The following is a 131,484-nucleotide window of genomic DNA, read 5'->3' on the forward strand; positions in this document are numbered from 1 at the left end:
AATCCTGTGCGCAGGTGAGAGTTTCCAACATTACATTAACAAAAAATAATAAGAAATTCAATATCATAATATTAAATGAAAGAGATGAAGAAGTGAGAAGAAGGAGAAAGGGAAAGATAAAGAAAAAGAAAGAGATGTAAGAGTGCCAGCAAAACATACCTTGATAGAGATCCTTAATACCTTAATATGATTTAATCAAAAATTTTATCCTCTATTCTAGTGGTTATTATCCATTCAATAGATCTTCTTTTGAACAATTTATCGGATCTACCATTGATATGTTCAATGAGGTAATCTGGAATGTTGTTAATCAATTTATTTGCTATGTAAAAGTATTGTCTCCTGGAAACATTGAGATCCATTCTTATGTTTTCAAATCTCTTTCTGGAAGGACGCAAATTGAGATTTGTATCACGGAAAAGAAAAAGATGTCTATTATTTTTAATGAAAATTATTAGGTTTTTGATATAAAGTTGACGGACTGTTAATACCTTAAACTCATTGAACAAATATTTAGTTGGATACAGACGAGGTTTACCTAGGATAGTTTTAATTAGGTGCTTTTGAATAATAAAAAGTTTGTTAAAATGAGCATTCAAAGCACCTCCCCAAGCCCGAATACCGTATTGTAATACCGATTGTGCATATGAGTAGTATATCAGCTTTGTTATGTTTACATTGTTCAGTTGTTTGATTTGATAAAATTTGTAAATAAGAAATCTTAGTTTTTTACACAAATGTTATCTATATGGGTGTTCCATCTTAGATAGGGATCAATTGTTAGATAGTACCAAAGGCTTTGGCCAGGTCTAGAAAAGTTGATAGCGTTTTATTTTTGTTATTGAAGTTATCTATTACCAATTCCAAAAGTTTAGATATAGCATCTTCTGTTGATTTTCCAGCTTGAAAACCATACTGATTGACATTAATAATTTTGAATTTGTCCAAATAACTCACTAATCTATTTTTTAATAATTTTTCTACAACTTTCGCTAGATTATTAAGTAAACTAATTGGTCGGTAATTGGTAGGATTAGTTGGATCACCTGATTTATGAATAGGAATGATTTTAGCTACTTTGAATTGTTTTGGAAAATAGCCAATTTGAAAGCATTTATTAATTATCTTTTTCAAAGGTTCGGTGATAAATGGAGAAATTTTTTTGAGACAAGTAGAAGTTAGGGTGTCCATACCGGGAGAAGAACTAGCTTTTAAGGAATTTAGGGTGTGGAATATTTCATTTTCATCTGTATTGGATAGAAAGAAGGAATTATATGAAGGAACTGTAGAGTCAATATGGGTATGTTGTCTGTCGCTGACAGGGCTATTATTTATCAATTCATCTGCATACAATTGTCCTATATGAGCAAATTGATGGTTCAGAATTTCAGAATCTATGTTAGGCATACCTGTTTTACGTTTGGTATTCAATAAATCATTTATGCATTCCCATGTTTTTTTAGAATTTCCTCTACACTGATTTAATTTGTTATTGTAGTAGTCATACTTGCATTGCTTAATCATGTTATTTAAAGTGTTTCTATAATTAATATATTGGGTTTTGAGAATTATATTGAAAGGTTGTTTTTTTAGTAATTGATGCATGCGGTCACGATTTCTTATGGAAGTAATAAGACCAGTTGTAATCCAGGGTTTAAGAGGTTTCATTTTGTGTGATAAAGTTTTGATGTAAGTAACTTTCTTTATTTCAGTTGTTAGTTTATTAACAAAGAGATCCACGGCATCATCAACATCCAAATCAATTAGGGAATCTACATCAGACCAGTTGTAATTATTCAAATTTGTAGCTAATTCTCTGAAATTAATCGATTCTTTATAATTCAATTCCTCATTGTCAATTGTGGTTTCTTTACAGTCTCTTCTATACCCAAACTCAAACAGATTATAAAATGATCAGTTATACTTGTTTTAATTATTGCGTCAATAGAATTATTAATATAATTTGAAGAATTTCTGTAGAAAATATGATCTAAGCAAGATTGTGAGCCATTAACTACTCGTGTAGGTTTATTTATGTATGATTTAAAGCCGTTAGATGAAAGTAAGTTGAAGTATTCATTAACAACGTTTGAGTTACGGTTTAAATCTATGTTTAAATCACCAGTTATAATGATGTTTTGTTTTTTAATCCCATTCAGGTAATCAATACATTCATTTAAACTATTGATAAAAATATTTGAATCCGAAGAAGGTGATCTGTAAATAGCTACTATGGTTAATTCAATATTATAATTCAGTAAGTATCATTCTCATTGCATCATTTAATGACACAAGTCCAACAATGGACTTTAAATTTTTAATAGACGTTGGACAATATATTTACTCTACGATGATGCACAGTCGTCATACATAATGTTGTGTCATCACAGCGAAATGCTTCGAGCAACATTTTTTGAAGTTAGGTTTTTGTATCTCCGCTTTTTGTTGTTTATTTTTTCTCCGCTGCTCTATTTGAGGTTAAATAATCTTCTATCTTTATAATTTGTAATTTTCCATTAGTTTATTTACTGTTATTGGTTGTTTATTTTATGTTAGTAGCCTCTCGCTGATGATTAACATGCATGATGACATGTGTATGTGCATCATAAACATTGGGCTGCCATCCATGTCTGTAATTAAGCAGAAAGCTGAATCCCTGTAGTTCTATAATTTCCACTTAACGTGAAACTCACTCTAGGAAGCTATTATAAACAAACTTGACTAAAGTAGAAGTGAGGGCCAATCTACGTGAGACGTTTTTCAGGCGATACGAGACGGCAGAGCAGGAAGATCTCTGATTGGCTGATTGTATTGGCGTTCGGGAACAGCTTAATCAATCGGAGAGCTTCCAGCCGTGGCGACTCGTCTGAAAACGTCTCATGTGGCTTGGCTCTAAAGGAAAGTAAAGTCGACTCTGCTAATTACACTTAGTTGTAAATTTACAAACTTATTTATGAGTTTGGATATAGTTTCATCGTCGTTCCGAACCTATCTAAAGCTTTAGGTCCACAAATCTAGTCATCCCTTATCCCAAGACCAGAGTCATCCCCTTATCTCTCAAGACTCTTGAGAGTCAAGAGTCGCAAGTCAAGAAAACTCCAAAATGAAAACATCGAACCTTTGATATCGATACTCGAATAGTATCAAACTTAAAACATCGATCGCAAAAATATCGGTTAGAGACTATCGATATAGTAATACAGAGGTTTGTAAAAATTGCTTCTTTCGGTGAAAACTATCTAAAAAAATCTGGTGTGGCACACTCACACAACTTTCCTTGCCGTTATAAAAATTGATCACCTGACGCTAGTGTTCCCGCGCATCTCAAGTCTATTATTCAAAGATTCGAGCCAGCTGGTGACAGGGCAATAACGCTGGAGACACACGAGGTCTGCTATCTCTTCATAGTGAATCATTTAATAGAATCAACAGTTGCCAACAGTTTGCAATTGGTGTGCCGTGCTATGAATTTAGAAAGTTAATTTTGAATTTAGAATTTAGAAGCACACACAATATAACTTAATAAAAGGGATGTTTGATAAATATACCTAGTGCTAGAGAACGGGAAACCAGAAATGACAAGAGAGACAACGAAATAGAGAGAAGGTATCAACTATATTGTCACCTCTTACAGTTAAATTCAACAATTAATAAAACAAAGAAGTTAATAAAACAAAGAAATCAATAAACAACAAATAAAACAAGAAGAAGAATCATGAAAACCGAAAATAAAATTACTAAATTTAGAAAGTTATCTCTGATATACTTAATTCGGTAATAACCTACTCTGTATGCTCTACATTTTAAAACGTTTTAGATTGAATCATAAAAGCTTAAAGGACTCTAATTTCAAAAGAGCAATTATTGAAAATTATCATCGATATGTCTCAGAAGTTAATCATCAATAAGAATAAATATTTTAAGAAAAGATCCACATAAAATTCATAAAATTCTTAGAACATTAAATTTTGAACACACTTGGAAACTTTAAAACACTATCAAAACATTATCAAATATTAATGATCCCCCCCAATAATAACTATTTAGTATCTTTATATCATGAACGCTGCAAGGACAAACATTCCTCAAGTATCATATCATGGTATACTACCTTAAAAAAAAACTATTCAAAAATATATGTCATCAAAACAAATTTAGGAAAGGTTAGGGTCCTTGAAACTTCATTTGATCCTTTACAACTTTAAGATGAGAATTATTTTAAAACATTAAATTTAATCAATAAGGGACATTTAAAAAATTCATGTACTCATTCAACTTTTAGTAGTTTAGAAGATTATAATTATTTATAAATTTAAAGAAAACTGAAATTCCCAGCTGGATCCTTACAGAGAAAATATGGCCTCACTTTTCAATGTAAAGATACAACCGAAAATCTATTACTCAAACCAAATTAATGAAATTAATAATCTATCTATCCCCAATAATATCTCAAAATTATGATTTAACAAAAGTCTAATTCCGCACGTTTTACTTGATTGAAAGTCTGTCGTCACTAAAACCCATTTTGTCACATCCGGAGTTCCTGGGACGTTCGTTTAATTTGGAAAAAAGTTGTTACCTCATAGCTGTTTCTTCAAATTGAATCTAGGCTCGGTGATCGAGCTCTACACGTCCAGATGGACAGGAGACAGCATACCCCAAGCTAGGACGGCCATCGATTCAGAGGCGTCTCAGCGGCTTGAAGACACACGTTCATGAACCCATGAAATGATGGATTCGTACGTTGATCCCGTACTTACACCGCTGTTAGAATAAAAAAATAAACTAGGATAATACAAATTAACTTAACTTCAGTTATATAATAAAATCAAGGCATTACCTACTTCAATCTCTTGATTTAAAAGAATAGATTTATTTGTAATAAGGGTTACGCCCTATACACAAAGCGATGAGTGCATAGTCTTCCATAATAGGCCTACATAGTACATAATTCACAAGTTGATTGAACACTTTCCATATCAACTTTCGAGTATAGTTGTTTAATATCAAAAAGATTCTCTTGAAAAATTATATGATATTTAGGTGATTTCTCCCTAATCAAAATCATTGAAATGATTCAAATATGACAAATAAAGATGATAAAATTACTAATAGAATTAATCATAAAATACAGTCTCTGAAAATCTCACAAATTGACAGATCTATTTTTATAAATAATAATAGCTTTCTCTTCAGAAATAATACAAGCCAAAAATATCTTAATTCCTTCTAATAGGCACTCTATATTTCTACAAAACATATACCGTTCATTTTCTTACAACATTTTCAGTTTGAATTACCATTTCCATCTTCCATTCAAATCAAAAGGACTATTCTCAATTTTTACACTTAATTACGGTACATTACAATAAATACTTTGATGGAAGCTTTCATTGAAGATAATTTCCTTAATTATATTATAAATCTATGACGTACCTTTAGTAGCGGTTATAGGAGAAAAATCTCCATTGTGAGGTGACAATTTGATACTCTCTCTCTTCTTAATTAAAGCGATTACATAGGCAAAAGACTAAAAATGCTGCTGGAACAAAAGGTTCCAGAGCCAAATACTAAAAAAAGCCTAAAGCTGGCATGGAAGCCAAGATTAATACCAAGTTCTGAACAGATTACATTATTTAGTACTGCTTATGTCGGAGGACAGACGCTGAGTGAAGCCACTTCGCTTTTCTCGTCTTGAGGTGGACAGTTGTGAGATCGTCCATACTAAATAGACCTAACCAACACCAACTGTGATTCGCAGTTACTATACTCTAGAAAAATTTCCACCAATAGAAAGGGACGTTACAACTACAACTTAAGATACATTCTCCCACCAAGTGACAGCTATTTTTCCTAGGCAGCTATAAATTCCTTACCTTATAAGGTTGTGAACCAGACTTATATTCTAGGAAAATCGTTGATCTTCCCACAACTTCTACACACACACCTATAGAGTCGACACTACACAACGCAAAAAGCGAGGTTCATGAACTAGACTGTTGCTCCAGGAAAATTGATGTTATTCCTAGGATCCTAGCTTCTACGCACACACTTACAGAGTCAACACAACACAACACAGAAAAGCAGAACAGCAAAATCCATTTTTATAACAGGCTAACTTCTCAGGCTAATTTGCATAATTCTCATCACTCATACTTGTAACAATAAATATTGCTACATTGGATAATCACATTCTCTCGAATTTTGAGCTTATTTTTAATTTTAGGTGAAAATGTTACTGAGCATTAATTGTAGATATTCTCATGCTCAATCTATTCCACTTGAATTTTTTTGTTTAAATTGTATCTGAAGCCTGGTAATTGAGAATCTAGAATCAAACTTTGCATCGATGGGGCAGAGCTCCTGAAATTTTTACAGATATGGGACTTGTGGCAGTTGATAGAGCTTATTGATGACTATTTCAGGTACCGTATAACTTTAATCAAAATCGTTGGAGCTGTTTTCGAGAAAATCGCGAAAAACCCTGTTTTTGACAACAATTTCGCCATCTTGAATCGCATTTGATCGAGATTGTTCGTGTCGGATCCTTATATTGTAAGGACCTTACGTTCCAAATTTCAAACCATTCCGTTTATTGGGAGATGAGATATCGTGTACACAGACGCACTCACATACTGTGTGATACTATGTACACACTAGTGTCATCATTGGATCTGATATAAGCTCACAAAGAAAACTTAAGAATGGTCTGCCTCAGGGCTCAGTTCTTGCCCCTCTCTTGTTCAGTCTCTATATTGCTGACATGCCAGAAACCTTGACTAGAAAACATGGCTATGCTGATGACTGGGTATTATCAACACAGTGTAAATCATTTGAAGAGTCAGAGAAAATTCTTACAGATGACTTGAGAGAGATGGGTAGGTACTTTCGAAGATGGCGTCTCCAACCAAATGCCAGCAAAACAGAAGTTGCATGCTTCCACCTGAATAATAGAGAAGCTAACAGAGAGCTAAGAATTCAATTCGAGAATAGAAGCCTTAAACACAATAAGGCTCCAAAATATTTGGGCGTGATACTTGATAGGACACTTTCATTCAAAGAGCACCTAACAAAGACAGCAGAAAAACTAAAAACCCGAAACAATATTATGCAAAAACTTTGTGGAACATCATGGGGAGCTTCAGCATCTACATTACGCTCTACAGCCCTAAGCCTTGTCTTTTCAGCTGCTGAGTACTGTGCTCCAGTCTGGATGAATAGCTCTCATGTTCATAGGGTTGATGTTCAGCTAAATAACTCAATGAGAATGATAGGTGGTGTTCTGAAATCTACCCCTGTGGAATGGCTCCCGGTGTTGAGTCACATCCCACCCCAAATCTTCGACGCATGAATGCCCTTACTAGAGAGTACAAGAAGATACAGGAAAATCGAAGCCTGCCAATACATGAGGATATACAAGATGCCAATCAGAGCCGTCTGCAATCTCGTAAGCCACCGGTTAGGACGGCAATTACAGCCTTAGATTCAGGTTTCCGTATAACTGAGGCCTGGCAACAAGCGTGGTCAGCAAAGCAGAACATTGACATCCCATTTGTAACCAAAAGGCCACCAGGCTTCGATTTGCCTCGTAAAACATGGTCGGCATTGAATAGGGTACGAACTCATCATGGTAGATGTGCCTATCTGATGCATAAGTGGGGGAAGGCTGACTCCCCTTTCTGTGAGTGTGGAGCAGTCCAGACTGTGAGACACATAGTGGAGGAATGTCCCAGATCAGCATACACGGGTGCACATGAAGATTTCCTGTGGCTAACCAGCATCAATAGCCTACTTAAATACCCTGGAAGCATGCCTCTAATTTCCAGGTCAAAAGTGACTAAGATATTTTCATTCGATTTATATATGAATTTTCTATTGTTTTCTTTTTTTTCGAATTTTGTGATCATAAATGTGTTGTGTATACTGCCATACGCTAAATAAATAACTAGTGTACATACACTCACATACACACACACACATACAGACCAATACCCAAAAACCACTTTTTTGGACTCAGGGGACCTTGAAACGTATAGAAATTTAGAAATTAGGGTACCTTAATTTTTTTCGGAAAGCAATACTTTCCTTACCTATGGTAATAGGCTAGGGCAAGGAAAGTAAAAAAAGAACACGGTAGCAGCTTGGATAAAAGCTGAATAAATTATCTATCTCTCTATGTGGGTAGGTATTAGGTGATAGTTTTGCACTTTTGCAAGAATTTCAATAAGAATAGAAATATCGATATATCGAAGAAAAAGCATCGGCAGCGGAAACTATCGATTAGTCACAATCGATGTCTGATATATCGATTATTGGTGGAATAATATCAATATTTCCGATTTATCGATAACATGTTTTTGTTTTGTTTTTGTAGTTTAGATTTTTAGGTTAGAGTATTGATAGAGAACCTGTATGTGTGAATATAGTTCTGTTTTTGAAGGAAATAACTTTTTACATTCTGATTTCAATTTGCTAATTCATTAGAACTGGTTTCTGAGTTCCTGAGATAGATTGAAAAAATAATTTATCATTTTATTCTAGAGAGTATTTTTATAATAAGTAAGGTAAGGTTACTTATTAGTACTTGATTATAATTATTTTTATTTAGACTCAATTTAGAAGAAACTTGAAGAATAATTGAAATATATAATTTTGGGGTTACTTTTAACTTTTGAGTGATACTTGATGTCATTGCCAAGAACTAGAGTTTCCAGATTGACAGTGTCATTTGATAACCCAAGAAGGGTTGTAAAGGCGCTGGAACGCCAAAGAAATGCTTCTCATCCAATACAGGGGTCTATACTATACTGCAGCCTTTTCCTCAATGTTGATGTGAATTTTGCTTGCTGCATATCTTGCACTTCTCTTGGCAGAATGTTGAAGCATCTTATGACCCGAGTTGGGAAGCTGTTGTGGGTCCCCACCAGTCTGCATTAAGACATCTGGGAGGATGACGAGTGTTTTGGTTGCGTATGTCACTCCTTAGGCAGCTACTCTCGAGCCTTCTTAAAATGCCACAGTGGGCACAGTAAATACTGGCTGTAGACTGTGAGATTGCCAAGGCTCTTGGTACGTCAGTGATTCCTGTATAGCCCGCCTAAGTCATCAACCTCAGTGCTCTCTTCTGCATATCTTAAGCAGTATATCCTGAATGTCAAAAACATGTCCCCAAATAAGCACTCCATACATCAGATGAATGAATGAAAGTGCATGGTATGCGACCACAAGACAGTTATGGTCAAACTTATAAGGTACGAACAAGGATGGATGTCTTTTTCTCGTTTAGCTTCAACTTGTTTGCAGCAAACCTCAGCTTTGCCTCCTCAACCAGACTGGTACACCTGGTCTGCACCTATTGCACTGAGGAAGCCCTGGAGATCAATGTGGTGGCGTCTACAAAGAGTACTGCACCCTGGTTGCTTGTGAAGTCATTCATGAGCAGAATAAACAACAGTGACTCCAAAACAGGTCCTTGTGGAACTCCATCATTCTCACTGGCAGTTTGGATGCATCACCACCAAACTGAACCATCTGCCCTCTGCTCCTCAGGTAGGACTGTGCCACCCAGTTCGTACCTCTGAAGTTTGATGGTCAGGAACTTAAGCGACACACAGTCAAAAAGCCTTACTGAGGTAACAAATCACTAGAGCAAGAGAGTCTTCAGCCTTGAAAGTGCTTTGTATTTTGGAAGTTAATGCCAGCAAAGCACTGATGGTGGAGCGTCCATGTCTAAATCCATCCATTTTAAAATGGTGTAAGCAGATTGTTACCTTCCTAGAACTCCACCAGTTGTTGCTTCATTTCCGTTTCTATAATTTTTGACAATAGTGGAACTATAGAGATTGGCCTATAGTTTGCAAGGTTTTCACTATCTCCTTTTTAGTGAATTGGCACGGTCCTTTCTACTATGAGGATATCAACGTACTTCTTTGTTCAATGTATCTACTTTGAGTGTAACAATGTACTTCAAGGCTATACGCAATGATCTATTAATACGTTTTACATTTATTTGTTTTACTATTGGATTAAAAGAAAAAGTAGTTTTATTATAAAACTTGATTTGTTATTAAACCTCTTATTTCTTAACAAGAGTAGCCCTACAAGCTGTGTATAGATAAATAATATGGCAATATTAAAATTGATATTCTATGACATGAAACTGCAGATAATCCAAGTAGTTAATAAAATTAAATTTTGTTGTTTCAGAATGAGTTATGAACAACTACGAGGTTTCATACAGTAAGTAGCATAAACCGTAAATTTGTTTTTAATTTCACAGTTTTTTATATTTAGCCTAATAGTATTTGAAAAGTATCAAAATTTATTATTAATCAACTATTATTTTATTGATTCATTCTATCAATTATCTATTAATCGTTCATCTTCTTATCCATTCATGATCGCTTTGAGTATTAGTACCTATCGTTAGTTGGTATTTATTATGATTACAGGAATTTGAAAAGTTGGATTCCATTAGCGTTTCCTGTGATTGCAATGGACGAAGTGCAGAGAAGGCAGATAATACCTTACCAAAAGCCACCAGCTTCCACAAAACCACCAAATGTCATAGTTTATTCGGAAAGTTCTGAATCAATTGAGAATATCAAAAAGACATTGTCAAATGTTCTTAACGTGCAAAGGTGAGGAGTACCGTAGTTATTTCCCTATTATAGATACGACTTGTATTTATAGTAACTTGAATTAATTGAGATTGAGACTGAAAAGTCAGCATATAATTAAAATGTGTTCACTATCCTTGTCTGTCATCAGAAAAAACAGACTGCTCAATCCTCTTCCTTTTCTGCACCGTTCACAAATTATTTGTGTTCTGAGATGGACAAAGTGCTCAGAAGACAGATTCTTTCTCTTTCTTCAGGTACCTTCTCCATTACGGAGGTTGGCTACCATCATAGCAATTCTAACTTTGTTAATTGCTGCTCAGAAGAGGTCCTGTGACGTGCAGGTGAATGCTTCTCTCAGGTTTCTCAAACCAAGATTTTCTTCCACGTCCCACTGAACGCTTACTTAGGGCCGGTTTCCAAGCTCTGGATTTAGCTAAGTTTTAGATTTCAAACAGCTGGAGTCAGAAAATTGGCTTTCCAAAACGGGGCGTGGTAGTAGTTTTTATGATAATCTCTATATTTCCATTTCTATAATTGGATACGTTTTCCTTGACGAAATGAAACATTCCTAAATAGTTCAAAATAGCTGAAACTTTACACTATTTTCTCTTTATTTTATTTTGTGTTCAATTTTCTAGTTTTTCAAAATTCAATTTAAACGGGGAATGCGACTACGCCCCGTTTCGGAAAGCCAATTTTCTGACTCCAGCTGTTTAAAGTCTAGAACTTAAATCCCGAGTTCGGAAACCGGCTCTAAATATTTTTCATTGGAAAAAGACAGATTATAACTTACCCAGAAGCACTATATAGCTTCCACCACACCACCAAATATTATAGTTTATTATGAAAGCGCTTAATGTTAGTTCGGAAAGTTTTGAATAATTATGAACTTTTTCAACGAAATTCAGGGAAACAACAATTTTGGGTATTGCATGCTTTTCCTTCGTCAATAATTTCTATGGTTTGTGTATTTTTAATGGAATAATAATAACATATATAATATTAATAATAGAATAATATGTAATAACATTATGATTGTGTATGACTAAATTAACAAATGTTGCAGGTACACAATTTATCCGCTTAATTTGAGCCAGATGTCGACATCGCCGTGGCTAAACCAGGCTAGTCTGGTAGTAGTGGCGGGCAACGTTCCAGCCAGCCTGATCCCTCGACTACAGACCTACGTCACTCAAGCCAATGGCAAACTGCTCTGCATTTGCTCCGATCTCATTCAGACTTTTCTGCCCGACTTTCAAGCGTCCGAAAACGTCGCAGACAACTCAGCGACCACGTTCTCTTATTCGACCTGGAAAAACATTACTTTAACGCGTAATGCCCGTACGTACTGGAAGAAATCTCATGGAGACGAGGATGACAGGTATGTAGAGTTACACTATAGTATTATTCACGTAAATGATAGGAGGCATTGTTTCTACTTTTCCTTTCTCACCGCCTTTTATAGTGAATAGCTGTGGTTCAAGTTATACTCGATAACTCAAGTTTTTATTTTTTTAAGCTGTTATTTTAAATGGTTGAGTGGACATTACTTTTCAAACTTCACCACGTCAACAAATAAATAAAAAGTATTTTATTTATAAAATAGAATTATAGTACCCTTTTTTGAAATTAATAGAATAACAGATTAAAAATACAAATTATAACAACTAGTTTCAGTGAATCACACCATCTTCAGGTTTAAACAAATAATTTTTAAACAAACGTTTTACTAATCGTAAAACGATTAGTTGTTATAATTTGTATTTTTAATCTATTGTTTTATTTATTTCAAAAATGGGTACTATAATTCTGTTTTATTAATAAAAATAAGTAGCCTTGAATTCATACATTTTAAGAAAATAAAAAGTCATATATCTGACCTGATATAAATTGTAGTCCATACTAAACTGGTAGTCCTTTATTTTTCTTAATAGACTACAAACGATTTGGCAACGGTGCGGAGCTATCGACCTTTTGCAATGAGATACAATAACAACCCAATGTTGATCAGGTGCTGCTGACTTCATAACGTGAATCACACTAGATTTCAATTATATCACATCTGATATTCTATATATTGTATACAGATATATCTGATCTGAAATTATTTGTTGTTACTTGTTAATAATTTAATCATATCTCAAATTTATTACATTGAAGGAAACATATCTTTTCATGATTTAATAGTAGATTTTATTGTTAAATTGTCATCCTGTCATTTATTGGAATAAGTTGAAATATTCAATGTTTATGCAGTTTATCTCAGTCAAAGAGGCTTTCTGTGTACAATTTCACAGCTACCATTAATGAATCCCATGCCCTAGAGAGAATGGCACAATAGCTCAACTCAGTGTGAGTTGAAATCAGTGAAAAGAAATAGTTGAATATCATTCTGCTGACTCGTCTGAAAACGCCTTATATGGTCTCACCCTTAGGGTCGAGCAAGCCTATCGCTTAATTTTCTTCTCACTTGTCTAAGCAATGCCATGCAATCAAGCCAGCTGACAGCTGATTGTTTTTTCGATTAAAGCCCGGGCCACACTTATAATAATGCAGCGATTCTTCTCTTGTCGGATAGTTGTGAGGGGTGGAGGGGTGCTGGTGGAACAGATCAAATGACGGACATGTGTGGCATGCACCTTTTTAGGCCGTTGTCATCCGTGATCGGATCGGAACTCTGCATGATAAGTGTGGCATGGGCTTATTTCTAGCACTACTCTCCAGTCTTGTCAATTCGTTGGGCATGACACTTATGTGGTTTCTATTACAATAGTCATCAATTAATATTACTGCTATAATTCTACTGAGAGCCCAAAAGTTTAATCACATTGGATGCACGTAGGTGCACGCGAGACCATGCATGCCCACGCGTGCAGATGAGAAACAAAAACTGGAAAGAGCCATAGAAACACGTTGTGACTTGTCTGTCGCTGCTCACACTGACACGCCACCAACAAGTGCTCGCGTTCAGTGTGTGTGTTTCTATGGTTCTCTCCAGATAGATTTTGTTTCTCATCGGCACGCGTGGGCATGCTTGGTCTCGCATGCACTTGCACATACTTGCATCCAATGCAATCATATCTCTACTAGTGAGAGATAGATAGATTGAGAGAGAGAGAGAGAGAGAGAGAGAGAGAGAGAGAGAGATAGAGATCACAGGAATGTGTCTTGTATTCATATTACCTGATTTTACTGACCCTACTGAACTTGTAATAAGAGTGTATGACAATTTTGATTTTCGTGTATTACAGTACTGGGAAAGTATAACATTTTTGTAGAGAGAGAAAAAACTTTATAATTTCTTGAAATGCCTTTTTCTCCTTTACAAATGTCGCAAATTTCAAGTAGTTGATAATTTTACTGGAAATAAGTTGATAAAAACACACTTTTCTATTCTCCATTCATTTTTAAATCATTCCCAGTCATTTGAATGGGACACACTCACAATCATCTAACTCCTCACTTTCTCAAGCATATTTAAAACTACTTTTTCCTCTTTTCCAGCAATCTCTGCGACAAGATCACCAACACTACATTGAACGATTACAAGTTGGATGTCAAAGTTCTAAGCACAGATGAATCCATCCTCTTAGCCACAACCCCCCAAGGAGGCAAGATGCTCTTCTCTCAAGTACACCTTGAAGGCAGTTCGAAGACCTCTCACCACTTGGACCTAACACAAGATGCAACACGACTCGATATCTTGAAAGATTTGCTTTCAACTCATCTTGGGCTGCAATGCGGTCAAGTTATGGTTGAACCTGAGTATACACCGGGATATTTGTTGGGCACTAAACAAGCTAAGCAGGATTTTTTGGATTTGTTGAAAGATGATGGAGGAGGTGGTGATGCTTTGAAGATTGATGGGAATGTGTATAAATTTTGCAAAAGTAAAGATACTGAGAGGATGGAAAAACCTTCATCGAATTTTTCCCCGATATTTGCCGATGTCGAATCGGATAGTTTCAAGGAGGACGTTTATTTGAAACACTTGAAAACCCAAAAAATCGGGAAGGCTTTGGTTCATTCTAAGGTGATGACCTCTTCTATGGTGTGGATTAACGCACTGCCTGGTGACGGATTAGCGGTGGTCGCTTACTTACAGACCCGAGGGGTTGGTAGAGGGGGCAACACCTGGCTAAGTCCAGAAGGTTGCGCTATGTATTCTGTACAACTCCACATTCCGTTGGACTCGATCCTGGGGCAGCATTTGCCGCTGCTGCAAATCATCGTTACGTTGGCGACAGTTTCAGGAATCTGCGCGAAACCGGGCCTCGAGAAGTTGGATTTGCGGCTGAAGTGGCCGAACGACATTTACGCGGGAAGCGGCATCAAGATCGGTGGCGCAGTGGTAACGAGTAGTAGCATGAATGGAGTGGCCACCTGTTGTCCGGGTGTCGGTGTCAATCTGTTCAATAGAGAGCCCACCACCTGTGTCAACGAGATGATAGACGAGTTGAATAGAGTGGCCGGCACTGATGTGGCTCCCATTTCGTTCGAAGAGTATTTCGCACTCACTTTCACTGAGATGGAGAGGTTGATTGATATGGTGCAGAGCGGCCGATTGGAGGAAGTGCTCGAGCTTTATTACGATTTTTGGCTGCACAGGTGAGTCTAGTTTTACTTACATTAGTAGTCTAGTTTTTCTCACTTTATTAATCGATTAAGAAAGTAAGTAGTTGCTTCAAGTGTTTCCCTCTTCTCTATTCGAAATCTCTCTTGTTTTGTGACCTGGTTTACAATAAGCAATATTTTTTACAATACTGTATTCCTACAGTCTGATGATGACCATCAACAGGTCGAAACAATCGTCACTACAAATGTAAGTGCATTTTCACTCCATAAGTGTTTTTTTTTAATTCAAGTTTAATCATAAAAGTACCACAAGCCTGAACGAAAAACGGTTCCAATATACTCATAATACTCATAATACTCATAATGATCTATGTATATTTGTGATTTGGAGTTACATATTTTTTTTTAAATTTAGCAATACATTTCGTTTCAATTACTCAATTTCTTCATTTTTGAAATCAACCTCGTATTGAGGGAAGATATACAATAAAAATATTGACAATAAATCATATTATGTTTTTGGAATTGGAACAATTCTCCAAATATCTTGATAATTAAAGAATATGGTTTATAAACATTTCATATTTTTTTGTGAAACTATCTCAAATTCGTATTATAATCATTCTTAAGCTGCGTTTACACCAAAGTTAATAACAAAATGTTAATAACTTAATCCTTATAGATTCTATTAGATTGAACATAACTTATCATACACATTATGATCATATGTATTTGTCAAGTTCCGTTCATCTAATAGAATCTATAAGGATTAAGTTATTAACATTTTGTTGATAAATTTGGTGTAAACCCAGCTTTAGTATAAGTAATATAAATTTGTATTTATACCTGTTCCAAAAAAAGATAAGATAAGATAGAAAACAAAGTATCAAGTGATCTACTCATCCATATAATCTTTCAAGTTGAGTTTCTCGTCTAATCCTGAATTGACTTCAAACACTGTTATGCTCTAAAATGTTTATTCTTTATTCATTCATACAATAAGTACATCATCGAAATGAAACTAATCTTCAGATAAATAAATCGATTGACCTCCAGCTCTATATAAGATGCTATTTCTTCTGTTATTACACAGAATATAGTATGTTTATAGATATGAAATTACAATAAGATGAATTTGTAATTAGCAAAGATTTTTTTGTCGTTTCAGCAACGCCAGAGTGACAGTTCTGACCCCAGATGGAACAAAAAAGCCGGCCACCATTTTAGGGATCGACGAGTATGGTTATTTGAGAATGAAAGACGATAATGGCGATGAATTCGTGGTTGAGCATGATGGAAATTCGTTTGACATGTTATCGGGGCTGATTGCCCCAAAGGTTTAACTACATTCCATGAGTTCTGAAGTTAAATAACATGAAATCAACAAAGCATAGTTGAAGGATTCATCACTCTAATCAGGTAAAGATTTCATGTTATGAAACTTGAATCATTATTGATCTGTCTTCTCGGGAGTTTCTCTCACTACAGTGAAATTCACTTTAAAGTGTCAGTATCCCTTATAACATCAAACCTCCCAATTCAATCAATGCTATTGATCTCACTGAAGTGAGATTTACTTAGAACTCTCTACATTCCTTATAAATAATTGCTATGCTTCTCATTCAATGAATGCTGTCAGTTTGAAGTGAATCTCGCCATACTATTGGTTAGCCGTCTTGCATCAAGGGTGGAAGTGATGTGGTCCGAGTTGATAGATATTCAGAATATCTTGTAGTATAATACTGTAGTACCTATATGTCCCATATATTACGTAAGCCGCCATTTTTAGGTAATTTGCATTATTTATAAGTTTAGAATTCACATTCTACATCTGTTCTCAATAAAACTTTATTTTGAAAATGTTATTTTAAATTTTTATACATATATTCTATTTAAATAAACGATTTATTCAGTAATTTGTTAACCCTGCCTTGGTGACACCATGGAACAATGCAACAAACATTTACGATAATAAATTCTCCGTCAAAAAATTTGTCCGTCTATTGATAACTCTGACATTTACTATAAAGTTCCATAGATCTCGAATTGAAGATTCGATTCCAATGTGAGAAGAAAAATGTAATATTACAAATACCCCCCTCTTGACATAAAAAAATTTTACTGTTTGAAAATTTAAAGAAAAAATTTACATTGACCCTAATGAAAATTGTTGAAATTTAAATTTGAGAACAGTAACAATTTTTTCTAGAAAAACAATACATGTCACCCTATAATTGAAAATTATTATAAAAATTCATCAATAGCATTTGTTATATGTTTCCAAACAATATCTCAAAATATAGAATATCAATATTACATTTGATTTAGCTTTATAATTTAAAGAAAAATATCTCAACAGAAAGTTTAACATGTAAAGAATAGTTTTTTGAAATTGCACATAAATTAATAGATAGAAAAATTCAATTTTTATTGCATAAAAAAAATTTAGTATGTTGAATAAAAAAATTTATTATTATTATTTATTTTTTAAATGAATTGATGAATTGTTACATTTAATTTTCACATAAAATTTCAATAAATCAAAAAATGTTCATTTCTTTTACTATTGACGCGGTTGATTTTATTGATGCACATTTTGGAAAACAGTCCGTTAAGGCACTCAGTATGATTTTCAGTTAAGTGTGACTCCAATGTGATGACGTTAAGTGTTGGGCTGATCTGGATGCACGTAGTGTTGGGCTGATACTTGTAGTCAACTGATGCATATCAAACTCGATACAGGTGACATCTCAGTTAGCATTGCTTCATGTTTGTAGTAGACGGCTGCATACCAAACTCGATACAGGTGACATCTCAGTTAGCATTGCTTCATGTTTGTAGTAGACGGCTGCATTCCAAATTCAATACAGAGTCACATAAATTTTGTATCATATTTGTAATTATACAATGTACATTTCAGGCTTGAAATGACAATGTAATTCGTTTTTTGGAAAAGAGATAGACGCTGCATACAGGATTAATTTAGGTGAGGATTAATTTAGGTAAGGTTTGGTTTTTTGATATTTTCAGCTTTCAAGGTTTAGAGTTCTGCATACAGGAATAATTTAGGAGAGGATTTTTTGAATCAATTCTTTCATGATACTGTGACTGTTCTTCTGAATTCAAAGTTGTGAATGTGAACATGGATGGCAATTACCTCCAGGTAATGCAGTAGTGTTGAAGTTTGAGATACAGAGTCAGCAATAAGCATTGGCATTGCTATTGGCGTATGCTTTGGTGTCGGCTTTGGCATCGGCGTTGATATTGGCATTGGCGCAGGCATTGGCATTGGCGCAGGCATTGGCATTGGCGCAGATTTTGGCATTGGCGTAACTATTGGCATTGGCGCAGGCATTGACATCAGCACAGGCATCGGCGTTGATTTTGGTGTTGATTTTGGTGTTGGCATCAGCATTGGCGCAGGCATTGGCGTAGCTATTGGCATTGGTGCAGGCATTGACATCAACACAGGCATCAGCGTTGATTTTGGTGTTGGCATCAGCATTGGCACAGATTTTGGCATCAGCATTGACGCAGATATTGGCTTCGGCATTGGCATTGGCGCAGATTTTGGCATTGGCGTAGATTTTGGCATTGGCGCAGGCATTGGTGTAGCTATTGGCATTGGTGCAGCATTGGCGCAGATTTTGGCATTTTGGCGTAGTTATTAGTGTTGATATTGTTGTAGGTATTAGTGTAGGCATCAGCATTGATTTTGGCGTAGTTATTGGTGTTGATATTGGTGTTGACATTGGCATAGTTATTGGCGTTGGCATCAGCACAGGCATCGGCGTAGATTTTGGCGTAGTTATTGGTGTTGACATTGGCGTAGTTATTGGTGTAGGCCGCAGCGTAGATTTTGGCGTAGATATTGGCGTAGTTATGTCACACTAGTTTGAAAATCACCCAAATGTTCTTAACACTCTTCATGGCGTTCACTTGTTACTGATTTCAAGATTCACATGATAACTATTTCAATATTAATGTCTGTGCTGTACCTGTTATCTTAAAATGCTTATAAACTAAGAAGAAAAACTTGATTAGGCTATCAATACAATCTAATACACATTAAAATTATTTCAAGTATCTATGAAATTGAAATTTGTTAACATCTTATTATACAGTCAGCAATACATAAATTGTGAAATATGGACATATCAATGATAAATTTAAAAAAAATTCATTTTCATCTATTCACTGTTCAAATATCAAAATTTTAATCCATTCTTCAAAATAGAAATATAATTTCATAACACCCTGTATCATTATCAAAATTGTAAAAAAACATCAGATTATCACAACAAAATTTAATTTCAATACATATTTCAATAATTTCAGACAATTGGTCTTCTATTCACAATCATTTCATAATATATCTGCATTTCATTATCATTTAATATAACATTTCATTTATAGCATTTATAGCAAGTTCATTTCACATTTATGATTTATCATTCAGGGTTTCAAAATATTTAGTTTTAATTTTGTTCAAAAATTGTATAAAAAGCAAATTATTTAATATTGTTAATCATCGTTTGTTGGATACTACAGTTTATTTCGACTTTTCAATGTTCTAAACACAACTACATTTCATGACAAAACTTTACTATCAATCATTAAACAAGAAACCATTCAAAACATCAATAATATTTTGCTTCAAAGGCAAACAATATTCATCAGTAATCATCATTTTGCATCTATGGCAATCACATTATTAATCATTATTTTGCATCTATGGCAATCAACATAAGTAATCAACACAAAAATATTATCTCATTACTGCCTCTCTAAGTCATAACCTCTGTTATTCCTTCTTTAGGCAATAATGGGTTTCCATCTCAAAAAACAATCACATACCAGCAAAATTCCAATCAACAAACCCCACTAAAAATTCTACATACACTCCAGCATCCATTTCAAACGATAATCAATCATATCAAAATTTATAGAACAAACAAATTTAAAATTTAAAAAAAAAATCAATTACAAAACACTATTTCAATTAATAATATAACAAAACGTTTTAAATTAAACCAATTATTTTTTAAAATAATTTAAAATTTAAAGACTGTATAATAAGTATAAACATTTCAGATTATAATACAAAGATGATCAAGATGAAATATGGGTAAATAAGTTCCCTAAAAATACAAAAAAGAGAAATAGAAAACTGGGTAAATAAATTCCCTAAAACAACACACACAAAATTGATACACTTCACATAAGTGATACATGATGAAAAAATATGTCACAAGCAAACAATTATTTACACTACAATGGATAGATTTTGGAAAAGTTAAGTTTTATCAACAATTTAAAGATTAGGAAAATAAGCTACTATTTCAACTTCCAAAATTATTTCAGAAAAAATACAAATTTAAATGACTATGGACAAGATTGGTTAAGATATGCTTCATAGAAGAAATTTACTGAATATTACACAAAGACAGGAAAGAATCGAAAATTGAAAAGATTAAGGGCCAAGAAAATAGGCTACAGGAAAGAAAAAAGACACAATTATGGACTCTTACCATACACTGTGTAGCGATTATGCTATTCTGAATCCCGGCATAACACAGGATTCCTAATCATTGTGTGTTGGGGAATACCCTTTCATCATGTGATTCATTGTCATCATCTTGTAAGTAAGCAACTTGAAACAACCTTTGAATACTAACACATCAATGGTGACTTTGCGTTTTGTTTTCTTCAAGAGCATGATTTTATTCATGGGTTCAGTTGTTTCAACAAAGCTATTTTGCTCACAAAAGTTAGTCATGTTCACTTGAGAATGCATTACATACACCTTTTCAATTCTCAGTTGAAAGTTGAACTCATCAACTTGACTCAAAGCAACATTCATTTTGTTCACATTATTCCTAACTTCCACAGAAACCTGTCTCATGTAATCATTCATTTTGTTTACAATCTTCCTAACTTTTGATGTAGTAATCTGATCCATAGAAACATTTGATTTGTTTACTGTTTTCCTAACCTTCAATGTAGCAATAGTACTTTCTTGATAGTTGACTTTCAATGAAGACAACTCCCTACCTACTTCTTTATTCAATTCTACTATCTCACTAGGGTTGACTTTTCCAACAACAGTAACTAGGCCTACATTTTCAGAAACTTGAATAAGCTGATCTTGTATCTTAACACTACTATTATCATGCTTCAATTTGTTTTCATCTTCATGATTATCTCTCAATTTTTCATGTGCATCTTTCAATAGAAGGTTTATACTAACCTGCTCTAGTCTTATGCTAGCAAATTCTTGCTTCATATCATCAAACCTAGCATCAAATTAGCATTTTGCTCATCAAACAGTTGTGTTAAGGCAGCTATTAACTCATCATCATTTTTAATATTTTTCATATTGTCTGCCATTTTGCTAGTCTGCACAGATAATATATTCATTAGGACTTGATCTCTCTTGAACTGATTTCCCACTCAGCAACAAACCATTCATAACCTATCAAGATATCTATCCTACTAATAATTTTTTATAACCAGGGATTTCATGGTGTACCATTTGGGACATATTTATTTTGTAATTCTGTCCCACCACAGGGGTAACATTTGCCGTGCTACCAATTTTTCCTTAAACGGTTGGAATAGCATTAACACCTATCAACCTAAGAATAGTTGTCGGCTCCAATAAACTCATAATACTCATAATACTCATAATGATCTATGTATATTTGTGATTTGGAGTTACATATTTTTTTTTAAATTTAGCAATACATTTCGTTTCAATTACTCAATTTCTTCATTTGAAATCAACCTCGTATTGAGGGAAGATATACAATAAAAATATTGACAATAAATCATATTATGTTTTTGGAATTGGAACAATTCTCCAAATATCTTGATAATTAAAGAATATAGTTTATAAACATTTCATATTTTTTTGTGAAACTATCTCAAATTCGTATTATAATCATTCTTAAGCTGCGTTTACACCAAAATTAATAAAAAAATGTTAATAACTTAATCCTTATAGATTCTATTAGATTGAACATAACTTATCATACACATTATGATCATATGTATTTGTCAAGTTCCGTTCATCTAATAGAATCTATAAGGATTAAGTTATTAACATTTTGTTGATAAATTTGGTGTAAACCCAGCTTTAGTATAAAGTAATATAAATTTGTATTTATACCTGTTCCAAAAAAAGATAAGATAAGATAGAAAACAAAGTATCAAGTGATCTACTCATCAATATAATCTTTTAAGTTTAGTTTCTCGTCTAATCCTGAATTGACTTCAAACACTGTTATGCTTTAAACTGTTTATTCTTTATTCATTCATACAATAAGTACATCATCGAAATGAAACTAATCTTCAGATAAATAAATCGATTGACCTCCAGCTCTATATAAGATGCTATTTCTTCTGTTATTACACAGAATATAGTATGTTTATAGATATGAAATTACAATAAGATGAATTTATAATTAGCTAAGATTTTTTTGTCGTTTCAGCAACGCCAGAGTGACAGTTCTGACCCCAGATGGAACAAAAAAGCCGGCCACCATTTTAGGGATCGACGAGTATGGTTATTTGAGAATGAAAGACGATAATGGCGATGAATTCGTGGTTGAGCATGATGGAAATTCGTTTGACATGTTATCGGGGCTGATTGCCCCAAAGGTTTAACTACATTCCATGAGTTCTGAAGTTAAATAACATGAAATCGACAAAGCATAGTTGAAGGATTCATCACTCTAATCAGGTAAAGATTTCATGTTATGAAACTTGAATCATTATTGATCTGTCTTCTCGGGAGTTTCTCTCACTACAGTGAAATTCACTTTAAAGTGTCAGTATCCCTTATAACATCAAACCTCCCAATTCAATCAATGCTATTGATCTCACTGAAGTGAGATTTACTTAGAACTCTCTACATTCCTTATAAATAATTTCTATGCTTCTCATTCAATGAATGCTGTCAGTTTGAAGTGAATCTCGCCATATTATTGGTTAGCCGTCTTGCATCAAGGGTGGAAGTGATGTGGTCCGAGTTGATAGATATTCAGAATATCTTGTAGTATAATACTGTAGTACCTATATGTCCCATATATTACGTAAGCCGCCATTTTTAGGTAATTTGCATTATTTATAAGTAATAGTTTATGCATTCTCTCACTGGTTAAGGTCCTTAATTTTTTAAAGGTTTTCCCAATGTTAAATTTCTCAGAAATCCAAATCTTCAATATCAATCTTGGGTTTCATAGAAGTTCAAAGTTATATTGAGCGGTATTGGGATTTGAAGGAAATATAGGTAGGTACTTAATAGGTTTTGAACCAAAAATATTATAAAGTGAATGACTCTATCAGAGTTTCGCAGAAGACTGAACTGCTTGTTGTTTATCATTGTATAAGTGGCCCTTCTTGAATTTTACTTCATAAAGTCATCGAGAAATTGCAGTCAAAAATGAATAATAGAAATTATTTAAGGTTCAGTTTTACTATAGTCTATCCTTTTATACCAACCATTTTTTTCCACTGTTCATGACCTCATTGTATTATGGTGAAAGTTTCGGTAACCCAGCCACATATTTATAAATAAATCTATTTCATTGTATCAGAATTTCATTTCTTACATTTCATTGTATTATATTATCATATTTTTCAATTATATCGTCAATAGAATATGAAAGCGTCTATTTTTATGAAATATTTATACATTTTAATAATATATTCATGTTATATTTATCAATGAAAACTAGAGAATATTTTATATATCTTGTTATTGGGTGGAAAGTTTATATTTTATGATGAAAAATACACTAAATTCAATCATTTTAAAAACCTGTTTATTTAGACCCACTTTTCAGACTTACTACTACGAAAACATGTCTCACCAAAAGACAATTTTCAATAATTGTTATCTATTTTACAATTCCAAAACTTACTCTCAAGCTGGATTCAGTCGACTATATTTCAAAAGAAATTCAACTAGAGCTGTAAATACTATGTAAATTCGTATTTTTATCAAGTGAATAACTCCTTCAATTCTTAAATGTAAACAACGATGTGAAAATGCCATGCTCAACGAGTGGACAACACTGTACAGTAGGTTCAAAATCAGCTGTTAGCTGGTATGGCTATGGCTCAGTGCATGTTGGACATTCCACGGCTTTCAACACGGGGTAACAAGTTGAATGAACCTACTATGCAACGTTGCCATTCTCCCTAGAGCATGGCATTTTGTTAAAGGTCGCTGTGGTTCACCAACCTAAACATTTTTATAAATTTTAAGAGAGACGAGATCAATTCATAAATCTATACAGAATGGATTTACAAATTTTCGAAAACTTTCCATAAATGATTTACATGTTGCAATATTTTCTCTGAATCTTTTCATCTTAACATACAATATCAACTACAAAATTAACAATAATTATTGGGCTTAAACGGCCGCCTGGAGCAGGTTTGTGTACTTCTTGACTTTGCTGGCAATACTCATGTCGACGTACTTGTCTCCAATGCTGACAATGAGGCCTCCAATGATGGAGGGGTCAACCTTCACTTCTAGGATGACGTTCTCGCCTTTCTTGGCAAAAGCCTTCAGCACTCCTTGGAGGGCCTTGATGGTCTGGTCATCCAGGGGCTGCAACACACATCATTTCATCAATAATACTGTTTCAGTAGGACCTCGATACATAATCCATCCCATATGCCACTAAATTAAGGCCGTTCGGTACACTTTTTTGATTGAAATTGGATAATCTTTTTCAATATAATTGTTGAGATCATTATAAGAGTGAGAACAAGTTGCAACTAAAATTTTCAAGTGGTCTAATAAGCGAGTTATGGGTTGTTGAAAGTGCTAACTTCGTTTTCTTTCCAGATCATTACAGTTTCGAATTTTCCATTGGAGTTTTTTAATACATTCAGTATATCATTGGCTTTGTTCTAAAATGCGTTTTCTCGCGATTTATGTCAAAATAAACAAGTTATCGAATTTACAAAAAAATTTCCTTTTTATTTATGAACGATATGGGGAATAAAATGTTTTAGTTTGGAAAGATACATTTTCTGAATTTTTAAGAGAAGTTCTGTTAATATAGTTGAAACCGTTATGTTCTGGAAAGAAAACGGAGTTAGTACTTCAACAACCCATAACTCGCTTATTAGACCACTTAAAAGTTTCAGTTGCCACCTTTTCTCACTCTTATAATGTTCTTAACAATTATATTGAAAAAATTGATCTCAGGTTATGTGGCAAAAGAATATCTCATCAGGAAGCACCCCGTTACCTAGGAGTCAGACTTGATAGATCCCTCACATATCGACAACATCTGCAGGGGTTGAGAGATAAACTGAAGACAAGGCTAAATATCATCAGCAAACTTGCGGGAACAACCTGGGGTTGTGACATGAATGCCCTTCGAACATCAAGTCTTGCACTTCTGTACAGTACAGGGGAGTGCTGCTCTTCTGTCTGGGCTCGCAGCAGACATGTTGAGAAAATTGATACAGTTTTCAATGAAACTATGAGGAAGATTAGTGGGACATTGAGACCAACAGAGACTGAGTGGTTGCCTGTGCTTAGTAACATCATGCCTCCAGATCTCAGAAGGTAGAAGAAGAAGAACAAGTTCATTTCCCAGTTGCAACACATTCATGAGGATCTCCCAGTCTCTAGAGATTTGGCTAACCCTCCACCAAGGCGCCTCAAGTCAAGAAGATACTTGAGACTTGACGAACAAGAGGAAATTAGAAGTGCAAAGGAGTTATGGAGACTGAGATGGTTGCAGGGAGAGGTCAGGAACAAAGGCCTTGTGGATGACCCTAATGACATTGTTCCTGGCACCCAGCTGAGACGTAGAGAGTGGTGTGGCCTTAACCGGTTCAGGACGCAGGTGGGAAGGTGTGCTGAGCTGATGACAGCATGGGGATACACATCTGATCCTCTGTGCCAATGTGGACAAATCCAATCAATGAACCACCTAATATCTGAGTGTCCACAACACTCCTATCATGGAGGGCTGTCGGCCCTCCATGATGCTGGAAAAGATGCGTGTCAGTGGCTCCAGAACGTTCTAAATTCTATTGGTATTTGAAATATTAAGTGTAAAATTATGTTTTTCTTCTAATTTTGGCCTATGTATGCATATATATATATATATATATATATATATATTGAAAAAGATTATCCAATTTCAATAAAAAAGTGTACCGAACGGCCTTAAACACTGGAGCTAGGAAACAGCTGAAAATAGAAACAATCACAAGTATCCTTCCAACAACCTTTAAATCAGAAATGAAGGAATATTATTTGCACCACTTGACAATAGAGGAGCAGCCAAACACCAAAAATGGCTGCTCGGCAGATGAACTAGTTCATTCATATTAGAATTAAGAAGCTGAAGAAGAGGAACAACAAAATAAGAAGCTTAAGAGGAAAAGAAGAGGAAGCTGAAGAAGAAGATAGGTTTCAATTTGAACGTACCTTAGCAGCAATGACTTCACATGGCAAATCTCCACGGTGTGCCGACATAATCGTCTTGAATGCATTGATGACTGGGTTCAATTTCTTTAGGCGTCCGTTCTCAGCAAGAGCAACTGAAATTTAAAACAATAATTATTATACTAACATAATTTAAGCTACAATGAACCACTGCTACAGTAACATGCATTTGAATCAAGTACAGTAGTAATAAAATCTATTTGATTAAACCTTATTAATTAATTTGGATAATTATTTTCGAAACGATATTGATTTTAATTTACATATTTTTATTAATTTGTACAATATCCTCTTATCGTCAAAATTAAATTGGGAGAGGAAAACAGGCAAACCATTAAATATTTTCTCTCACATTTATATAGTTCAAGATTTATATAGTTATAGATACTGTTCAAGTAAAGCCTTCAAGGTTCATTTTAGTGTTGATAATATTATTATTAAATTATGTTGTCATGAAGTAAAATTGACATCTTCGTTATAATCACCAATTATTATGATTGACATCTTCGTTATAATCACCAATTATTATATCATGCTAATTTAATGAAGTCAACATCTATAACTTGTGCATTGACAATGAGTTGAAGTATTAATTGTATGGTATACAATGAATACATAATACGGAATGGTAACAGAACCCAAAACCTCAAGATGTAATGATAACTGATTGAAGTTGCAACGCTCCAGAGTACTGGCTCGCAGAGATGTTAATTCTATAGAAGTATATTGGAATATATTTAGAATATAGGTTACCGTAATATAGAATGATAAAAATTACTATAGCCTAATGAGATTCTTGAAAAAATCACCAATGCAGGCAGAATTAACTTGAACTGTCAGAATTCCTAAAAAAGAATAACATTTTTCACATTCAACAAAGGCTGACAGTTGAAATGTAATCTCACTACAGAAAACGGTTGAATCACTAGTTCTGGACGAGAGAAATATCAAAGATAAGAGATAGTAATTTTTCTTGATGATTTGATCATCTATCTGTAAATTATTACAAGTAATGATAATAATAAATGGATTTGTGATCAGCAACCTAACAGCTTACCTAACAGATTGGTGGCACCGGACGAAAATTTGCTCTTTTCACAGATGTCGTTGATGGCATTAGCTTTGGCTTGCCTCTGCAGGACAGGGTTCAGGAAAAAATCTTCGAGTTTTTTGTTGGTCTTGAAAGACGCCTGTAACAGATCATTTTAAAAATAAATCATTTTGAGTTCATGACAGACTTAATCACTTCTACAGTCATTATAAAAATCAAGGTTCCTTAAACTTTTTTTGCTGATGTTGATGGACCTTGTGTGTGGTTAATAGATGGATGGTGAAACATGAGTGGATCGAGTAGGCTCAAATTTTAAATATTTTTATTACAACAAACACTCTTAAACTTGTATCGTCCACGTCAAAATACAAAATTTTACTGTCTAAAATTTACTTGTAATAGCAATAGAACAATATCAATCTACAATCAGGTACTAACGAAATCTGAATTACAAAATTAGAATATTCCAACCACTGAGGAGCAATAATTATTTTCAAAATCATGAATTATATTCCAAGAAGTAAATTATATTCCATCTTCATGTGGCCACCCTATAAAAGGATCAGCAGGCGAATAACTCTTAAATTACTTTTTGCTATAAAAAAGAACGACTAGTAGTCAGATTTTTTACAATAAATGAATTAATCACTCACATCCTGATTGTGTATTTTGACAACCAGGAAGATGGCGGACCTGCTAAAAGATCTCGTTGTCACAGGGAGTAATTGATTCATTTATTGTAAAAAATCTTATTGCTAGTTGTTCTTTTTAATAGCAAAAAGTGATTTAATAATAAGCAGTTCGTGAAGGAAATGAACATTGAAGAACGCTCAACTTATATCAAGATAGCTTATTTGCGCAACCATGAAGCTATCCGCTCCCAAATATATAAATAATATTTATATATAGTATATTATATTATACTTGTAATTTAAACACTAGTTAATAAAAATTGAATGCATATTGCACCTGCAATGTGTTGAGGTCCTTCTCAATGGCTTCGAGCTGCTTGGACTTGACTCCAGCAGAGTAGAGGGCACAGGCATAACGACCCTCCAAACCAAAAACTTGTACGGGAGGCTGAAAAAATGAAAAATTAGGATGAATATAGTTGACTCAACATTAAAAATCATAGCTCCTACAAAACAAACTACGTCTAAAGATTAGTGAAATCTACAAAGACAAAGCTTTCGTTCTCATGTTTATTATCAAATTATGTTGAGTCCTGTACCCTTAGACCAATTATAGAATAGACACGGCCCATTGTATATTCATACTGAAAGTCGATGAAGCCAACACCTACAGCCATACCTCCAAATCGTGACGTCAGCATCAGATAGAAAACTTTTCTGTTGAGTTTTTTTTTTACATTGTTTTTCATAGCAGATTGTGTCAATTTCAGCGGGAGTTTAACATTTTAATGGATAATAATTCACTTACTTACTTGTCCAGTCTTCTCCACAGTCTGGTGACCGGGGAATCGTCAGATATCTTCCCTTCGATGGGGGTTTCGCGTTAGTCTTGTTGGTCCCCCATTCGTCCCGTGTAGTGACTGAATGTATGCTCCTGCACATACTCCGTTGCGGTGTAGTACGGTCTCTCTTTCAGGTAGCGCTTGAGTGCTCTGGCAAAGTGAGTGTCATCCTCAATGTTTTTCAGTATGACGGGCAGTCATATAAGAAGGCTCCTGCGTAAGCTGGAGAGTCCTTGAATTTAGCGAGACGGTGCATTGGAAGGTCTATGTCCTAGGTGTTCCTAGTATGTAGACCATGTCTGTCACTTCTTAGTGCGGGTTTCGTCTTCTTTGCTAAGATTATTGTCTCCAGGATATATATGGAAATCACTGTGAGTAAATTGTGTTTCTTGAACAGCGGCTTGCAGTGTACCATTGTGCTCAACTTTAGTATTGTTCTCAGCGCTCTTTTTTGAATGAGGAGGACTTTTGCAAGGTGTATTTCACATCCTTCTGAAATAGACACAATCTGAAAGTTTTCTATCCGATGATGACGTAACGAATTTGCGATATAGCAGTAGATGTTGGCTTTAGAGGCTAGACTTCCCAGCGTGTCTATTCTATAACTAGTCTAAGCCTGTACTGTACTCGATAACCTCAATTGCAATTCCTAGATAACCTTACCTTGAGGCGTTAAAAATTTATTTTGTGAATTCACAAAAAATTTAATGAGCATAGTTATTATCTAATCATTTCAAAAGATCAGTTTTTTTAAATACAGTTAAAATAATATTAATAACCAAAGAAATATAGGTATGAGTAAAAAATGTACCTTGACGAGTTGGTTATTGGCAGCCGTAGTGGAGAGAGACCTCACCTAAAACAAATAAAATATACACAATTATCAAAAGTTTGATTTTAAAAAATTTAAGAAGCTAAAATATAGTTCGTTGAATAATAGAAATACTTACGGTTGTGAAAAATTGTTTCGATGCCATTTTATTGAAATGAAGAACTTTTGATACAAGGCAGACGGCAGAGGTTAAATCCACTGTGACCAACCTAGCATGTCATATTGATTTTAGATTCATATGTTTTTATAATAGTGTTTTATTATTGAAAACAATTATCATTTGAGTGTTGTAGATATTCTGATTTTTTGAGGGCTCATTAAGTATTTCTTCTTTATTGATTAAAGTCGCAACTTTTTGACGATACTATAGAAGGCTTTGAAAATTGCAAAATTAAAAATGACGTTTGATAAAAATGGAAAAGAAAACAATGAGAAATCTGTGTAATAAATAATTTCAATTTTTAAGGTAGTATGTCTTATTTAATATTTTATTGTAATTGATTCATTTTAACATTATTTTATTGTAATTACAATGTTTTAATTTTGCGAATTAGCAATGTCTGTAAAGTTCAAAAATCGTCCATAATTCACAATGTAAACTTAACCTGTCAAAAATGCATAATCGTTTACAATGATAATTTTATTATTCAACATGAAATGTTTGATTCCAGATATCAAAACTGTATCCTTGGAGTTGATCTAATGGCTGGAAACTACTACTTTGTTATTGTTGGACATGGCGATAATCCAATTTTTGAATTGGAATTTGCTCCAGTCAACAAGGATGCTAAAGTGAGTTGGTCATTTTTTATTAAATTTTATGTACTTTATTTGTTTATAAATAAATGTTCATGTTACGTCTTTCAATATTTGTTTAATCTTATATTGATTAGACGAATCGTATTGGACGCTCCTGCTTCCTACTGTAATAAAAGTATTATTAAAATGACGCAATCAACCCAGGAATGTCCTGCCAACATTGTAGTCATTGGAAATTTGAATATGATTAACCAACCGTATGACTTGCATGATTAACTACCTTTCTTTTTGCTGATAAACTGTAAATCCTAGGCTTTTACAAGAAATGAACAGTTAATATTACATCAATAAACCTGTATCAGCTAGGTACCGTCTATAGAAGGTATTTAAGGTTGGTTAGACAGAGGATCGGCAACGTTGTTCTATCTTTCTCCACTGCCATTGTAACGTAGACCTCACAATTGTATGGTATCAAACGCGTAACCTTTGATTCATGAGCCACACCAGCTAACAAAAAAACAAAAAAAAAACGGGCTAACAGCTACGCGTTGGGCTTTTAATCATAAGTCAATCTTTGAATCATAAGCCAAATAAATTTGTTTAAATTATAAAGGTCTATAACCAACCTTTAGTATTCTTTTAAACCCTTAAATACTTGAAAAAATCGACAAGTGTTTAACATTTTATAACTAGAGGACAGTAGCAGGCGCATTAATCTTAGTATAATTATATTCTATTTATTTATTTCATTTCAAGAAATCAGTTTAAAACCCACATGCACAGACATGATATTGACATGGTTTATGCATTGTCATCTATGTTAAACCCTCTTTCTCGTATTAAAACTTGTTTAGGAGGGTTAAGTGGGAGAGAGGGCGGCTGTGCCCTAACTTTCAAGTTAGGCCTAAGCTGCCTAACCAGCTCTTCAGGTTAAAATAAAGGCAGCCTATCTACCCATCTTTCAAATGAGAATGCGTATTCATTTAACTAAGGCGCGCAGCTCCCAATTTAACATGTTTATACTAGAGTCGATATACTTATTTATAAGTTTCAAATTTAGGCTCGTACTAATTCAATTAAATTTTTCTTCCGTCTGTGACCAGTGTATATACTGGATAGACATTGTCGATTAATAAAACACAAAAGTTCAAATATTTACAGTTATCTCAAGATGGCCGATCAAAGAGACTGACAAAGTTTACAATCTCCTCATTCAAGGAATAGAGAGGAAGGTTAATCAGTTTCTCTCGGAGCACTTTCTTAAACACTTTTCTTCCAATTCTCGCACCTGCAGTGGAAGTTCATTGAAAATTTTCAATGCGCGCATTGGATAGCAGGTGTGCAGCTTCGCCAATCTTGGCACATGATCCTTGAATAAAAAATTCGCTTATTTCCATTTATAAATTCTTTGACTTGGGTTCCAGCAGGCCGTAGGTCAGAACATAACAATTCATTTTTCAAACTTTGATTGACACCTTCCTTAAAAGATTTGTAGTTCTCAAACCTGGTTTTCAGTTCTACACATTCAGCATCACAGTTGAGATTTTTTAAAAACTCCTGTAAATCATTCTTAGTTACATCAGGGGACAGTCTTGAGATAAATGTCAATTTACATCCGTAATTTTACATCCAGTTTCACTAGTAGCAGGTTTGGATCCAATAATAAGTTTATTCCTATCACTTTCCTTTTTCTTAACTTTGGTAAAATCAGAGTTATGGATAGAAATTTCTTTATTTACCTTGTTCAGAGAAATACTCAACTGGATTTTGTCGATTTATTTTTGTAACCAAGCTCCAAGATGAATGACCATCACTAAAATTGTCACTGGATAATTGGGGTGAAGAAGCATTTTTATCAATTAAGGATTCAAAACTATTTGTAATCGCAGCAACAGAATAATTGAGATTATGTTTTTAATTTTCGACACATGGAACAGGAGTTGATTTAGAGTTATCACACTCTTCCATAGATGAGTTGGATTTTTCAGGTAGTTGCTTGTCCAACTGGGTTGGCTTATCTTGTAGCCTAACTAATTCCCGCTTTGTCACATTTTGAAAACATTAAACTTTTTCAACTCTTTCACATAACTGAACATAATTTTCACTTATTTTCCTCAAATCTTGCATACAAAAATTAGGCAAACATCAATATCTTTCAAAACTGTAGGATTTTTTACGACAGGTTTAATGTGGGTGGCAATCGTGATTCCAACCTCACTTTTACACACCTCGCAATACCACACCAATTGATCTTTTAGGTCTTGTATTTTGCGATAATCAACCATTGAAATTTTTAAACACTGTGTGAAACCATTTCGCGCAGAAACCTTCACAAAGTAACCCATTTTCACTTTCTTTCACCAATTTAGAACATGACATGCAGTTTGAAACAGTCTCATCGTCGGCCATCTTGATAATTGATAGCTTGATTAAGAAATTTTAGTTTTCATTAAGTCACCAGTTTTTGCAACCAGTGGGTCGGTCACCAAGTGTGTCTGGGCGAGTTGAGGGGCATTAGTTCTTATTGCGCTCATTACTCTAGGTTCGTCAAATTTTGTTTGCCAACCACCATATTTTGGCTACCCGACTGGTGTCCCACTCGGGTTGCCAGACCTACAGCCAATCCTGGTTCCTGGTTTCTCTGCGTGTTTTACATTCGATCGTCAATGGTTGCTGTCTGACAACCCACTGGTGGCCAAGATTGGTGGTTGAATGTATGTACCGGTAATACAACTCTAAGGGCCGTTTGCACAGTGTAAGTTTAAGCTCAAGCTTAAACCAAATCTGGATTTTTTTTTTGTTTAAACTAAAATTCCGTTTGCACAATATCAGTTTGAACTCTGTATTGAGTTTAAACCTCCAAAGTAGGAGGTTTAAACCAAATAATTTGGATTAACTTGACATCTGTAAAGATTTGATGGGGAAACAGTTGATAGTAAATTATTTTTCGACGGTTGTTTTTAATGCTTCTGTAGACAATAATAATTATTATTATTAATTTAGGTTATAGTGAATCATTATTTGAATGTAAAAATAATTGTAATGGAGGAATTGATAGAAGTTTTTAATGCGATTGATAAAGATGACTGCAAAGAAATGTTGAAATTGAGAAAAATTGTGCAAAAACATATAATTTAAATTTCTGGGATAGAGAATTTTTTAACGGTTTTGCTTGAGTACCGTACAGAAACTGCCAATTTAGTATTTTGATTGAATAAACCACTTGATAGAAATTAAGACAATTTTCAACAGTGGTCTTTGATTAGAAAACACGTTTTTAATAACATATAACTGAGATATATTGTTTTCGAGAGATTTCTAATAAACGAGGAAGACCGTAGTAGATTCAAGCGTAACAAAATAACTTTTTATCTTACATTCTAAAGTATATTTTCTGGTGCCAACTAAACATAAGTTTTTAAAGAATTTCTTGATCGTTTTTCACTTTATAATCGTACAGCTTACAGCTTTGTGGATTTTGAACAAGAACAAGAAAATACTAAAATAGTAGCTACATAACCTCAATTTACTGATGGTTTGTAAACAAATAACAAATTTCCTGTAAAAATCAGCCTTCCTGATATTATAAACGATGACATTCTATTACCAACTTAACGCTAAACTAGTTTAACTTAAACTAGATTAGTAAATGCACTTTGAAAACCGATTCAAGTTTAAACTTTCAGATTAACTTAATCGAGGTTAGCAATCTATACTGTGCAAACTGCCCTTACTGTGTAAATACTAGACTGTTTTATATTACAGTTTATAGCCAGTTTATCTTTGCTTCCCTGGTTGGTATTAGGAATACCAATCTGACAGGGAATCTGAGGGGTTGCAGAGTGCCTACTCACTTGGAAATGCTCTCGAAGTCAATGTTCCACGATGTAGGCTAAGTAAGGCTCAGAACTGTTATCCCAATATCGCTATTAAAATGTTCAACATGTTACCTCCATCTGTGCCTCATTTGAGTGACAGTGAGTTTAAGAGGAGACTCAAGTCCTGGCTGCGTGCCAGACCATACTACTCCTTGAGTGATTTTTTCTGGAGTCTATAGTTGATATTTAGTGGTCATCACCGTGTTTAGCCATTCTATGCCATTATGTTTTTATTTTTGACGTGGCAGTGTTTTTCAAAAACTTATGTGTGAGTATGTGGACGTGCTGACTTACCCAGCGCATCTGGCTGGCTAATGAAGATTGAAGATATTGAATATTCAATTCATAAGCAATGTCTTCTAGCGCTGTTTATAGAAAAGCCAATCTTTCCTACATGTCCAAGATGTCCCTTTATGTCCAAGACAACAGACTTGTTTTGAGTTTTAAAATTATTTTTGAACAGCGCGGGGTAATTTTGAGGGGTTAACAAAATACGGAGGACCGAGGAAAAATACATAAAGCGGATTAACTTACTTGATGCGGTTGTAACGTTGCGGTTTTAACGATGACTGGGGTCTCACTCAGCTCTGCCGGGAGATAGCACCATTTTCCTCCTCCTCGGAGATAGACAGAGCTAGGTAGAAAGAGAGAGAGGGAACCAAAGGCGTTAAGACGCACTGTACTGTTTGCGTTCTAACCAATTTTGATAAAATTTTATATCGGGGACCGAGCTTCGCTCTGGAGTACAAAAGCATGAAAAATTTATTACGAAAGAAGGAATTATAATAACATTCATAGTTTATACAGAAATGTTCTATGTAATCACAGTAAATTGAGATTAATTCCCAGAGGAATGCAAAAATTTCCCTCACATAGGCCCGGTTGCACAAAAACCAGTTAAATTTCAATCCTGATTAATTTCACGTGAACCAAATCAGAGAAGACCATTTCAAAAAGATGGATCTACTGGAATTAATCAGGATTGAAAATAACCTGGCTTTTTTGCAACCGGTACCAAGTACCTGATTGAATGATTACAAAAGTTCAACAGCTGAGTCATAATTTTGACACAGTCCACCACACATGAACTCGCTCACTCACTTCCATCACCAACAGACGACTGATAAAAATATTTCTCAACTATTTTAAAATAATTTTTTTCAATCAAGAATATTATAATTTTTTCAGCATTATTTAGTTCATTTAACCATTTTTCATTTTATTTTCAATCACCTATTAAATTTGTATTTCAAATGTGAGAATATTGATACTGATGGGCACGCATCATAAAAAATATTGAAACCCCACCTTATAGAAATAGCCATGGCCAGATATCTGTGTAATGCATGCAATGAATAATCCACTAGTCAGCTGATTGATGATGAATATTCTGATTGATCCTATCTTAAAAGTAGATGATATTATATAGTGATATCAGAGTATGGAGGAATTCGTTTTCTTTTCATACTACCCTTGAAATGCAAAATTTCAAAAAACCTTGTGTATACATCGACGTGTAGTTTAAAAATGAATATTCCTGCCAAATCTCATCGAATTCTATCTACGCGTTTGGCCGTAATCGCGTTACATACAGACAGACAACAGAAAATACGAGTTAAAACATAGACCTCACTATGTTCGGTCAAAAACCTGATTTTAAAATTGTTATATGATTGACACATCTCCAATATTTAGAATAACATTTGCAATTTAAAGCTTGAAATTTACCAATTTCACTCAGAGATGGTGTCACCATCACCCGCCTTACCAATTTTCGTTTACTATAGTAATATAGAATTATTTTCCAGAAAGACGACCACCGACACTTGAATCAATTTGTGGCAAATGCGGCTCTAGATTTGGTCGACGAGCACATGTGGAAGAATAACAATATGTATCTGAAATCGGTGGATAAATTCAACCAATGGTTTGTCTCGGCATTTGTGACCGCTACACATATGCGATTCATCATGGTGCATGATGTCAAAAATGAGGAAGGCATCAAGAATTTCTTCATGGAAATCTATGAAATGTATATCAAGGTACGGTACTCATTACATGCGCTCCAATAGATCCGAAATGTCTATTGTGAAATTTACTTTGAACAGTCAGCGCTGATTGCATGGAAAACATTGATGTTATTCATAAGCGATGATGAAAGTGTTTAGCTCAACTCACACTTACGCGACTCTAGTCTCTCCTCGACGCAGCATATGTTTTCAAATGGTGACGTCGCGGGGACTAGAATCGACTGGTCTGAGTGTCACCATTTAAAAACACATGCTGAGTCGAGAAGAGACTAGAGTCGCAGTCTCTTCTCGACCTGAATCGCGTAAGTGTGAGTTGAGTCTTAGAAGTGATCACGTGAATCTCACTAAATGAATGTTTCAACCTCCTATCCAGAGATTTCCAGATTTTTTGAATGTATGACATTATGTGGACATCTTATCTACCCATAATGTATCATAAAGTGCCAAGTATCATATTCTACAAGTATCGGATGCGTGAAAATATGTGTTCCCTTTCATGCTATGCATTCATATCAATTTCAATTATTAGCTTCTTTAGCCAACATTGAAATTAAGGTCCATTGTAAAGTTAGCGGCTAGTATGCAGGGAATATCATAAATACTCCATAAAATTTGTTGAGAACTTATCGAAGAATTATTATTTTTGCTGATGGTGATTCTTACTTTACTTTACTTGTTCGTCACAATTATTAAACTGCATTAAGGGAGCAACGATCCAGCAGTATTATGACACTATTTGGATTCCCATTAGAGTCTTGGACTTGTGCTTGGGTAATAAGGCGGTTGATGAGAGATGAATGAACCTACAGCTTTAGGTGGATTCCGGACAAACTGGAAGTGATTTTTCTACTCATTTTCAAAGGAATTGGCTCAAGTGGACACCCTTCCAGTAGCAGGCACATGATCCTTAACTTATCAGCCCGATCACCAAGTCAGACCGCTTCCATAATTAATCCTGATAAACCTTTGGTGTATTTGTAGTATAAATACTACCTGTTATACTGCAGTATAACAACTTTGATTTCCAAACTTTCAACGTCAAATGTGATTTGTGTGAAATTATAAATTCAATACTATATTTTACTATATTATAAATGTAGTAAATACTGTATTTCGTGAATTGAGAGAACATCGTTGAAAGATCATTCTCCCATAAGCTAGTGTTATTCATGATATGTTTCCCTTTGTGTTTGTTATTTTGCAGCATCTATCTATTGATATAGTGAGGTCCACGCTATAATAGCAGTGTTTTTTTAGCAATGGTATTGCTATCCTTGTCTATCATTCAACAAAGCAGATAGCGCTATCTCTTTCTCGCTTTGTTCTGTTGCTAGATTGTCTTTTAACAATGTAGAATTAATAATTAACTTAATTAATAAAATATTTCATCTTGATTATGAAAATTCATTGCGAGATTATTGAAAAATATAATTACTTGCTTAATAAAATATAAGTTAATTGATTATTTTAAACGAGAATGAACAATTAATATTATATCAATATACCTGTATCAGCTACCGTCTATAGAAGGCATTGCCAAGACAGAGGATCGGCAACGTTGTTCTCCTATCTTTTTTCACTGCCATTATAACGTAGACCTCACTATAGTAGTTTTTAATATTGATTCCTACTCTATATTATTCTCTGTTCATTTCATGTTCTCTATTTACTACAATATTAGGTATTGAATTGTTTTTAATAGAATAGTGTTATTGCAATATGGTTCTGTTATTTCTGTATATGTTTATAACGACACTTCTTATCAATAATACTGCATTCGTGATAATGTAGCCCAACATTGATATAATTTTTTATGTTTATTTTTCTTGAATGTGTTACTATAAAATTGATTACTGATTCCTACTATAGACTTAATCACTGTTTTTCATGCTATTTTTCTTGTTTTGACGATCAATCCATTTCTCATAATTTTTGGTAATGATCCATCCAGTACAAATTCAAATATATTTTATGTATCCTATTGAGTTTTTAAGCAGATATTGTATATTTTCCAATTACTCTTGAATCAATTGTTACTTTCCTTCTTGACCAATAAATTTCCATTCCCACTATCTATTGACTTATTTAATAATACTAGCAGGTAACCCTTGCTTTGCACTGAGGAAAATTGTGTGTTGTTAAATGCAATCTCCTTAAGTCCAGGAAACATACAAAAATAGAATAATTATTTATTATTTTGACAAAACTACGTGGATAATCTTCATCAGAGTTGAAGATTTTCAGCAAAAGAAAGTTCGATTGTTCTAGAACCCGCGACCTTTTTTCAGCTAATTCATGAGCCCTGAGCCGCGCGAGCTACCAATTACAAGAAAACTCTGTTTGGTTGGGCTTTTATTTTTGCTAAACTTTCAATTACAAATTGGATGAATTTGTTTTAATTATAAAATTGAAATTAATTGATGAATAGCAATGAACTAAGTTCATTAGTTCATAGTGATAATGTGTTAATCGTGTATTTCATAGCCCGTACATGTATAATTCCTTTCTTTATTAATAAGATGAATAATATTCTATATTTGTCTATTATTCTGTCATATCATATAAATATTCATTAATTTATTCAGGGGTGGATAGATTTCTTAGAACCAGCTCCAGAACCATTAATAATGTCCTTTGTTGTCATTTACAGTACATGATGAATCCATTCTATCGTATCAACACTCCAGTAAGGTGTCCTTCGTTTGAGAAGAAAGCACAATTCTATGGAAGGAAATACCTGACAGGCTAAGTACATAAGTACTAAGAGCCAAGTGCTTAGTACTAAGTTCATGCAAAATGTGCATAAAAGACTGGATGTGAAAGTGTTATGGACAGTATGTATTGTTTCGAGTATAGGTAATATTATTTTGTAATTTATATTATAATTATGTGTTTCGTTGCTTATATAAATTATATGTTGAATATATTATGTTGTTAAAGTATACAAATCAAATATTTGAACTCCTTTCAATTATTGTAATTCCAATTTCTTGATGGGTCACATTCAAAAGTTTGATAATCTTCGATGAGTTTTTAAACTCTTGTTACATAGTTGCAAAAAAGAGAACCAATCCGAGACATCTTCTTTTCAATACAGCTGTCTCTGATTAGCTATCGTGGAATTTAAATTTAACAGGCTTTTGTGCAACCGGGACTGGGATCTCACTGCAATAGAATCGTTCTGCTTGGTTTACCAAAGTTTGCTCGGCTAGGACATTTCTTTAGATCGTTTATAAATTCGGTCATTAATGTTTCTATCATCTTATATGTTTTCAATTCAATGTCTATTGTCTGAATTAAAATTCTTATGTGGTTGGTATGTAGGCACATATCGATTGTCGGTGGATAGCGACAGTGGTTTGTTATATTTTCTACATTTTCTTACCATGTAACAATAATGGCTTGTCAATTTGAAAGTCTGTAACATAAGAAAAATACTCCCATGTACTATACTTATCAATTTATCTCTTATAGTGAGATTCAATTCAAACCTTAGCATTCCTTATTCATCCAACCAACCAGCATTCATTAATGCATCCTTTTCAAGCAATGCTAACATTTAGAAGTGAGTCTCACTGTAGCTCATCGTACTGATCTCGTCTAAGGTGTAAGCTCCTCTTATTCTCACATTAAAGGAAAGTTTATTAAAAATGCCCCAGTTTTCCTTACTTGTCAAAATCTATTTTAGATAATATATCCCACAAATGATGGTAATGGATAAAGAAGAAGATTTGAGATTCATTCCATACCTTTTTGAGATAATTCGAAATAAGAGAATTAGTCTGAATGCTTTCAATGAATTGGCATTGAAAGCTCTGGTGAGTTAATAAAAGCAAGGTACATTCTCGAATTTTACATATTTTTGCAATGTTCAATTTTTATCATTTTTTCTATCTTGCAGTGTTCAATCTGTTTTCTTATTTATTATCCATGATTTAATTGAATATTTTATTGCCATATAATGACGTATTCGTATTTGAAGCATAGTATATGTTTTATGCTGAATTGAGATATTGTAACGTCATAACACATTAACCATCATCATCAACGTGTCACATAAAGGATATTCATTCGTAAAACCCCAATTTCAGAAATTAACCTCATTTTTTGCTTTCTGTTCTTCTTCAGCTGTGAGTCATCCTTCAATAGGCTTCTAGCCTCAAAACAGAAGGTTAGTTCAGGTAAAATACGTAGCCTGAGGAAAAATACGTCAAGTTAAAAAACATATCATGATGTTTACAACACCGGTTTGTTTTTCCTGTCATCTATACAATACATTATGTCGATTATCACGTAAGTATTTGTTTATTGTATATTTATCTATTTATTGTATCGATTTATCTGTATGTTCAAGCAGTATGTACTATTGTATCTATCTTAGCTACAGTTGGATGAGAAACGTCGGCTATTGAATAGACGTCAGGTTGGCTGCCGTGTTGGTCAGTGCAAAACAGATTGCGTGTAATTCAGAGCGCATGTACTCTATTTCAGTCACGCCGCTGCAATTTTAACCTTTTTTCGTGACTCAACCATCTACAATATAAGGGTCCTAAGACAGTTCATATTAAGAATGCCATTTAGTTACCAAGCTATGAGTATTTTAAGTACTGATACCTATTGAGAACATTTCAAATTTAAACTTTTGCAGTACGTTTTTTGTATGAGCTTAATGTTTTCTATTATCTTTACTCCAGTATAGAAGTACTGTAAACGGTTAGTACTGCATTGATAAGAACAAAATAGTTACCTACAGTAAGATTCATTTTGAACAGTAATAGCATTCCTTATAATATTCATACATCTTCTTATACATACTAATGCTAATCCTTCAACCAATGCTGACGTTCGAAGTGGATATCACTACTGAATTAGAGAATTCTAGAAGAATTTTTCGATATTTGTAGTCTGAGGAAATAAATACTGCATGATAATGCAAATTCAACCACTTTGCACTTTGAAATATCGTCATTGTGTTGATGTCCAATTTGTTGAAAGCCTGTTGGCTTTGTTCCGTCAGATGACATCATTTTACAGCGTTCAAGCTTAATTTCATTTTCGTACTATTGACAGTGAATTTTCATATTAGAAATCTGTAATTTTTTTTTAAATGTCAATAAGATATGTTTGAAGAAATTTTGAATATGGACTGAGTCTGATTTGCATCTACAATCATATTTCCAATGAATTTCTTATTTGCTAGGCAGAAAAATAATGCTATTGGTTCTTACAGGAGGGTTCACGCATTTTCATCGTACCAATGTGTCAACACTCATAATAACTATTGTTATTATATTTTCGCCACACTGCACAGAAAGCAGCTGTTTTCCAGTCCCTACGTAGATCTGAAAGACCTTGTTTGCAGACGACGTCAGAAAAGGGTTTCTTTTCCGGTCTAGGCCAGAAAGTTGTCTCTTTCCAGCCGCTCATGAAAGTAGTTAATAAGTCATCCGCTAGATCGGGCGAGTGTCCACTTTCATCATCAGCTGAAGTTGCCATGATTTCAGTTCCAGTTTCGAATCAAACTAATTCGCTTCGCAACCAGTTTTATTCAATTATTTATTGTTGATTAGTGCATTCCGAATTTTCAAAAATGCTTGAAGATGACTGTGGTATTCCAAGTGAAATTTTAAAAGAATCTGAAATCCTGACTGCAAATCTTCTTCCACTAAAATCAAGAGATAGGTACGATAGCTTAACGAGTATTCTTTATTTTGTATTCTTTATTTATTTTGTCAGCAATACCTGTAGTGTGGCGAAAAGTATCGTTCGCACCACGGGCAAAAATGTTTTTCCAGCTCTCAGTCTTTTCTAGACCTCGGCCTACGGCCTCGGACTTGAAAACCGATCTCGAGCTGGAAAAATCTCATTTTCTGCTCTAGGTGCGAAATATACTATCGTGTCCAGCAGAGTATTGCTGCAGCTCCCTGTCTGTCTTCCTAGTTGTTGGTACATTCCGATCAAATACTAACTGTTGGCATTGGTTCAATGTAAAGCATTTATGTTTCACATGAGGAATGCTGAAGTAAAATATAGATGTAAATATGTTCATTCAAACTACACTGGAGTGGAGTATACTTTTTACTGTCTAATAGATGGATGTGAATGAGACTTGATTCTCTCAATAAAATAGGGCCCTATTACACAGTCGTATCATATGTAATTATATACCTATCAAATCATGGATATTTGACCAACTTTTATCAAAGATTTGATTCCCTATTAGACCACTACCTCCGTAAACAAAGCCGTAGAGCATTCTTGTGACGTCAGCACAGGTAGGGCTCCTACACCAATTAAAACTCGTTGATTTCAGCTGATCTATATCAGCTAGTGTTTTTATTGGCGTAGGAGCCCTACCTGTGCTGACGTCACACAAATGCACTATGGCTTTGTTTATGGGGGTAGTGATTAGACCCGTATTATCGCTTTAAGACTTCAAGTATTAGATGACTATAAAATATCAAATATCTATGATATTAACGTAAATATGATAATACATTCATAATCAAACATAACACTGTTTAATGGGGCCCTGAACAAGCTTGTTTGAAAATTCAGTAATTGTAATTGCCAAACTACTTTTATATCAGTTTTGACAAAAGCCTATGTTCAATCTCCATATTTCTCCAATATTTATAAATATAGATTGTACTAGGCCTAGCATTCAGGCCTATTGTTGTGGCTTTGACAGGTAGTGCGTACAGGCAAATCATCTGAAAACTTAAGATGATAAACTTGGCTTTGAACTCGACGAATGTACTTTTTTCAACTTTGAGCGCTCATAGAAAGTTGAAAAACGTCAAACTAAGAAAAATTATATGAATCTTATTGGAAATTTCTTCTTCATTCCATCCATGCCGTATACTTAGAATTATATTTTGACTGATAGTTTTTAGTTATTGAACATATAAAAAATATAGAAAAATCTATATACCTCGGAAACTAAGGCCGATATAAGAAAATTTTACTTGACATTTTTTGTTACAAATTCCATGGTTTCCGGCTGTTACACCTTTCGTGGAACACTATTATCAACTAATCTCAACTGAACACTATTACACGTCACAACTCATTACGGTAGTGTCACTTCAAAATTGGCATTGCTGTCTAAAGATGGTTGAGTCAGGAGAATAGAAAATAGGACGTCAGGATGGCTGCATTTCGGCTACTGCAAAACAGGATGTGAGAGCCCATGCGCAGTACTCGATCCATCTCACGCCGCTGCAATTTCAAACTTTTTCTCGTGACTCAACCAATCTCTACCAGTTGAAATGATATTACCGTGTCTGGGACACTTACTGGTAGTAAGTAGTCTGGAGGCTACTTAGATTCAATATGAAACCCAAACACATACTCTACTCCGTGTGAATCAACAAGAGACTTTTATGAGAAAATTATCATTATTGATTAAATTGATTAACAAAACATTGATTTATTCCAGGTACAATACAATATAATAGATGATTTATTACCACATCTAATTTAATTTTTGCAATTTCATCTTAATCTTGTTTGTAACATATTTTTGTTTATTTTCTCAGTTGGACTACAGTACTTAATTTACATCCAATTACATTTTATTGATTAGATTTGACACATTTACAATATTCATTACATTTAGCATATATTTTGATGTTTATGCAGTCGCTTAATTGATTTAATTACAGTTGTAATTACGTCAGTAATTGTTTTTCATCCACCAGTAAGAGTCGCCACCTTTTTGGAATCCCTGAAAAAAATTATTAGTTTTTATTATTTTATTTTATCTCATTCACCACAGTGTACAGAATCATGAAGATTAATACGGTATTATTGTGGTCAGAAAACAAGGATAATGCAACATAGTTTCGTTTTCATATAGAATTGTGAATGTTATGGAGACCCTTATTGCAGTTGAAACTTCAGTGATGCATCTTCTGAATCGGAAAATACAAGGTAAGTTCAAAAAACTATTACCTACTACAGTAAGTAAGGAAATATTCCAGTACTATAGTTACACCATCTTATGATAGGTATAAAGTACTCGAATCAATTAAATGGAAATAAATAATTGATGTTCAAGGTTCTCATTCCACAGTCATACAAATGTTCAAAAGTTGATAATCTTATAGGTAATATTTTATTAAATTTAGTCAAATATATAAGGTCATAATGTATGATCATACAGGTATTTATTGTTGTGTACTGAGGCCCCAATGTTGGCTGAAACAACTGAGAAATGCAGAATTGCTTATGATGTTCCAACCCAAGATGCATTTAATATTCAAGTAGGGCTGAATAAAGTAAAACCAGTACATTATAGTATGGTGGTAACAGTTTTATAGTTGGCTGTTTTAGTAATAGTATAGGGGCGACTATAAAAAATTGTGTTGAGGGGAACCTATATTTGCAGTTTAATTTTTTTATCAAAGTTAGCTTATTTAGTAACAAAAGAGAGGAAAATATTAGAAATAAAAAATTATTAATTCTAAATTTTTCTAATACTATATTTTCTCCCTATAAAAACATGTTTTAGTAACTCTGGTCTGCGCACAGGCATCTAGCCCATGCAGACCATTTTCATATTATTCATTGTGCTCATTTCCTTAAATATAAGTTTCTCATCGTTTTCCTTGAAACCTAAGCCACATCAAGATTTATATACTTGAATTTAAAATTTAAATCAACACTTTCATCTTATTTTAGTCACTTGAAATTTATTTTTATAAGGTATTTTAGGTCTAGGATGATGTTGTAACACAATGGTTACATTCAAAACTTCTCCCTTACTTATTATGGACACCTCTTCCCTAAAACTAAAATGAAATATTTTGAAGATTATTATGAGAAATTTTCAAGTATTTGAAAACTATAACTCAAATATTATTACAGTCCTGCTGAATTCATATTATAGATGGTTTAGTTACTAGAAAAAGCAGTTTCCATAAGGCCGCTGCAATCTCAAGCTTTTTCTCGTGACAACCATTTATATACCAATATTCATACTTACCAAATTCATATAGGCTACAGGTGGCTCAAAAGTAAAACGTAAAGTTATCTATGAGCTGTATGGTAGGAGTGACTCTTATAGGCTACTCTGTTAGTTAATATTGTTAGTTAACTCATTTGATGATCAAGTTATTTGCCAAAGACATCTATTACAAGTGTTTTCATTATTACAAGTATATTTGAAAACATGCAAATCGTTTTGGATCAATATTTTTTTTTGCAAAACAGATAGTTTAACGTGATTTACACAAAACTCAAAAAGTCGAATTTTTAAATGAAGGGATTCTACAGTGACATTCTTTTTCTGTCAGCATTGGTTGGATAGTTATACTATTTTTATAAGGAAAGCTAAAAGTTAGAAGAGAATCTTCTGAAGTTTCTGAAAAGAATTTTCGAACCTTTACTCCTTGAAGGATTGTTGCTTTATGACCTGTAATTTTTCTGCTCAATGGAGGAAAATAGAGCTTCAGATTTGATATAAGATGACCCTATTATAAGGAAAGCTCTCAAGTTTTGAGATTTAGACTTTAGTTGGAAGCTCTTTCATCTTCTTCCATATTCATATTTATTTTCAAATGTTCATTTATTTTTTCATTTCAGATTTAGATTTCATTATAATTCCTCTATTTTTTGATCTGGGTTAATTTTATCAACTATAATTATCATTCTCTCAAATAGAAGGTAAGCTCTTACAGGCATCAAAAATATTTATAAATATGAACTATTGTATGCACAATATTAATATTTTCAATATATATTTTTAATTAGATACCGGTATTGCATAATATTGATTGAATAATTTACTTTGACACTTTAAAATGGCATGATTGCCGATACATGTAGAGTATTTAGAAAAAACAAATTGCACTAGTTTATTAATTTTTGAGCTCTATATATATGAAGTAACCCTAAAAAATGAATCATTTTTAAACTTATAATCAATTTTTCTAATTTGCTTTTGGAATGATATTACTTGTTGTAATGATAGTCTCTTCTGAAGCAATGTGAATGTTTCAAGTTATGAAAAATATTCTTTTATTGAAAAATAGTTAATATTATTAATTTACTTACTGGTTTGTTATTAAAATGTGTTCTCCTTTGCTTCAGATTGTTTGAGTCGAGCCACGTATTGTATCCAACAAACTTTTTGCCCAAATTGAACTGAAAATAAGAAAAAAAGAGTTTAGGTTTAGAGGATTAGATTTGAATTTACGTGGATACGTTATTTTTTTTTTTTTTAATTCTATCATTAAACTCAGTTTTCAGACGATTTTTTATGCAGTTGAAATTTTATTATCCATCTAAAAATCTTTCATTAATATTATTGTCCAATGTAGTATTATACTAGCTTCATCATTTTAGTTACATATTAATGACATAGTTTGTTGGATTTCTAAAACATTTTTCTTGATCCATTACGATTTGCAAATTGAACTCATACTTGGCTTCACGATGTTTATCTGATCTAAATGTCTGGCAGTCTGCAGAACTTGCAATTCGGAATTACACATTTTTAATTTAGTATGAAACTATTAAGCGCCAGACTCAGACTGACAAGAGAGATGCAAGAACTTCGACAATACTATTTTCAAGAGTTTATTGCTTGATACGGTAGTTACACTACCTATAAAGACAAGACAAGTAATACAATCATTAGTTTTAAAACTAGTCACTCTAGAGAGTTTTGAAGAAGTGAACTGCTATTTATATTTATTGCATTTTGAGAAGCTCAAAAGACCTGACCCTTTTTTTGGAGTAACTTAATTTTCTTTAACTTACTTTCTTATACTACAATGTAGTTTCCAATGATACCGTAGTTCGAATGTTAATTAACATATTAAGCCTTTTCATCGTTCCAAAACGATTCCTATCCAATGAAATAATTCAGTCTAAAATTTGGTAGCATCTACGTCAATATATAAATTTTATATTCTCTGTAATATATAAATTAAATATTCTCTGTGGAGAATAATTCATATTACCCTCTTGCCCTTACAGTAAGTTATTCAGTACCAATTATGAAATCATAAATGAAGATATTTAGATCATAAATAAAATAATTAATAATAATATAATTATTAATAAAATAATTACAGTATATTAATGTATACTTACAGCTCCACAGTTCTGTTTTGTAGCATGTAAAAGAAAAAATAACAATTTACATTTTCATTTATTTTGTTTAAGCTGAGAAATCATCACTTATAGCTTCAATCACTGAGGAAAGAATAATTACTATTCTTTTTTTCTGTGATTTTAATGCTACAGGCTCATTCTATATGCTTTGTTGAAAATACATGAACTTCATAAATAGAATGATATGAACTTTTTAATGATATGAAAGCTTTTTAAACTTTTTATCAGTTCTATACTTCTTAGTCCAGTCAAATGGTCGTTTTTCAGGAAACAGCCCCGAAAGAATTTTTCGAAAGTGAAATGCTCACCTGGATTAGGAACAAGGTGCGCGTTAAAAACAATTTCAATCGACCTTTGTGAGTTTAAAGAAAATACTTATAGTCCAGTCAAATGGTCGTTTTTCAGGAAACAGCCCCGAAAGAATTTTTCTCGACGGTTCTATATGTATTTTGGGGCGCTGAATTCGAATCTGAAATTTGCTGACACGCCAGAGGGCGTGTCACCCCCAAAACCCCCAAAAAACCCCAAAATTTCGGACTTTTTTCAATTTTCCCATTTTATCTCGTAAACCTTGAGTTTCTCAAGAAAAATCATTCTTGGCAAAATTAAAGAAAATAAAATTTCAAATAAATTGAGTGGTCGCGCTGGATTCGAATTAACATTCGAATTCCTCTTTTAGTGTATTTTAGCCCTTATTTAAATACACAGAAAAATGGCCAATTTCTATATTCAAAACTGTGTATCTCAGAAAAACTATTTATAGAAATTGGCCATTTTTCTGTGTATTTAAATAGGGGCTAAAATACACTAAAAGAGGAATTTTTTATTTTTTCATCAAATTTCAGTTATGATACATGATTTTTAACCGCCTTGACGAGCTGAGAAGAATGAGCTGTAGTACGAGGAGATCTGATCACTCTTGAGAAACTCAAGGTTTACGAAATAAAATGGGAAAATTGAAAAAAGTCCGAAATTTTGGGGGTTTTGGGGGTGAAGCCGCCTTCTGGCGTGTCAGCAAATTTCAGATTCGAATTCAGCGCCCCAGAATACATATAGAACCGTCGAGAGAAATTCTTTCGGGGCTGTTTCCTGAAAAACGACCATTTCACTGGACTATCTGGAATTATATGATAACTTTTAATACTTTCTTTGTTAATGATTAAATAACCTTGATCAGAAACATTATTTTTTATATCACTAAGAAGTCTAATTTGAATCAATGTCAAGTTTACAGTTGAAATAATAATTTAATTTTCGAGTTGAAATAAAAAACTAATAAATAAATTACAATATTATATTATTATTATGTTATTATATTCTTACCCTGCTATCCAACTGGTTCGCAATGAAAGAAAAATGAAAAATTATTGTCAGTAAAATTCATCAAGTTTGGACAAATTATACAGAATAATAAGAATGAACAAATTCTTTATTATCAAATTATTTTCAATCACACTATTCGAAGAGTAATTCTCAGTTAGTTTAATAATTGGGTTATTTTCATCTCTTGAATATGCCAAACTTCCCAATAAGTGTGATGAGTTCAATTTAAAAATTTGATTCAATCAATGTTGGAAACAAATTACCAAACCAAAGATTAAAACTTAATGTTAATGAGAAAATAATTTCTCATAAGTAATAGAATAAAACTGAAATTCACAATATCAAACAGATGAGATCCTATTACAACTTCAATTTTTCATCCATTCTCAATTGAAAGATGAAACACCTTATTACTTACTGGCTGATTCAATCTTGAAAAGAATTTTTATTTAATACTTATGAAAATTCCTGTTTGAAGCTCAATTGTTGTGATTTGTATGGATAAATGGAAGAAATTTCAGATGATATAAAATTGGTATAAGTAAATTGCTAAATAAACTTTAATTGGTACTTACTTGACACATCTAGGTAGGATTGCATAAACAGAAAAAATATAATTAGAAAAAATAACAAAGAATGTAATTTTTGAACAAGAAATATCAGCATTAGAGAGAAAAGCATAACAGTTTAGCCTACATAGAGAACGAGTATTCTAGGAATATTATTAAAATTAGCAATATTATTCGTTCAAAATATCAATGCACTTGGCAATTTATAGAATACGGTACATTAGTAAATACATTTTGATATTTTTCTTATAACTTAAATAGTGTAAAAATGAATAAAACAATAGATGGTTGTCTTTGATGGAGCCATCTCTGATTAATATAAGAGTATTATTATTATTAACACTCTTCATACTTATTATAAAGATTAATTTAAATTATAAGTTTGATAGATGGAGTATTTCTGTTTGAAAAGTATGATTAAAACAATAGATGGTTGTCTTTGAGCCATCTCTGATTAATATAAGAGTATTATTATTATTAACACTCTTCATCTTTATTATAAAAATTAATTTATATTATAAGTTTGATAGATGGAGTATTTCTGTTTGAAAAGTATGATTAATTATATCACCAATGCTCAATATATGATTACTTACCAACTGCAATAGACATCATTGTTAGCAAGAAAAGAAACAAGATATGTATATCATATGCATTACAACCATGGATTACTCAATAACTTGAAATAAAAATATCAGTTGAAATGTGAGTTGCAAAGAAATATTGAACTAAATTATATACCAACTCCAATAATTTTTGTGAGATATGTTAGAATATTGATAAAAATAGATGAGAGTTAGATCCCGTTCGGTAGTTCATCTTTGAATGTCAAGTTTATACTTGTTTATGCTCCGCAAGGGTCTAATAAAAAACTTGACAAACTGGAAACTTGACCTACTGAAATCTTGAAGAATTTAAAATAGACCTATAACCATCCTCGGTAAATTAAGAATCAATATGCAAAATCTCAAGATAATCAGCCCAGTAGCTCAGACGTGATTATGCTTCATTCGTTAATTTTCTATTCCTTACCACTTGTATAAGCAAATTCTTTCCATTATTATATTATTGATAAATAAGGTTGAAAAACTAAAATAACATCAGACACATGAATCTTTTCACTATTTCAATTAAAATAATTTCTTTTGATGTATATGGCCTATATTCTTCTTTCTCATTATCATTGCAGATTGCCTTTTGAATAATATTTTCTGTCCTTGTACAATATTAGTTTTAGTTTCCTATAATTTGGTTACACCTAGCCTTCAAACTTTTAAGTTATTACATTAAGTCATTATTATATTCATTCTATTCATTTTTTCTCCATGATATTGTTAACACTCTGCATTTGAAATAATAAATCTTTAGTTATTTTATTTTCCTTTTTTAAAATTCGTTTCTCACTTTGTTTCAGACCAATACTGTTCATGGACAATGAAAGTGGTAAGTCTTATTTTGTTCCCTATAACAGTCTTAATTTATAGAATTGGAGTTTGACCTAACATCCCTCTCACATTCTCTGGACTTGATTGATCTTTTGAAAGAGTAACGGCCTCAAGCATACTTCTGGCTCCTGGATCCTATCTGATCGCTGAATTTGTTGTGGTGAGGATACTTTTCACCTCCAAGATGGATGTTTCGATTAAATTCTACGCTTATTTTCGAACAGTGAGTGAGTAATCAGAGAGAGAGAGAGAGAGAGAGAGAGAGAGAGAGAGAGAGAGAGAGAGAGAGAGAGAGAGAGAGTGAGTGAGTGTCAGAGAGAGAGAGAGAGAGAGATAATCATAATTTTGTGGAGAGAGAAAATTGGTCCCACTTCTACCTGATCACTTTCAGCGTTTAAGGAACCAAGGATCAGATCTATTCTCTATTCTCAAGGCCTCTATACCGATGAATTAAAAATCTCATTACAGTAATTAGGTGTAGCCATAGCCATCTCTAATACAGGTATTAGAGGTGGCTATGGTGTATCATGATCTATTGTATCATGATTTTACTTTATATATCCTAAAAAATATATTTATTATTAATAAATTATCTATTTAGCCGATCTATTATTATTATTATTAAGCCATTACTTTTCTGCATAAGATGAGATCATACCTCACAGATCATTGAGGTAACATAAATGTTACTTGATTTATCCTAAAAAGATAATAATTTTGAGATTTATTAAATTATTGGAAGGTGATTGAAGATTAGCCTATTGGAATATAAAAAAGATACTGAGATAAAAAAATGAAGATTTGATTCCTCACTAGTCCTGCAAGTTGGAGTATGAAATACATTTTATAAAAGATTAGCAGGTAACCCGTGCTCAGCAAGGGTCGAATTAAAAGCTTGAAAAACTGAGCCTATAAGCCAATTCTTTCCTTTATTAGAGGTATATTATAGATGACCTATCACAGTATACCTTTTGGTTTATTGGTATACCTAGGCCTATTAGTCAAATACCTTTAACCAAATATTTTACCATTCAATGGAGCCCTAATTAAGGTATGTAGAAGTAGGTACCTATTTCTGTACCGGTACGTAAATCCAATGATTGGAATAGAATTAAAAACTTATACAGAGAAAATATTGACCACTGTATTGAAAGAGTGTGTGATCTTTCTTCATTATCAGTTCAATTTTTCGTGGATTAACATAAGATCACAACTTCTGATTCGTAGCGAATTGGTTTACAAAATTATTGCAGCAATCTATGGGAATTTTAATATTATATTGAATCTGAAAAAAGGCCCCACCTTCAAGTGGCACATTTTCAGTGACTGCTAGGGTGACCGTGTGGCCTAACGGATAAGGCGTCGGACTTCGGATCCGAAGATTGCAGGTTCGAATCCTGTCACGGTCGGCTATTTTTGCTGTATTTTTCACCGAATTTACAGGGTCTCTCAGTCGCCACGAATTCTGCAGTGATCTAACAAGATTTTATGTCTTTTATCTTGACTGGATACAATTTTGGGGGACCTGAATGATTAGATTATTCATTATCAGTTAATTAATGTTAAAGCTCTTGATTTTCTTATCTAGCAGAGAATGTGTCGCTCAGGTCAATGAATCCCCATTTTCTAAAGCGAATCTTAACTTTCAGATTAGACATTATGTATACATGAAATAATCGTCTCAATTGTCTGTTACAAAATAGAATTTATTATTAAAATAATGCTTAACATAATGTGAAATTGGGAATAAAGTTGTCAGGTCATTCAGACCCATATGAATCATCTCGGTTGAAATGGAGATAGATCAAGTCGTTGAAACCCGGAATGAAACATATTATATTAAAAGAGACCATGCCTACATATAATCGTAGATTAGCGTTAAAAGTAGATGGTGCAAATATAAAACAGATACTCGGTTTAAACGGAGAAATGTCAGATGTTCGTTTAAACCCCGTATGAAACACATTATGATTAATGCAAACATGTCTACAAGTGAACGTGGTTTAGTGTTAAACTTAAGTCCCTAAGCCTACTCCATGTCTTATGAGTTTACACGGTCAAATATTTAGTCGAAGATTTTTGACCAAATATTTAACCGTGTGAGGAGAGCCCCTGAAGAACCATATTGTTCAAGGAGTTGAAAAAAATGTGAAAAAATGAAAGCATTTATCATGCAGAAAATGAAATTGGAGGAAGTAATTTGTATTCACAGTGAGCAACTGAATGTTGCGAGGAGAATACACACTCGTCTTCAATATCAAATATCAGTCCACTAAAACACTCTGTTCTGTTTTGTCACCTTTATATTTCCATTATAAGTGTGAATAAAATACGCAATGACATAATATAATAATAGTTCTGAATTTGTAAATTTCCTGAGAAATATAGCTCTCCTTTACTCTCAGATACTACTCGGAAAATACCAAATATCTCATTACTACTTGAATAGGTTGATTACTTTTGTTTTTGACTGTAAAGCTGGATATTCATTCACACATATCAGTATCAGTGCCCTTGTCCGGTTCAGTTGAATTATTATTTCGATGAGTTGTAATAGGAATATCCACACTCAGCGGTGACGACCGGGTGAGAATAATCCCATTAGAACTCATGAGAATAATATTTTCACTAAATCGGACATGGACTCCAAGGCTCAACTCACACTTACGCGACTCAGGTCGAGAAGAGACTCGACTCTAGTCGAGAGCATGTGTTTCCAAATGGTGACACTCAGACCAGTCGGTTCTAGTCTCCGCGACGTCACCATTTGAAAACACAAGCTCTCGACTAAAGTCGAGTCTCTTCTCGACCTGAGTCGCGTAAGTGTGAGTTGAGCTTTATACTGATGTGTGGAAATCCAGCCCTAATGGTTTAACTGTTCAAAGTTCGTTACCGTATATAATCATGGTAAATATCATTTAGCTTTTCAACACTCAACTACAGTAGACAATCAACAATTACAACACATTACAAAAAAAGTTATTATAGTGATATTCACTATGAACTTTCAGCTTGCTTGAATAAGAAGCATTGATGTTATCTTTGAGGAACAGTTCCAAGTGAATACCATTATACAAAAAATTACAATGGAAAATCAGTAATTTACTGATACATAAACTGCAATACAGTAATAGGGTTTGGCATTCATTATTCAATCCAGTTCAAGCAGTATAACAATATCAAATCCAAGTTTTTTTCGGAATAAATGATCGCAGCTCTGTCATTTTTCAAATCTGCATACATTTTAAAATATACAAAAACCATATTATATTTACCCTAATGATGAAGTATTGACATTTAAGAAATAGCTTGCCGAGAGCTTCTTATTCAAATGAACGTGAGAATTCGCCAAACGAAATATGACTACCTCATCATCCTTTTCATTACTTTCGTATACGGTACCATGGCAAAAATATAATTTGAAACATGATCAACACCGTATGAATATGGTGAAAATCTCATTTTAACAACACATATACTATACTTATGTGTTAGTAATCTTGAATGGGATGAAAAATCCAATATTCTCGCGTGAAATTTCAAACACTAAGACGTGTAACATCAAATTTAGAACTCGATTTTCTCAGATTACTGATCCAAAAGAGTAAAGAGTCTTAGATACTTGAACTCTGTCTACATGTCTACAATGTAGAGCTCTAAATTCAAAATCCATTTCAGGCTTCATTAGTGCACGCTCCTGTATTTACGAATTACTATATTTTTGTATATTCTTGTTTCCATAGAGAGATTCAGTAGAATTCAGTGGTTTCTTGAGAGTCAGTAGAAATGATAGGATGGCATACATTTGCCGAGCTTCTTTTTCCACCTCCTTCTATAGTAAATGTAGCTGTGATTCAAATCATCCCGGTATAATGATATAATATTATTTGTTGATGCTTGTAATGATCAATTGTATCTGAATCATTTTATATCCACCAAGAAAATATATTGTTTTAATGATTCATTAATAATTTTTTTAATTGAGTTTAAATATTCTGGTAGGTAGTTCATTATATTTCTTCATAGCCCAAAACAGGATTCGGAAAAGGATAGTAGAGCTATCTGTATTGTCTAAAGACAGACCAGGAATACAAATCAATGTTAATCAGGTGCTAACTTCGAAACGTGAATCTCACTATATAGTGAGTTTTGAATGGTTTCTATTTTGATTAGTAATCTATTTTGTCGCTAGCGATTATAGCATATTGATTATATAATATTGATTAGTAATCTATTTTGACGCTACCGATTATAACAATCCCTGAAGATTGTCTATTCTAGTATTATTATTGGGTTTCCATCTTTTTTAGTTCATATTTTATAAATTAAACTATTTGGGATCCAATGGTTTAGTAAAAACATGTAGAAAACCCTCGTGAATAGTTCCAGCGTTAAGATGTTGGAGGAAAATTGTGTCTAATATTGAAAACTGTGCAGGTACCACTAGAGAATCTGTAGCTTCTTTTAAAAACGTAACATCAGATTGCCAGGATGTTTTATCCCCGTCTTCGATCGAATATTCTGTTAGCAAAATCAAATTCAACAGTGAGATTCACGTTGAACTGTCAGCATTCCTCATAAAGAAACATCAATGCTTCCCATCCAACCAGTGCTGAAGTGGATCTCACTATATACACGATAAGAAAAATGCTGACAAGTTTTCCGAGTTCCCCAGAACGCTTTCCACGATTTTCTCGAGACAAATCACAAAGTAACTACTGACATAAAATGACAAATGCTCTGGGACACATCCAACGATCCAATAATTGTCAACAACTTATCGTCAACTTTTTTTTTGTTTCAAATTAGTTTTTGTTGTTATAAGAGTGGAAAACTGTTAGAAAAGCCTGACTTTTTGACATCGTGTAGGTTAGTCCCATGAGGTTTTCCAGTCCTTGTTCAACCCTTATTGAAGAGATTTTGGGGTTGATTCAAGTAAACTAACACTTTTCATTCAATGGTGGTTTAAATACAGCAAGCCATGTTAAACAAAAATTGAATGGAAATAATCTTTATTAGGCGGAGTTAGGACTTTTTAGTCCTCTCTACCACTCAACCTCGATAGCCCTGTCTATCATAGATATTCTACTCCATTTTAAAGATTTTAAATAGTTGTTTAATGTTGTCTTAGAGTTTAATTCGAAGAACCTCCAATTAAAATGTGAAAGAAGAATAAATAACTGTAAATCTCAATTTAGTAATATATTATAGACAAATCTTTTCAAGTGATAAATCAGCCTATGAATTAGCGAATAGTACACTCCAATTTATTGATTATATTCCACCGAATAAATTACTGTCGATTTAGAATTATAGACTTGAAAATATTTAGGGCTAAAAATTGTTCTTGAATTTATCTAAAAAATGATACCCTTGTAACTTTTTATCTCAAAATTTAGGAAAGGGATAATTGTGGGCTGAGCCTGTTGACCCTTTCCCAATCATTTATATTATGGTTCTGTACCATCCAAAGTATAAATAAATAACATTCCTGTAAATTTCGATAAACAATTTGAACATTTTATACATGCTTTCCTTTTTCTATTGTTTCTCCAATAATTTATTCATTGAAATACAAGTTAAAATTATTTCGAGATTTTCAAGTATTATGTTATCTAACAATTCAGTATAGACTCGTTCATTATTTTCATTCCAATTGCCGATTTTAAACAACATAACTCTCATTCTAACAACTTCAACCTAGACTATGCTCGCTTATCTCCTGTTGTGAGATTCAATTTAGATCGTCAGTACCAATTGAATGGAAGAGTTGGTGTTATTCATAAGGTATGCCGACAGTTTAAAGTGATTCTCACTATAATAGACACCTCCACTACCGTCGGTACTCCCAATAATAATTCAAGTTTTATACAACAGAGCAATAAATTTTACGATGTTTTGGTTGTAAATATTTTGGAGATTATTTAATATATGGCAACCGAAAACTAATAAGGCGCCCACAAAAAAATATCGACCGCTATCTAATCAACGGTTGTAGATTCACTTGAAACTGTCAGCATTGCTTGAATGAGATGCATATTGATGTTGCTGTGTTTATAAGGGGCACAATTTGATGTGACCAATCTCACTATAGAAAAGTATTGTGTGTAAAAATAGTACACGGCAGCCAACTCATAAAAATAGGCTCATATATGGCAAATATGTAATATGCAGAATATAAATATGAGGTGAAGTAGAACATTAATCCGCACTTGAACTACTCGTTGGTAGACTGTGCTACTGTTTTTAAAATCAACAATAAAGTGCCCTCTATTGGCCGTTATTCGATTGATTTTTGAACCAGGTGGCGCTCCCTGGTGATCATTTTAATAAACACGTCCACTGATTACAGCTGTCAGTATTGGTTGAGTGGGAAGCATTTGTGTTTTTCTACAAGGAATGCTGACAGTTTTGAGTGCATCCCACTGCAGTGTAGTCAGATACCTTTATTGGTTGAAAATTCTTTCAAAACAGCGTCATAAACGCCTTTATTCTGCCAATAAAACTTTGACGCTGTAAATATAATACTCGAACAATAATGAGATTTTTAATTATTGTTGATGGTCTGTTTTGGTCGTATAATGTCGTCGTTTTATTAGGTGTGAATGGAAGCTAGTTTGGGATGATTATTATGATTCACTAGGTAAAACTAATGATTGTGATGGTTCATTAGTTTTGTGTATGAATAATGTTAGCGTAGGCATTTAATTATTTTTTGAAAATTATGGTTTTGTGGGTCTGATATTATTATTCTTTTGATTCCATAGGGAGATTCACTTTAAATTGGTAGAATAGGAAGCAATATGATGTTTCCATTAGGAATGCTGACATTATGTAGTGAACCTGACTATAGCACTGCTCTCTTTTCCTGCCTATTAAACACGTCAGAGTAAATATATATCAGAGCTGCATACATAATATGTAGTGAGATTCACTGTACACTGTAACCAAGTCACAATTCACTGTAAATAGCATCACGTGTTCCCATTCAAATAATACTGATAATTTGAAGTGAAACTTGCGATAGTGATCATTAGCTGTTCTTTATTTCATTACAACACTGCTTCACATTGACGAGGTATGATTGGTGACAGCTCTTAAATAGTGTTCGTGTTACCTAATGGCTTGTGAAAAGCACTACCATCAACCAACCACACAAACACTATCATCAATAACCTGATTATCCAAGTACCAAAATTATGTTATTTCTAGGGAACGAAAGCAGCATTTACGTCATCAGTTACATTCATAAAATATGTATTATCTCAACGGGGTTATTAATGTGTATTTATTTTATAATGTTATTATTATTAGAAGAAATTTCAAACGCATTGTCCTAAATCGCTGTAGATGTGACAGATCTGTATGTGACCAATGTATAAATGGGTTGATATTGATACTAATACGTTTGTGTTGCTGTAACTTATAGCATAAATCTATATATTTTTTCTAGATTTAGATGAATTATTACTGAAAAAAATTCATTATTGACAGGCTATCAGATTTTCTAGAATAGAATTCTTGGAGCTTAAATAGTTGTTGATACAACGAAAAATGCAATTAGACTTTGAATCTTATTAATAAGGTGTAATGCCAGTAATAAGTACTAATCTTTATTCAAGGTAACTTGACATCATACATTGTAATACTGATTTGAACATTGAAATATCTGTATTGTTGATAGTCGAAAACGCTAGTCGGTAGTTAATAGTCGCTTGAAAATTATAGTTTCAACCTTCTGCTTTTTAAATGTGATTTTGTGGTAGATGTAATCATATATAATATAATAAAAAAGAATTGGCTTATACACGTACGGGATAGGAAATTTACGAATGACGCATCATCAAGTCTGAACTAATGGACTGATTAACTTGAAATTTTGCATATAGATCTTTTACCGAGGATGGTTATAGGCCTATTTTCAATTCTTCAAGTTTTCAATACGTCGATTTTTCATTTTGTCAAGTTTTCAATTAGACCCTTGCGGAACACGGGTTACCTGATAATATTGAATAAAATTATTCGAAACAATTGTCACAACTATGTATAAACATTTTTTGTATATAGTTTCGGCTGCAGCACCATTATTAATCTCTAGTACACTAAAATTGGTAGTGTATATAGAGCCATATGATTGGTAGTTGGTTATCCTACCAAGATCTGCCATTGGCTGAGACAAGGCACGCCAGTTGCTGATGCTCCTCTCGCCCTTTCTTCATTACAAAAGCTGATCCATGTTCAAGCTTCAGTTTACAAAAGATTTATAATGGTGTGGCAACTGAAACTAGTTTATCAATGCATAGTTGTGACAATTTCAATTCGTTTTATTCAAAATACAAATTTTCAACACTTGAACCTGTTACAGTAGTCCACCTATTAGACTATAGAGATTAGTTTTGATGCAAAGCAAGGTTAATAGATTTACAGTCATGAATGTAAACGGGTTTGAAGTTGGGTTTGGGGATTCGAGTCGCGAACTGTTAATGGTATTGTCGTTAGTCCCTTTGGGCCGCTCTAGTGATTGTTTTCCAATCAGAAATTATTATTCAACGCTTGGAAAGCGTCATACAGGTAGGAGGCGCAAAAGCATAAAGTCCATCGCAAATATAGTCAGATCCATTGTGAACTGTCATGACAATCCTTGCCATTTATACAATGCTGGAAGTTGGAAGTGAATCACACTGTAACAGTGTGAGTAGTCCTAAGTATTCTTTTTCCTGATGATGAGAATGAGATGATCAGAACAATGCATAAATGGGTTGATATTGATACTAATACGTTTGTGTTGCTGTAACTTATAGCATAAATCTATATTTTTTCTAGATTTAGATGAATTATTACTGAAAAAATTTAGTATTGACAGGCTATCAGATTTTCTAGAAGAGAATTCTTGGAGCTTAAATAGTTGTTGATACAACGAAAAATGCAATTAGACTTTGAATCTTATTAATAAGGTGTAATGCCAGTAATAAGTACTAATCTTTATTCAAGGTAACTTGACATCATACATTGTAATACTGATTTGAACATTGAAATATCTGTATTGTTGATAGTCGAAAACGCTAGTCGGTAGTAAATAGTCGCTTGAAAATTATAGTTTCAACCTTCTGCTTTTTAAATGTGATTTTGTGGTAGATGTAATCATATATAATATAATAAAAAAGAATTGGCTTATACACGTACGGGATAGGAAATTTACGAATGACGCATCATCAAGTCTGAACTAATGGACTGATTAACTTGAAATTTTGCATATAGATCTTTAATTTACCGAGGATGGTTATAGGCCTATTTTCAATTCTTCAAGTTTTCAATACGTCGATTTTTCATTTTGTCAAGTTTTCAATTAGACCCTTGCGGAACACGGGTTACCTGATAATATTGAATAAAATTATTCGAAACAATTGTCACAACTATGTATAAACATTTTTAGTATATAGTTTCGGCTGCAGCACCATTATTAATCTCTAGTACACTAAAATTGATAGAGCCAAATGATTGGTAGTTGGTTATCCTATCAAGATCTGCCATTGGCTGAGACAAGGCACGCCAGTTGCTGATGCTCCTCTCGCCCTTTCTTCATTACAAAAGCTGATCCATGTTCAAGCTTCAGTTTACAAAAGATTTATAATGGTGTGACAACTGGAACTAGTTTATCAATGCATAGTCGTGACAATTTCAATTCGTTTTATTCAAAATACAAATTTTCAACACTTGAACCTGTTACAGTAGTCCACCTATTAGACTATAGAGATTAGTTTTGATGCAAAGCAAGGTTAATAGATTTACAGTCATGAATGTAAACAGGTTTGAAGTTGGGTTTGGGGATTCGAGTCGCGAACTGTTAATGGTATTGTCGTTAGTCCCTTTGGGCCGCACTAGTGATTGTTTTCCAATCAGAAATTATTATTCAACGCTTGGAAAGCGTCATACAGGTAGGAGGCGCAAAAGCATAAAGTCCATCGCAAATATAGTCAGATCCATTGTGAACTGTCATGACAATCCTTGCCATTTATACAATGCTGGAAGTTGGAAGTGAATCACACTGTAACAGTGTGAGTAGTCCTAAGTATTCTTTTTCCTGATGATGAGAATGAGATGATCAGAACAATGCATAAAAACTGCCTGCACTTAACTGGAATGGAAAAATGTTGTGGGTCCGTTTCCATTAATCTTTCTGAGATTAATTATTGTTTCTGACTCTTTTCCATATATTCTGCGTGTTGAGAGAATGATTATTGCATTCAATGTTATGCATCCACCTGCTCTCAGAGGCTTTTCTTTGTTTCAAAATTCAGTAGCCTATTTCCAAACTTTTAAAATTTCCAAGCAGTCTACTCAAATTCCACTTTGGATTTCAGGATAGGGACCTATGGGCCTTATTACCTAGTCAAAAAGGATAATATATGTGGTACTTTTCTATACGTTGTATAATTCTGAATAAATAAATAAAATAAAAAATATATATTTGGTAAAAGATTTCGATTACATCAAATAGTAATTTATTCCATATTCGACCTGTGTTAGACTGTAAAATATTAAATTAAAGATATAACCTATACTGAATGCTATATTTTTATAGGTAAAAACCATAATAAAATATGAAAAATTAAAAATACAACAATCTATGCTTCTCAACCAAAAAAGGCTTACATTTTAAAGTGAATCTCATAATAACAATTTATTTCAACATTATTTTACTTCAACTATTTACTTCAACATTTAACTTCCTCATAATCAATAACAAAATTGAATCGTCTCTACTTACCCGACTTCCCAAATTTGACTGAAACATAATAAATTGTCAATTGTTAATAATTATTATAATCAATTTATCAAAGATCACACATTTCCAATTGTCAATAATTGCTATATTATAATGATAATTTCATTTATCAATATGATTAATGTTCATACAGATATGTCTGGGTGAGAGCAACAGGCCCAGCCCAAATCTATTCTACAAATAGATATCATGGATAGTAACATTTCTTGAAAGATCTCACTTTATGAATATATTTCCAATTTTGAAGTCTGAATGAATACTTTTATTATAAATGCAGGACTTGCTAGAACAATTTCCTTCAAGGGTTGTTTCTCTCAGTGCATCCCTTTAATTTTATAAGATTTGCTCAAATATTTAAATAGCCATTTATGTACCTATAGTGGGATTTTTGTTATTATAAAAGTCAGTGAGAACATGAATCTTTTTATAGATAGAATATTGTGATTTTAATAAATTTTTAATACATTTTTAATAAATTATTAATCTTTTTATAGATAGAGTATTGTGATTTTAATAAATTATTAATAAATTTATTGATTTTCATCCTTTACAAACTCAAAAAAGAGGAACGTTATTCAGAACATTCTCAAAAACAAGATATTTTTACGTGGTGATCTGTGGATTTAATCAGCATTTGAGACCGATCAATTCTGGAATAAATTTATTCCCTGCATGAGTATTTCCTTGAAACTTGTACGTAATTAATATTTGAACATCGTCGATCTATGGGAGAGGTAGAGACCTTAATTTTCCTCGAGACATAATCAGGAATTCATATAGATGATTGGCAGAATGCATACTATTACTGATGTGTGTAAGTAATCAATGGACTGCTTGTGCACTCTCATTGAAATGCATGAATAGTGGGGAGAGGAGACCGAAGCTGGGAGACAAAAGAATTCAACGCGAGTGCAGTCGGCTTGTTCAACAATGCCATGTCAGCAAATCTGTAATTTTGAGACTTATTGCACTTGACGAAAATAATCAATAACAGAAGTTGGTTCAAGTAGACGATTTGGCGCTTTAGTTCTCCGAATCGAAGAATGTTCAGGATTCTATATTTTGTTGGCATGATGAAATGTATAAATAGTAAACACGGCATGATGAAATGTATAAATAGTAAACACGGAAAACAATTCTAGGATATTTTGGAACCTTTGTTGTCTGCTCACTAATTTTAAAGTTCCCTGAATATTATAGTGTGATTAGAAAAGAAAGAAATTATTTAGTGTGATTTTGAATAAAAAAAAAACACCTGTTTCACTATCAATTCATCACATTACACATGCATGAAAAAGTCTTCGGCTCAGGTGAGCATCACCCCTAGCAAAATAGATTAAAAATGCATGAATGATGACTTTTTATCTATCAGAAAACCGCTCATTTTATAGAAAGATGTGCGACTATAATGTGATTACCTTTAAAAACTGTAAATTGGTTGTATGGGATGTTTTGTTGTTATTTATAAGAGAAATGCTGACAGTAAGTTGATCGTACTGTAGGTAGAGCAGTTTCATGTTATCTAGATCTCAGATTATAGATGTAAATTTCTCTTCAAGTTGTGTCAAGCTTGAATATACCGCATATTTTAGCTTCTATATTGAATGCAAAATAGAGTACAAGATTATTCTCGTAAACTGAGAGTTGAGAATAACTAACTACAATTTCACACTATAACATCTAAATTGGATGAGAGATAATTATGCTAGCATAGCAATTTATATCAAGTCTCTTAAGCAGTTTGGTACAGGATATAAGAAAGTATAGAGTGTAACATTTCATTCTATACTCTCTGGAATAAACTCAATAAATACTGCTTTCTGCTACAGTAAACTCAATGACTCCTTTATTGAATTCACTCGTCGTCGTTATGCAAAATTCCGACTTCCAATTTCTGATGCTGTAGTGAAATTCTCATAAATCTGTCAGTATTGCTGTTATGAATAACATCAAAGCTTTCCATTCGCCCAATGCTGACAGCTTGAGTGAATCGTACTATAGTAGGTTGCTACTTGAGAAAAGACGAGACAATAAATTGGCATTGATTTTCCTACACGTATGATTCGGCCCTGCCTATATTGTTTCACATTAAAGGCAGAAAATTAGAAATGGGAAAACTCTGTAGCTTTCAGAGTTTTCACATTGCAATAAGTTCAATCTCTATAAAAGCTAAATTTTATCCTAAAAAATTTCGGCTCTTTCATTGTGAATTTTGTTTTATAAATTTTTGGCTTTTGTTCTATCATTTGATGTTTTTGAACCTGCAATTTGTCTGTTTTTTATCAGTTAGCTCGTGATTGGTTGAGTTTCAGTTTCTGGACTCTCATTTACTGATTTTTCACCTACAGAATTTCTGCTCTCTCATTGGCTAGCTCGTGATTGGTAAAAGTTTCGGTTCCATAACTAGGCACCATTGGCTAACTTTAAAACCATAAGATCTCTGTTCACCAGTAAGGTCAGCTTGTGATTTGTTTGAGGTTGAGTTTCTGGACTCTCATTGGCTGAGAAACTGCAATCTTTGCTCTCTCATTGGCCAACTCATGATTTATTCAATCATCTAATTCTCTACTAATATTTCCACTCTAATCTCTCGTTTAGTAACGTAGCATTAGTTGTCGTTGGTGAAATCAAATTTCTTAATCTTTTGTTAAAGTCAACAGTTAGAATTAATTGGAGATTACTAAACGAAGCGTTAACGTGAATTTGGTGAAACTCACCCTAAGCCTACTCCAGTATGCTATCTTGTGGTTAGCTTCTGATGTTTCTATTTCTGAACTACTATAGGCTGTCTTTCTTCTTTAGGGCTACTTTTAATATGAATAAAAAATAATATAAATCTCAGTACCCTTTAAAATTATTTTGTTATCATTTTTTAAATTTCGGACATTGAAGCCATTTAAAATAGCTTTGACTTGAAACTTGTAGGTACGTAATTAATATTTGAACATCGTCGATCTATGGGAGAGGTAGAGACCTTAATTTTCCGCGAGACATAATCAGGAATTCATATAGATGATTGGCAGAATGCATACTATTACTGATGTGTGTAAGTAATCAATGGACTGCTTGTGCACTCTCATTGAAATGCATGAATAGTGGGGAGAGGAGACCGAAGCTGGGAGACAAAAGAAGAGCAGTACAAAGGAGAATGCTTTCTCTCCGTGAGAAACGTTTAGAAAGGAATTCAACGCGAGTGCAGTCGGCTTGTTCAACAATGCCATGTCAGCAAATCTGTAATTTTGAGACTTATTGCACTTGACGAAAATAATCAATAACAGAAGTTGGTTCAAGTAGACGATTTGGCGCTTTAGTTCTCCGAATCGAAGAATGTTCAGGATTCTATAGTTTGTTGGCATGATGAAATGTATGAATAGTAAACACGGCATGATGAAATGTATAAATAGTAAACACGGAAAACAATTCTAGGATATTTTGGAACCTTTGTTGTCTGCTCACTAATTTTAAAGCTCCCTGAATGAATATATTATAGTGTGATTAGAAAAGAAAGAAATATTTAGTGTGATTATGAATAGAAAAAAAAACACCTGTTTCACTATCAATTCATCACATTACACATGCATGAAAAAGTCTTCGGCTTAGGTGAGCATCACCCCTAGCAAAATAGATTCAATATGCATGAATGATGACTTTTTATCTATCAGAAAACCGCTCATTTTATAGAAAGATGTGCGACTATAATGTGATTACCTTTAAAAACTGTAAATTGGTTGTATGGGATGTTTTGTTGTTATTTATAAGAGAAATGCTGACAGTAAGTTGATCGTACTGTAGGTAGAGCAGTTTCATGTTATCTAGATCTCAGATTATAGATGTAAATTCTCTTCAAGTTGTGTCAAGCTTGAATATACCGCATATTTTAGCTTCAATATTGAATGCAAAATAGAGTACAAGATTGTTCTCGTAAACTGAGAGTTGAGACTAACTAACTACAATTTCACACTATAACATCTAAATTGGATGAGAGATAATTATGCTAGCATAGCAATTTATATCAAGTCTCTTAAGCAGTTTGGTACAGGATATAAGAAAGTATAGAGTGTAACATTTCATTCTATACTCTCTGGAATAAACTCAATAAAACTCAATAACTGCTACAGTAAACTCAATGACTCCTTTATTGAATTCACTCGTCGTCGTTATGCAAAATTCCGACTTCCAATTTCTGATGCTGTAGTGAAATTCTCATAAATCTGTCAGTATTGCTGTTATGAATAACATCAAAGCTTTCCATTCGCCCAATGCTGACAGTTTGAGTGAATCGTACTATAGTAGGTTGCTACTTGAGAAAAGACGAGACAATAAATTGGCATTGATTTTCCTACACGTATGATTCGGTCCTGATTCTTCCCTGCCTATATTGTTTCACATTAAAGGCAGAAAATTAGAAATGGGAAAACTCTGTAGCTTTCAGAGTTTTCACATTGCAATAAGTTCAATCTCTATAAAAGCTAAATTTTATCCTAAAAAATTTCGGCTCTTTCATTGTGAATTTTGTTTTATAAATTTTTGGCTTTTGTTCTATCATTTGATGTTTTTGAACCTGCAATTTGTCTGTTTTTTATCAGTTAGCTCGTGATTGGTTGAAGTTTCAGTTTCTGGACTCTCATTTACTGATTTTTCACCTACAGAATTTCTGCTCTCTCATTGGCTAGCTCGTGATTGGTAAAAGTTTCGGTTCCATAACTAGGCACCATTGGCTAACTTTAAAACCATAAGATCTCTGTTCACCAGTAAGGTCAGCTTGTGATTTGTTTGAGGTTGAGTTTCTGGACTCTCATTGGCTGAGAAACTGCAATCTTTGCTCTCTCATTGGCCAACTCATGATTTATTCAATCATCTAATTCTCTACTAATATTGTAATATTGACTGATTTTTAAACGATCCACTCTAATCTCTCGTTTAGTAACGTAGCATTAGTTGTCGTTGGTGAAATCAAATTTCTTAATCTTTTGTTAAAGTCAACAGTTAGAATTAATTGGAGATTACTAAACGAAGCGTTAACGTGAATTTGGTGAAACTCACCCTAAGCCTACTCCAGTATGCTATCTTGTGGTTAGCTTCTGATGTTTCTATTTCTGAACTACTATAGGCTGTCTTTCTTCTTTAGGGCTACTTTTAATATGAATAAAAAATAATATAAATCTCAGTACCCTTTAAAATTATTTTGTTATCATTTTTAATTTCGGACATTGAAGCCATTTAAAATAGCTTTGACTTGAAAATGGCTTTAATGTCCAAAACATCTTGTGACAAAATAATTTGAAAGGGTACTGAGATTTATATTTTTATTTATACTATAGGCTGACTTGAAAACTAGAAAATATCCGCTCTCTCATCGGTTAGTTCATGATTAGTTCAGTTCTCTGCTTTTGGACTTCTATTGGTCTATTTTAGTGAGTTGATTTGCGTTGACATGTGTCTTGTATTGAGTGAGTTAGAATGAGTTGTATTGCATTCTCTGAGTTGGTTGGTTTTAGTTGCATTGCATTTTAGTTTAGTTGGTTGTGCTTAAAACAATAAGTTCAATCAAGATAAATAATAAATAAATAATCTATTTCCATCATAAATTCCGTTTTTCATTCATTCTACAGTTTTGGAAATTATATGGCCACTTTGACTAGTTGCGTGGTCATTGTTAGTAATATAGTTGATTATTGCAATAAGACATGTGGATTTTTTTGGAGTTTAGTTCAACACTTTACAGACTTTTTAGCGCACGATAAATTAGAACCCCTTTCAATGACTCTACTTATCGTATTTTACTTTACTTCTTCCATTTACTTCACTTATTTTATTTTATTTATCTAATCTATTTTATTTATTTCATCTTCTATTTACTCTACTGCTTTTCTTTATTTCTAGCCTACCTCTAGAACATAATCATGGGTAATTTGATTGCCATTCCTTGGCATATATTTGACCGAACGAAGTGAGGTCTAAGATTCAAGTCGACGGTTTGGCATTTCTCTTAATGTTTAAATGTTTTTATGTTGCGCATTTACGGCGAAACGCGGTAATAGATTTTCATGGAATTTGACAGGTATGTTCCTTTTTTAATTGCGCGTCGACGTATATACGAGGTTTTTGGAAATTTTGCATTTCAAGGATAATATAAAAGGAAAAAGGAGCCACCTTCATACGCCAATATAAGAGTAAAAATCAGACTATGGAATTATTCATCATAAATCAGCTAACAAGTGATTACACAGATGTGTGGAGAAGCCAGTCTATTGCTGTATTTCCATAAGGTCTATATAGTTTCAATCAGGTATTTGTGGATGAGAATACTGCGTGAGGTCTACTGTTCACAGAACTACTAGTGTATCATCCTACTCTACACTATAATGTGACATGCAAATTTGGCCGAGTACTTATAGCGAACGTGACACAATGCTAACTGGGGTTGGAGCAATCGCCCATCGGCCCCATGGCACACATTCCAATCGATTCACTTTAAACTGTCAGCATCTGCTGAATGGGAAGCATTCACTAAATGACATGCTGACAGTTGAAAGTGTATAATCTCACTATAATCCCATCAACAGACTGTTGCAGCAGCCTTCAGCAGCAGCCTTCAGCAATGGCGGCTTATGTTGTGCTGTAGTAGACTTCACTTCTCTATTTAAGTTTCCCCACACATGCATGCAATCGAAGCTGTTCGAAATGTAACTACAGTAGGCTATTGAGAGTTATGCTACAGTATTACTAACTGTAGAGTTCCTTCTGATAACTCTGGAGCTGTTACTAAGAGTAATTAAAAACTACATGATAATCTCACTGAAACTTTGCAACTAGATTGCTAAATAAAAAGATGAAGAAAAAGAAGAAGAAAAGGGAGAAGGAACGGAGAAGAAGAAGAAGAAGAAAAAGAAGAAGAAGATGATGATGATGATGATGATTATGATGATAGAAAAGAAGAAGAAAAAGACAGGAGAAAAAGAAGAAGAGAGGAACACTAAAGTAATGAGAGGAGAAAGAGGATAGAAGTAGAAATAATATGGTATAAACAAAAAGGTACCGGAAAATAAGAAAGATGAGAATGTTTTGAATAGAAGAAGAAGAAAGAAGCAGGATATGAGAAGAATCTGGTTGCAGGACGAGAAGGAGGAGGAAGAGGAATTGGAGTAGATGGAGGAGAAAGTGGAGTAGGAATAAGAAGCTCAGGTGGAAGTGGAGGAGGCGCAAAGAAGAAGAAAAAGAATGAATATCGAAAAGAAGAAGAACAGAAGTAGAATTAGATGGAGGAGGAGATCACATTCATTCAATACCAATTTGAAATTATTATTGTGCTTAAAAACAACTAAATTATTATTTATTTATACATTAATTAGGGACAATATTTTAAGTAAAAAGTCCAATCAATAAGATTCACGTTAGATCACTAACTTCAAACGGTACCATTATTGTTAGATTCACTCCATTTCAAACAGTAGGTAAGCATATACCTTAAAAATAACGCCAGCGCTTGTCATTAAAAAAATGCTGGCAGTTTGGACTGAATTTCACCACAATAGCTAGCACAGTAGTACCCCACCAGTATCCTACCAGCTACCTGTTACACACACATAGATTTTTGGACGTACGATTTTTTGCCGTCCTTATGAATTTTATCAGATTAAACGGAACTTGACAAATATCATCTGCTGACATCATCTGTTTAATAGAATTTATAAATACGGCAAAAAATTGTACGTCCAAAAATCTATGTGTGTGTAACTAGCCTTACAGAACATGATTAGTAAATTTCAAGAAAAGGTTATCCACAATGACGAGAACAATATCTTCTATTATCAGTTTTGCCAACTCACCGCTCGTTTCATCTGTATTTGCGACACATATTCGGGTGCTGTAGCGTAGTCCTGCCAAGGTTGGTACTGGAAATTGCTGCTACTGCTTCCTCCCACAAGACCTGACACACAAAACACAAAAGATACTATTTCAATTTCCAAAAAAAGCAATACCGATTCCCAACAATTTATCAGCACGAATGATGATTGATCTCGTCTCCCATATTAACACAAACAGGTGAAGTCACGTGTATAGTGAAACACACTTTCAACTGTCAGCATTCCTTGTTAATAGCATTAGTGCTTCTCATTCAATAAATGCTGACAGTTCAACGTGAACCTCACCGTAGACAATGTATGAGGCGGATTCGGTTGAAAATGATGGATGTTGACTGTTGATTTTTGATGGATTCATTGCAAAGCATTGGTATTGATTGTTTTGATCCGGAAGTTAGGCTCAATTTGTCAGCTCAATCTTTTTGTGTTAAACTTTGTGAACAGTGAAGATTAATCTATTACATCCACACCTACTATATATTATTCATCCATATTGAATGATAATTTAAACTATATAGTCTTATTTATAACACTTTGTATCGGACTCGTATTCGCGAACAATTTCCATTAACTTACTGTATTTTTTGTAAGTAGTATCTTGTTCACTTGCAGCTTGTCGTTCTGTTTTTTGTGAATGTTTTGTATAATTTCGAGTGAATAAATAATTTGATTTGATTGATATTTTTAACCTCCAACCACAGGAAGGTGATATATAGTAGTACCTAGATTCGGTACTCCCGTTGGAGGGGTGATTGCTAACACTACAACAGTGTTCGTGTTAGGTAACACTACCCAACAGTCATTTCTCGGTTGTTCGGAACTCACCTAAAAGTGGAGCCAATTCAAATTTCATCATAATGCCTTCCATTAGCGCTTGTGTGAGCTTTAACCTCAGTAAAAGAATCCTGTGACCTAGTTAGATAAGCTCAGGTAAAGGGCTACAAATTTAATCCATGATTTCTCAGACTAATAGAGCTACAATGTTGCAGCAATTATTTTCATATTTTTAAACATTTTACCTTAAAGTGTATCTGATAAAATCTATTAGTCACTTCAATAGTCTATATCTGCTTTTCAAAGATTGTAATAATTTACTTTTTCATTGGTTTTTATTCCACCCACACTAAGCTTCCATTAATTGGACTAAGCTTTTTCATTGAAACCTAGTCAGTATCATTCAGTAATCCAACCTTAATTGATTACATGTGTGTCAATCAAATACTGTATCATAAAAATCTAGATCACTTCTAATTCCTTGATTGCTATGCATGTTATGGTTCCATTTATGACTATTTGTGAGTTTCTCAATAAGAGCATGGTCCTCCTGTTCAGAAAGAGGCTAATGTTCTTTGACTCAATTTGTATAAATCAAAAGCGATTGGGGATGAAGAACATGTCTTATTAATTAAAGCAGATTCAGTTAATACTCCTGTAGAAGGAGAAGGATTAATATTCATCTGTTGAATGAAACTTGAATAATTCTGAAAATCGTTGTAAGCTATCGATTTCCATAGTTGCTTTACCAAGCTCCTTCTTTGAATTGAAAGAAACAAAAAGTTATTGAATTTTTTTAATCAATTATGGACTGCGATGTTGGAATATGTGAAAAATAATAGTCATGACAAAATTTGAAAGCCTTAGATCTCTTTGAATCGCAAAGATAATGTTCTCAATATATATAGCTTCTCTAGCCAGTAAAGGAATGGATAGAGAATGTTGAGAAAGTACAATTTCTGGCTAAAATTACCAAAGATGATTATCAGTTATGATGACTTTAGAGCGAGAAATAATGTTTGAAAAATTTCTTCCATAGGCAAAATCGCCAAGACTCAAACAAGATATTGCTAAGAAGCGAATGTGAATTTACCAACAAATGAAATCTAGAAGGCAAACAAGATAAGCATCACCAAAATCGAGTGCAATAATATTAATCCGTATCCACTTTGCAAGAAGTACGGCTAATAATAATATGGTATTTTTCTACTAGATTGAATACCGGTAATGATCCTGCCAAATTTATTTCACACGTTTACTTTTTAAATTAGGAAGAATTTATCCGCTAATAAAAGTTCTTTGGGCAGATACGAGCTGTTCACTCTTTTTACTTTCCTTGCCCTATTACCAGGTAGGTAAGGAAAGTATTGCTTTCCAAAAAAAATTAAGGTACCCTAATTTCAAGTTTTCTATACATTTCAAGGTCCCCTGAGTCCAAAAACATGATTTTTGGGTGTTGGTCTGTGTGTGTATATGTGTGTATGTGTGTGTGTATGTATGTATGTCTGTGAACACGATAACTCCATTCCTAATTAACCGATTGACTTGAAATTTTAAACTTGAGGTCCTTATACCATGAGGATCCGACAATAAGAAATTCAATAAAATTCAATTCAAGATGACGGAAAAAATGGCGGATAATTACTAAAAAACCATGTTTTTCACGTTTTTCTCGAAAACGGCTTCACCGATTTTCTTCAAATTTATGCCATAGATTCGAAAGCCCTATCAAATGACATGAGTCTCATTTCTGAGAAAATTGCAGGAGCTCCGTAATATTCTTGAGAAAAATGGCAGATAATTACTAAAAATCCATGTTTTCACGATTTTCTCAAAAATGACTTGACCGATTTTTTTCAAATTCATATCCTGTATAGTTATTTATAGGCTTTATCAACTGGCATGAGTCTTTTCCCTGGGAAACTAATGGGGGGTCCACCCCATCCTTGAGAAATGGACTTTTTAACCTCCTCGTGCATGAGGTAGGTAGGGAGAGCAGTTTATAAAAAGAACACAGTCATAGTCGAGATATTTCATGTGTAGGTGGAACAGCTGTTTTGACGACTTTTGAAAAAATCATCGAATTTCAAAATTTACACAAAGGAAAAAGTACTCTGAAAACAATTATACACATATACAGTAGTCTGATCGTAGTTGCAAATATTTTGCCGCCAATCGTCATTATGTTATTCTCGTTTAAGAATGAGGCTTACAGTTCAATGAGCAAGGAAAGTTGTGTGAGTGTACCACACCAGATTTTTATGTAAGAAATATAATACAATGTTTAAAACATATGCAACTTCTATAATATGATGAAGGGAAGAATTGGTTTATAGGGATAGGAAATTCACGAATGACGCATCATCACGTTTAAACTACAGGACTGATTAACTTAAAATTTTGCATATAGATTCTCAATTGAACGGGGATGATTATAGGCCTATTTTAAATTCTTAAAGATTTTAGTAGGACAAGTTTTCATTTGTTAAGTTTCAAATTAGACCCTTGTGGATCACGGGTTACCTGCTAGAATAGAATACGATAACAATCAATTTAGAATGTAATAACAACAACTATTATGTTTATTTGAATTGATCACGTGAAATATGTTTGCATATCGTCATTTTTGCAATGTCTAATATCCACATTATCAAGTAAGCCTAATAATCCAATAACTTGTGTACTTTTTTCACCGCCAGTGTCTTCAATACCGATAAAACGGTAATATAAACATAGCGTATGCTGGCAGGTAATAACAGGGCTGCCAGTCAAACAAGACAAGATCTGCCCTCTGCCCTGGATAACAAATCGCCGTTCACCATCGAGGGGGGGGGGAGAGGTTGCAGTAACAGATCTGCACATTTCTTCGTTAACTGATTCACTCAGTGTTATCTGACGTGGGGTGTGGGGTTGCAAGGTGTAGGACAAGGAGGAGGGTAGGAGGAAGCGATGGTGGTAGAGAAGGAGAAGGAGGAGGAGGTGGTAGTAGAGAAGGATGAAGAGGAGGAGGTGATGATAGAGTTGGTGGAGAAGGAGGTGGTGGAAGAGGAGGAGGAAGAGAAAGTGAAGATGGTGGTGTTGGAAGAGTAGTAGGAAGAAGAGGAGATGAAGTTTGAGGCTGAGCAGGAGAAGGTAGAGTTGGAGGAGGAGAAGGATGAAAAGGATGAGGAGGAGAAGAAGAAGGAGAAGGATGAGGAGGAGGAGTAGAGAGAGAAGAAGAGTAGAGAGAGACGAAGAAGGAGAAGAAAAAGAAGAAGTAGAAGAAGAAGAAGAAGAGAGAGAGAAGAAGGAGAAAAAAGAAGAGAAAGAAGAAGAAGTAAGAGGAGGAGGAGAAGAAGAAGAAGTGAGAGAAGAAGAAGAAAAAGGAGGAGGAGGAGGAATAGTAGAAGTAGGAGGAGTGTGAGGTGGAGGAGTAGAAGGATGAGGAAAACGTGAGGCGTGAGTTAGGTATTGTATAAACTTGCCTCATATATCACATTCACATTAATTGCCTTCCAACTGAAATTGGGTAGTCCGTCTGATATTAACAATTCTGGATGGATCGATTGTGTTTACATAGCTAGGCTAGTTGCACGGTCGTAGGCTACCTGAGACTAATTTCAAAAGATCATAAACAAAAAATCGTCTTTTTGAGATAATCGTGTGGAAGAGGTTGAGTTATCGAGTATTACCTAATCGGCGTGATTACTGTACCACTATCCTTCTAATAAAGGTTTACTCATAATCCTCAAAAAAATTTCATAATTACTCAGAAGGCTCAGTCATAATTCTAGGATAAGGATAACCAATATAATCAGGAAACAATGTTTTATGGCGGTATTCCTGATGGAGAAGTTTGCTTATCGAGGTTTAAAGTAGGTAATTAATGAAAAACTATTCATTTAATAGAGGTTTTTCACAGCTCCATGATTAAATCATACAAAACGAAGGATTCTGCTTGAAGTGAAGTGAAGCAGCAATTACTATTACAATAATTGTTTTATCAAGCAATTAATATAAGGTTAATTTTAAGGGAATCTGAAGAGAAGCGGGTTGACTGAGTGTTCTGCGCTGATAAGCTGTTGCTTAGATAAGCTGAGAATCATACCATTCCCATTGGAAGGGTGGTCACTTGAGTCAACTCTTCTGAAAATGATTCATGAGTTGAAAAATCGTCTGGAACCCATCTAAAACTGTAGGTTCACCAATCTCTCATCATCATCCGCCTCATCTCTCACGCACAAGTCTCATATCGGTATCACTCTCAGAAACAAAAACATTATAATACAATATTAGAAACGTTCAATGCAGATGCCATATTCTTGTCTGTATTAAATAGCCTAAAAATAACTTTGTTTTTGGAACAAAATCTCCGCTTCGAAAGTTTCCAACATTTTAAAAATCCCCTCCACCTACTTGCTCATAGCGAAGACAGAAATAGTAAAATTTAATTTAGTTCTGTATGTGTAACAGATCAATCAATTTTCAATGAGGCTTGTTTTGACATAATGCTGTAAGCCTCTATGGCCCGGTTGCACAACAGTCGGTTAAATTTCAGCCGTGATTAATTTCACGAGAACCAATCAGAGAAGACGTTTTTGAAAGGACGGCTTCTCTGTTTGGTTTTCGTGGAGTTAATCACGGTTGTAATTTAACCGGCTGTTGTGAAACCGGCGCTATATGTTGTAATTTTTGTTAATGATGTTAATCAATAAATAAAATGTGTTGGCAAAAAGAATGTTGAATAAACTCATCAGTAAAAGTATTAATAAAATTTACTATTCTTGAGAGCAATGTAGCTCATTGTTTCAAGCCCAATATCATCTCACATTAGATTGCTACCTGTCACAATTTTGACAATAACTCTCTAATAATTATTATCTTTCCAACCGAATGCTTGTCCAGCCGACAATCGCTTTATTCAAATCACTCAAATAGAATTGCCCAAATCGCCAAATTTGTGCATAATAATCGCTTTCAAAATCTGCACCTGAAATTGGGTTCGCTGTGTAATTTGAAATTCATCCCAAGAGCTCATTAAACAGTTAATCGAAGTGCACCGGTAGGCTATGAGGCATTAGTCTCCAATAATAATCATTCATTGTTTCAGCACTGTGTATTCCTTACACTCGTTTTGAATGTGTGAAAATTTATGGAATAATGTTGAACTTGATTATGACTCTATGGAAATAATGGCTCATGTTCAGATAGTTAAGAAAAATCTATCTTATTGAGGCATAATCTTTTACAATCTTTACTTGAAATCATCATATTCAACAGTTTCATGAAAATGTTTGAATAGTAATTAACAATAGCTGCAATCTTGATGAGATTTGTTTTTTTACAAAGTAAATTCGTATGCCTTTTGTTGATGGGGAGTCCCTTGCGGGAAGGTCCCACCTCGCCTGAATATACAATTTTAGCCGTCAATGGGCCTTACGACTGTCATACTTTAGCCGGGACCGACATTTTAACGTGCCCATCCGATAACACGTTTTTTAAATATAATATATAATCGGGGAGTGTAACATTCACCTGTATAATGGGGCTTTCATGTTTCATCAATATTATAGGACCTTAATAATGAGTAAAGGAGTAAAGTAGGCCATTTCTCAAGGCTGATTTCACACCAAAGCTGGGCCGAGCCGAGCCGGGCGGATTCTGCCTGCGTTCGCACTGCCGATTCGCTCAGTAATACAAAAAATACAAAATACTGCGCAACTCACTACGTGGGAAGATCGAACTAAACTAAACTGACCGAACAAATCTGCTCGGTTCGGTTCCGGCGTTGATTTGAATGCTCCCGACTAAATCCTGCATAGTTAGCGCGCACGCGGATTCCGCTCGGCTCGGCTCGGCCCAGCTTTGGTGTGAAACCCTACTAAGAGTAAACTGCATTCCAAGAGGAATCTACAAACTCATACATCTAAAGTCAAATCGTATTTTAGGATTTGATATTCTTCAAATACATTCTCTTACAAACTGGCGAGATTTCGACGACAAATTTGAATATTGTGCTGTAATATATGTAGCAACAAGCTGCACTGTATTTGGGGCGTGTGTAATGCATACAGAGAAACATTACCAGCTCAATATTTCGATGTTAGTAATAAAAATATTAATTGGATTTGAATGAGATCAAAGCTAGATGCGGAAGTAATTAAGACAGATTTGTTGGGATGATTATTGGGTGATTGCATCTCAATCCGCAATGATGAGCTGACGCGTTTCTGAACTGAATAATTCCTTTCTGACTGTGATATAAGTTATGTCGGTTTTGTGACCTAATATCCAAAATGCAAGTATAGTCAGTTTCAATTTGAAATGTCAGCATTCATTATAAATAACATCAATGCTTCCCATATGCTGACAAACTTATTCGAATATGGCACTAAGTTTATTTCTAATCAAAGACAGAAATGTACTGTGAATTTTGGCACTGTAATATTATGATATTGTATAATGTGTTTCATCCACAGAAATTTTCAATATGATCTTAATATTCTTCTTTGACTAATATAATATAAAAAATAAGTTATAACTATTTTGTAACCCAATATCCAAAATTCTAGAAGAAATGAGATTTATTCGAATATGGCTTATTCATTCAAATAATGCTCAGAGTAGGCTACCGGTGGTTCAGAACCACATAAATTGGTTGGTCCACTCAGGTCACATCACTATCCGTCTCATTACCCACGCACAAGCCTAGAGCTCATGTAGGCATCTCCCTCAGCGAAAAACGTAATTTTCAAATCAGAGATTAGAATGTAATGTGGAAATATAAATGTTATATTATAATTTTTAATCTTTACTATAATAGAGGAAAGAAGTGGCTTATACACACGTACGGGATAGGACAATTATGTTTGACGTATCATAACGTCTGAACTACTGGACTGATCAACTTGAAATTCTGCATGAATAGATTCTCAATTAAACGGGGATGATTATAGGCATACTTTCATTTCTTCAAAATTTCATTATGTCAAGTTTTCAGTTTGTCAAGTTTTAAAATTGACCCTTGCGGAGCACGGGTTACCTGCTATAGTATGATTATAATAATTGAGAACGATATTTTATATAATTTATCAGAATCAATAGGCCTACTTAGTACTAAACAATGTGTAATGTGTGAGTGGTAGTTCCTAGAAAGGAGATGGAGGGGAGAGGAAGAAGAAAAAGAAACAGAGATTTGACAGCATGTAGAAATCAACTCGGGTATCAATTACTTGATCAGCATGTTGTGATGTTGATGTTGACTTAGAAGACTGTTTCTATCAACTAATTAATTAACGTCTCCAATAATATCCATGTCAATAACTTTGTATGTTGAGGTAGGTCATTTGAACATAAGATGTAGCCAAACATCGTATGTAGGCTTACCTTGTACTTGTGGCAGCACCTTATGAAAGTACCTTGTACTTGAGATGAAGTCGACGTCTACGTACAAATGGTACTTGATAATGGCTGACCAATGAGCGTAAGTGACGATCCATGTTAGGACCAGGTCGCTTCCAAGCTATTTTCGAACTACTGAGAATATAATAATGATATTTGAGTAGGTACCTACATACTGTAATTGATTCTCTGTAGAGCTTGTATGTAGTACTGTATAGTAAAATTCACTTTAGTCAAAGTTGGGTTGAATGAAAAGTAGTGACATATTTACGAAAGAGGTTTACTTCAGAATATGAAGGAGAATACAGTCGAGGAAAGGGTAGTTCAGAAAGAAAAGAAAGAGAACATTTGGCGAAGAAATAAATAAATAGAATAATGATAAAAATGACAAAAAAATCATAGAAAAATTATTAAATGCATAAATGAGAATCCAGAATTGTAAACGAGCAATAGAAATAGTAATATTAAGAGACAAGAGAGGATAGAAAAAAGAGGAGCAAGAATGTTGAAAATAATAAAAAATGGAAAATTAAGAATAGAAAGAAAGATAAGCAAGAACAGGGAACAGCAAGAAAGAAATAAAAAGAATACTAGAGAAAGTGAATAGAAAATAAGGATAAGAGAGAATAGTAAAGAAAAAATAAAGAACTTTGGAGAAATAAAAGAAATATAACCAAGAAAAGAGCAAGCCTAAAAATGTGGAAGGGCGGAATCTCTTTCTATTGATGTAGTGAAGACCGTTCTGAAGCCGTCAGATAGATGTGTTTGATAAATATGCTTCACAAAATAAATTGGTGACCTAAGATCAACATGGCTGCAGCCACAAGTTGGCAATTTATGGCAGCTGTCATGGAAGCAAGCAGGCCATAAAGTCATGGTTCGATATCAAGGTGTATAGTAAAAGATTCAAGATTCTGAGAAAACGGTTTTGAAGATGTTTGCACTTGATAATGGGATCAAATACCCGAAACCGCACGTGTCATCGGAGAAAATAAACAAATACAGCGTGCACTAGCGAGATTCTATTATAATAATGAAGCTATAAAGTAACCCTATCGAAATAAATAAAATAAATGAATAATAACATCCATTTACTTGAAACTATCAGCATTGGTTTATTGAGAAGCTTTTGTGTTGTTAATGCTATATCAATTGTTGTTTACTTTTAGGTGTTGTGTCATCTATCTATATAGATTATTATAAAGGAAGGAATTGGCTGAAACATGTACGCTGTACGCGATACGAAATAGGTACCTGTTTGACGCATCGTCACGTCTGAACTAGTGAACGGATTAACATGAGATTTTGCACAAAGATTCTTAATTTATCGAGGATGATTATAGATCTATTTTCAGAACGTCAAGTTTTAGTTTGTCAAGTTTACGATTCGTCAATTTTTAATGTCTTCTAGTTTACAATACATCAATATTTCCAGTTTGACAAGTTTCCAGTTTGTCAAGTTTTCAGTTTGTGATCCCTTACTTGGATGGTCATAGATGAAATAGTATATTCAAAGGCTTCTATTCTATCTTCTTCTTCTATCTATATATTCTTCAATACTATTTTTATAAAGGAAGGAATTGTCTTTTAATTTGAACAAATTTATTTAATTTTGATACAAAGTTTGTTACAGAACCCAATCAAATAATTTTTCCATTGCTAATTATTACAGATGTTAATCCTTTTAATATCAGCATTGAACTATTAAACTAATCTATCTATTTGTGCTTTTCACATACCCTTGTGGAGCATAACACTAACACCTACTTGTTAATAATAGTCCATTAACTTCTAACGTCAAATAGATAGGCTGAATTCCATGATTGTTTATTTGGTTATTATGATAGTAAATTTGTAAATTTCTATTCTAAATTTGGAAATTGCTATTCTAAATCTCATTCAAAACGTGCAATCTATTGATAATAGACTTCTATGATATAAAATTGTAATACATGAGATTCATGATTGCAGCTAGCAATTTCTCAATTCTCAGTCCAATTTCTCCAAGACGATTTTCCATTTGTTGCACGCCTCCTCCAATCTATATTCTGTAGCTATAATCTGTTTTCTATAGCTTTCTGATAACTTGTTGCTTGCGCGTTTTTTCATTGCGGTTACTTATGAATTCTGAGAATGTAGTGGTCGGATTCGATATTTGAAGTGTCAGTATTGTTTGGATAGGGATCATTTTGATATTACTGATAAGAGATGCTGACAGTTTGAAGTGAACATCACTATTGAGCCATATTTATTAGTTTTCTATTATGAGATTCCCTTTTGGAACAGTCAGTGTTCCTCATAAACAACACCAATATTCATCCCATTCATACAAAGCTGTCAGATTGCAATGAATCTCACTGTAGAAGGCTAAATCTGTCTTGGGGTTTTTCGTACCTGAAAACTGTGGTCTAGTTTATATCCAGATTGACCTATAGCCCTCACCTTCTTCATTGCTGAATCTCTTAGTTATATCATGCTCCATCTTCATGCTATGATTATACTATACTCTGTATATTAAGCCTACTCTTTTAATCGTGAACTCTTTCTATTAAGCCTACCCTGAAATTTAATCGTGAACTTGTTTTGCGTATCAGGTGATTCTATACGCAAATATTTTAATAATATCTACTGTTGTCAATTCCACTTTGTTAATAAAGTTCAACTGACTGTAAAACCATTGTTTCTCAACAACCATATTGTCTACAATTGTTGAAAAAATCTTCTTTAAAATTGACTCTTCTTAGACAGAGTAGGAGGAACCGTATAAGATTTTTTCCAATTTCAGTTAGTGATTCAAATTTACAATCTCTACTGTAATCGTTCTATATTATTCTAGTATTATGTTTCCTTTTTATTTTAATTTCAATTGCCATATTATAGATGCCTATTTGTGATCATTCTGAGCGTAGGCTGTGTGACCAAATATACCTGCAAATAGAAAAATCTTTCATATTTGAAAATCAAAAAGCTACTGTTCAATAGAGCGAAAGCCACATCAATAGATCAATATTACTATATATTTGATACTAAACCATATAGGCCCACTGCATTTCTATGAGAGCGGTCTACGGCCTACGTAGAGTGCCTAGTTCAAAGCGTAATAATGGCTTCCATAGTGAGATTCACTGCAAACTGCCAGCATTGTTCCATGGCAATGATTGAAGCTATTTCTGGAGAATGCTACCAGTTGAATGTGAATACAGCATATGGGGAAAAGCTTTTAATTTTTTGCTACGAATGAGAGATTCCAGCATGTAGGGTTGTAGGCTCACCAATGAAAGGTTCACTTTTTATTTAATCGATCAAATCAGGGTTGCTACTTCTATAATAATAGACTAATAAAGTATATTGTTTCCATGCTATAATTGAGTGAAAACTTGATACTCTTTTGATTAAAATCGATTATTAGTATTGTCACATACTCATTGCAATTGAGGGACTCGACAATTTTGTAAATGTTGTGACTTTTCTTGAGTTCCTAATTGTAGATACGTTATGATGAATAAATAAAAAATATTATTCAAAGTTTATCCTCTGTGTAGTAGTGACAGTGATAATTATTGTGATGTATCACAGTTATAAATATCACAGGGGAACCTACAGATCATCATCTTCATCATCAGAAAGAATATACTAAGCCGTTACCTGCTAACTAGAAAAAAATTAAATTCATGAATATTGTTTCCTCTTTTGAATTCTAGGTAGGCATATCACATTACTGAAAATTCCAGTGTAAAAACTGAAGTATGTCTCTCTTCGAATCCACCAAATGCCGCATATGAGAGGAGACTCGACAAGTTTGTAAGTTTATATGCTGACTTCAACTTGAGAATTCATCTATACTTGAAGCAATAGACTAGTTCAGAGTTCAAGTTATCACTTCTGTGTCGTAGAAGTTTTTATATATCGAATTGGATGATATATTGTAGGACTCCTAATTTGTTAGATGATGGTTAAATTAACAAGACTTCTAATTTTATTTCTAGCCAACTTATTGAATGATATTGCAATATCCAACCGTTCAAAGAGCAAAATCTTCCCTATACAACATTTTGGATTATATTATTATTTTGACCGTATTTAACAAAAAATGTTGGATTTATCGGTAAGATCCATTTATTAGAAACTCATTTTGCTTGTTTCGTCTTCTATCAATCACTCCATTGAATAAACTGAGATTCTTCACTAGTTTGCCAGTTTACTAGAGTTTTATGATAGTATTGTACCAACGGAAACTATTTTCTAATCATTCTAATAGGCTCTGACAAATTATTTCATTATATATTTCTCAAATAATGTACATATTCTACATGTTCATTTTCTCTTGTAGGTATAACGACTTAGATACCTACTACAGTATTTGCCAAAATTATTTTTTAGTCTCACTGGAAGCGAGTTTTAAAGATCTAACTAAAATATGAAACTGATAACCGCTGTATGAAAAAATTATCCATCTTAGTTTTTCTGAGCTAATGTTACTTTCAAGGAGTATTGTTTTCTCGTACATTTGTTTCTTTCAATGTTACTTTCAAGGAATATTGTTATCTCGTACACTTGTTTTTTGAAGCTCTCTCAATAAATTGTGACCTGAATGACCTGACATAAAACTCCAGTATCATGTGAATAACTTTTCAAACCAGAGTAACAATTCATTAAGTAAAAATTTTCGAAAACATTTATAATAGACCTAAAGTTTAGTAGGCCCAAGTAAGTGAATGACTCATTCAAAGACTTGACTGTTTTCTCGTTCAGTTTTCTGATAAAGTTGTAAAGGTAATGTTATGGATATAATGTACTTATTAGATGAAAACGATTTGAAATTATTGTTGAACACATTGGCAAGTCATTTTTATTCAAAATTAATATAAAGTTTTATTAACTTTGAACTTTTTACGATTTAAAAAAATGATTCATCTATTAGATTATCGTGGTGTAAACGAGTACCGTAGTAGAAACCTATGAACTCTATAGAAATGAGATTTTACTAAAACAATTATTTATATACCATAGCTTGTCAGTTTAGTATTTGCGTCTCTCACTATCTTACGACAGATTGGTTTTTCATTCAGTTTTTTGCTCCAGTGTAAAATTATGTCAAAAGGTTGTACAGTCTTAGCTTTCCACATACGGTATTCTTATGCTCTGCATATTCCTTCTCCTTCAGACTACAAATGGATTTCTAATAAGCTATTAATCCATATCCCCAGTTCTCTATTATTATTTAAATAGTAGGAGCAACTCTCAATAATAGACTACCTATTCTTCTTAGAAAATTTTATGATCCACGGTTATCAATTTTCAATGATTGAGATATTCTTCGTATTAAATTTTACCAGTCAAGAATTCAGACGAATAGTAAAGTTTTTATATTGGGAAATCTCTAGTAATTCTAGTCATAATTTTTTACCTGCTGATGTCATCGGATGTTGGTCTCGTAAGTAGTTTCCACCGGAAGTGACCATTGAAAAAGCCATCAGAGACGGCACTAGAAGCAGTACCAGCATCACAGCATTCGACATCATGTCCTCTGCCTAGCCGCGCTGTCCTCTGTTTAGTGCTTGCTCTGTTGTGTGTGCGCCAAATGCCAGCAGATGACTAGAGGCCGCAACTTTATCACCTCGAGTAATATTGGGGCGCTCATCGTTGGAAGGGGTACTTTTGTCCCCCCTCACCATCACGCTGAAAGGGGCTCTTTTGCCATCTCCCCGCAACCACCTGTGTGTGGGGTACCTCTGCTAGCCCCCCTCCACCTAATTCCACCTACGCTTCGGCGCATAAATGTCTCGTTTTTCTTCGTACCTGATGATAGCGCAGCGCAGGGGAGAGGAAAACTTGGAAGCATTTCACGATTTTGAGAAATTCTTTGATATTCCAACGGGTTTCAATATTTTTCATGAGGAATAAACGTAGCCTTGCATGTATACTGGAGTAAGGGATAGTTTTCTACTCCATTTTTGAATTCAGTTGAATAACTAAAATCAGCAGGTAACATGATAAATGGAATTATTATTTAACAATTTCTTGAAAATTATGTGGATAATCTTTATAAGAGTTGAAAATCTCCAGCAAAAAATGTGTTTGATGTGTCTCGAATCCACAACCTTTGATTTATGACCCGCACGCGCTACCAACTAAGCTACGGAGTCACTTGAAGAAAGCCCTATTTGGTTGGGCTTTTATAGTTACGTAAACTTTGAATCACAAATTGAATAAAGATATTTAATTTTCAAATTATAATTGATTGATTAGCAATGAGAATAAGCCAATGTCCATCCTCGGTAAATTCAGAATCTTAATGCAAAATTTCGAGTTCAGTAGTTCAGGTGCAGGCGCGGATCCAGGTGGTTTTTTTACAAGTGGTGTTGGAAAAAACTACAGTTACTATACTGTATATTGTGAATATTTCAGCCTCACACTAAAACAAATTGCAGAAATGGGCGTGGAGTTTCTACTTAACCATCCACAAACGTAGTTGATGTCCTTTTGTAAAGTCCAGGAGTCATCAATAAATTATACATCAAATAGAACCGAATTTCATGCTCTATAAGCTAATAAGCATGTTTTTTCCCATCATTCTTTGAAAAGTTATAAAGGCAAAAAAAACATTTAGCAGATGAATATTGTAGGAAATTATGTTAGCTTCAATTTAGTATGGAATAGTCATGTCCCTGAGACGCATATTTTTCGAGAGATTTATTCAAAAACCCCAAAAACGGCACTTTTGAACACAGTGGGTAGGGTTGGGAAAATTTAGCATATGTTTGGAAATTATTCTCAAATCATGTTAAATATTATAGTAAGAAATATTTGAACTCGTGGCTAGAGCACGAGATTTCTTTTTCTAGCCACGCCAATTATTTAATAAAAAATTATGTATTTATTTTCTTGTAACACTTTTGTTAATTGGTAAATAAATTTGATTTGATTTGAATTCTCCAAATGGCTGTTTTTCTCTACCTTCGTGACTGGAATATGCTGGAAAAGTCAAAGATGTGAGATCCCTGTATAGATTCCTTAAGAATGAAGTCAAAGACTGGATTGAGAACTTATTTGAATAATGAATAACATTACATATGTAACATTGTCCTATGCACATTTCAATACCATTCAACACCAATTTGGAGTGAGAAATTGAAAATGTGAGTAATTACATGAATAATAAGAATGGGGTTTGAAAACCCAGGACATCCTTGGATTATCCACCTTTGTGTTGAAAGAGACCATCGATCAAATAGCTCATCCACAAATGCTTCAGCAATAAAAAACTGTTTCAGAATAGGAGTATTCCCAGAAACTCTCAAGCTGTCAAGAATGCTGCCAATTCACAAGAAGGGTGATGTTGAACTTTCTTTCAACTTAGGTGTATCCCAATATAGTGCCCATAATCATAGAGAAACAATAGCATAAATAGATATCATAATTATGGTATAGGGCGTTTATGTCGCAACTAACTTTTACTGTTATCTCAAGCGGATAGTGTAAATGCTCCTGCACTTCGCTACAAACTTCGCTACTCGGTATTTTTGAAAGCATCAGTAAAGCCTAAATCAGACTTGGCCACTCTTCCCCCAACCAGAGGAGCTGCAAGGCCACACTCCCGTCGAGTATATTATTTACAGGCAACTTTTACAGGCTTTACTGATGCTTTCAAAAATACCGAGTAGCGAAATTTGTTCAAATTTTCTTGCTGTGCAGGAGCATGGTATGCAGCCAAAAACAGCTTCTCGCCAGCCTATTCAATAGTCTCTGGTGATGTTGAGGGATCGGTGAAGACAGCAGAGATGTCTCGAGTGAGGTCAGGTTTCGCTTTGAAGATCTTGACCATTCTCACTTTGCTATCTTTGCATGTATCGCCGAGGTTGTATCACATCCGGCATGTATCGCTGAGGTTGTATCACATCCGGAGAAGCTGTGAAGAAGGAGGATCGTCTTGGCAAGTAAAAGCTGTTGGAGTTTTTCTACTGAAAACAGTTTCGTCTCTGTTTTTTGACGTCCACAGCCACATGATCTTGACTTTGAGCCCTCCATACTTCACTAGGATTACTCGCACAAACCTGTATTAAAAACTCCACACAGTATTATTATTATTTGAAGAATATGTTTGTAGATGGTGGTGCCAATCCAATGGGGAGTACTATCAAGTCAAAATCCTCCCCAACTATCACAGTTGTATGTAGAACAGCTTAATTCAACCCACACCTCACCATGGTGGTATCAACATCTCCGGTGGCAACATTTGTTTCAATACTTGTTTCCATCATTTTCTCGATTATCATGTCGATCTGTCTTGTTTTCCTCCTTTCATTAGCTAGGAAATGCTCCTGTTGGACTGTGATGGTCGTATTTTCATAATAGTTATTTGTGCAACTAGTGCGCAAAGTGACAGTTTGCTGCACCGAAAGAAACGTTTACGGAATGGTTTGTTGAGTGCAGCAGATGAACTTTGCTCTCGTATTTCACATTTAATTTTTCCTACAGTTACCAATGAATATGAAAAGTGGGTAATTATGGGTATAATTCGCTGAAATGCATCAAATGTATATCTGTGTAATTTTTTATTAATAAATAGAATAGAATGTAGTATGTGTGTTTGAATGGCGGCTGTGTGCTGTCAACTGCTGTCATCCACCACACTCCACCCCATTAAGATTCTTATAACGTGCACCATCACACTATACCACAGTTACCAACTTCATTTTGATTTTGCTGCACTAGTGCTCCATATAACCTACTAACTATTTTGCGTTGCCATGTTGCAAATCTGGAGTGCGGAAAAAAATATTCCCGCACTAGAGCGGAAAAGTGATTCTTTGCGTTCTGTAATCATTGCAGCAATGACCACTTTTCAACGTAACTGTAGGAAAAAGTTTATGTCAAACGAGGTTTGAAAATTCAAAATTCAAATTGTTTTTATTCTGATTCAAAAATCAAATACATACAAAATTTCAAATACATCAAACATCAAAAATGGAAATAAAATACAAAGTGCACTGAAGAAATTGTATAAAATATAATTTATGTAATAAGGCTTTCTACGTGTATGATGTATTATGAAAAAAAAACAAAGCTTTCTTGAAACAGAATATTTCTAGCTTGCTGTAAGCATATAATGCTTAACGCGTGCAAGCAGGAGTGCTTATACTATAATTGAATAAAATCAGAAAGAAGAAAAAAAATTTTTTGGGCAAGAAAAAAATGAAAAAACACACTCACACATTCACTCACCTCTCATACATTTCCAGTTTGGGCTTAATTACTTCTTGATATGATTTTCAACAACTATAATACGGTAATTATTATGTCAAAAACTAAGAAAGAATAAAAAACATGTGTTCTAAACAATCAGGCAAGATATTTCTAAGCCATTTGAGAATGTAATATTTGAACATTTTCCTATTATCAATTCTCTTTGCCTCAAAAGGTAAATTATTGAAAATTTTCGGACCTAGAAATACAAACGATTTCTGGAAACAAGTGGTATATGACGTGGGAAGCCTTAGCAGATCAGAAGTGACTCTCCTAGTTTGATAAATTGTTCTCTCCCTGAAAAGTGCCTGACCACTGTTTCCAGACATTACAAAGAATAGGTATAAAACTTTGAAAACATATATGTATCTTAGTGGCAAGCATTTTATATCTTGAAAAAGGGGAAAGGCATGTTCATATCTTCCTGATTTTTTAACAGCTCTGACAATAGATTTTTGTAAGGTTATAAGTGGTCTCAAGTGGGTAATGTAAGTAGAGCCCCAACATCTTATTCCATAATTCAGTTTAGAGTCAACAAGAGCAAAGTATAACTGTCTAAGAATGGTGGTTGGAAGAATCTTATTTAGAAAATAGAATTTTCTCAGGATATGTAAAAGATAAATTTTAACATAACGTATGTGTAGAGACCAGGTAAGCTTCTCATCTACTGTAACACCTAAATATTTGATGGAGTCAATTTGCGTGACAACTTGACAGTTACAATTATTCCGCAAACAATCAACGTGGAACTTCAAACCAGATGGTAAATTCCAGCTTGACGACAGTGTGAACAGAATATACTTAGTCTTTGACATGTTGAGAGACAGATTATTGTGTTTGAACCACAACAACAACCTATCAACATCAGTCTGCATCACACTCTCCAAGTCCAAACCATCCAACCCACAATATGCAAAAGCAGTGTCATCTGCGAATGACACCAGCACATCATTTTAGTTACATGAGAAAAGGTCATTTATGAATACAAGAAATAGGATTGGCCGAAGGACCGATCCTTGTGGTACACCACAATCTACTACCTGGACCTCACTCTTCACACCTCCTATGACAACATATTGCACCCTTTTTTTCAAATAGGATGAAAACCACATATGTGCAACACCTCTGATACCAGCATTATATAGTTTGTCTAGCAGAATTGTGTGACTTACTGTGTCGAATGCCTTTTTTATATCCAGGAATAGTCCTGCAACACAGTTCGCTGGTCTGGAGTTAATGCCAGAATATATAGCTGTCATGAAAGTATGAAGAGCCATCTCTGTATTCATCAACTCACGAAAACCAAATTGGTTTTTATAAAAAAAGTTACATGAGTTGAGAAAATCAAGAATCCTTTTTCGCTCTTTCTCATTACCTTTTCTAACAGCTTAGAAAAAATTGAAAGTAAGGATATAGGTCGATAGTTAGTTAATTTTGATCTAGAGCCAGATTTGAATATGGGTACTACCTTGGCCAATTTCATCCTGGAAGGAAATATACCTGTAGAAAGACTGCAATTGAATATATCTACCAGAATTGGGACTACAGACATAGCAACTGACATTAATAGTCCAGGAGATATGTCATCGTCCCCTGGAGCTTTACCGGATTTTAATTTCTTTATGTACATCAACATTTCATTGAAAGTAACAGGCTCAATAAATATCGATCTTTGACAAGTGTTTTTTGTAAAATTTTCATTATAACTCTCTACATCACTGACAACTAAATTACCTGATGAGGCTGCAATATCTTTAGAAATATTTACAAAAAAATTATTAAAAAGGTTTGACAGAGTATGATGGTCACTGACAATCTCACTCCCGTGCTCAATTTTTAGTTCATCGAGACTTCCTTTTTTTGGTCTCCCACACAGCTTATTCAGAACTACCATTTTTGACGTGGAGCTAATAAATTTATTGTGGCGTAGTACTTTTCTTTTTCGATTTTGATCCAGGTCTTTATTTTTTTAGAAAAAGTTTTAAATTCATTTTTTACAATTTCATTTTCGGGATTCCTTTTTACTTTTTTGAATAGCTTATCACGGGAGTGAATTGCTGTGCATAAACCATTTGTCATCCATGGTTTAAGTTTTCTTACTTTTACTGATTCAGTTGATGTAATTTCAATTTTATTTTTGGAACATTCAATATAATTTGCAAATGTCTCAAGAAAATTGTTGAACTTATAATCAACATTATTATTAAATAATATGTCACTCCAATCATGAGACATCAGCATGTTATTAAGACTATGAAAATCTATTTTAAATTTATTACTAATTGAATTATCGTTATATCTTACGGTATTTGATCGGAGAGTCAGGGACACAGCTCTATGATCACCTATTAAGGTTTCAATTACTGCGCCCCTAACAAAATGTGTGAAGGTCCGCGATCTAATAAAGACATGGTCAATTAGAGTTGCCGTTGTTTCAGTTACTCTGGTAAGTATATGTTGATTACTGGTTCAAAGCCATAACAACTGAGAATTTCTAAGTAGCTGTCAACTTTATTATCATCATTGATAAGAATATTGATATTGACGTCTCCTATCAAGACAGTATCGCAGGTTGTTGAACGAGCTACAACTGAGTCAAGACTTGAAAGAAATCTATCACAGTCAAAGCCATGCCATCCGCACCGCTCAATTCACAGTCGGTCAAATTACAATTGAAATCTACTAGTTCGCTGGAATAATAAACTACAATACCAGTGGCTCTAGTAAAAGTAGAAATATGTGAATAAAATTCATATCCTTCAATAAAATAATGCAATACCTGATCATCTGTATCCAACCACACTTCAGATAACACAACTATTGCAGGCCTTACATTCCAACAGCTCAAATAAGTTACAAATTTATCAAAATTACTGCTTATGCCTTGTATATTTTGATGAAGAATTGTCAAATTATTACTTTGTGGAATATGAGAGAGATTAACTTCATCAATACTATTCAATAGCACACAGTTATCTTCTTCATTATTCATCATGAGTGAAATATGTGTACTCGTATTTTAGAGAATTGGTGGAAAATCTGGTAAAAAAAAAGGTTTTTGTGAGCCTTCTTCGCTTCTGCTCTGCTCGTTTTGTGCTGTTGATATCAATGTAACCATCAAACACAACCATACAGTTTTCGCCGTAATGCTTTTTATTTATTTTATGTTATCTAGTTTCTTATTTTATTTTTCCCGCCTGACTGGTGGGAGGCGGGAGGTACTGGCGTGACTGCGCGGCGGTGGTGGTGGTGGTAGTGATGGCGGGTTAGCACGCCACCACGTTCCAGCCGTCTGCTCCCCCCTTCCACAGCCACATGATCTTGACTTTAAGCGGTCGTCACTCCAACGTCTGCTAGCGGTAGCGAGTTCGCTCCCGCGGAGGTAGTTTTTCTGGAAGCAGTTCACACCAAAAAACGTCCGCCAGCGGTAGTTTGGTTTTGTTCTTGTTTTGATGAGGCTGGTTCTCTAGAAGTGGGGGAAGGCCGGCAACCAGAGCGCTACCGATGACGAAGTTCTGGAGTTCGCTTTCCATGTTATTAGATAGATTGGCCACGTCAGACCGAGCTCACTACCGCTAGCGGTACTCCCACTAGGAGACGTTTCAAAAGTTCGCCTGGCTCGCGAAATGAAACTACCGCCGAGGTACTACCTCCGCGGTAGCGAGCTCGGTGTGACCTGCACAACTTAATAACATGGAAGGCGAGTTTTTTGACTTCGCTACCGCCGCGGACGCGAGCTCGGTGTGACCTGTCCTCAAGCCCTCCATACCTTCACTAGGATTACTCGCACAAACCTGTATTAAAAACTCCACATAGTATTATTATTATTTGTAGTAGTATAAGTAGAATTTGTAACCGTAAACTATAGTAATTTTGTACAATGAATATTTTTCCCTATTTTCTCCACTTTATATCTCCACTATTATTAATCCTATAAAAAAAGTGCATAGGACCTTTTTTGTAGATAATTTTACATAGTTTAATTTTTCCTGGAAGCTTCGAGTCATAGGTTTTGAGTTATTCACTAAAAACCGAAAAAATGCACCTTTAGACCTCCCTCCCCCCCTTAGCACCACCCAAGCCAGTCAGTAATTTTAGTATGTTGTTTAAGAAGCCTTCTCCTACAACTGTACCAATTTTGGCTTATACATGATTTTTTTCCCTCATTATGTCTTCATTGCCTGGACTAGGTTTAAGAATGTCCTAACCATTGATACAGTCTTGAGCATCACTGCCTTCTGCATAAAGTAGATAAGTGTGATAGTGTTTCTTGAGGCACCCAGATGACTTAGATTTGCAGTCACTTTTTTCCCCATCAATCCAACTGCAGATATTATGACTGGGACGATTTCCACTTTATTTCAGCTGCTAGGGGGAGATACTTGGAAATATTTTCACTATATTAGTGTTCCATGTTATGGCAGATGTGCCAATAATACGATCAATATTGCCAACTACTATTAAGATGGTTTCCCTGGTCAGCTTTATTCATCAGGATTAAATCTGGCCTGTTATGTGGAATCGCTCTGTCAGTCACCACAGATCTGTCCCAATACAGCTTGTGGGTACTGTTTTCTACTATTGAAGTTGGAGCATATTGATGGTAACGGACTTTCTCAACAACCAACTTATGCCTCAATGCCAGGTCCTGGTGCAGTATGCCAGCAACATCATTATGCCTCTTGAGGTATTCAGTGCCTACCATCGATTGGCAGACACACAAAATGTGCGGTACTGTCTCTGATGCCATACCACAGCGTCTACAAAGGTCATCGTTCAAAGTTAGCTTCATTATATATTTTTTGTAATTTTGGTGGCTATCACTTGTAGACTTGTAGGCCATTACTTGGTGTCTTGTATAGCCATCATGAATCCTTCTGTTTCAATGAACAAGTCACCGTGCTTTAGCCAGGCATATTCGACTGATCTGCATCAATATCAGGCTTTCCTAATGCAAATGCATGCCTCCCATACAACTGTTTTCTTCTTCACTGCTCCAGGGCCTCGCTCTCATGCTGATTGCTACTTTGGGCTTCATTAATGTTTCTCTCTGATAAGTTGAGGGGGGCGTATTTCTTGTCCACTTCTCTGACTATTTTATAAAGATGCTCCTGCTTTGTGGAAAGCTAGGTTCTCATACTAAGCAGATTTTTATTATTATTATTGTGGTTTCACTTGAGGGAGCCACCATTAAGTGTTCAAAGTATGAAGCACGGAGTACCTTAGGGTACTGTATTGGACGCCATACTCTTCATCCTGCTCAAACGTTTGATATGTTTAACTCTCAACTAGTCCCAATAGAGCTGCAGAGTCAAAGATTGGATTCCAGACATTCCCTTCAAATTTGCCTTTGTCAAATCATCTATTGTGACTAAGTTGAAGAATCCACCCCCTACACTAAAGCTGCTATAATAATTGATGGAAAGCATAAAATAGTAGAATAATACATCAAATTAAAGAAATTTAAGCAACACAAGAGGTAGGGATGGAAACTTTCTATTCACCTCCTATAACTGCGTAAGTTTGGCTCAAATAAATTATGTGAAACTGCCAATATTGCTTTTATTCCACCTTGATCTTTTGCATTGTTGCAAAAGTGAAGATTCTAAACTCAACAATAAAACTCGTAAAGGAATGCATAAAATAAATAAATTATGCATCAAATTGAAGAAAATTCATTGCTTTATAAGCTTATGATCAGTATGGATTTTTAAAATTAATAATTGAAAAGGTATAAGACCAAAAATAGCAAAATATTGGAGGAAAACGTGTTATCTAAAATGTCAGAACTCAAGGCTAGGATCTCAAAAACTATGAGAGACTAACAGTAACATGTGTTTTGCACTTGGGAAAATTTGGTGTTGTAAAATTCAAAATTCCAAACAATTTTACAATAGGAGGATCGAGCTTGTTGAGAGGTTGAGGATGATTGAGGACAGATTGAGGATGCACCTAACCAATGCAAAGCTGCCTGGGATGTGATAAATGCGAACAGATACATGCCATGGAAAAAGATTGACTTTGCAAGTCCGGTTGATTTCAATGGCTTTTCTGTGAGTTCAGTTCAGGACATAGTGGGTGTCCTGCATGTTACAGCTATTGATCTCCCCTCTAAAAGCCCAGATGTGTTTCTTATGTCTGTGACAGGTTATGGATGCCATTGCAGTTCCTCTCTCTGCATCCATCAATGAGTGCTTGAGGTCTTGAAATTTTCCTGATTTCTTGAAAACCTCAAGAACTGTCCCAGTCTTTAGAAGGGTAATTGTGAGTGTCTTCGTAGCTTCAGGCCAATCTCCATAACTCATGTCTTTGGCAAGGTGATTGAGGCAGTGATCAAGCCGTTCTTTGAGGAGAATGGCCTTTTCCTCAACATGCAGTTTGGCTTCCAAGTTGGGAGATCGACAGTTGACCATGTAGCTGAACGGATTGATGCTGCCTTCTAGGATGGTGAGTCTCTTGCTCTGGCTCTGTGTGATCTGAGCCAAGCTTTTCGACTGTGTGAACCACGGCATTCTACTTAGAAAACTGAGTTCCTTTGGTCAAAGGGACTTGGCCCTCATCTTCAGCTTGGTGTAAAATCTGACAAAGCATTTATTGGAACAGGTCCACTTCAATACTCATTCCGTTACTATGTAGACGTCATTTTGTCCGTTTGCACTGTCCAGTGACGTCACAGTCACGGTTACACGTCACAGTCATGTTCAGGAATGTGTTTTCTAATATTATTCGTTGTTTAAATTTTAATATTTGTATTATTCAATTTTTGGTATTTTATTTCGTCCTTTAGGCATCTTACTTTCAAGATAATTGCTACTTTTTCATCAAATTTTCGCGAACGTTTTGCTTACATATCGAGCGTTTCTGGCTTCTTTTTTGTTAGTTGAGCGTCGACCTAGCTTTTTGTCTTTCGGTCTCTTCTCGTTGGTGAGTGCACATCGCTTATGCGGTCTACCTTTCTTCATCCAAATTCATCTGGTTTACTGAACGTTTCAAATGTGAATTATTCCTTCAAATTTATTCTTCAAATGCATTCATCAACTGTGATGCAATTATTTATCAATTTTTTGTGTATTTATGCTGATAGACTTTGTCAAGATTCCATAGTCTCATGTTGGCGTCTATCACCATTCTTCTAATAACATGGCTTCACCACTTGAAACTCAGACTTTCAATTTCATCATCTCTACAGTTTGGAAATCAATCTAAAAATTCCACAACTTGGAATTCGAGTTATTTGTTTGGAGTTCTACATGTTCCTGTGCACATTCCCATTGGGGGAATTGTCTGCTGTGTTTGATGCTTCCATTTTTTTGTCATAGTGTGGCCATCGTGTCGTCGCTTGCTGAACGTGCTGTTCCTTGGGGTACCGTGGATTCTTTGCCTTTCTGCCTGGCTGCATCTCTTTCCTCAAAATTTAATTCAGGTTACATAAATCTTTTTATTCAATTTTCATTTTTTTACTCATGTATTGCATAATTGTTCATGAAACTACTAACAGCATGTTGAAACTGGACCATGTTGTTCTCTATTTCTAATTCAAACATTTCAATGTGCATTCATATTATTTTTGTAGTTATTATTCAGCTTTTACGGCAATTAAAAACATTTAATTGTCTGTACTTATTCGGCATTCAAGCCTATGTACATGAATTCAATATGCTACAGTGTATGTCTCATTGAGAGCACTGTTCTAAGATATTTCAAGGTTATGATAATTATTTCATTGTATTTGATAGCTACCCTTGGCTTACAAGTGTATTAATGTCGACCGAGACATTCAATTTTGACAGCTAGGTACCCTTGGCTTACAAGTGTATTCATTGTATTTGATAGTCACCCTTGGCTTACAAGCGTATTTTCATATCTGAATTGTTGTATTGATGTCTAACTTGACATTCAAATCATTGAAGGCCTATGTCGTCTATATTAGTGTATTCAACATAATTAATTATTTCATTATATTTGATAGCTACCCTTGGCTTACAAGTGTATTAATGTCGACCAAGACATTCAATTTTGACAGCTACCCTTGGCTTACAAATGTATTCATTGTATTTGATAGCTACCCTTGGCTTACAAGTGTATTAATGTCGACCGAGTCATTCAATTTTGACAGCTACCTTTGGCTTACAAGTGTATTCATTGTATTTGATAGTTACCCTTGGCTTACAAGCGTATTTTCATATTTGAATTGTTCTATTGATGTCTAACTTGACATTCAAATCATTGAAGGCCTATGTCGCTTATATTAATGTACTCAACATTGATAATTATTTCATTGTTTTTGATAGCTACCCTTGGCTTGCAAGCGTATTTTCATATCTGAATTGTTGTATTGATGTCTAACTTGACATTCAAATCATTGAAGGCCTATGTTGCCTATATTAATGTACTCAACATTGATAATTATTTCATTGTAGGCTATTTGACATCTACCCTTGGCTTGCAGGCGATATCTTAAGGCCACCAACGCCTATTTCAATGTGTATGACATTTATTTCGGAACTTACTTATGTTGTAATATTACATTTTTTCTCGATTAAAATCGAATCTTCAATTCGAGATCTATAAAACTTGATAGTAAATATCAGAGTAATCGATATGCGGACAACTTTTTGACTGAGAATTTATTGTAAATAATTGTGTTGCATTCCATGGTATCACTGAAACTGAGTTGACAGAATTAACAGATAAATAGATTATTTAAATATAGAGGATATATAATTTTAAAATAACAGTTTCGAAATAAAGTTTTATTGAGAACAAATGTAAAATGTAAATTCTAAACTTGTAATTTATATTTTTTTGGAATTTAATATCAATGACGTGTCCATAACGTTGACAATGATTTTGAGGTGTGGTCTTTGCTCTGTAATTTGTGCTTGGTCTTCTCTAAAAAATTATGGCTGGCTATGTGTTCTAATTTTGTGCTCTCTGAATATTTTTCTGTTTAATTGAAATTTTAATGTTTTAAATTGAGTTTTGAACAGTTGTATGGTGTTCTAAGTTTGTGTATTTTGATTTTTGTGTCTACAAGCCTATAGCCATTGTTTTCAACTATATAAACTGGATAAGTATTTTAGCTTGTAATGATGCTAGGATGTTTAAGTGTGTAAGGTATTGTATTGTGGATTTGTGTTGTATATTGCCAAAATTCTTCTGAAGATTATAAGTTGGTTTGCTCTGAAAACTGGATTTCTCATTCATAGGCAATAGATCCATTCATAGTTTATCAAGAATCTACCACTTTGGAGCCGATAACTTCCTGTAGGTTAATAGGTGTGAAATGCTATCCAACCTATTTAGGAGAAATTGGTAGCATGGCAAATGGTACCCCTGGTGGGACCCAAACCCACAATCCCTGGTTTAGGAGACAGATGCCTTATCCATTAGGCATCACGGTCGATGAACCATTTGCCGTGCTACCAATTTCTCCTAAATAGGTTGGATAGCATTTCACACCTATTAACCTACAGGAAGTTATCGGCTCCAAAGTGGTAGATTCTTGATAAACTATGAATGGATCTATTGCCTATGAATGAGAAATCCAGTTTTCAGAGCAAACCAACTTATAATCTTCAAGATTGATGTAAAGATGCTGAGCAGAGGTAGAAGTGGGGCTACTGTAGCATTCTACTCTCCCCTCCAGCCAGCTTGTGGAAAAAGCTTTCCACTTTTTCTGAATAAGTTTTCACACACTTTCCCATCGCCTACCTGCAGAGACAGACCGACCTGACCCGTGGCTGGACATCCCCTGGTTTTACAGTGTTCCCGTCTGGGAACTGGTGGATCGCCCTCTTTTTTCAAAGATTTTTAATGTGGTAATTGAAATAATGATTTCTCTATGTTAGCTCAATTAGTTGTTTCATTCGAGGGGTCAGTCGAGATGTTGCAACTGATTTTTAGTATACATGAGTCATTACTTGTTTCAATTCCTTCTCCTTGAAGAATTTTAAACATGTTGTTTAAATAATTACATTTACAAAACAGGTCATCAACCATTAATCACAAATGGTGTATACCACTGTCCAAATCATATAATACTACAATTCTGTTTGAAATTACGTGGATAATCTGTATAAGAATTTAATATTTCCAGCAAAAAAATGGGTTTGATATGTTTCGAGTCTTATGGCACAGCTTGGTTCAGGACCAAAGAATGGCGTACTGGAACCCCACTTAGCAAGCTCATCTGCACGCTCGTTACCTCCTATGGCCAGGTACTCTGATAAGTTTACGTTCTTACTACTTTTAACAGAACTGAGGGGTCAAAAATTGTCTCTCAAACTTTTCCCTCTAGGGAAAGGGAAGGTAGGCCTACACTTTTTTGTACCTATTCATTGCACTGGACTATTATTGAATTGGAATCTCTAGTTCCTATGTTATTGTAAATCACATGTTAAGAAGAATAAGATTCAATAAAAATCAATTCATTGGAAAATAGAAGGTAAGAAAAAATTACCCTACTAGTTTCTCCAAAACACAGAGAAAAAGTAAGAGAGAAGTAAGGAGTAAGTATTCCTTCTACTTTGTGCCCAAAAGCATACCTACCGTAGTCTGTAGGCCTATTTTATCACAATAATACCGTATTGATGCGGAATTTTTTTAGTTTGGGAAGAGCAATGTTTTTATTTTTACTTTCCTTGCCCTATTACCATAGGTAGGGAAAGTATTGCTTTCCGAAAAAAATTATGGTGACTTGAAATTTGGAACGTAAGGCCCTTACAATATAAGGATCCGACACGAACAATTTCGATCAAATGCGATTCAAGATGGTGGCTAAAATGGCGAAAATGTTGTCAAAAACAGGGTTTTTCGCGATTTTCTCGAAAACGGCTCCAACGATTTCGATTAAAGTTATACCTGGAATAGTCATCGATAAGCTCTATCAACTGCCACAAGTCCCATATCTGTAAAAATTTCAGGAGCTCCGCCCAATCTATGCAAAGTTTCACTTTAGATTCTCAATTATCAGGCTTCAGATACAATTTAAACAAAAAATTCGAGTGGAAAAGATTCAGCATGAGAATCTCTACAACTACCGTAATGTTCAGTAACATTTTCACCTAAAATTGAAAATAAGCTCGAAATTCGAGAAAATGTGATTATCCAATTGCAAACTGTTGGCAACTGTTGATTCTATTAAATGATTCACTAAGAAGAGATAGCACACCTCGTATGTCTCCAGCGTTATTGCCCTGTCACCAGCTGGCTCAAATCTTTGAATAGTAGACTTGAGATGCGCGGGAACACTATGGTGAGGTCCACGTTATAATGACAGTATTTGATCAACTTTGGTTTTGCTATCCTTGTCTATTATTCGACAAAGCCGGTGGTACTATCCTTTTCTAGGTTCACAACGATGCCAGTTATGTTTTTTACAGTGTAGAAATATAATTAATTAATGCAGAGAATCGGCATTGCTATTCTTCTATCTTTATCCACTGTCATTATAACGTGGACCTCACTATAGCGTCAGGTGATCAATTTTCATAACGGCAAGGAAAGTTGTGTGTGTGCACCACACCAGATTTTTTTCATTTTTCATGTAGTTCATTTATTAAACTGTAACTTGAGAAAAAAGTTTTTATAGTCCATAGACGAGGTTTCGATAGTCGGGAATTGACCTAATTACAGAGAAAATAGAGATATCACAGATATCTTTAATATGTAAAATCACAGAATAATATTCCTTCTACATTGTGGCCTGATTCAAAATACCCGGTATTCAAGTCACTTACAGCTTAGCCAATAGAGAGGAAAACATTATTATTCTAAATTAGAATAATATTAGGAGTTGAATGAATTTAAAAATGAATAGAAATTCATTATTTGTTGAATTACTATTAAATTTGAATCAATAGCATGAAGTTATTATATTTTAGTCGCACATCAACGCACAAGCCGGTACCGGTAATTTAGTAAGCAGTTGTGTTGAAATTTTTTTTGTCCAAATGTGATTCCGTATTTCTACAATCAAAATCAAGAGATAACGTAATTGTTATAATTTTATTTCAATTCCGTTACCTTATTCAAAATTACTTTACGTTATTTTATAATTAATCTCGATGAAATTTATAGTCCTTCTCAATGAGTCAGACAAACAATGATTGTTTTCTTCCACTTCACTTTCAGTTTCATAAAATACTTGTGGGACACCTATGTGCATAATCAAGTTACAAAAGATTTAAAAATATTATTTGAAACTAACAATAAAACTGAGGCATTCGAAAAGTATGAAAACAGACGTCTAAATTGTGAAAGCTTGGGAATTGGTCATAATTCGTATGACCATAACCTAAAATGGACCACCGAAGATGGAGATCTATTTCAATTTTCTGACTTCCAACTCAATTTTGATCCTGCCTATTACTTTGAAAATAATATTCGTTTCTGTCCTCCTGTATTTCAACAGAGATATTTGACCATTGCACACATCATTAACAATCCTAAATGGAAAGGAAAAATAAGGAAGGTCAGTATCTTAAAAACTCATTTAGTATTAACTTGTCATAGGTCTATACACATTTTTCTATGTTTTTTTGGACCTGAATTCTTTTAGCATACACTTTTTTGTTATTATCTACTATATTGCATCCTATGGCAAAGTAATCCTCAATTACGGTATAAGGAGAGTTGCAAGTATTTTAATCAAAGCTGTTATTTTACTTACTCTAGCACTATTCATGTGCTTAATACATTATTTGCACCTCTTGATTTTCGTGCTAGATTAGTTTTTCAACTTGTAAAGAAACATTTTCTTATTGCATTTGAATGTAACACTATGGTATCAAAGATTTAATGCATTGGTCTATGGTCAATAAGTAAATAACTGTAAGGTGTTTAATTTCAATACAAAGTCTCAATGCTTTATTGATTTCTTCCATACATTATGGCTTTTATTATATCAGGACTCACCAGGATAGATTGCCGGTGTATGTAACGTTGGCGGTACGTAGCAGTGAGCATTGGCATGCATGTCACGTTCCTATAACTTTTCTATACCAGTCCTAGTATGATACGGTACAGTGGACAGGCACGTTAGGCTAGGCACACACCAGTTAGTCAAGATAAGACAAGACAGGTTTAGTCACAATACTTCACATAGTTGCTTAATATCGGGGGACCGAGCTTTGATCTGGAGTGTTAAATGCATAGAAAATTTGTAACGAAAGATTGAATTTATAGTTTATATTTATTTATTCATTTTCTCAGTCGTACAATTATTTTCACAGTTATATGAGGAGGCACAACAGGCTTATGCCCAAAACTGTCCTTTTTCAAATTTATACTACAGTCCAAATCAAAATCTAGCTACTATCACTCATCAAAATAACAATTTATTCACACTTCAAAAAACAAACACATTATCAATTACAAACAGATATATACTATGAATTCGATTTAGAATGATATACTATGTTTGCTACAATATTTGCTAATATACTATGTAGGCTACTATTCTACACTAACAGCATCTAGTTACTTTTTTGTACTTTCTGAAGTAAACATGTTTTCCAGAAAAAGAGAAAAAGTTTTTCTTGCTGAATTTTTCTTCTTGTGAGATCAGCTGAATGATCCCACAAATGCACTTGTTCACTCATTTCCATTACGGTATCGACAGACGACAAAATTTCCAGCTGTTTTTCCAAGGACGTATTTATCCTTCTAATGCCCTTCAGCAAGTTATCCCAGGGTTGAGACCAAGTGCAATCGAATTTTCATATCATAAACTCACTTTGTTCCAACGAGAAAATCGTTAGAGCCGCTTTCGAGATCCGGTCACATACAGATATATAAACATACTAGCCGTCAGGCTCGCTTCGCTCGCCATATCCGTCTAGCAAGGGGGCTCCGCCCCCTTGACCCCCGACAGGATCGTCCAAGAATGAGATCAGCAGGCTCGCTTCGCTCGCCTGCATTTTTCTTTTGAGCATTTTTATCATATGTTAGGACGATCCAGTCGGGGGTCCAGACTAAACGTCTGGCTAAACGGATATGGCGAGCGAAGCGAGCCTGACGGCTAGTAATATAATATTCCCAGGAATAGCTCCGATTGAAGTAGCAGTGCCCAATAAATTTTTCCGCGATAAGTGCATTTCAATCTTCAACTTGGTGCCAACCTAACAAATTCAACTCAACTTAATGCCAACCTGACAAAATTATTATTTTAGTTACCAGTTAACAACTGTTTCGAAGAGGTACTCTCTCTAGATTATAGTTCTACAGTATATTAACATATGGTATGGCCTTTTTTCAATTATAATTAAGAGAATAAGAAGAATATACATGCTAAAAGACGAACTTTAAACCCTTAAAAACCACCCTTAGAGTTAGAATATTGCCAAAAGATTTCTTAGTGCGCCTCTAAAGGGTCAACTGAACATACCTACCAAATTTGAACGTTTTTGGTCCGGTAGATCTTTAGTTCTGCGAGTCAGTCAGTCAGTCAGTCAGTGAGTGAGTGCCATTTCGCTTTTATATATATAGATAAACAGAAATCGCTCGTTTAATAGTATAGGATGAAGACATGTCTAATTGTAATGACTAATCGGTGTGTGTTGCTTTATAAACAACTATGTGAAGTATTGTAAGTAACCCTTAAGTTGGGAACACATCAGTTAGTCAAGACAAGACTAGTCACGATTAGTTATACTTCACATAGTTGCTTATGAAGCAACACACACCGATTAGTCATTGCAATTAGACATGTCTCCATAAGCAACTATGTGAAGTATTGTGACTAAACGTGTCTTGTCTTTTCTTGACTAACTGGTGTGTACCTAGCTCAAAGCAATAATGAGACGTCAAGTGAGACACCAGCCGACCGTCGAAACCACATGGTTTAATCCATCGCGACTCACTAAAACACTATTAATTAGGGCCTGATGTGACACAGGCCTAAAACTATGCTGGATTCGCCAATTATTTTTTTATTTTGCACGTGAATACCAATTATTGCGTTCATTACACTACAGTTAGCAACCGGGTTGCGAGATTCTTGCTGGATTTTTAATTGGGTTGCCGACCCATCCACCAATCCATGGAGTCTGAACTTGCTCCTGCAATGTTTTTTAGTTTATTTACATCAAGCTTTATTCATTTTTTGAAACGTTTAATTGCGCGTATATTTAAAAATATTACAATATTGTATAGTAATCTTACACTTATGTAGTATTTTTGCACTCTTACTAATCTGTTAATTCTTACACTTATTTTACCAACTATCCAAACAGATTGTATATTCACCTACTCCATATTTCTTACATTATATTTAGTTTTCAACTCTTATTTATATTTTTTTACTACCTATATTTTTATTTTCTTCTTTCATGTGATTTCTTGTTCTTCTCCTGCTGATAGGAAGGATTTTATTTTCTGCTATCTTTTTTTCTCTTGCTACTTTTAATTCAATTTTCATTATAATTATTTAATTTCACTTTCTTTTTCTTTTTTTTGACTGTTTGTTTTGCTCGTTTTGGGCCAGGTGGTAGAGTTTGGGTGTGCCGAGCTGGCGCTACTCAACCACTTGAAACTGATTCAGGGTATAAGAGAGATCAATTTGGTGGACATTGACGGTCAGCTGTTGCGTGACAACGTGTACCGTGTGCAGCCCTGGTTCTGCGAGTCTTACAACTTTGAGCGCGCCGTGCCGCTGACGGTGAACGTGTTGCGGGGAAGCGTGTCGCATCCCGACCGTTACTGCAAGGCAGTCGACGCCGTTATTGCCATCGAACTGTGAGTAGATGGCTAGAAGATGAATCAAACCAATCAAATATCATTTGAAATTGGCCCTAGACTTTCGCTGAAATAGCTTCCTCTGATACGAATAGTAAAATATGATTAATAATTGATAATACTTTTCAATTTCTTGTCCGAAGTTATGTAAAGCGGTATCAATAATCAATACAGTACAGTAATGAAATATAATATTAATGTTCAAAACTGTCCCTCGAATAACATTTTTTGTTGTCAATTAATAATAGGCCTAATAGCTCGCATCAATAATAATAATAATAATATAGCATTAATAAAAATGCAATAATAGCATTAATTAGATACTTAATCCATATATTTTGCCGGCCAGATTGGTCTAGGAGTTTGGGACTTCAGTTACAACCTTCAGTCTGCTAGCACTGCTTGGTCGTGGGTTCGAATCCCGTCTGTAGACGTCTTATCAATCACCCATACACTGATTCAATTACTCACACACAAGCAAAACGCTTATGTGGGCATTATCCGCAAAATAGAAAATATCGAATTGAGTAATTGGCTGAGAAAAATAATCTCAAATTGATTAAATAGGTTTGATTGAACCTTGCATAAGCCATCACTGAAATAATCAACTGATTATTACAACTCAATCAATTCTGATTGGCCAAATATTCATACTTAATATTCAATATTATTGAAATTGAATAGTCGGTTGGAAAATCGATTACTAAGTGACAAATATGTGCATTCAATGCATGGGATAAGGAGCCCGTAGGCCTAATTCATATTATGGGCCCAATGATAGGGCCAAAATCGCATTTTGAGCTAACAGATAGTACTTGTCCCATTCTTGAGTTCCGAATATCCACCAACTCCTTATTCTGCTTTTATTTCCTTCTTTATCGTACTTATATTTTGTTTAATTTATTCCAAATAGTTATATTTTATTTTTATTTCATGTGCATACATGTTACAAATTTATTTAAACATCATTCCCGTGATTAAACTTCTAAAATTTAAATTCCAACCACAATTTGATCTGTCAAATCACTTTTTCTTTCAAATCACTTGTAGCAGTTTTTAGCCTTGATTTGGAAAAGCTCTAGTATTTTGAAATTTTGAGTAGTTTGAATAAAAATGTAGAGCAAGATAACAATGAGTGGAATGTTTTGTGCTGAACTTTGTAGTTGTGTGGATTTATATATAGTTAGATTCACTTGATACTGTCAGCATTTCTCATTAATAACATGAATGCTTTCCATTCAACCAATGCTGACAGCTCGAAGTAGATTTCACTATAGTAGTCTTGAACATGCAGAGCCAAGAATAATTTAGAGTGTAAATAACTAATCAATAACTTAGATACACTGAGATTCACTTTAAACTTTCTGCATTCCCTATAAATAACATCAATGCTGATAGTTTGAATTTAATCACACCATAGCATCATCATTCTTGTAGTTTTCATTAATATTGGATTCTGTTTCCTCCTTATTTTATTTGTAGAGATTGACAAATATTCTTCTCCTCTAAATCCTTTCTTTATATTATTATTAGTCTAAATTAAACTTTGTCTTACCATATTAAAATGATGACATACAAATAATAATGTACCGAATAATTGTTATTTTGCAATAAAAAATATCTGTAGTTTAAATAATTATACCAATATAGAAGTAATAGTAGCTTAATAATAGAAGTTTCAATTCAAAAATGTAGGTTGAAAGTAGTTTTTAAAGATATAATTGACAAAAATGAATTTTGTATGGTAGAATTAATGAATTATTAAACTTTTACATGGACTTCTCCTTTTGCATTTTTCTAAAAAAAAGAAAAGGCTATCTAATTGATAAACTATTAAATATGAAAAATGTATCACTTTTTTGAGTTTGTATTCAATAATTTGCTTCGAATTTACTTCAGCATTCCTGTGGTTATACTGATCTGTTTTTGATATTTCTTGATACAATTTATTACATTTTGTATTCATATTTCGTTAACGCTATCCAATTTTGTCAAGATTTTTTATAATTTATAATTATTTGTATTACAGCATCGAGCATATGTACGAGGATGAACTGTCTCAGCTTCCTCAGAACATTTTCGGCTACATAAAACCACGTCTGGCAATTTTTACAACTCCCAACAGCGATTTCAACGTCCTGTTTATAAATTTCAGCGGTTTTCGACATGATGATCACAAGTTTGAATGGAGCAGAAAGGAGTTTGAGGCTTGGTAAGTTGTATCACTATTTCTCCATTCAGAACATTTAGTACTTAATTTAGATATAAATTTAAGGTTTCAATTAAATGAGAATTTGATTATTCAACTCAAGGTGAAGTGATAGTAACAAAGTTAAGTCATACTAAAACTAAAGTTGCTTCAGTTTCTGTTGCATTGCTATCATCAGATGTTCTCTATATGTACGCAGCAATTAGACACTGATATTTTATAATATGTTTTATAATACTAGCAAATCCTCTTGCGTACACCGGTGCAAAATGCGTTGCGGCAACGAGAATAGGGTCATTAAATAGTTTGATAACACTGGTGTAAAACCAGGCGCCCGCGGTGTAAAACTTGTTACGGCTTTTGCCCACTCTTGTTGGGAAAATATAAAGCATTTAACCACGCTTAGAAATTGTCACGCGTTTTGCATCAGTGTGCACAAAGCTTGTAACAGCTAATATTTCCATTAATCTTTAGTCTCACATTTAGTCTTTCCATTGAAAAACATTACAATGATGGAAAATAATTTCCATCCCAGTGCTTTAGTACAAATTTGGATTGAAGCTCGGTTCTATCTTATCGGCTACAATTATTGAAATTTTTTCAATCGCAGGGCGAACAACATTTGCGTGCAGTATCCAGACTACGAGGTCCACTTCATAGGCATAGGACCGCCTCCTCCGGGCAAGGAACACCTCGGCTATTGTTCGCAGGGCGCCGTTTTCATGCGAGTGCAATTCGATGCTGACAATCAAGATTGCGAAGAGCTCAACACCGAAGTGAGTACCTACACTATTCACCCTCTTTTGTTGAATATGATGAATATTTTGTGATAATCCATTTCTCCAATGACACTACTCAATACTACGAGGATCTTTTTTCAACCTCCGATCGCATATCATAAGACACTGACAAGCAGTGAGGGGCGATTTTCACAGACCTGAACAGCTTGTCATCCTTACCAAACGCCCTGTGATCGGTGTGGCCAGGGTCAATTATTGTCGAGTTACAGACCCAAAAACACGGTCGCTTCACTGAGTCTCCCGCCAAGTGCGTAGCATTATTAGTTTTTGCAAGTAAAAGGCAATAGTTCAGCATAAATTTACCGAAGAATGATTCAAGGAAACCTTATGGGTGATGATGTTGTGCGTGGATGGGGTCAGAAAATGAAAGACGTCAGTTGAAATGACTTCTGGAATCGTTGTGATGCATGACAACTCGGACTCACAGTGTTGGTACAACTAAACGTTTTTTTCGATCACCCACTATATAGGCTAAATCTGACTTTCATATTATATTTATTCTACAGTTATTTATTGTTCATATTTTCCCCTTAAACTTTCTCAATCAATTTTTTAGATTCACTTATTGTATTTTTACATCTGTAAATGTGTTTTCCCATAGCCTACTTTGCAACTTATTGATCTCAGAATCATTTACCTTTAAGAATCACTTATTGCATTCCATTTATCCTTATAAATATTTTCATTTACGCCTATTCAACAAATAATATTGATATTTATGGTACTTATTTACTTCAGACCAAATCTATTGAGATACTCATAGTCTCTTTTCGACTTATTAATTGTATCAAGTCATTAATTTCCATTGATATATTTTTATGGTGTTATCCTTCTCATTTGTTGTAACCTTTTTCAAAACTGAGGAAGGTTTATTGTCGTACTCTGTATTTAATTTATTGATTCGTATTTATTGGGTCTTCTTTTATTCATTGTTTTATTGTATTCACCTATCGCGTTCTCTTCATTTATTTTTGTTTAATTGTATTTGATTTGTGATTACAGTCTTACGAACTGATCGAAACGACCGAGTTCCCAGTAGTGGAGCAGTTGGATCCTGACTACAAAACAATAATCGACGCCGGTCATTACATTCGCATTTGCGAACGGCACGGCGAATTTCAGAAAAATTATAAAACAGTCATTCCTCTATCTTTGATACTGGTACGGGTCTATAAAACGTGTAAAAGCACTGAAAAATTAAGGTGAGCATTATTGCTATTTGTATTTTAACATTTTCGTAATTTTAACTTGATTTAAGAGTATTTTTGGTAGAACCGTCGGTTCCATTATTCAAATTATTTGTTGAAGAATGATTCTCCCTGATTTAAGGCTTTGCAACAGGCTTAGAAGACGTAACTGACGATATTTTCCAAAAAAGTTTTTGGATATTTTACTTTGAAATTATCAGAATGAATAAGGTTCACAAGAAATAAGGTTTTTTCCTGATGATTATCATTCGAGATACGAGCTGTCAAAGCTTATTTTTTTAAACAGATCAATTCAAATTTAGTGAGATATATTCATGAAATTTTGAGGATACATGGTATGTTTGAAATGAAGTTTTTTTCCTTAAAATTTTTGAAGAGCTATTCCATTTTCTAAAATAACTTGAATTGAGTTATTTGAGGTCATATTTTTGAAAATTATATAACTTTCTCGAAAATTGATGTTGATGTGTTTTATTTTGATAACCTGAAAGTATCCAAAATGAAAAACTTTGAAAAATATCACAAGAAAAAATTTTACGATATAAATATATATTTTATATCATAAAGGTTTACACAGCGTGAGTAACTGAAGACTACCGGACAATTTAAATATGATATTTAGATATGTTTGTTACCCAGGAACAATGCCCTAGAGTATTGGTAGGGAGTTCGTAAATATTGGTAGAGTTCGTAAACTTTCTGTATAATAAGAGAGAGCAGGGTTGTGTTTGTTCGCATCAAAACATGTCAACTTGTGGATTGCACCCCGAAAAAATGAAAAGATTTAGATCTTTACATTTTGCACATAGATTCTAAAAATATCTATCTCGTGCATCTCTAAGCCCAAATTTCAATTTTCCTTCTAGATTTTTTAGAATTAATGTTATAATTCCATCCATGGGACATGAATATATTAATTTCGGGGCACCGAGTTTTACTCCGAAGTACAAAAGCATAGACGCATAAAAGCATAGTTTACATTTATTAATCTATTAACAGAACACAATTCTTTAAAATGATTAGGGAAGGACTAATATGCACAGCCCAAAACTGTTTCTTCCCCGAATTTTGATAGTCCAAAACGTAGGTTATGTTTTATACTGAATGAAAAAGACTAAGAAATTGTTAAAAACCACAGATTTATTGATACTTAGAAAGGCCGGTTTCGGTTATTACACCATTGTCAATCTCTGATAAACTAAAACTATAAACAGTTTTAATAATTACCACAATATCAACTTCTCAACTACACAAAATATACATATACATTATACATATATATTTTATACACTTGAATTCAGGTCCAATTTCCAGTCCAAACATTTTAAAACAGAAAAGTACTAGTTTATATTGTTTACAAACCAAATTAAATAACAAAATAACACTCACTAATCATTTGAAACTGTAAAATAATTATTAACTTTGAAAATAATTCTGATATACTTTAATTTAAAAACATGTCATGTCAACAAATCAGATATTTTGATCAAGTCGATTAAAATTTCTAGATAATATTTCTCGTGAGATAAGCTGATTGATTGCAAATTGTTTAACTGCTGAACATTAGTTAGTCTCTCTTTCTCACACAGACAATCACATCTTCCATTATCAACAGACGATGAAATTATCATGTGTTTTTCCAAGGATGAATAATTACTATCCTTTTCATGTCCTTCAGCAAGATTTCCCAGGGATGAGACCTAGTGCAATCGAATTTTTATATCATAAACCTACTTACTATGTTACAAATTTCGTGAAAAGATTAGAGCCGTTTTCGAGATCCGTTGGACATAGATATATATTATTTTATTTATTATAACTTTATTTATTATTGTCAACTTGGATCATAATAATGTCAAAATACTATAAATTATGATATATCATGAAAATTCTCATGCATAATTAATTATATGATCAAACTATAATATTAAAATAATAATAAAGTAATTAAACTATTGAACTAATTAAACCAAGTGATGATGCAAATTAAGTTTGCAAATTGATCATGCTGATGAGTGCATCAATATCAAATTATATAATTAAAACATAATATTAAAATAATAATAAAGTAATTAAACTAAAAATTACTATTAAAGAAAGATGAAAAAGAAAAGCATTACTCAAAATGTCTTATTAATACACTAACGAACAACTACCACAACCATAACCATTCCATAACTATATAACCATATTAATAACCAAATACATACAGAAATTGCTCGCTTAATATAATATAATAATTGAAATGTACATACAATAATTATGTCAATATAGAACTATAATCTAAAGAGACTACCTCTTCGAAACAGATTGTTGAAATTGTTAATAATAAACTAAATTAATAACTAGTCCAATTTTGTCAGGTTGGCATTAAGTTGAGGAAGGTTTCTAGACAAGATTTGAGTTCTTTCACTTTATTATGTTAGTACGAAGTTGAAAAACTTATCTATACTCTAAAAGAAAGAACTGGCTTATACACTTACGGGATGGGAAAATTATGTTTGACGCATCATCACGTCTAAACTACTGGACTGAAATTAACTTGAAATTTTGCATATCGATTTTTAATTAATCGAGGATGGTTCTAGGCCTACTTCAAACTCTTCAAGATTCCACTCGGTCAAGTTTTCAGTTTGTCAAGTTTTAAAAATAGACCCTTGTGAAGCAAGGGTTACATGCTAGTATAAAATATATTAATCGACATCAGTATTCATACTTGAAATTTATGGTTTCCAGAAAAATCTTGGAAGAGAAATACAAAATTGAGGAGAATTCAGATGGCGAGGAGGTGGTGGTGTACTCGGGCGAGGAAGACGAGAGCGACTCCGGATTGGACGAAAACTGTCCAACCAATGTCGTGCAAGCGACCGATGACCAATGGGAACGCCGCTCTTGTTCGTCGTGGGGATCAGTGAGGGACAAGGGAGAATCCGAGGAGAATGGATGGGATTGTGCGGAGAGTGAGGTGAGTGCTGGTGCATGGCAAGAAAGTGAACAAGTGCCAACTTTGGTGGAGGATAATCTCGAGCAAAACTGCGACTGTAAACAAAGTGGAGAAATTGAAACTTTGGAAACTGGAGACAATGTTGATAGCAATCAATTTGGGGAAGAAAATTGGGACTATGAAGCTAGTGAACAGGAAAAATCTTCTGAAGCTAGAGGCAATGTTGATAGTCATGAATATGGGGAAGAAAATTGGGATAGTGGAGAAATTGAAGTACCGGTACCAGCCAGACCCACATCTTCAGTTAACAGTGACGCATCTTGTGGAAACTTGGACGAATTGAAAGAAATTCTGTCAAACCTACCTGCACTACAGCCCTACTGTGAACCGGACTTTGTATTTGACCCCGCTCAAGCGTCGGATTCGAACTTTATTCTGGAAGACACTCGCAGTGTCGGCTTGGAAACGATTGTCAGTGTTTCGGACGAAAACTACGAGTCAAGTCTTGTTAGTTCCGATAGTCTGATTCGCAGAACAGATAGTAGTAGCGTTTTTGTGATGGATGGTAGTCATTACATGTACAATGAGCCAGGTGAGGGTAGCCAGTGGGACTTGAGTAAAAGTAAAAGTTTGCATAGCGTCGGTGGAACTCTAGTTTCGGCGAAAAGTAGCCACGAAGTTAAAGCCACTAAAAGTTTGGAATCTGTTACGGAAAAACAGGAAAAGGTTTCGGAAAAGAGTGGTGACGATTTTAAGAGTTGGAAAAGTTTGCACTGTGTCAGTGAAAAACGAATATATTCCCCTGGAAAATCATACTCCGATAGCAAAGCCTTGGATTGTATTGAGAGTGGAGTTAAAACTGTGAAAGTTCTTCTGCCAAACACCTTGGAGCAACAAGAAGGTGTAGGTGAGAAATTAAAAAAATTAGATTGTTTTGTAGATAAAGATGGACTTGTAAATTCAGAAAAATACAGCTCAAATATTACTGTTCTTCCTAGTGTATGTGACATAAGAGCAGGATGCATTACTGATGATGTGGTGAAAGGTATAGAAACCTCAACTCCCAATGTATCTAGATTAAATGGAAAAGATGAAAATGATCCGAATATTAGAGAAATTCCACCATCTACCTCAGAAACACGACATGATTATGTCATGCAAGATCTTACGAAATTGTTGTATCCCTTCCAAGTGAATTTAGACTCTAATGATTCGTGCCATCGTGAAGAGAAACTCTCAATTGATCTCGCCGAGGAACAACTGCTGAGTGATTTCGATTCTAGTAGCAGTTTGCATCTGCATTGTGATGATGTTAGTAATGTTTGTGGACTGGACAATATTTCAGGGAGCACCTCAAAGTTACCGATAAGTATTCGAAATTCCACCTCCAGCTTGTTGGAGGAATCAAGTGTTGAAGAACAATTGCTTGCCAAAATAGGTTCGTGTGAGTCAAGTAATTTTAAGACTGATTTGCTGCAACCGTTTGAAACCGAAATAAGTGAAACAGGGCCAGAGGTTACCCAGAGTTTGGATAGTGTGGAAAATAATACTTGTTTTGAGGATCAGAAGTTTAAAGAAATTTGTGTGAATAGTTTTGAAAAGAAGTTGTTGAATCCAGATTGTTCAACCGAAGAAGCGGAGACTTCTCAATTTGAAAAATTGGCTCAAAAGAGTGAGAGTACTTTGAATAAACTTGTAAATAATTCTGGATCAGTTGAGAAAGATGAGCAACCATTTGCTGAAGTACATAAGTGTGATTCATCAAGCAGCAACTTAACTTACGATTGTGATGTTGATTCAAGCGAATCAAAAGAACTGTTAATGAATGATGGGAGTAGTAGTAGATATGTTAGTGATATTGAATTTGATGATGTATTATCAAGACCATCACTATCGAAGGAATCTGAACTGTCTTACAAAAGTTGTGACACGAGTATCAGAGACAAAGACAGTAGAGGTGACCTAGGAAATATGTGTCTACCTGATTTGAACGGTCTAAACTTGTCAAAAGATGCGAAAATAGTGGATAGTTCCAGTTCGGGATCGAAAAATAACTTGGACGAAGCTCGTAGGTTCAGTTCAACGTCGTTCATCTTCAAAAGCCAAAGCCAGGAGAGAATCAAAGAGATCTACAGTTTCAGATCGATCGGGTCGGAAATAAGTGAAAATTGTAAAATTATAAACGAAGGGAAGGACTGTGATACAAGTAGTCCATTACACAAATGTTACTCTACAGGGAAAATTAGTAGAGGTTTCAGTGCGTACAATGAAGGTGTGATTTCTAATTCGTGTGTGAATAAATTATCGTCGTCTCTAGCTGGCGAACCTGAATTTTTCGACAAGAATAACGATTTGGCTAGGGAGAGACGGTGTATGTCGGTTAGTTGCATTGGTAACATCAATGTTGATTACGATGAGAATAGTTGTTTGGAGGAGAGAGAACTACAAAACAGCTGCAGTCCCGATAAGTTTGGACCTGATAGCGGGTATCCAAACTCTAGTTCCGGCTTAGATATGGAAATGGATACTCCCGAACAAGTCAAGCAAATTATGACCGAAAGTGAGTCGAGCTTTGACGAATCGCCGCTAGAGTCGCCAGTCGTCGAGGAGGAAGATCTCCCTTTTGATAATAATCCGGGACTTCATCCCCCTGTCATTCCTGTGGGCGAGAATGTTGAGAATGGGGATGTTGCCAATAATAATCGGGATGGTGAAGGGAATAACATGGTGGGTGACGGGATTGTAGGAGATGCTCTCCAGTTCCATGCGTTGATTGAGGAGAATGAAGGGAACCTACAGTTGATGGGGGCGGCTTGTAATGGGGGGGAACGTGTTTCAGAAGGTTGTAAGCATGTTGACCAGTCAAAAACATCAACAGAAGTTTTAGTAGGCGAGATTGAAAGTGTTTGTGTTAAATTTGAAGGCTCTACTGAGACTGGCAGTTCTGGAAATGATATGGGAAAAGAAAAAACCGAAGTTGTAGAGAGTAGAGGAACTAGAAGTTCTGAAAATTTTGCAGAAGTTGAAGAAACACCAACTACTAGTCATGAAGAATGCTTATCTACTTTAGATCAGAATCAAGCGTCAAATGATAACGTTGATCAGACGTCAAGTGATAATTGTCAAGAAACTAACAACAACTGTGAACGAAGATCATCTAGTTGTAAAGTTGAACAAAATGCACCGTCGCAGATCGATCTACCGTTAAGTGGTCCAATCTCTGTTAATAGAGAAACTAATAACAATAGTGATCAAAGGTTAGCTAGTTCTGATTCAAGTCAAAATCTACGGTCCAAAATTGATCAGCTGTCAATTCGTTGTTCCTCCTCTGTAAGCAAGAATAGTGATCAAGGTACTACTTCTGGTAATGTAGATGAAAATCGACAGTCACTAATTGATCTTCCGTTAAGTACTTGTTCGTCAACTACAAACAACAGCACTGATCAGGGTTACTCGAGTTCACATTCGGAACACAATCTGCGGTCGCAAATTGATGCACCGTTAACCAGTACTTATCGTGGAAAAAGAATTGATCAACAATGTAGAATTCAAGCAGAACGAGATCTCAGGCTGGAACCTGATCCAACGTCAAATAGATGTCTGTCTACCTACAACATTGATGAGAGCAAAACTCAATTAGGTCAAAATCGTGGGTTAGAATCTGATCTACAGTCAACTAGTTATTTATCTACTAACAACTCCACTAATCCAGGATCTGCTAGTAATCTACGGTTACAATCTGATCTTCCGTCAAGTAGTTCCTCATCTACTAACAACTCAACTGATCTAAGATCTAATGTCCGGCCACAATCTGATCCACCTTCATCTACCAACAATTCATCTGATCTACCGTCAACCAGTTCGTTAACTACTCACTTCAACAGCGATCACAGTTCTTCCAGTTTCCACCCCGACCAAAACCTCTGGTCTCACCTTGATCTGCCGTCAACCGTTAGTTACATGGAAAACAACAGTGCAGGATTAGATGTAGAAGAATTGAACATTGAAAATGTGGACGATCTCAACTCTCTAGTGCCTTTATCGCTTGTCGAAATAGTTTTGAACCGGTTAATGCGAGAGATGGCTGAAGATGTGCTGTTGCAGATCGAAATTGACAACGCTTTGAATCGGTTCGCAGCTGAGCAAGTCCTGGTTGTAGAGGTCAACGACCAAGATCCCACCGACACCGACTTTATGGGAGGAGGAGATTCGGCTGCTGAGAATATGTGATGGAATTTTCGGAACGTTTAAATTTTTTGGCAAGTTTTGTCTTCTCATATTTGTTTATGCGTAACACTGTTATTTTGTAAGGTATAGATGGTTCAGCTTGAAATTCATGCTGCGTAATGGCAGCCGAACTTTCTCGTGATTCACTTCTCGTGACTGAACCATCTATATTAAGTTTTTTATATTTTGTAGAAAATTTCTTTTGTTCTCTTGTATTGTTGTTCAAGTAACACTGTTTTCTATGAGTTGTTTATTTTTATATTTTTAGAAGTAACATTGTTATTTGATTTTGGTCTCACTAGATAACTATGAATTCTAGTCACTTCTAGTTACCACTTGAAATGAAACTTCCAACTCGACCGTATTTGAATTGAGTAAAAATACTTTGTATTGTCACAACCACATCATTTTTTAAAGTTTAGTAATTAAATAGTTTTTTGGTAATTCACTTGAAGTTTTCAGTTGATAAATAATTGAATTTCCTTGTATACAGTAAATCACTACAGTACAGTAATCAATACAGCACTCACCACACAGACCATCATCATCATCATGCTTTTTAGAGAATCTAGTATTTGATTAAATTGCTTGTACATTTTCTTTCCTACATTTTCTTCTGCCCCACATTAAGTAGCATCCACCTTCTTGCAATTACATCTACTTATGTCTTCCTTCTCTTCTAATATTATTATCTCATTTTATCCTATCTCATTCTCCTATTGTTTCAAAATTTGAAATATTTTATTAAATGTTACAATAAAACAAAAGTTACTTTCTATTTCAAAATAAAATTATTATCAGTAGTTGAGCCGTACAGAACTGCCCTAAATTTACCTCTAATAGTTCTATAACAAGAATACTACTTTATTCACAGCAAGTATCTTTTCGAGTATAAACTTTCATTTGAGCTTTCATACAAGTAATAAAATAAAGTTCTGCTCTATTTATGTATTTTATTTCCATTTCTCACATCATAACCAAACTTATCACAGATAATAATATTATTGATGAATATTCTAACAAGTGAAAGTAAATATTTTAGTTACGGGAGTTAACAAATTAACAAGAGTCGATCTTAATCAAAGCTTTCTTATTCTTGATCAGTCATCCTTCAAACTAGGTAGACACTTGAATTTCATTTTGTTGAAAATGACTTCAAAAATCTTCCCAAAAATCCCACTACAGTAAAATTTACTTTGAATTGTCAGCACCCCTTGTAAATTACATCAATTCTTTCCATCCAAACGATGCTGACGGTTTAAAGTGAATCTCACATCATTACAAAGTACATCATTATACGAATACATATTATCATTATCATATTCAGGAAATTCATTGTTTGCACTCCAAATAATTTTTCCTTTTATTTTAATTTCAGTTGCAGTGATGGTGATTCACACTCTGTAATGTAAAGATGAAACAAATGAAACAAAAACGTTGAGATCAACAAAATATTTAAAAGTGTAGAAGTGTGTTAAAAGTGTATTAAATTTTTGTTCCTATTTGCAAGTTATGTGATATTCTTTCTTTAATAACTAGTTTTATGCAATCGATTCAATTGATAATTGCAACCATTCATATCAGTTCATAAAAGCAATATAGTTCAGTATAAGAGCAAATAATGTGAAGTACTTCAATGTTGTAGTTATTTATTCATTTATTGTACAAAATACTACAATCATAATATAATTATGACATTGAAGAAAAAACTAGGATGAGCCTGTACTATTTCTATCCAAAAATTTTGATAAAAGTTAATGTTGTCCAAAGGTTGAGGTTAGTATATTGTATAAAGTATTGATTGATTTCTCTGTTGAGGTTAGAATATTGTATGAAGTATTGGTTGATTTCTTTGTTGATGATTGCTGATTTTTTCCTTTTGATTCAAGAACCAATATATTTATTTAGATTCTATCCTCAGATCTATCACATATTTATTTTTCAGATATTATTAAATTCATAACCTTTTACAATATTCTACTTCATAGTAGTTTTCAATTATTGAGTTATATTTTGATCATTACACTGCCTAGTGCTCCATAAACTTGTAGTTGACTAGAAAGACCGCCTCACTCGAAATTGTAAACCCTAAGGCCTGCCTCAAGACATCAAGATCTTCGGATTTTCCAGTACTTGTAAATCAAGACTCTTATCTTTCTCTAAAACTTATTTGGATCTTGGAAGACATAATTATATATGTATGGGTTTAGGCTTCCATGATTAACTTAATATTATAATCATAATTATATCTCTTATAATTATCACTAATTATTAATAATTTCAAACTTTTAATACTTGTAGATCTAAATTTCAATTTTTAAAGTGCTTTTTGACAGTATCCACTATGCACAAATTCCTATTACAGGAGCAACTGCACTTCTTTTTTCATGTTATTCTTTTGTTATTGTTTGTTGAAAGTTTATTTGAATTTGATAGTTTCGTTTGCTTTAATTTAGAATAATAGCCTGATATAATAATTGAGCTGTGTAGGTAGACATGGACGTTTGATCATCTCATCAAATCACCATAATGGTGCACTTTCCATTAACCACGCAAAAGCAAAAAGCTCATGTGGATGGACATCATCCGCGAAAAAGTGAGATTTTTCGTTATGTCTATATAGTTGGAATTTATTCAACTGGTTGTTCTTAGTCAAGTTCAATAACTTTTACAGTTTTCTTATAACCTGCCTATTCAATTATGTAAACATCTCTCAAAATCATTCAATGTATAGAACTATTTCAATAATACTATCATATCTTGAGGAATTTTCATGAAAATTCAATTTAATTTTCCAGACCTAAATTGTTGAAGTTTTTCATTTTTAATAATTTATATCATGTTTCTGTTTCATCATATTTTCGGCTTAGAATGAAGATTTGAGATTGATTGATAAGGAAAATTGAAGAATTCAAAATTATCTTCTACTTGACAGTAACTGAATTATTCCAGTATTTTGGTGAGTCCAAAAATTTTCTTTTAGCGTCTTATCAAAATTGTTCAATATTTATTTCCAAATATTCTATAATAATATCCAATCAAAATTTGATTCTTTGTTATTTAATAACATATCAAAGATTATGATTAAAAATATGCTTTATTAAAAAGTTTATTGAAAATTAATTACAGAATACGATACAGTACTGTTTTGTTTATACGAGAATTTAACCCTTTTTTCAATCATTCTGTTCTGTAAACAATATAAATATACGCTTCTATAGAAATTGCGTAATTTTTATCAATTTCGACTAATGAAATATCAAATAAAAGCAATTTACTTTGGAGATCTAATGTACATTTATGCGACCTTTTAACCTTTCAAGAATCCTATATTAGTTGATTATCATTTGTAATTGATTGGACGAGATTGTACTGAGTATTTAGAAACTATAAATCACTGCTTACTATAAACATTAATGATTTTCAATTCACCAAAACATTAAAACTGATTTTCCCAATGTAGTTAAATTGCATAAATTTGCAGATTTTCTGTGAATTTTCGTAATTTTGAAGGTCATTTTACATTGCTGTAGCGTAGCTTAAAGTTAATATTTGAAAGACGTAGCCGACATATCTGGTAATGTTGAATGTACGGTAGGCCGGTTTGAAGTGGACGGATTGATTAAGATTAGAAGATAGGTCAGCTACGCTTTTCCAAAGACGCATTTTTAGCTACGCTATGGCGGTGTCAAATATGCTTAACATTATTTATTTGGTTCTTCCTATTTACTGTTGCTTTTGGGGTGTCTTGTCATCCTGTTGATCCTTGTTCCAACTCTTATTCTTCTACTATAAAAAATATTGTAATCTAAAATCTTTATCAACTCAATTTTGGAACTCAACCAAACTACCATTGTATATTAGCTATTAATCTAATAGATCCTAAGCATCTTTTTCCAGTAGAAGATAATGTGAAATTAATCTCAACTATTATTTTTCTACTTGTAAATGATTAATAGACTGAATAAATATTAATTAAACTAGTGTTCTCGTAATGTCTTGTGGATTTATTCCTCCTATAGTGAGATTCACTTCAAAGTGTCAGCATGTATTTATAAATTTCACCATTCAACCAATGCTGACCGTTTGAAGCGAATCTCACTAAAATATCCTTTCAATATTTTTATTAATTTTGGGCTGATGCCTGTTTGTTCTTTCTATTCAAGCTTGAACATAATAAGTATGAGTCAAACTACAAAATAGAATATTGGAATAGAGTTGGAAATATATAAAATGAAATCAATTAAGGTATGGAGCATTACATTATTTCTACAATATGGAATTCAAATAAATATTATAAGTTAATTCAGTAGTCAGATATCATTAGATAATATTTTCAGAATATCACAGTGTCTCACTAATACTTTTCCACTAAACATTTATTTTGAAACTTGCTAGTGGGAAACTGTATTATTTAATTTATTTCAATGATATATATGTACAATGAATGAAATATCATATAGGCATAGGATATAAAACATGAAAATCAAACTATAGTGAGATTGACTTCAAACTATCGGCAGTTTTTATATTATTTGAGAATTATGATAAATGCTATCCTATAATTAATGACATCAATGCTTTTCATTCAAATAACGCTAATCGATGAAAGTGAATATTACTATAGATAGAACATTTGAAATGGAATTGAATTGGTAGTAATGGAACTGTAATCTAGTCATCTTTGATGAAAATCACTCTCAAAATAGCACATTCAAGTAAAAGCTCATAAAAAATTGATGAATACTCCTTGATACAGTAGATAAATGGTCAATAAGGTGACTTTCTGATGTCAGTCTTCAGTTATATTGTAAGGCTATTGATTCCCATAGAATAGTTTGTTTACTTTAACTGATAGCTTCTACACTCTTGAAGCATTTATTGCTGTTGATTCGATTTCATTCTTGAAGAATTCTGTGTCCTTCCATCATAGCTGAAGTAATATGTTACCTCTAAGAAACATTCTTTGAATTATTATTACTCAAATTCTATTGGGTATCAAAATGTATTGCATTTCAAGAGTCTTACAGTAAAGCAACTAGATAGTATATAGTTTATCCTCCTATATTTACAATACATGGCTTTATTATGAACTGGATCATATCCTGAATTCGAAAATTGTGGATCTTTATTTCCAGCTCCCTTTTTTCTAATCTCATGTTCAACTATTTAAGAATTGAAAATTGTAAAAATCGAAAACTGCAAAAATTATTGAGTTTCAAGAAGAAACTAGAAAATCATTGAACGCTATACAACTTTCAGAATTCATTGAACTCTGAAAAAACTGTGAGAATTCGTTTTCAGAAGCTAAAAACTCATTGAACTCTTTGATGAAACTAAAAATCGATAGATCGTTTAAAAAGTCATTGGACTTATTGAAAATATGCTTAAGTGCGTTTAAAAAAAATCAAACTTTCAGAAAAAAATTATTTTCTCATTTTGAAGTAGGTGATTTTTTTATCAACGCACCAACCAAGTAATGTTGAACTAAATTAAAAAAATTACAAAATATTTGGAAAAGAAATGAAATTTTCCCATAAAATAAAATATTCTTTCTCCGTGCACAATAAATAACTCAACTTGGGAAAGGCTCAACAAAATATTTTTCTAAAAAAATATAAAAATATATAAACATTTTTGAAGTTTTCTCATCCACTTTGAATACGAAAATGGGGGATGCCGAAATTCTAGGCTCGGTCCAGAAAATGTTCAAATACGGCCGAGTGTTCGGCCACAATCCTTGGCAGATCAACGAATCATACGAAATGAAATTGGAACTTCTGCCCTCTTTATACTCAGCGTTTGTAGTGTGCCTGTTAGCTTTCAACTTTGCTTACCTCTCAATTTGGCTCTTCATTGTCAAATCCGAAGAGGGCACACTCAACTCACTCGAAACTATGTACTACTACTACAAGATAATGGAAGGCTTTACATCGTTACTATCGTTCACTTACTACATAAGAGGATATCACAGAATGGTTGTTAGACTCAGATTATTTTTCAAATGTACACAACTGATAAAAAAATATCAGATACCTCTTGAGGTTGACTCTGACGAGCAACATTATATTCTACTAATATTCGTTGGAATTCTGTATGTGACAATTCTGATCGCTGACTTTTTCATATGTATTTATTGGAATAACGTCGATTTAACCGTAACTTCTTGGTTGTTGGGTATATTTACAATACTTTTCAACAGGTTCAGTCTAGTTCAGTTCATAGTGATTTTCGATTTCAATGGAAAACTTTTCTCGGCTTTCAACCGTGAAATTAGGAATATTAACACTCGCAAACATAACATCAATGATGAGGGGGAAACAATATTCTTCACAGCTAAAGAACGAGTGAGAACTGTGTTTTATCTTTACGATACATTTGTGTACATGGTAGAACAGGGTATCATTGACAGCAATATTCTCATTTTGTCTCAAATACTTTCCAGTATTATAGGGTTGACCGGGTTTTTGTATTCGAATTTTGTGCTGATTATTAATTATGTGTTTAAAAATGAGGAATTTCAGTGGCTGATATTCGTCCAGAGCCTGTATTGGTCGGTGTTTATTTTCGCCACCATTGCTATTATGATTTTTACTAGTAGTCATAGTGTGGAAGTGGTAAGTAGGCTATATAATCATATTATTGATTTAATATAGATACAATATGTTATCGAATGATAACGTTGAACGGTCGGTCCCGGCTGAAGTATAACAGTCGTTATGACCATTGACTGCTTAGATGATATATAATTTGAAAAGGAGGTGGGACCTTCTAGCAAGGGACTTCCCAGTCCCCACCAACAAAAGCGCATACGAATTTGTAATCTTTTATTGATTTATTTCCATAGGAATACTGGATAGTTCTTCTATTGAATAATTAACTATAGTTATCTTTTTCATTTTTCCAATGGCATAATTTATTGTCCAAAGCATGTAGCTGAATATGTAGAAAGATCTATCAATATTGGCATTTTTTCACAATACCGATTAAAACATTTTTTACAACTTTTTGAGCGATTTATTGATTGAGAACACATGGACGGCTGAGAAGTTTCTGACAGCCAGTGCTTTCTTCATTACGTCGATTTACTTTTCGACTGACTTTTTATGAAAGCACTTGTCGCTTTAGTATGATACTTTTACCCTTCACAAAAAAAATGATATTATTTTTAAACAGATCTAAGCTTATTCCCTTCTAGTAAAATATCTAGTCCTAGTAGTAAAATTGTCCAATAAATTTTCAAATTTTGACAATTTCAGTGTAATGACATGGCAATGGCAATACATGAAGTACTTTGTGAAGAAGATTCATTTCTTATAGCTGATGAGGTATGTACGTTTTTATAGGTCACTCTAAGCTAAGTTTATGCACGAAAAACGTACTGGCACTGTAATATCTACATGAATAATAAGCCTTCCACACAGTAGTGAGGATGCTGAGAAATGAATTGCCTTATACTTCTTTTATTACTTTACAAGCAGTATGCCAATATTGAAGATTATATTATTATGTTTTCATTATGATAACATAAATTTTTGTATTCAAAGAATAAATAGGAACTATCAAGTACAGGCTTAATTATAACATAAACCCCAATCTGTTAATTTCAGAATATGAGTAAACTAAATTAATATTCAAAACCAAGTAGGAACATTAAAAAATTTTTTCTGAATCCAATCTTGTCAATTTCAGATTTGTTGAATGCCATGTCCAATTTTTTTCAGTTGGAAAATTTTTCGTTACAACTGCTGCATAAGAAAATCGATGTCTCTGTTTTTGGATTATTTCAAATTGATTCACATCTTCTTGGATCGGTAAGTGAGTAAATGAAAAACTTATCTTCAAAATGAATCAATTTTAAATTGCGTATATCCTACCTTCACCTTTTAACTTACATATATTAGGTACTTATGCATGATGTCTCGAGCCACGAGCAAACCATTAAATTGTCACTAATAATTTGTAAGAGTGATAATTTTATTTTAGAATTTTTGAATAATTGTAAAAGCAAATTTTAATAGGCTAATGATAGATTAAGAGAATGAATAATTTTCAATTAAATAAGACTCAATAAAATAACTAGCGGAAATCAAATCACTAATAAAAATCGGTGCTAATATGGTGAGAGATTTCCAACCTCCGACTAGCAATCAATATATATGTCGTATGGGTAGGCAGTGCCAGTAACAAATAAAAAGAGACAAATAAAACAAGTAATGTGGTTCGTTTCTGTTCTAAAACTGTTTATTTATGTAAAATCGACAAACTATAATGATAGGGATAGTGAAGCTGATCTAACAGCTGGGTTTACTAACTGTCCCCCCCCAGTCTTCACTATCCTTGCAACAAACATAAAAACAAAATATAACAATGAAAACAAGCCTACGTTAGTTCGTTTGGCAATCTGGTGATCGCCTCTTGACTCTTCTTATCTCATGAACATGTGCTATCTCAGAACGTTTTGTCATTCGTTGCAGTTTTCCAAGCTTCAATCTATTCCTTGAGAGAAGTTTCTGGACAATAAAAGCAATACTTTTAAGCATACTTAACTACTACTACTTACTACTAACTACTACTTAAGCATACTTACTGCTAATAAAATAAATGATATTATAAGGGGTGTTGACAGCAGATGTATCGGCCACCCCTCGTCAAGAGTGTCCTCATTTTCTTCCAAGGCAATGCAGTCAAGTGTTTCAGTCTCTCCTGGTTTGAATGATGATGGTTTGGCAGTTGGCAGTTCCTTGTGCCCTGGTGTGGAGGATCATCACAATGTATTTGGAGATAGGCATTCTCTGTCTGATGTGAGTCAGCCTTTTCTAGGTTTCGATCTGGCGAATCATGTAAGTGTGGACACTCTGCTTGAGGATGGAAGGGATTGTCTCAATGTTTCTGGAGGTCAGCAATCATTGTCTGACTCGAGTCAGCCTTTTTTAGGATTCGACCTGGCGCCCCTAAGAGTGATCTAAGTTTTGATATGCATGTAAATGAGTCAAGCCCTAATTATTTAGAGTCTTTTAGAAATAATAATAAAAAATTCCGATTGAATTTATGCTCCATAAATGTGCAGTGTTTAAGAAACAAATTGAATGAACTTGAAATCTTATGTAAATCACAGAATGTTGACATATTGTGTATCATAGAGCATTGGCTGGTTGAACAAGAGTTACCATTCTACCAAAATATTGATAGGCTGGCACTTACTGGCAGTTTCTGTAGACAGTCACCTTGGGGCGGTGTAGCTGTATATTTTAACAATAGGAATAATTTTACTATTAAACCACTTGACTTGTCAACGTACTGTGTTGAAGTTTCGGCGGAATTTGCAGGTTTTTATATTGTTGAGCTATCACTCATAGTGATATCGATGTATAGGTCTCCTAGGGGGGATGCAAACCTGTTTTTTGATAAGTTGGAGCTTTGTATTTCTTATGCACTGTCTGTGGGTCATTATGTGTTGATTGGAACTGACCATAATTTCAATGCAATTTATTCACCAAGGGATGTCAGGGTGTTTCTGAATGTTTTGCAGGGGTTTGGGCTGACAAGTTTAATAAGTGAGGCAACAAGAGGATGCTCAGCTCTTGACTCAGTTGTAACAAACTTAGATCCGGATTGTTTCACTGTGAATGTTAGCAAGGATCAAATATCAGACCACAAACATATCCTTCTGAGAGCTCGGTTGGCTTGCTATAGACGGGGTAGAACACTCAAAACTATCCAGTATCGATCATTTAATGAGAATTGTCTTCAGATTTTTTGTGCTTCACTACAGGATCGAATTGAGCCCTGGTTTAATATGATTTCAACGTTGTCAGCAAGGGAGGGGTTTACGTTTTTCTTTTGTAGTTTTAAGGAACTTTTTGATTCTTTGTTTCCTGTGAAGACTAAAAGGGTTTTCTCATCATCGGGGAGGGATGCTGGTCGACTGGGGGGTGGTCCAACCCGTCCAAGTTGCGATTGGTTTACTCCAGAACTTGAAGAACTGAGAGAGCTTATTCTGTTGGTAAGTGACATGTGTAAATCAAACCCTAATCTGAACATTGTATTGAAGAATCTTAGACATGGGTATCGCAATAAAATTAGGGAAACAAAATTGGAAGCAAACGCAAAACTCATTATGGAGTCTAGTAATAAAATAAAAGCTGCCTGGACACTTATAAACAAAATAAGACCATCATCAAAAGAGACCAACAACTCATTTGCCACAGCAGATGACTTCAACAATTATTTTCTTGAGTCAGTTGAGAAGATTGTGAATGATATACCAAATGACTGTGAACCTATTCAGTTTACTCACATGCCTGCCATAGTTTCTGAATTCACCTGGAGTCCTGTATGTGCTCAAGATGTAATTGAAGCGGTTTTAGGTTTCAGAAGTTCCAATTGTAAGGATATTTATGGCATGACCCCAAATTTGCTCAAGCAGATGATAGTTATTATTGCACCCATATTAGCATTGTGTATAAACAACTGTTTAGCTAGCGGTACTTTCCCTGAACAACTCAAAATCTCCAGAACAGTCCCAGTCTACAAGAAGGGTCCATATTGTGACACCTCAAGTTTTAGACCAATTTCTATAATTCCTGTTTTTGCTAAGATATTTGAGGCAATCATATTTGCACAACTGTATAAATACCTTGAGGAGCATGACCTCCTGGCTCCTTCTCAGTTGGTTTCAGGAAGGGAAAATCTACTGTCATGGCTGTGGAATCACTGTTAGAATCGATTATCAATTCTTTTGAGGAGCGGAAATCAACTTTTTCAATGCTATGTGATCTCTCACGAGCATTTGACTGTATTCCTCATACAGTTCTTTTAAAGAAATTGGAGCATTATGGCTTACAGGAATGCGCAATTCGGGTGTTTGAGTCTTACCTTTCTGAGAGAAAACAGATTGTACATTGGAATGATCAGCGCTCAATTCCTCTTCTGGTAAAACGGGGTGTGCCACAGGGCTCATTGTTAGGCCCATTACTCTTTCTTGTAGCAATAAATGATTTGCACTACTATCTAGCGGGAAATGTGCTGTTCTATGCGGATGACACTTCCTTGTTCTCTGCAAATAAGAGTGTCACCCAAGCTAAAGCAGATGTGATGGAGCTGTATGATAAAGCTCGTGATTGGTTCTCACAAAACAGATTGTCTCTGAATGAGGCAAAAACCCAAAGTATATTGTTCTCTCTATCTGATGTCAGTGAGTATTTGCAGCCGGTCCGACTATTGGGGTTCACTCTTGATGCCAAGTTACTCTGGGAACCTCATATAGACATGGTGTGCTCCAGTCTCAGCAGCATTGTCTATCTACTGAGAAGGCTGATGTCTGAACTGCCAATTTCGGTGGTCAGACAGGCCTATTTTGCTTTTTTTCATTCGAGGATGAGTTACGGTTTGAAATTGTGGGGTCATGCATCTAGCACTTCTAAAGTTCTGTTAATTCAGAAGAGAGCGGTCCGGGTGATTTCTGGGGCGGGCTATCTAGATCACTGTAAGCCCCTTCTATCTAAGAATGGCATTCTATCCGTCATTATGAGTTCATCTATCAATGTTTGAAGGATATACATCAGATGCAGGATAGGCTACCAAAGAGCAATGACATTCACAGTCACTTCACAAGAAACCGTGAGAGTATATATATACCAAGATGCAGACTTGAAAAGTCCAAGTCGAGCTACCCTGTGATAGGCTACAAATTCCATAACTTGCTACCAACTCAAGTTAGATCCTTGCCGAAGAAACGTTTTCTCCAAGTACTTAGATCCTGGTTGATTGTGAATCAATTTTACTCAGTAGAGGAATTCATTACTGCTGATCACAACTCCCTAGTCAATTTAATATAATGCTTTTTTTGTCTATTGATACCCAAGTACAGGAGAAATTATCTGATCTAATTGTAAATTTGCTTTTACTGATCTGTTTTATTTTATTTATTATTGTCTATTGTATGTATTGTATCTGTGCAATTTATTGTATGTTTCTCTAATGTGAATTGTGACTTGGCTATATGTAACTTATATGTTCAACTGGCCCAATAAAAACTTGAAACTTGAAACTTGAAACTTGAATAAGTAGCTGGTGAAGCTGATGTAACAAATATAAACAATTCATATATGCATTTTCAAATTTTTGAGCCAGAGTATGACCTTGTCATCTGCTACATGCAATTCTTGCAGCCCTCCCTGAAGTTTTGTCAATGAAAATTCCGCAATGATGTGGTTCATGCTTTGCTCCTGACCACATTCACAAGAGACGTGTCAGATAGACCCCATCGATGCATGTTTTTTTGGCATTTCCCCTTTCCTGTTCAGAATCTGTTCATTCTCACCCACACCTGTCAAGGCAGCTCAAGACCATTCAGCCTCCTAGTTGGATCATCAACTATGGCCCGGTTGCACAAAAGCCGGTTAAATTTTAACCGTGATTAATTTCACGAGAACCAATCAGAGAAGGTCTTTTTGATGAAACGGCTTCTCTGATTGGTTCTCGTGAAATGAATCACGGTTAAAATTTAACCGGCTTTTGTGCAACCGGCACTATGTATTTGTTTCTCACTGAAACAGATTGTCAAGCCTCGGTCCACTGTTGATGAGTTTGAGTGTTCGCTGACTGTGGGGTGATCTGCCAGAAAGGATTTCTGGATTTGAGCCTCAGTGGAGTAGGCAAATTCAAAAGCAGATCTTTGTGAATTAGAAGCTCTGGTAGCTTGCTTATCTTGCTCATTTCTTTGCAAGCTAACTCTTGCCTTCTGAGATGTGATGGAGGAATGTTACTGAGAACAGGAAGCCAGTCTGCATCAAGCAGCCAGTTATCACTCGCATTGCACTGTTCAAGGCTACATGAATGTGACAAGTGTGGCAGCTACTCAACCATGCAGGAGCTCCATACTCTGCAGCACTGTAAATGACTCTCCAGTCCTCAGAGTATCAGCCTTTCTCCCCCATGAAGAACCCACCAGCCTCTGAAGCAGGTTCACTCTAGATGTTAGTTTTTTTACTTAATTTCTGTAGGTGCTCTGGGAAAATCAGTGATCTGTCCAGTGTGATTCTAAGGTAGCTGGGATGGTGGTTCATTGGGATCTGCTTTTGACAAAAGTTCACAACAGGTACTTCATTTGCCTGCTGGTTGTTGAGGTGGAAGGATGTGATGCTCGTCTTGCTGTAGGGTTTGGCTTCAACCCCCAGTACTGCAGGTAGGTAGTCAGGATGTTAATATCTGCTTAAATGATTGTTCCTGTCTGTTTGATGGTGGTAGCCTGTGCTGCTATTGCAATATAATCCGCATACATGCATTTCTTGCTTTTGGTGTGTGGGATGTCTGAGTTGTAGATGTTGAATAATACTGGGGACTGGGGCCATCAATGAAAAACGAATGTATATAAAAGAATATTTTTTCCACTAAAAGCTACTTTTACAATTAGGATTATTGATTATTCTTCAACATGATTGCCGTGAAGTTTGAAGGCATTTGCCATACCAGCGGAGCAGCCTACCAAAACCTGTCACAAAAAAACCTTCCTGCTGCTATAAAATGCTGCCAATTACAGTTAAGTCAATATAATGTATTTACTAATGCAATCTTATAAAAAACAAAGGAAAGTTGTCTATATTCAGTCTTTATGAGTTAAATCCATAAAACTTCACCTAGGATAACAAGATTTTCAGCGTGTTCCTTTCACCTTAATTCCTTTATGGTAAAAACTGTATTCATGTTTATTCTTTATAATTATTATAATTATTTTTACAGATGATAGTAGCTACAATAACGTTCCTCGTCATTCTGATCCAGTCTTAAATTCAATTTAAGATCCTATATATATATTGCAGCGATAGTTGAAAAATTCTTATAAAAATTGAAGTTTTCTAGTGTTTTTTGTCTTCAAATTATAATGTAAGTACTGCATCTTGGTATACTGCTTGCTTTTTAGTATTTTTAATGTTAATATTTTTCCAGAGTTTTTTATGCAATTTAAATCGATAAAGTTCATAATCATAATAATCACTCTCAATTCCTTTATCGTCACTCAAATGTTCTTATCCTTTTAATATTTGTAGTAAAGTCAGTAGTTCTCATGAAACTCCCAGTTTTGCAAGATGCACATCACAGGCCTCATTCAATATAGTTTATTCACTACTAGCCGAAATAAATTTCATGCTTTAATATGGGTTAAGCTTTCTTGAAATGAACATGAAATAAGCATTTCTACTATTCATCCGAAATGAATCACGGTTAAAATTTAACCGGCTTTTGTGCAACCGGCACTATGTATTTGTTTCTCACTGAAACAGATTGTCAAGCCTCGGTCCACTGTTGATGAGTTTGAGGGTTCGCTGACTGTGGGGGGATCTGCCAGAAAGGATTTCTGGATTTGAGCCTCAGTGGAGTAGGCAAATTCAGAAGCAGATCTTTGTGAATTAGAAGCTCTGGTAGCTTGCTTATCTTGCTCATTTCTTTGCAAGCTAACTCTTGCCTTCTGAGATGTGATGGAGGAATGTTACTGAGAACAGGAAGCCAGTCTGCATCAAGCAGCCAGTTATCACTCGCATTGCACTGTTCAAGGCTACATGAATGTGACAAGTGTGGCAGCTACTCAACCATGCAGGAGCTCCATACGCTGCAGCACTGTAACTGAGAGCTAAAGCTGCAGTCCTTAGAGTATCAGCCTTTCTCCCCATGAAGAACCCACCAGCCTCTGAAGCAGGTTCACTCTAGATGTTAGTTTTTTTACTTAATTTCTGTAGGTGCTCTGGGAAAATCAGTGATCTGTCCAGTGTGATTCTAAGGTAGCTGGGATGGTGGTTCATTGGGATCTGCTTTTGACAAAAGTTCACAACAGGTACGGTACTTCATTTGCCTGTTGGTTGTTGAGGTGGAAGGATGTGATGCTCGTCTTGCTGTAGGGTTTGGCTTCAACCCCCAGTACTGCAGGTAGGTAGTCAGGATGTTAATATCTGCTTAAATGATTGTTCCTGTCTGTTTGATGGTGGTAGCCTGTGCTGCTATTGCAATATAATCCGCATACATGCATTTCTTGCTTTTGGTGTGTGGGATGTCTGAGTTGTAGATGTTGAATAATACTGGGGACTGGGGCCATCAATGAAAAACGAATGTATATAAAAGAATATTTTTTCACTAAAAGCTACTTTTACAATTAGGATTATTGATTATTCTTCGACATGATTGCCGTGAAGTTTGAAGGCATTTGCCATACCAGCGGAGCAGCCTACCAAAACCTGTCGCAAAAAACCTTCCTGCTGCTATAAAATGCTGCCAATTACAGTTTAGTCAATATAATGTATTTACTAATGCAATCTTATAAAAAACAAAGGAAAGTTGTCTATATTCAGTCTTTATGAGTTAAATCCATAAAACTTCACCTAGGATAACAAGATTTTCAGCGTGTTCCTTTCACCTTAATTCCTTTATGGTAAAAATTGTATTAATGTTTATTCTTTATAATTATTATAATTATTTTTACAGATGATAGTAGCTACAATAACGTTCCTCGTCATTCTGATCCAGTCTTAAATTCAATTTAAGATCCTATATATATATTGCAGCGATAGTTGAAAAATTCTTATAAAAATTGAAGTTTTCTAGTGTTTTTTGTCTTCAAATTATAATGTAAGTACTGCATCTTGGTATACTGCTTGCTTTTTAGTATTTTTAATGTGAATATTTTTCCAGAGTTTTTTATGCAATTTAAATCGATAAAGTTCATAATCATAATAATCACTCTCAATTCCTTTATCGTCACTCAAATGTTCTTATCCTTTTAATATTTGTAGTAAAGTCAGTAGTTCTCATGAAACTCCCAGTTTTGCAAGATGCACATCACAGGCCTCATTCAATATAGTTTATTCACTACTAGCCGAAATAAATTTCATGCTTTAATATGGGTTAAGCTTTCTTGAAATGAACATGAAATAAGCATTTCTACTATTCATCCGAAATAATCAAATATGAAACTAACGTTTATTGGAAATATCTGGAATATTCCAACTTCAATCAACAAACAACAATAAAACTAACTATAATCTAGAATTTTCCGGCTTGGGAACTTGGGCAAAAACCTTGTCAACCAATCAATATGTTTACAAAGTAATTACTTCATGCTGTCGTTGAATAAAGAACATTACGCTTGAAACTATATGGACTAAATTCAATTTTCATTATTGACACTCATTTGCTGGAATGAGAAGCATAATCTATAAGGAATGTTGACAGTTCGGAGCAAATCTCACTGTATAGACAAATAAATCCATGCAATCTAAAATGCCGTAATAATAATTACGGCTTTATTTGAATTGTTATTGAGGCTTTCAAATTGATTAGAATTTGTGTCAGCCGTAGTTCAACAGATAAAATTCAATTCATTATCTAAAACCGATAGCAATTTAAAAATTATAATTTCAACTAATTGATATCTTTTGCAAATGTATACTAGCCGTATCTAGGTTTTCTCATTTCCTATAAGAACGTAATCTAATTCAATACCTGAACATTAATCTTGAAAATTATTTTAAATAATGAGTTGCAACTACCATCACAAAGAATGAAAACCATAACTGCAAGTCTCCTAGAAGAAAATATCTTGAATAATCAAAACCCTAGTGCCAATAAATCATCCAAAATTTCACAGATATTCCAATCAGTTTTCTTGTGTACTAGTAAACTATTTACATCTGTTTTATCTTTTATACTGGTCATCAATTTTTTCTACTCGTTCAAAATCCTTACTTTACATGCTAGTTCGTCACAAACGACTCTCGAATTTATATTTTCAATTTTTGCTTCTTTTGAAGCCTCTCTATCGATTTTGTCGTTATGCCTTGTGAGCTACTATTACAAAACTACCAAAAATTTCTCCTCACGTTTAGAAAATGTAGATACAGTGTTCATCAAGTTTAATACCCTTGAAACTCCAATATCATTGATAGGTGTCTTCAATCGCGAAAGCTATTTCATTATAGCTGTAGTTTATATTACTTTCAGTTTCATTGAGTTTATTTTTGTTTTCATTTTAGGGGTCAGAACTTTGGAAACCCCTCTCCAGCTATGGTTGTTAAATAGATTTGCCCTCCTCACCAACAGAATTTATCTATTAATTTTTTTCATCTTAGTTTCTGCATTAAAAAAA

The 131,484-nt window shown here is 34.1% G+C and overlaps 6 protein-coding genes and 1 non-coding gene across 9 annotated transcripts; 5 read left to right on the forward strand and 2 right to left on the reverse strand.

Annotated features, from left to right (window-relative positions):
- The first annotated feature begins 8,367 nt into the window (after nucleotides 1–8,367).
- LOC111048036 (biotin--protein ligase) lies at nucleotides 8,368–23,441 on the forward strand. Its single transcript, XM_039432833.1, has 7 exons — nucleotides 8,368–8,564; nucleotides 10,207–10,239; nucleotides 10,452–10,640; nucleotides 11,689–12,003; nucleotides 14,127–15,230; nucleotides 16,366–16,986; nucleotides 23,312–23,441. Exons 2-6 carry the CDS (start codon nucleotides 10,208–10,210, stop codon nucleotides 16,538–16,540), a joined length of 1,815 nt encoding a protein of 604 aa, XP_039288767.1. The 5' UTR covers nucleotides 8,368–8,564; nucleotide 10,207; the 3' UTR covers nucleotides 16,541–16,986; nucleotides 23,312–23,441.
- A 562-nt stretch (nucleotides 23,442–24,003) lies between these two features.
- On the reverse strand, nucleotides 24,004–30,670 carry LOC111048022 (ATP synthase subunit O, mitochondrial). The gene is made up of 6 exons (XM_039432834.1): nucleotides 30,161–30,670; nucleotides 30,022–30,066; nucleotides 28,706–28,816; nucleotides 27,743–27,875; nucleotides 26,668–26,780; nucleotides 24,004–24,822 (listed from the first exon to the last, which is right to left on the reverse strand). Exons 1-6 carry the CDS (start codon nucleotides 30,185–30,187, stop codon nucleotides 24,622–24,624), a joined length of 630 nt encoding a protein of 209 aa, XP_039288768.1. The 5' UTR covers nucleotides 30,188–30,670; the 3' UTR covers nucleotides 24,004–24,621.
- LOC111048019 (trafficking protein particle complex subunit 2) lies at nucleotides 30,288–39,670 on the forward strand. Its single transcript, XM_022333862.2, has 4 exons — nucleotides 30,288–30,508; nucleotides 30,714–30,834; nucleotides 36,488–36,721; nucleotides 39,360–39,670. Exons 2-4 carry the CDS (start codon nucleotides 30,745–30,747, stop codon nucleotides 39,456–39,458), a joined length of 423 nt encoding a protein of 140 aa, XP_022189554.1. The 5' UTR covers nucleotides 30,288–30,508; nucleotides 30,714–30,744; the 3' UTR covers nucleotides 39,459–39,670.
- A 4,451-nt stretch (nucleotides 39,671–44,121) lies between these two features.
- Nucleotides 44,122–83,586, reverse strand: LOC111048020. 3 transcript variants are annotated; one of them, XM_039432835.1, is made up of 9 exons: nucleotides 83,383–83,586; nucleotides 69,786–69,886; nucleotides 61,939–61,956; nucleotides 50,467–50,469; nucleotides 49,732–49,740; nucleotides 49,157–49,168; nucleotides 47,813–47,824; nucleotides 46,769–46,858; nucleotides 44,122–44,438 (listed from the first exon to the last, which is right to left on the reverse strand). In XM_039432835.1, exons 1-9 carry the CDS (start codon nucleotides 83,495–83,497, stop codon nucleotides 44,388–44,390), a joined length of 411 nt encoding a protein of 136 aa, XP_039288769.1. In that variant the 5' UTR covers nucleotides 83,498–83,586; the 3' UTR covers nucleotides 44,122–44,387. The 3 variants fall into 3 exon arrangements, with proteins under 3 accessions (XP_039288769.1, XP_039288771.1, XP_039288770.1); XM_039432837.1 differs by lacking the exon at nucleotides 46,769–46,858; XM_039432836.1 differs by lacking the exons at nucleotides 47,813–47,824; nucleotides 49,157–49,168; nucleotides 49,732–49,740; nucleotides 50,467–50,469.
- Trnar-ucg lies at nucleotides 52,507–52,579 on the forward strand. The gene has a single exon. It is a non-coding gene; the product is annotated as a tRNA-Arg (tRNA).
- A 15,552-nt stretch (nucleotides 83,587–99,138) lies between the features above and the next one.
- Nucleotides 99,139–115,861, forward strand: LOC111048023 (serine-rich adhesin for platelets). The gene is made up of 7 exons (XM_039432838.1): nucleotides 99,139–99,696; nucleotides 102,709–102,959; nucleotides 104,989–105,171; nucleotides 105,779–105,944; nucleotides 106,971–107,170; nucleotides 109,913–114,379; nucleotides 115,726–115,861. Exons 1-6 carry the CDS (start codon nucleotides 99,328–99,330, stop codon nucleotides 114,348–114,350), a joined length of 5,607 nt encoding a protein of 1,868 aa, XP_039288772.1. The 5' UTR covers nucleotides 99,139–99,327; the 3' UTR covers nucleotides 114,351–114,379; nucleotides 115,726–115,861.
- Nucleotides 115,862–119,833: 3,972 nt separating this feature from the next.
- Nucleotides 119,834–128,233, forward strand: LOC120352424. Its single transcript, XM_039432840.1, has 4 exons — nucleotides 119,834–120,964; nucleotides 121,607–121,675; nucleotides 122,072–122,161; nucleotides 128,091–128,233. The coding sequence occupies exons 1-4, from the start codon at nucleotides 120,017–120,019 to the stop codon at nucleotides 128,136–128,138; spliced, it is 1,155 nt and encodes a 384-aa protein (XP_039288774.1). The 5' UTR covers nucleotides 119,834–120,016; the 3' UTR covers nucleotides 128,139–128,233.
- The last annotated feature ends 3,251 nt before the right edge of the window (nucleotides 128,234–131,484 follow it).

The sequence above is a fragment of the Nilaparvata lugens genome, chromosome 7 (assembly GCF_014356525.2).
Source record: "Nilaparvata lugens isolate BPH chromosome 7, ASM1435652v1, whole genome shotgun sequence".
Classification (NCBI taxonomy): domain Eukaryota; kingdom Metazoa; phylum Arthropoda; class Insecta; order Hemiptera; family Delphacidae; genus Nilaparvata; species Nilaparvata lugens.

Excerpts from the sequence above, each read along its gene's own strand:
- LOC111048022 (XM_039432834.1), bottom strand. The coding sequence starts at position 30,187 with ATGGCATCGAAACAATTTTTCACAACC. Across the intron at positions 27,876-28,705 it reads AGGACCTCAACACATTGCAG|GCGTCTTTCAAGACCAACAA; the intron begins GTGCAATATGCA and ends GATCTGTTACAG. Across the intron at positions 26,781-27,742 it reads CGGTGCCACCAATCTGTTAG|TTGCTCTTGCTGAGAACGGA; the intron begins GTAAGCTGTTAG and ends TTTAAATTTCAG.
- LOC111048019 (XM_022333862.2), top strand. The coding sequence starts at position 30,745 with ATGGCTGGAAACTACTACTTTGTTATTGTTGGACATGGCGATAATCCA. Across the intron at positions 30,835-36,487 it reads CAGTCAACAAGGATGCTAAA|AAAGACGACCACCGACACTT; the intron begins GTGAGTTGGTCA and ends ATTATTTTCCAG. Across the intron at positions 36,722-39,359 it reads TCTATGAAATGTATATCAAG|TACATGATGAATCCATTCTA; the intron begins GTACGGTACTCA and ends TGTCATTTACAG.
- LOC111048023 (XM_039432838.1), top strand. The coding sequence starts at position 99,328 with ATGATTGTTTTCTTCCACTTCACTTTCAGTTTCATAAAATACTTGTGG. Across the intron at positions 99,697-102,708 it reads GGAAAGGAAAAATAAGGAAG|GTGGTAGAGTTTGGGTGTGC; the intron begins GTCAGTATCTTA and ends GTTTTGGGCCAG. Across the intron at positions 105,172-105,778 it reads AGAAAGGAGTTTGAGGCTTG|GGCGAACAACATTTGCGTGC; the intron begins GTAAGTTGTATC and ends TTTCAATCGCAG.
- LOC111048020 (XM_039432835.1), bottom strand. The coding sequence starts at position 83,497 with ATGATGTCGAATGCTGTGATGCTGGTACTGCTTCTAGTGCCGTCTCTG. Across the intron at positions 69,887-83,382 it reads ACATCCGATGACATCAGCAG|GTCTTGTGGGAGGAAGCAGT; the intron begins GTAAAAAATTAT and ends TTTGTGTGTCAG. Across the intron at positions 44,439-46,768 it reads CACATTTTAATAACAAACCA|GGATTCCAAAAAGGTGGCGA; the intron begins GTAAGTAAATTA and ends AATTTTTTTCAG.
- LOC111048036 (XM_039432833.1), top strand. The coding sequence starts at position 10,208 with ATGAGTTATGAACAACTACGAGGTTTCATACA. Across the intron at positions 12,004-14,126 it reads CATGGAGACGAGGATGACAG|CAATCTCTGCGACAAGATCA; the intron begins GTATGTAGAGTT and ends CCTCTTTTCCAG. Across the intron at positions 15,231-16,365 it reads TACGATTTTTGGCTGCACAG|CAACGCCAGAGTGACAGTTC; the intron begins GTGAGTCTAGTT and ends TTGTCGTTTCAG.
- LOC120352424 (XM_039432840.1), top strand. The coding sequence starts at position 120,017 with ATGGGGGATGCCGAAATTCTAGGCTCGGTCCAGAAAATGTTCAAATAC. Across the intron at positions 120,965-121,606 it reads GTAGTCATAGTGTGGAAGTG|TGTAATGACATGGCAATGGC; the intron begins GTAAGTAGGCTA and ends TGACAATTTCAG. Across the intron at positions 122,162-128,090 it reads ATTCACATCTTCTTGGATCG|ATGATAGTAGCTACAATAAC; the intron begins GTAAGTGAGTAA and ends TTATTTTTACAG.